This window comes from Macaca nemestrina, chromosome 12 (assembly GCF_043159975.1).
Source record: "Macaca nemestrina isolate mMacNem1 chromosome 12, mMacNem.hap1, whole genome shotgun sequence".
NCBI classification, from domain to species: domain Eukaryota; kingdom Metazoa; phylum Chordata; class Mammalia; order Primates; family Cercopithecidae; genus Macaca; species Macaca nemestrina.
Genome location: NC_092136.1, coordinates 74612057 through 74727385, shown reverse-complemented (window position 1 = coordinate 74727385; position 115329 = coordinate 74612057). Strand labels below are relative to the sequence as shown.

The 115329-nt window shown below is 53.0% G+C and overlaps 1 protein-coding gene across 12 annotated transcripts; it reads left to right on the top strand.

The window, feature by feature from the left end:
• The first annotated feature begins 20182 nt into the window (after positions 1-20182).
• Positions 20183-112576, top strand: LOC105468765 (glycerophosphodiester phosphodiesterase domain containing 5). Of its 12 annotated transcripts, XM_071075312.1 has the most exons (21): positions 20259-20939; positions 30245-30318; positions 38041-38177; positions 57500-57583; positions 59259-59421; positions 70382-70558; positions 85260-85363; positions 90036-90129; positions 91008-91067; positions 97527-97625; positions 97914-98007; positions 98398-98543; positions 102750-102832; positions 103974-104124; positions 104677-104895; positions 105455-105612; positions 105930-106077; positions 107286-107368; positions 107894-107908; positions 110203-110315; positions 111559-112576. In XM_071075312.1, exons 6-21 carry the CDS (start codon positions 70442-70444, stop codon positions 111705-111707), a joined length of 1833 nt encoding a protein of 610 aa, XP_070931413.1. In that variant the 5' UTR covers positions 20259-20939; positions 30245-30318; positions 38041-38177; positions 57500-57583; positions 59259-59421; positions 70382-70441; the 3' UTR covers positions 111708-112576. The 12 variants fall into 12 exon arrangements, with proteins under 12 accessions (XP_011717404.1, XP_070931415.1, XP_011717400.1 ...); XM_071075311.1 differs by lacking the exon at positions 38041-38177; XM_071075310.1 differs by lacking the exon at positions 59259-59421.
• Positions 112577-115329: the final 2753 nt, after the last annotated feature.

Sequence of the window (115329 nt, the reverse complement as noted above, 5' to 3'; positions counted from 1 at the left end):
AATCTCACGTGCAAAGTCCCTTGTACCATGCAAGGTAATGCACTCACAGGTTCCAGGGAGTCAGACATGGATGTCTTCGGGGACCCATTCTTCCTCCAACCAAAGGAGAAGGGAGACCTTTATGGTGGGAGCGGGGGATCCCAAGCAGAGGGAGCTGCATGGGCAAAGGCCCCACAGTTAGAATGAACTAGGCATGCTCTAGGAATAGCAAGAAGGTCAGCCTTCTAGAAAGTAATGCTCCAGTTAGCTTGATTTGCATCAACAACATTCGTGAGGCCAATCCCATCTCTACTGACAAATGTTCTACAGTGTGCGTCCAGGAGCCCTGCAAGTCCAGGGCATCCCCTTGGCATTTCAGGTCATCTCCTGCATCCTTCTGCTTCTAGCTGCCAGACTCTTCACATACTTAGAGCAAGAGCCCTGGACACTTGAGGAAGGTGCCTGCCTGGGCACTCACCTGGGCTGGTGCCAGGCCGACTCTGGTGGAGGGGTGGGCCCAGCCCCCAGTACCTGAGTATAATTCTGCTCTTTCTTCCCCACTGAAGGCCAGGATTGTGTGGCTAAGGATGGATGGGGGCAGGAAAGCTAGACCTCAGGCAGTGGCAGGAGCTGTCAATGGCCATATTGTTAGCTCTGGGCTGCGGCATGGAGGCACCAGGGTAGGGCTGAATGAGGCATCTGTTTGCTAGGTCAGGACGCCTAGGTCAGGGTCTCTCTTGGGAGATGCCTCCTAACCCCAACTCTGTCCAGACCCTGCCATGTGGCTCCCTTGACATCTCTGGTACCCACCCCTCAGGGACCACAGCTGTAACTGGCTGGCTCACTGTAAGGTTGGCTGTCAGATGGTGGTCTTCTCAGTTAAAATGTGAGCTCTCCACATAAGCCAGGAACTGTCTTCATCACCACCAAGTCCCAGCAGCCAGCAGCCAGCACCCAACCCAGGGCCTAGCTCAGAGAAGTTGCTCCATACACGCGTGCAACGAACGGAGGAATGGAGAAATGGATGAGAGAGACTGGGCCACCCTTGCTTCCCCTGGTCACCTCCTCCATTGACCACTGCACCCTCCTGCTCACTAGGCCTCCCTGCCTCTGGTCTCTCTTCCCAGACACTCTTCATTTTAACACACCATCTAGTTAAAACCCTCCTGGGGCTCCATGAGACCCCCAGGATCTGCCAAGCCCCAGCGTCACCAGGCTACCTGCCCACCGATTCTGTCCTCTACCTCTGCACTCCTCCTCAAGCAGTCCCCGGCGCTGTCCAGTGTGCGCCTTTGTACTTGTGTATTCTTATGCCCAGAAAGCCCCTCCTCCCCTTCTCCCGGTATGGATGGCTCCTACCCTCGGTTCAGGCTCCCCCAGGAAGCGGCCCGGACCACCCCCGGCCTCCCCTGGGCTCCCACAGCCCGTGCTTCCCCCATCTCAGCACCAATTGTAATTCTCAGTTAGTACATCTGTCTCCCTTTCCACACCCTGAGCCCCTCAGGGCAGAGACTAATGCTGACCCATATCTTTCTTTGTCCGATCCAGGGCCCTGGACGAGGTCAGGCACAGAACAAATGTTCAGCAAAGGTGTAAGCCCAGCCCCAGGCCAGTGGGCGGGTCCCATAGCCTGACGAGTGGGCGCTTCTGCCCTCTGGTGTCCATTTTGGGTCACTACGCTTTTCTATCTCTTTCAGGGGCTTCCTAGGGTGATGTACCCCAACAGTGGTTCTCAGAGTGTGGTCCCAGGACCAATGGTATCAGCATCACCTTGGTACCTGTCAGAAAATTCTTGGGCTGTACTCTGGGCATGAATCAGAAACTCTGGCTGGGGGGAAGCAATCTGGATTTTACCAAGCCCTCCAGATGTTTCTGATGCAGGCTAAAGTTTGAAAACCATTCTCCTGGAAGAACCCTAAGCCTGAGCCACTCCCAGGAGCTCCAGGTAAGGGAGGAGACAGGACCCACCTGGTGGAGTTGCCAGGTACAATACAGGATTCCCAGTTAAATTTGAATTTCAGATAAACAGAAACACGTTATTGCAAGTATTGCACAAGACATACAAACTAAAAAAAAAAAAAAAAAATCATTGTTTATGTGAAATTCAACTTCAACTGGATGTCCTATGTTCTCTTTCTGTATCAGCAGCCCTATGCAAAGGACCTTGTTCTTATTTCAGTACGCTGCTGTCGCCATCTTGAAATTCCTTTTTTTTTTTTTTTTTTTTTTTTTTGAGACGGAGTCTCGCTCTGTTGCCCAGGCTGGAGTGCAGTGGCCGGATCTCAGCTCACTGCAAACTCCACCTCCCGGGTTGACGCCATTCTCCTGCCTCAGCCTCCCGAGTAGCTGGGACTACAGGCGCCCGCCACCTCGCCCGGCTAGTTTTTTTTGTATTTTTTAGTAGAGACGGAGTTTCACCGTGTTAGCCAGGATGGTCTCGATCTCCTGACCTCGTGATCCACCCGTCTCGGCCTCCCAAAGTGCTGGGATTACAGGCTTGAGCCACCGCGCCCGGCCTTGAAATTCTTAGTAATCTTTTCTACTAGGAGCCCTGAATTTTCTCTTTTCTTTTTTTTTTTTTTTTTAAGACTGAGTCTCGCTCTGTCGCCCAAGCTGGAGTGCAGTAGCATGATCTCGGCTCATGCTACTGGATCTAGACTATCCTGGCTAACATGGTGAAACCCCGTCTCTACTAAAAATAAAAAAAAAATCAGCCAGGTGTGGTGGCATGCGCCTGTAGTCCCAGCTACTCAGGAGGGCGAGACAGAAGAATCGCTTGAACCCTGCACTTTTCCACGCAGTCATCCCAGACACCCCTAATCATCTGCTCTCCTGCTGCCCCCTGCCCTCCAATCTCCCAGACCTCTTCGCCACTCTCACTGCGGCTGACGGCCTTGCTTCCTGATTCACTGAGAGAGTGGACGCGATCAGCAATGAACTCCAGAGGCTCCACGACCACACCAGCCAACCTCCCTGCATCTGCCTTCTCTCAATGGATAAAGCCACGCGCTCCTCAGAAGGTCGGCCCCTGCTCGTGTGGCTGAATTCCAACCCCTCAGCTACTCAAGGCCATGGCTGCGGCAGTCCCTCCATCTCCCCCATATCTTCCACTGTTCTCTCATCTAGACCTTTCCCATCAGCATACACACATTCTATCTCATAAAAACATTCTCGATTTTTCTCTTCATCCCCTTTCCTTCCTTCCCTTTCCATCAGAACTCCTAAAAAAGGTGGTCTAGGCCAGGCATGGTAGCTCACGCTTGTAATCCCAGCACTTTGGGAGGGCGAGGTGGGAGGATCACTTGAGCCCAGGAGTTCGAGACCACCCTGGGCAACATGGTGAGACCCCCATGTCTAAAAATAATTTTTAAAAAATTAGCTGGGCGTGGTGGCATGTGCCTGTGATCCCAGGTATCCAGAGGGCCTGAGGTGGGAGAATCACCTGAGCCCAGGAGGTTGAGGCTGCAGTGAGCCGTGATTGTGCTGCTGCACTCCAGTCTGAGTGACAGCAAGACCCTGTCTCAAAATAAAAAGAGTGGTCCATATCTCTGTCTCCAGTTCCTTCCTCCTGTTCTCTCTCAAGCCCACATGAACCAGCATCCCACGTTTATCACTCCACTGAAACTCTTCAAGCTTACCAAGACCTCCACATTGCTAAATCCAATAGCCAGTCCTCAATCCTGCTCTCCCTCACCAGCAGCAGCAGCAGGGAACCTGCCGACAGCCCTTCCTTGGTTTCACTTTCCTCACCTGCCTTCCAGGACACCACACAACTGTGCTCTTCCTCCCACCTTCCTGGAGGATCCTCCTGCCCTGATATGGGAGCCCCAGAGCTCAGTCCTTGGTCCTCTTGCTTCTCCCTCAACCACCATTTCCTTGACAATGTCATCCAAGTTCAAGGCTTCAGATACCTTCTCTATGCCTGTAACTCCTACATTTCCGGACCTCTACCAGACCTTAGACTTGTGTATCCAACGGTGTGCCTGACATCTTTACTTGGATGCCTAAGACATCTGAAAATGAATATGTCCAATTCTGAATTCTGGTCTGCTCCCCAAAACCTACCCCTCTCATCTTCCTCATGTCAGACAAGGGCAATGTCATCCTTCTAGGTGATCAAGCCAAAACCTGGGGGTCATCCTTGACTCATCTCTTTGTCTCACTACCTACATGTAATTCATCAGAAAATCCTGTGGCTCTACCTCCAAAAGACACCCCAGAATCGGACTACCTGTTACACGGCTCCTGCTGTCACTGTGATCTAACCCGCCATTACCTCTCCTCGGATTGCGGCATTCTCCCCCTGCCTTTACCGTATCCCCCGGGTCTAACTTATAAGTCAAACAATGACACCCCTTTACTTAGAACTCTACAATGCCTTCCCATTTCAACTGGAGTAAAAGTCAAATTCCTACTGCAGGCTCTAGGCCCTCTGTGATTGAATCTCTGTGACCTTGTAGGCTCATCTTTTATCTCTCGCAAGCCCATCAATCACTCCCTCCATTCCAGCCACATTGGCTTCCTAGTGTGAACACACCAGGGGCCTTCGCACCTGTAGTCTGCTTCAGGTTTTTACTCAAACGTCACCTTCCTTGACTCCTCTATTTAAGTGGCAAGTGCCCTCGCTGACGCCTCCTGGTCTCCTCTGTCTATGAGGCTCTTTCTTTTGCCCATAGCATGTATCCCATCTAATACACCACTCCCCGGTATTTGTTTTGCTTATTGTCTACCTCCCTCTACTAGAAAGTAAATTTCATGAAGGCAAAATTTTTCACTGCTGTGTCCCCAGAACTGTATGAAGTAATCACTCAGTATACATTTATTTAAAGCAGGAAGAAAGGAAGGAAGCAACGAATAGCGGAACCAATTGCTCTTCTGTCCTGGAGGGCTGAGCTGCCGGAGAGGGCAGTAGAAACCAGAGGCGTGTACCTTCGCATGTAGCATGATGCTCTGGGTCCCATGCTGGCTGCTGGGGACATGGCCGCATGGAAGCAGACACACAAGCTGACATTCACAGAACTGACTGGTAAAGGAGTGGACAGAGGCCTCGGGGAGCCCAGAGAAGAGCTTGAGGTCCAGGCAGGGCTTCTGTGAGGAAGTGACACCTAAGCCGCGTCCTGAAGTCATACCTTGCCACTCTCCTCTGGCTGCCCTCTAGCCCCACTGTGACTCTGAGTCAGCAATGATTCAGAAGAGCGCAGACTTGGGAGTCAGAACCTGGGTTTGCGTATTGGTTTACATGCTGGGTGGCTTTGGGCAAGTCACTTCCTCTGGCCAACCTCAGTTTTCTCATCTGTAAAATGTGACAGTGGCTGGCCTAGAGCATCTCTTAAATTCCTTCCAACTTTAACATCCATTAAGCCATGGAGGTTTCCCACTCAGATCTTCCTTTAAGAGAGTGTAGAGCAGGAGTGTCGTTAGCAACAGATCCCAGCAGCGACATCCCGGGATCTACTGCTGCGTTCCTGACAAGGCCACTTTCTCCTTGGGCAGCCCTAGCCAATGACTCAGCTCAGTGGGAGAAGGAGGCCTGGCCATTTCTGCCCAGCAGATATCTCCTCTAACTGGTTTTTATTTTATTTTATTTTTTTTGAGCCACGGTATCACTCTGTTGCCCAGGCTGGAGTACAATGGCACGATCTCAGCTCACTGCAACCTCCGCCTCTCAGGCTCAAGCGATCCTTCTGCCTCAGCCTCCTGAGTAGCTGGGACTACAGGTGTGAGCCACCACGCCCAGCCTCTAACAGCTAATTTGTGCTCTGGGCCTCCCCACTGGGCTGGCTGAGGCTTTCTCGGAGCTGCAGTGCAGTCTGAGGCTCTTTCTACTTAATCTCTCCGTCCCTTCCTCCTTTCCCAGATGGCAGGCCCACCTCATGGTCAGAGGGAAGCTTCCCGGAGGAGGAGACATAGGAGCTGTGCCTTCCAGGTTGACTTGGGTGTAGAGGGCCCAGCATGTGCTGCCGAGAGCAGGAGAGGAGAGCCCCTGAGGAGCTTCAATCAAGAGAATGTTGTGCTCAGATCTGAAATAGTGGGAAGTGGACAGGAGAGGGCAAGAGAGGAGGCAGGGAGAGCACTGAGGAGGCTGACATGATGGGCCCTGGCCTCGGAGGTGATTATGGGAGCCACAGGGTCAAGGAGTGGATGGAAAAATGTTTACATGTTCAGGAGATAGAAACTCCAGAGTTGGGAGCATGGACACTCCAGTAGCTAGCTTGCTTTTTCTTTGCTTTGCTTTTCTTCTTTCTTTCTTTCTCTCTCTCTCTCTCCCTCTCCCTTCCTTCCTTCCCTACTTCCCTTTCCTTCTTTCCTTCCTTCTTTTCTTTCTTTCCTTCTCCTTCCTTCCTTCCTTTCCTTCTCCTTCCCTCCCTTCTTCCCTCCCTCCCTCCCTCCTTCCTTCCTTCCTTCCTTCCTTCTTTCCTTCCTCACTCCATCACATAGGCTGGAGTGCTGTGGTGCAATCGCAGCTCACCTCAACCTCTGCCTCCTGGATTCAAGTGATTCTCATACCTCAGCCTCCTGAGGGGCTGGAATTACAGGTATGCGCCGCCACCAGGCCCAGCTAATTTTTGTATTTTTAGTAGAGATGGGGTTTCACCATGTTGGTCAGACTGGTCTTGAACTCTTGACCTCAAGTGATCCACCCACCTCGGCCTCCCAAAGTGCTGGGATTATAGGCGTGAGCCACCATGCCCGGACTCTAATAGCTTTACAATTCCCTTCCTTGGCCAGGCGCGGTGGCTCACGCCTGTAATCCCAGCACTTTGGCAGGCCGAGGCGGGTGGATCACAAGGCCAGGAGATCAAGACCGTCCTGGCTAACACGGTGAAACCCCGTCTCTACTAAAAAATACAAAAAAAATTAGCTGGGCATGGTGGCGGGCGCCTATAGTCCCAGCTACTCAGGAGGCTGAGGCAGGAGAATGGCGTGAACCGGGAGGCGGGGCTTGCAGTGAGCTGAGATTGCACCACTGCACTCCAGCCTGGGCAACAGAGCGAGACTCCGTCTAAAAAAAAATATATATATATATATATAAAAATAAAATAAAAAATAAAAAAAGAATTCCCTTCCCTGCATCTCTGTGACTGACTGGCTATAAGGGATGATGTCTAGGATGTTGGGATCTGTCACAGAGATGGAGAATACAGGAGCGGCTTTAGGGGGAATCAAGGATGCAGTTTTGGACAGCGTAGAAAAACAACGTGTTGTGTAAGAGTGACACCATCTTGAAGTTAAACTACCATAATGACCAATGTTTTGCTTTAAGAGATGCTCTAGGCCAAGGCATTCCTATACCAAGGCATTCAGCACCAAGGTGAAGAAACAATGCCGGCAGCATAGACAACCCCTTACAAAAATGCTTATCTAACTTCCCCAGTGGCCATGTGGCCTCAGGTTCTGCAGGGTCTGAGACAGGACCAGCTGCACATTTTACCCCAAAAGCTTGCTATATAAAGAATAGTTTGGCTAGGCGCGGTGGCTCACGCCTGTAATCCCAGCACTTTGGGAGGCCGAGGTGGGTGGATCATGAGGTCAGGAGTTTGAGACCATCCTGGTCTCAAACAAGGTGAAACCCCGTCTCTACAAAAAATACAAAAAATTAGCTGGGCGTGGTGGCGGGCACCTGTAGTCCCAGCTACTCAGGAGGCTAAAGCAGGAGAATTGCGTGAACCCGGGAGGCGGAGCTTGCAGTGAGCTGAGATTGCACCACTGCACTCCAGCCTGGGTGACAGAGCGAGACTCCGTCTCAACAACAACAACAACAACAACAAAAAGAATAGCTTGTGGTAGGGCCAGTGCAGGGATCCAGCATCTCACAGCTGCCAGAGACATCACTCTGTTTGTGCGTCCCTACTAAATGTTGCTTTCTGAGAAACTGGATTTGCCCCCCTCTTTCTTCGGCCTCTCAGTGTCCCGGCCTCTGGAGGTAGGTTTGCACAGGGCTGCTCACTGCAGAACAGACACAGTAAGTTTGAGAGGCCTGTGGATCATCAGAAGGAAGCAGGAAATGTGGGTCTGGGCCTTAGCGGGGAGGTCTGGGCTGGAGAAAGAGAGAAGTTAAAGTTATGGCAGTAGAGGGTGGCACCCATGAGACCTAATGACTATTCACAATTTTTGATGTTTGTAGTTGAGGAAACTATGACCAAGTGTGGTGGGCTGTATTATTCCTCAGCTCTTCCTTCCACCACTGCCACGGTCCATAGTGGGAGGGTGCAGTGTATTTCCTTGCCCTACTGAGATTGGAAATGGGTTTGTGGCTTTCTTTGGCCAATGGAACATGGGCAAAAAGAGATAGTATAACTGTGCTGAGCCCAGGCCTTAAGAGGTGTCATGAGTTTCTGCTTGCAGTTCCTGAGTTTCTGCTGTCACCAGGAGAAAAGCATGCTCTGGGGAGCCACTGATCCCAGAATGAGACACACGTGGGGCAGCCCTGAACCCAAGAAGCAGCCGGAAGCAGAGCTTCCCCTGCCACTCCAGCCTGCCTGCAAGCACGTGACAAGAAAAAATGTATATATTGTTTATTAGCCACCTAGATTTTTGAGTTGTTAGACAGCATTATCATTGCAGCTAACCAATACACCAAGGTAGGGGATGTAATCACAGAAGGTCACGTTAAGTCATAAGTAAGTGAATGTGTATTGCTTGGAAATACGTATGAAATAATGTTGAGTAAAATAAGGAAAGTCTACAATATTACAAACAAACCTCGTTACGACTATACAGAAGGCATGTGTGTGCACTGATCAGAGCGGGGGACACTGGGTAGACTGTCTGCAAGCAGCTCTCCGAGGGATCGCCTCTGCCCCTCCCTCCCTATGTCTGCAGATACAGGTAGCACGGACTTCCTTCTTGGCCCCTGTGAGGGTGGATGAGGACCATAGCCAACCTGGGCCAACCACCTTCTTCCTAGGAATTGGGAAGCAGGACAGAGATGGGAAGCTGTTTCTCTTGGGGTAGGTGAGCCATAATAATATTCATCTTGGCCAGACGCAGTGGCTCACATCTGTAATCCCGGCACTTTGGGAGGCCGGGGTGGGTGGATCACCTGAGGTCAGGAGTTCAAGACCGGCCTGGCCAACATGACGAAACCCCATCTCTACTAAAAATACAAAAATTAGCCAGGTGTGGTGGCGGGCGCCTGTAATCCCAGCTACTCAGGAGGCTGAGGCAGGGAGAACTGCTTGAACCCAGGACGTGAAGGTTTCAGTGAGTCGAGATCATGCCACTGCACTCCAGCATGGGAGACAGCAAGACTCCATCTTAAATAAATAAATAAATAAATAAATAATATTCATCTTGGTCCTGTTTGATGACCCTGTTTTGTTCTCATCTCAAGGTTGTTCATTCCTGTCCTTGGAACTTGGGAGACTCCCTCATATCCTTGCAGTCACTTCCGCTTTATGCTGAAACTCATTCAACTCAGGTTTCTACCACCAACCAAAGAGAACTGACTAAACAGAATCAGAAGAGAACCTGGTGTTGGGGGGCAGAGGTGCTGGGGGAAAGAAGAGAACCTGGGAGGAAGCAGTAGATGGCATTTTGAATTTATGAAATTTCCTTTGGTAAAGTTAACACAAATAAAGGGGTCTGTTTTTGTTACTAATGTGGCACCCCTCTCTCCCCCACTAAACTGAACACTCCTCAAGGGCAGAGGGCAGGGTCTGATTGCATTTTGCATCTCTAGTGCCAGCTTCAGGTCTGGCATGGACTTGGCCCTCAGCACACTTTCCTGGAACTGAGTTATTCTAGGAAGCCAGGGTTCCTATCACCACCCCATGGTACTGGCTGGTTGGGGTATTGCTAAGTTTTGGCCCTGAACAGTGCCCATGGGTGCCTCTTAAGCACGTGATGAGACAGGTGTCTTCTCTCAACTCTCCTCTTCCTTCCCCCTCCCCTGCTGCTCCTGGAGCTAAGGAGGCCCCTCTGTTCTGAGAGGGTGTCATAGGGCTATGTTTTGAAGGAAACTCTATCAACTTAACTGGTAGCTACTCTTCCCAGCAGCGGAGGGGCCCAGAAAAAAAGAGCACCAGCAGGGAGGGGACCCACATGCATGGGTCCTTCAGTGGCCTCACTTTCAGGGGACAAAACCACTGTGTGAAAGTGTAAGAGCGTCTAGTACTTACAGACCCTGGAGGGCACACCAGAGGTCTCTCTGTCTCTCTCACACACACAGGAACACACACACACATACACACGCACACACAGGTCAGGGAGTACAGCCAGAAAGAGATGAGACTCATGGGCCACCGCCTATATTGGGTCGAGAGTGTCCAGTTTTCCCTCAGGGAGCTTTAACTGTTAGGTTTAAAGCAAGCAGGCACTAGTTCCAGTTGGTCACACTGTGACTGAGAGGTGGTCACTTCCAGTTTACAAGACCATGTCTGAACGGTCCATTTAAAGGAGGCAGCAGGAAAGCCAGGAACCAGCCTGCTAGGTGGGAGAGAAGCCTCTAAGTTTTATCACCAGCCACCAGCTGGAGCTATTCGGGTGGGGCATAGTATTGATTGGAAACTGTGTCAAGGGTGACTGAGCCCTGCTTCTGGTATGAGAACGTTAAATTTAAAAATGAATGCCGAGTACAGACCCTGCTGGGGAAGTCTGCAAGGTCAAAACTCTTTTCGTAATGAGACTAAGGCATCATTTGCCTTTTTTGCTGGGTTGACATTTCCCTGATTGTGCAAAAGCCACGGCGGCGGCCTCCAGTGCGATGTACAGGAAGTCATCGCGTTTTTCACTGCCACGCCCTCGCAGGGAAACACTGCCAACATCGACCAGGAAAGTCTTTGACGCAGCAATAAAAATGATCCCATTCACAATATATTGGTCCTTGAATATACATCTTTTTAATATTCTGGGAAGCAACATAGAGCACTTCTGCCATATCCGATGCAGCACAATGGTTGTCTCCAGGAAAAGCATTTGCACTTGTTTGAACTGTGAGCTTAACTAGCCACTTTTTTTTATGGAACACCATTTTGACTTGAAAGACATACTGACAGATAAATTATGCTTATGCAGACTTGGGTCTCTGGCAGACATTTTCTCAAGAATGAATAAAATGAATCTGTCATTTCATGGCAAACTGACAGTATTTACTGCTAATGATGAAATCCAAGCTCTAGTGAAAATTAGAATTTTAGAAACCTTGTGTTCACCACTGTGACCTTGGCAGCTTCCCAATACTCAAAGACTTCTCTGATGAGATCGGTACTGATATTAACTAATGTGATTTTTAAAACATAGTATACTAATATCTGTCAATATTTGGAAGACCTGCATAACTTGGTGAAGCATTTTTTTCCAAACAGCCAGTGCACTAAGTTATAACAGCATGCTTGGACAAAAGATACATCCAAAATGCAAAAGAGTCTAATGTATTTTAATGTAACTGAACATAAAAATTTCTTTGATAGGATTTCAGATTATTTTTTTTTTTTTGAGATGGAGTGCAGTGGTGGAATCTTGGCTTACTGCAACCTCTGCCTCCCGGGTTCAAGTGATTCTCCTGCCTCAACCTCCCGAACAGCTGGGACTACAGGCAGGCACCACCATGCCCAGCTAATTTTTGCATTTTTAGTAGAGATGGGGTTTCACCGTATTGACCAGGCTGGTCTCGAACTGCTGACCTCGTGATCTACCCACCCCGGCCTCCCAAAGTGCTGGGATTACAGGCATGAGACACTGCGCCCGGCAGGATTTCAGATTCTAATCACAACTAACCTTCAAAAAAAAAACAGCACTTGTCAAGTTTTGGCTATTATCAAAAAAGAATAGCCAGGCTCAGTAGTTCACACCTGTAATCCCAACACTTAGGGAAGCTAAGGCAGGAAGATTGCTTGAGGCCAGGAAAACACCAACCTGGGCAACATAGTGAGAGCCCATCTGTACCAAAAAAAGAAAAAAAAAAGAAAAATTAGCTGAGTGTGGTGGTAAGTACCTCTAGTACCAGCTACTTGGGAGGCTGAGGTGAAAGGATCACTTGAGCCCAAGAGTTTGAGGTTACAGTGAGCTATGATCATGCTACTGCACTCCAGCCTGGGCGACGGAGCAAGATCCTGCCTCTACAAAATAAAAAAAAAGAATAGCCACAATTATTTGAAAGGGTTGTTAACATACCCCTTTTCCAACTATGTATTTGCATAAGCCTGTATTTTCTTCATAAACTTCACTTAAAACAACATATTGGCTGGGCACGGTGGCTCACGCCTGTAATCCCAGCACTTTGGGAGGCCGAGGCGGGCGGATCACAAGGTCAGGAGATCGAGACCATCCTGGCTAACACGGTGAAACCCCGTCTCTACTAAAAATGCCAAAAATTAGCTGGGCGTGGCGGTGGGCGCCTGTAGTCCCAGCTACTTGGGAGGCTGAGGCAGGAGAATGGTGTGAACCCGGGAGGTGGAGCTTGCAGTGAGCCCAGATCGCACCACTGCACTCCAGCCTGGGTGACTGAGCGAGACTCCATCTCAAAAAAAAAACAAAAACAACCCCAACATATTGCATCAGATTAAATGCAGAAGTGTGTTTGAAAATCCAGCTGTCTTCTATCAAGACATTAAAGAAATTTGTAAGCATATAAAATAGTGCCAGTCTTCTCATTAATTTTTTATTTTGGTAAATATATTTTTTCTAAAAATGTTGTTACACTACATTTATTATTTTAATTATATAATATGAACATTTTTAAAACACATCAATTTAAATTTATATTAATGTAAACACTAATAGACATAAGACATACAAACAGATGTTCTTTGGGGTCCTCAATAATTTTTAGGCAAGAAAAGGGGTCCTGAAACCATTAAGTTCCAGAACCAGCCCTCTAATGTTGTACCAACCAGTGTTAGACAGCAGGCGGCAGCAGAAGCAACCAAATGAAGGCATCCCCTCTGCATTTCCACAGTTAAAGGTATTGAGTGCCTACTGGGTGTGGCCACACCCTGTGCTGGGACACAGAAATCAATCTGGCAAGTTCATGGTGGGGGTTGGAGGGAAGCAGACCCTGGCAACTGACAATGGTGGGGACAAGGTAGATAGCTCCTCTAGTGAGCATCCAAAGGCTCTGGGGAAGGGTCAGCATGGCGTTATGGTGACCTCAGTTATTCCCACTGGCTGGCGACAAGACCTGGTGGGGAGAGGAAGCTTCCAGGATCTGGGATCAGAAAGGAATGTGAAGCTCCCCGGCTTTGCAAGACTGGAGCCTGAGCAGTGACCCAGGAGATTGAGAAAGGGGGTCATGTATCTTTTTTTTTTTTTAGATAGGGTCTCCCAGGCTGGAGTGCAATGGCACGATCTCAGCTCACTGCAGCCTCCACCTCAAGCCTCATGCTTACCAAGTAACTGGGACTATAGGCATGCGCCACCACACATGGCTAATTTTTGTCGTTTTAGTAGAGACAGGGTTTCACTATGTTGCCCAGGCTGGTCTTGAACTCCTGGCCTCAAGTGATCTATCCGCCTTGGCCTCTCAAAGTGCTGGGATTACAGGCATGAGCTACCTTGCCCAGCCATGATATCATTTTTTTATTAACTTGACACAGACATTTCCCAAAGCCCCCTCTACCAAGTGAGAAGGGGCTGCTTCAGATCTTTCTTTCCTGTCCCCACTGTGGTCCTCACCCCCAACCCCCAAGTACAGCCTCTCTTCAATCCCAGGTCAGCCTCCTGCCCCTCCCTTATTCACAAAGCTTTAACTGAAGCCGTCTTCCAGAAACCAACACCAAAACCAAAACCCTCCTCTGCCTCTGCCTTCCCGGCCAGCTGCCATCCAACCATGTTGCCCTGTCAGCTGCCCTGGAAGGGGCTGTCCACCATGTCACCAAGTAAGCCCCTGCTCCTGCCTCCCACCCCACCCACACCACTCTTTCCAAGTCACCCACAGTCCCAACGGCCCACCCCAGAGGACACCTCTGTCCTGGCCCTCCCGGCCCTGGCTAACCTCTCCCTGTACTCTCTTCTCAGTGTCTGCTCCCCACTGTCCTCTTCTCCTCAGAGGAAGAGGGAAAGAGGAAGCCCTCAGAGGGCTCCTCCTCAGGCCCCAGCCCCTGCCTATCCTCTCCATGGTGAGCCACACTTCCCTCCCAGGGGCCACTCCCCCTCTCCTCCCAAAGGCTGTCCACTCCCAAGAGGTGGGCTCAAGCCTGGCCCACCCCCAGAGCTCTACCACAGCATATCCCATGTATCTCCCAATGGTCCCTCAAACTCACTGTGTCCCCAAAACACATCATAACCTTTCCTCATACTTGCATCTCCAGGATCCCCGCCACAGCAAATGGTACCACCAGCTGGGCCCCTGGAGTCACCCAGGCATTTCTAGCTCCCTATTGCCCTACGTGGACACAAATCAGTAGCTTGTGCCTCTTTCCCTGTAAATGTTCTTGGATGCCTCCCACCCACTTGGGCCACAGCCGGGGCCCAGGCTCAGACCCGCACCTCTCCTTGTCACCTTGACTGTTAAAACAGGCCCCATTCTGTCTCTCTGACTCAGTGATCTCTGAGACGCACATACGACCTTGTTGTCCCTATGAAACCCTCCCACGGCTCCCCTCACCCCCAGCACAGAGGCTAACTCTTGACTAAGATCTTGTGTGGCGCGCCTCCCCCCCGCCCCGCCCCGCCCCCCGCCTAGCTCTCCAGCCACGGGCTCTCTTAACCTTTCGGCCTTGGTACTACAGAATTGATTTTGGTCTCCCAGATATACATCTTGTACCTCAGGCCTCACTGAACATTTGATCTTTTCATCCTCACCACCTTTGAAGGAGCCACTATTTTATTTTTCTTTTTTTTTCCCAACTGAGCTAAACAGCCTGAAGGAGTTACTATTTTCATCTCCCTTTTACCCACAGGAATCTCAGGCACAAAGAGGGAAGGTGACTGGGCCAGGATGTGCACTTGGCTCCCAAGCCCACAGCGTCACAACCCACAGTGCCCTACATCCAACCAGCTCTCCGGGCCAGACAAGTGCCTCCAGCCCCTCGCCACTCCCCATTCCACATACACACTCCTACCAAATCCACCACACGTTAAGTCAGGCTACAGCTCAGATGCTCACCCTGCACAGGTGTCCTGGATCCCCTTGGGACCCCTAGTTGACCTCCTTTGGCAATAATCTGGAACATAAAGTTTCCCCCAGGTGTACTGGGGTAGGTGTGGCCCCAGCTCCTATAGCACTGTTATACATCAGTTGAAGTCAGTTGGGGCCACAGGGTCACTGAGGGCAGTGGAAGGCCAGAGAGGAGGAGGGGCAGGCAGGTGGGGTCCCAGGGATGCCCTCTGGATGTGCATGAGTGGGTAGAGCAGGCTGGGTCCAAGCCAAGCCTCCCACTCCCCTTCACACTCTCTCCTTGCTAATACTCCAGCATCCTCCCAATAAATTCCAAACACGAACCCCATCTAACATGGCCTCTCTGGCTCCCCCTCATTTACCTGACACTCAATGGGAACTTATGCGTGTCATCAGCACTACCCTAGGTTTCTTACGAAAATTAACTCACTTAATCCTTATAAATATCCTACAAGGTAAGTACTGGGATTATCCCCACTCTACAGATAAGGAAAATGAGGCACCGAGTAACAACAGAGCTAGTACTTGGTAGTGTCAGGATTTGAATCTAGGCCATGCAGCTCCAGAGTCTGTGCTCTAACTGCTCTGTTGTGCAACTCACTTCTCCCTCCGTCTGTCATTTCTGTTGCCTTAAATGCACCTAACTTCTCACCCCCCACCCGCCCATTCCCACTTTCATGCCTTTGCGCTCAGTGTTCCCTCTGCCTAGAAGACGCTTCCCTCCTTATCTTGACAAGTTCTGCTTCTTAGATACCCAAGCATCACCCTCCCTATGAAGCTGCCCTTGGCCCAGCTTGCCCTCCTCCAGCTGAATCAGGCAGCCTCCTCTGTTCACAAAGTACTTGGTACACATTTCCATGCAGACAGCTCTGGGACTGGAGGCCCCTCAATGATGAGGGCAGGTTCTCATCTGATTGTCCCACCCCTAGATACCCAATGTTTGGTATAGGACTTGGTCCAACTCAGGAAACGTTGGTGAATGAGGGACTGGGGCAGAGAGAAATCAGACTCCACCCCTTGCCCTCCAAAAGCTCATAATCTGGTGGGAAAATTGACCCATCAACAGCAGCCCAGATCCAAAGGCATTAGAGTTCCAAGGAGGCACAAAGGGCCTTCAGTGCCACAGGCTCCAAAGGAAGAGGCTGTGCTTGCAACTGGGAGAAGTGGGCAGGGTTCTCAGAGGCATCAGCTTGTGAGAAGGGCCTTGAAGGATGGAGAAAATCCTCACTAGGCAAGCAGGACACATGCAGGAAGGAGAGACAGGGAAAGGACTCCAGGCTGGCAGGGATGGAGACAGAGGAGTAGGAAGGCACGAAGCATTTTAAGGGCTCAATGAGCTCAATAGAGCCCAACCACCCCACCAGACAGGGAGCTGCAGGAGGGCAGAGCGTCCCTGCCATTGCCTCACACAGGACCTGCATATATGGATGCAGTGTAAGGATTTGCTGGAAGCAGATCTCCAGGGGTGTGGAGCCTCATACAATTCTATCTAAGAAAAACTGAAAAATTAGGCCGGGCGCGGTGGCTCAAGCCTGTAATCCCAGCACTTTGGGAGGCCGAGACGGGCGGATCACGAGTTCAGGAGATCGAGACCATCCTGGCTAACACGGTGAAACCCCGTCTCTACTAAAATACAAAAAAAATTAGCCGGGCGAGGTGGCGGGCGCCTGTACTCCCAGCAACTCGGGAGGCTGAGGCAGGAGAATGGCGTGAACCCGGGAGGCGGGGCTTGCAGTGAGCTGAGATCCGGCCACTGCACTCCAGCCTGGGCAACAGAGCTAGACTCCGTCTCAAAAAAAAAAAAAAAAAAAAAAAAACTGAAAAATTACTAATATAAATGTAGGTGTGAAAGTGAATGTCTGTCTGCCATAAGAATGGGAGGAGCTGTGTTTAACAGCCCTGGGGCCTGAAGCTGAAGCTGCTGCCTCTGTGTAAGGAAGGTAGAAGGTTCTTGGAAACAGTAGGGCATCAGGCAGAAAAGACTAATGTTTCCGTGCAGCCTTGCCCTCGACCGCCGCCCAGACCAGCCACCATGACCACCTCTGTCGTGCTTCGTGGAACTCATTTGCCACCAAAAGGCCAGATTCCCCAGCTCACAAGACTCCCTTCCCTTTGGAAGAGTGGCCAGACGGCAAATGTGGGTGTCTGAGACCTGTTTGCTGGTCACCTCCTGATGACCTTGGGCATGTCTCCCCCCACACACCCCCAGCGCCTCAGAGGTCATGGAGGTCTATTCTGAAAAGCTCCTTTTCATTCTGACATCCTGCTCATCTGACCTGGCTGAGGAGGCTCTCGCAGCAGGGGCAGCCAGAGAACTCTCTGAGAGCCTCATTCATCTCCCAGCGCTGAGATCTCACACGGGCGGGCCATGTACCAGGCTGGGTGGTGGTGGGTGGGAGGGAAATCAGACATGGATCAATCATTACAGAACCTTCAAGCCGAGGGAGCCCAGACCAAAGGCAGGCAGCCTGGGGGAGTTCAGGAAGGCTTCTCGGAGGTGGTGATAAATCTTGGAGTAGGTGCCAAGTAAATAATTGTTGAATAAATGACCCATCTCATGTCCCACCTCTCATGGGAGATGGGGCATTTATTCAACAATTATTTATTTGGCACCTACTATGTGCCAGGCTCCATGTTAGGCTCTAGGGATACAGCAGTGAAGAGAACAGGTGGGCATTTGGCCACCTTCAGCCCAGCAGAGAAATGGGAATTAACTCCAGAGAGAAGGGGAACAGCAGGGCAACACATGGAGGAGACAACTGCATGGAGACAGGAAGCATTCTGCTTGCTGATGGAGCTGAGAGAAGTTGGCACAAGCAGAGAGGGAAGTAAGCAATGGGGAGATGAGGTTGGTGGGGTCAGCAGGCAGACAGCAATAACAAAGGGGCTGGAATGCCAGGCTAGGGATGTAGGGCTTGGTCATGCTGGCAATCGGGAGCCAGAGAAGGCTCTGGACAGAGGGAAGGGCCACAAGGTTTCTTAGCGTCAAGTTCAACAGATAAAGGCAAAACTGCCTTCTCCCAGCCCTCAGGCTGGAGAGACCAGTCCCAGCTTCCTGGAGCCAACTTGCCTACTCCCAATCCCTGGGCCTGGAGAAGAGAGGGCACCCTCAAGTCCGCAGCCTAAACTTCAGCCTCCAGCTCACCCTCTTCCTTGTTCTTCCAACCAGTCTCTCAGCCATAGTCTGATGCCATTTCTTTTGCAGGGAATGCCCATGCTTCACCCACTGAAGCCTGCTGCCTGCCCAGTGCCTCACCTGGTTCCCTGCCAGGTAGCACCTTTATTCTTCTTTTTTTTTTTTTTTTTTTTTTTTTTTGAGACGGAGTCTCGCTGTGTCGCCCAGGCTGGAGTGCAGTGGCCGGATCTCAGCTCACTGCAAGCTCTGCCTCCCGGGTTTTTACGCCATTCTCCTGCCTCAGCCTCCCGAGTAGCCGGGACTACAGGCGCCCACCACCTCGCCCGGCTAGTTTTTTGTATTTTTTAGTAGAGACGGGGTTTCACCTTGTTAGCCAGGATGGTCTCGAACTCCTGACCTCGTGATCCGCCCGTCTCGGCCTCCCAAAGTGCTGGGATTACAGGCTTGTGCCACCGCGCCCGGCCTATTCTTCTTTTATAGATGAGGAAACAGAGGCTCAGAGAGGGAGAGTAATCTGTTAAAGTCACAGAGCTTTACCCTAGAATTTGATAGTGATGGGTGGATACAACTCTGTGCCAGCTGTGTGGTCTTGGGAACGTCACTTAGCCTCTCTGTGCTGAGTCCTCATCTGTGAAATGGAGTACCTATCACAACATAAGGTTGGTGTGAGGCTTACAAAGAGGCTGTCCTGTGCCACCAACATCCCTTAGCTCCCCAGGGCAGTTAGCTGCTTTCACTTGGCCCCTACCCCACTCCCCCGGGGCACACATTCAACTTTCATTCATACATCAATTCCCTCCAACGCCTTCTCTGCGCCTGTCCCTGTGCAGACACACTGAAGACCGCTCCGTGGCCAAGCACCAGGCTCACACCTGTAATCTCAGCACTTTGGGAGTCCGAGGCAGGAGGATCGCTGGAACACAGGAGATGGAGACCAGCCTAGAAAACACTGTGAGACTCTGTCTCTACAAAAAAATTTAAAAATTAGCCGGATGTGGTGGTGCACGCCTGTAGTCACAGCTACCCCGGAGGCACAGGGTGGGAGGATCTCCTGAGCCCGGAAGTTCGAGGCTGCAGTGAGCCGTGATAGTGCCACTGCACTCCACCCTGGGCCACAGAGCGGGACCCTGTCTCAAAATAACATAACATAACATAACATAACATAACATAACATAACATAACATAACATAAAATGAAAGATGGTTCTTGCACCCAATGTGCAGGGTGGGATGGGGCGGGAGCAGACTGCAGATGCATCACGATTCGAAGTGTGTGTCCTCACACAACTCTCCTCTTGAGTTCGTATTTTTAAAAATTGACCACGATGCTCTCCTCCTCGGGGATGGGCGCAGGGAAGGGAGGCTTGTGGAAGACAAATTCGTTCCTTATTTCCAAAAACTTGTTTTTCACCATTTCGTGAAATCTGAACACCTCCCAGACCAACTCTCACCTCTGAGTGCCGAGCACTAGAAGCTGGGCAGGAGCAAGCTGTCGGCGGCATCCCACCACCCAGGAGGGTTCGCTCCAGCGTCCCTGGGATCCCTGACCCCGGATATCCCCCCACGCCTCCACCTTGCCTCGTCCCGGCTTCTTTTCCTACCCTGGCTCCTGCTGCTTCCCCGTGACCCCCGCAATCCCCGCACAGCAGTCCCCATGCCCCTGTCCCAAACAAGCCAGCCGTCTCGCCTCTCCCTCCATCCGGGTCCCGAGACCAACCCCCTCCCCGACTCGGCCCTTTCTGAACTCCCAGCCCCGCCATTGTCCTTTTGTAGCCGCACCTCTTCATTGTCCGCCCCGCCCTCTCCGAGGTAGAGTCCGCGTTCCGCCGGGCGCCGCTCCGCTCCCACCCTCGGATTGGCTCCTGCGGCCCCATGCGCGGGGCCCGGGAAGGGGCGCCGACGCGCGCCCCACCCCTGCCCGCTGCCGGCCGGGGGCGGGGTCCCTGCTGACTCCGCCCCGTCCGGGCGGGGCCGCGCTGGCTGGCGCCCCGGCGCTGGGCGGCGCTGCCTCGGCTGAGATCAGGCTGCGGCTCCGGTGGGGGTGGGCGGCGGGGTTGACAGCGGAGGTGGCAGCGGCGCGGCGCTGAGCGAGCGGGGGAAGAGGAGGAAGTGGAGCCGCAGCCGGGAGCTCGGGAGTCGGCTGCCGCGCCGAGGTCCGCCCCGTTTTACAGAGCGAGCTGAGTCGGGACCTGGAAAGACTTCCCCGCGGGGCTCCGGCCGCCGCACCTCCCCGCCGGCGCCTGCACTGCCCTGCCCTGCCCTGCCCTGCCCTGCCCGTCCCAGCCCCGCGGTCCGGGGCGTGCGGCCGGGACGCGCGGAGTCCCGGCCCTGACCCGCTGCGCCGGGGCGGCACGCTCCTAACCCAGCAGTACGAGTCTGTGGTTGCAGGGTAGCTCCGCGCCTTTCCATCAGTGAGGGTCGGAGCCCCTACTCCGGAGCTAGCGCATTGTGGCCCCAGGCTCTCGACTCCGGTGCACGGGACCCCGGACGCCCCCAGCCTCTGGCTCCACGAGACCCCAACCTTCAGTTGCCTCCACCCGAGTGCTTCGGACTTGGAACAGCGCGAGTGCCCAGGAAGCTCCGGCCGGGTCGTGCGCTCCGTGAGGGGTCCTAGGCAGGCAGGACAGTCGGACCGAACGGCCAGGCTGGTGCCACGAACCCAGGCTGCCACCTTCCTCCCGCCTCAGGCGAGGGGCTCAGTGCCTGCCCCGAAGATAACACAGGGGTCCCCTTCTGTCCCGTCGGCCCGCGAGAGCCAAGGCTGCAGGTGAGAGCCCCGGATGCGGGGCAGAAGCGGTCCCCGACCCCATCGCAGCAGCGCGGGGGCCAGCGGAGGGAGTCTCGGGGGGAACAAGCAGAGGCTGGAACTGGCTGGGAGGGGGCGCGGGAAGGGGAGGGGAAAGAAAGAAAACGGGCTCTTATTGAGCGCCCATTGTGTGCGGGTCCGCGCCCCGCCACGCCCCGCCTAAGGCTCACTGCTACTCCTGAAATAGGTGTTGTGTATTATTATCGGCGCTTGCAGATGGAGAAACTGAGGCTTAACGGGGCTGAGTGATCTTCTCCTTTCACTGCGGGGAGGAGACTGGGGAAGCGGGAGAGGATAGAAGGGGAAGAAGCAGAGCACCTGAGCGCTGATCCTAAAGCTGAGGAAGTGGCTTTTTTTTTCTTGCCTCCCGCTCCCTGGCCATGTCACCCCCCAGGAAAGGTGACTCAGAGTTGAAGGCAGAGGTGAGAAGCTTCCTAGTTCCAAAGCTTCTCTCCCTGTGGGCCCAGGATGTGAGAGCAGCAGCTCCTGGCCGTTGTGTGTCAGACTCCAGGGTCTCTAAGACACTCTGGAGATCCTGAGATGTGCTTATCTGTTGGTGAATTCACTGCAGAGATCCCCAAGTAAGGGTCCATCAGAGCTGGAGATGTGACCCCTCTGGGGTGGCTGGAGACGTGGCTCACGTGGCTCACCTCCCTCACATTACTAATGGGGCCACTGAGGCCCACCCGAAGGGAGTGTCAGTTATCCGGTCCTAAAGACAATGAATCCTTGATCCAGAAGTAGACTTGAGAAAACCTTCGTGAGCATCCTTCAAAGTATCCACACTCCTCCCCAGTTAGGATCTTCCGGATAGGTGGCTGGGGCTTTCCCTATCCCTGATGTGAGATCTGGGCGACCATATATGAGGCTGTGGTGAGAATCAGTGTGGTTGGTGCAGGGGCCCCGAGGAGTGCCCGCAACCCCATAGCCTTTGGCCCAAATGGAAGGTCCAACCTAATTCTCTTCTGGGCAGGGGAACCTGCAGGACACCTCTGCCCAGGAAGGAAGGGACCTGCTCACGGTCTCAAGGCTGGGGGCTCCCAGGGCTGGGGCACAGTCCCAGGTGTCTTGATTCCCAGGCAGGGGATGCTTCTGCTGCCCCCGAGGCAGGTAGGGAGAGGGGCGTTGTGAAAGAGCCCTTGCCGTGACTCTGTGGGCTCTTGTTCTGTGTGGGGAAGGGGAGGGGATCTGGCCCTGGTCTGGGCCGTGTGGCCTTGGCTAGGACTGGTTAACCCTAGATGTGCTCAACTCCCTGGAGTCAAGGGGAAACCTCCTTGGAAAGCCCCTGGAAGGTAGAGGAGGGTGGTGAGAGGTCAGTGGAAGTCTGAAGCTCAATCCCTGGGGGTGGAAGGGTTAGAGGAACCCAAAAGAAAAGGTGACTGAGGGGCTTGGGATTCCCTCTACCCCCTACCTCCATCCAGGGATTCAAATCCTCCCTCACAATAATCTCTACATCTAAACAAAGCTCTTAGAGGAAATAATTTCACACCTGTGATCTCCTTTCATGATGTGGAGAGAGCCTGGAACCTGGAGTGAAGCAGAAGAGGGTTGCGGAGTCACCTGAGACCTCTTGATGCATCCATGGTTCCAAGTGCCACCTTAAAATTGATTATGGCAGGCTGTGTGTTACCTGCTCAGTTAGTGGGGCCATCACATCCAACAGTTAAGTGCTAAGGGGTATGTCGTACTTGCCAAGACTGGGGTAGTTATTAACGGCCCAGTCTTGTGTGGGAAACTGAAGCTCAGATAGGTAAAACCACTTCCCCAGGGCCTTTGAGTTTGCTTGTAGAACTGTTTAAGTGCCAACTGCATACCAGGTGCCCTGGAAGTTACCCAGACGGGCTAAGCGGCAGCCTCGAGCCACAGTAACTGGTGAGCCCCAGATAGTGGTGAATCAGACAGACCAGGTGGGCGTGAGTCTACTCTGCCTCCCACTAGCTGAGTGGCACTGAGCAAATCACTTCATCCCTCTGAGCCTATAAAATTAGAATACCTCCTTTAGCAGGTTGTTGTGAGGATTAAATGAGCTACAAAGATGTAGTGCCTGGCCAAATATCTGTTTCTATCCCTATGAAGAAAAGAAAGCTTGAAGTTTGACCAGGAAGTCTAGGGAAATTATCAGACTTGTTTTAGATTAGAACGCAGGATATTGTTGCAGGCTCAGAGACCTGAATTTGCTCAGCTCAGGCTGCTAGTCTCATAGCCTCTAGAATCAGTCTGCTTGGGGACACTGGCAAGGGGCTCTGGATTCTTACCTCCTCCCTTGGCTTCCTGCTGGCAGGGCTGTGGTGCCTGGAGCTGGTGTCCATTCCCTCAGGTCCATTGTCTGACCTCCCTAGGCACCTAGGTGCGGTGAATAATGTATTACTCCCCTCAGCTGGGGGCAGACTCAGGGAAATAGCTCTATGCTCAGTAAGCTTCTGAACCCTACCAGAGGAGGTGGGGGCTCCTGTCTGTGCTGTTAGCAGTCTTGGATATGGAGGGGCAGGCAAGATAGGACAGGGAGAAAGTATCATCTGGCCCCCAACAGAAGAGAGCTGGGGTTGATGATGTCCTGTCTCTCCTGTTGGGGGCTAGATGGTCCCATAGGCAACACTGGGAACCAAGCTAGCTGAGCTAGGATCAAGTGGGCCTCTGATTCCAGAGAGGTGGTGAAGGGGAGGAGTAAGGGGGAGGGTACAGGGCAGAAAGAGGGTGGAGGGGAGGCCCTTGAGGACTGGGGTAACCAGAAAGGCTTTGTCAGGGAGGTGGCTGTCTGGGCAGGAGCTAGAGGCAACTTGCTGCAGAGATGGGGGATCCTGACATCCCTCCAAGAATGAATCCTGGCTGTGCCACCATCTCACTGAGAGCATGGGCAAGACACATGATCCCACCAGGCCTCCATTTCCTCTTCTGTGAAATGAGGGTCGTGATGTCCACTTCTCAAGGCTGTTACAGATGATCTTGAGGTCCCATGTGTGAAACACACGGCACTATAGGCACTCAACAAGGGGGTGCCTCATCATGAGTGTGAACCATGGGTGGGCTAGTGGCGGGGCAGGTGGCATAGTGTGGTAAGCCGAGAGATGGGGAGAACTTGGGGCGAGGAGCCTGGCTTGGTGGGGTTAGTGAGGGATGAATGCCCATATAGGAGAGGGCCTTGAATGTTGGACAGAACTCACATTTCAGAAAGCTTAATGGAGCCCCCATTTAGAAGCCTCTGTGGCTACTTACAGCCTGTAAGATGAAGACCAGGCCCTAGTTATGGCATTCAGGTCCTTGGTCGCCGTAGCCTCTGCCTGGCCCTCTGGCTCATTGCTCTACACTGTCTCCTAAACACACCACATGTGGCCCCATCGCAGCCCCTTTGCTTGTTCCTCCCATCACAACTGCCATCTCTGCCTCTTCTCCACTTATCTCCCCACCTGTCAAGACCTGACTCAGGTCATAAATTCCCTCAGAAACATTCCTGGATTACCCAACCCTCTGGTCATGCCCCCTCTGAATCTTTAATGTTCAACAGTAATAGTAAAAAATAATACCTACCATCCATAACATTTTGCAGTTTGTAAAATATATCCACACAATACTACAGTGATGATATCAACAACAGCTGATACTCTTGAGTACTTACTATGAGCCAGACAATGTGCTAAATGCTTTATAGACACTCTTGTTCACCCAAACTCCCCGAGGTAGCTACTGTTATCCCCTAGAAACGGGCTCAGAGAGGTACCTTATCTTTCCCAAGGTCACACAGCTTGAAGGTGGGGAGCAGGGAGCCAAGCTGCATCTGTTTGAATTGTAAATCTGTGCTTAGAAGAAGTACTGTCTCCTCACCTCCACCCAAGTACCTCGAAAGCATACTTTGTATGTAAAAAGCCTGGACAAGGCTTTTTCTCAAGGCTATGGAAGGGCAGTGTTGGACTGAGCATGGCACCCAGGAAGGACCTGGGCCCTAGGCTGTACGCAGGCTGGCTGGCTGGCTGGCTGGCGTGAGTCGGCCCCTCCCTGGGGTCCTGTGTGTCCATGTCTATGGGGAGCAGGGTGGGGTCTGAGCTCCCCTGTAGCTCCAGCTTTCTTTTTTTTTTTTTGAGACGGAGTCTCCCTCTGTCGCCCAGGCTGGAGTGCAGTGGCCGGATCTCGGCTCACTGCAAGCTCCGCCTCCCGGGTTCACGCCATTCTCCTGCCTCAGCCTCCCGAGTAGCTGGGACTACAGGCGCCCGCCACCTCGCCCGGCTAGTTTTTTGTATTTTTTTAGTAGAGACGGGGTTTCACCGTGTTAGCCAGGATCGTCTCAATCTCCTGACCTCGTGATCCGCCCGTCTCGGCCTCCCAAAGTGCTGGGATTACAGGCTTGAGCCACCGCGCCCGGCCGTAGCTCCAGCTTTCTACAGTGTCTTTCGTGACCCTGGAAGGAGGAGGAGGAGACTACAGCACCAGAGCCAGAGGATGTGGTGTGACAGGCAGCTGTGATTTTTGGCCTGGCCACTGTCTGGGCCAGCAGGCTCTGTGGGTAGCTGCCTCGCCCAAAGGAGGGTGGTGGCCTGAGCTGCAGGCAGCATGGTCATTAGCTGGCAGAGGAGACCCTGTGATTGGGAGCTGGCTGGGCCAGGCCAGGCCAGGTTGGCAGGACTGGAGGCAGGCTGGCCGGGCCACAGTGGGGTCACTGGCAGGGCAGCCAACTTCTCCTCCCTTTGCCCCCTTTGGGGTGGTGGCAAACCTACACTGGGCACCAGAGCTTTGTAGGCCAAGGCTTACCCTTTCTCCTGCTGGGACCATGGGAAAGAGCAGTAAGGAGTTCAACCAGGCCCAAAGATGCTGCCTCCTATAAGCTTCCAGGACTCCTCCCATGCAGGTGGGATCCAAGCCTCCTCTGCTGCTGATTCATGGCCATCTGCACACTGACTGTGGTCTGTGGATTGGGGTTCTGCTTGGTCTGCTTCCCTTGCTGGCTTGTCAAAACTAGATTCTATGTGCCCCCCCCATCCTCCCCTCCCTCTGAGTGCCTAGAAGTGTGCCTGGCACAGAACCACACCCTCCGGACCAGGGGAGGCAGTGCAAGCTGCCCTGTGGACAGCTTGCTCAACTTTTGCACCTCTGTTTTTTCCCTGTAAATTGGGGCTGATAGTAACTGTTATTAAATGAGATGAAGGAAGTGGGGTGCCTGTCCAGGCCTGGCACACAGGTGGGTACTCCATCAGCATGAGTCCTCTTGCCCATCCCCTCAATGGCTTTGGCAACTCAGTAAGAAATTGATGGAAGAGTCCAGTGAGAGATGGCAGGAGGGAGGGCATGCCAGGTAGCAGGGAGGCCTTCTCTTAGGGGGATTTAGCTGGGGTTTGCAGAGACACAGTTCCTACCACCTTCCATGTAAACACTGGTGTGTAAGCAGGTGCTGTTGGCCTGGAAGGGTCCCGAGCTAGGTTGAGGGCAGGGAGAAGGACTGGGATATCTGGGGACTTGGGTTTTCTTCTCAGGCCTACGCAGAAGAAATGACCCAGGTGGGAGAAGCCGTCTGGTGTCCAGCTAGCACATACTGGGCGGAGAGTGTGAGTTCTTCCTTAAAGGGAAGCAGCATTTATTTGGTGCTGCTCACGCATGCATCCAACCAAAATGTAACACGGTTGGAGATTCTGATCTGTGGGGGAAACAACATTAGACAAAGAAATACACAGATGCAAAACTTCCAAATTGTGAGAAGCGGGCTCCTGAGGCAGGGGCCGGTCCCATCTGTATCTGTGGCTGGTGGCACAGGGTAGGGCTAAATGACTTGGGCAAGTGATTTAACCTCTTTGGGTTTTAGTTTCCCCATATGTAAAGTGGGGATAATTATAGCATCTTCATCATAGTTGTGAGGGTGAAATGAATTATACATGTAAAGCACTCAGAAAAATACCCAGCGCATTATGAGCACTCAGTGCAGGTTAGCTGTTATGATCTGTATCTCCAGCACCTCACAGAGGATCTTAGAGAAAACAGGTGCTCAGGAAAGGCGTTTGGAGTGAATCCCAGGCAAAGGGCAGCTGCTCTGTGGAATGAATGAATGAACAGCCTGCTAGGGATGGGAGGACACAGAAGCAGTGACAACACAGAATGTGACAGGGAAGTCCAGGGGCCTGGGGTTGCCCAGCGCTGGGTGGGGAGGGGAGTCAGGGAAGGCTTCCTGGAGGTGGTGCCCGTGTTGCTGACTTTGGACCTCTGTGAGGTCAGCACTGAATGAGCTGAGAGAGAAGTAGCTCCTCTCCAAAGGTAGCTGGCAAGGGGGAGTGCTTGGGCAGACCCCAGGACCAGTGGACTCCACAGGCCTCTCACTTCCCACCACCCCACACTGTCTCTCCATCTGTGACATTCTGCTTTCAGGGCATGAGGAAGGCGAACAGGCAGGTGGGGAGGAAGTGTGGGCTGCTGGTCTGACAGGCCCAGCTCTTCCCAGGCTTGTGACCAAATCTCCTACAGAAAAGGATAAACAGGCCTGCTTTGAGTTCTTTTATCTTCCTGCTCCCAAGGCACGCCAGCAAGCAGAGGGGGTCTTCCAGCATTAATCCTGCAGCTGTTTAGCTTTTGAACGAGTGGACTCTTTAAAAAAATGCCACGAAGAATGTGTCTCACTCTCTCACCCAGAAGCCTCAAAGAGAAACTTCTCTCCCACTGACAAGGGAGCCAGGACCCCCCAAGTGTCTTAAAGAAGCTCACCCCAGGGGCAGTCAGATATCAGGGGACCCCTCATGCTGCCTCGATTTGTTGCTGGCTGGGGGGCCTTGAGGACACCCTTATATTTTGCGTGGCTTCTGCCCGTTTTGTAAAATGGGGTCAGGGTAATAAATCCCTTCTTTCCTTAGAGAGGTGTGGGGTAGGGGAGTTTCAGAGGTGGGAAGGGCAGCAGTGGGCATCCAAGCCCATGCCTTTCAAACTTTGTTTCACATTAGAATCATCTGGGAAACTTTTCAAAGTCCTGCAGGCCCTACAATCTCTGGGGCAAGACCCAGGCGTCAGTAGTTGTTGAAGCTCCCCTGGTGATTTCAGTTTGAGAGCCACCTGGCTGCCCTCTGCAGCCTGCCTCCCACAGTGTCCCAAGACAATACTTGCACATCCCCAGGACAAGGAGCTCATCCTTCTGAGGCTACTTCCTCCCCGCAGGACCTCCCTACCTGGAGAGATGAGGGGAGTGGAAAGACTTGGTAATCCAGTTAACCTGGGTTCCAGCTGCTCCCTGCATGTCTTCTCAGAGCCTTGGTTTCCTCATCTGAAAAATGACAATAACAATCTCTCTGAAAGTGCCACAGAGGCCAGACGAGGCCACACATGGCAAACGTAACCTGACACCGGGCTGGACTGAGACCCTGAACTCCCTGCCCCAGCCACCTGAGGCCAGGTCTCTGAGATTGGTACTGGTTGGGGTGGGATCAACACCCAGCCCTGGGGCCCTTCCCACTGTTCCCTTTGTCTCTAAGAGATAAGACAAGGCAGTGAGCATTTTGTTTTGCTCAGTTTTGCTTTAATGGTCAAAGTGTCAGACTCTCCTTAACAATGAAGCCTTGTCTGAATCTGCTTGTTTTTCCAACCCGGACACCCAACTGCACCACCCGCTTGGGGCCCCTGTCCCACCTGGGAGAACTGCAGAATGTCAGAGGATTTTTTTTTTTTAACCTAGGAGGGGGTGTCCAGGGAACATTAGAGGCCTCTGGGCAAATTCTCGCCAATAACTGACCGCACTTAAGTCATCCAACTCTGCTGTGATTGTGAGCCAGTTCACTAAAATTATTTCAAGGCAGTTACTAGGTGTTGTGCCAAACCCCTATCAGTGCCAGTGAGGATGGCATCAGGCTCAAGAGACCAAAGAGGAGACCCAGAGCCAGCGAATGAAACATGGAGTTTTACTAGGGGCTCACACACAGGGGAGAGAGTCCAGTGGCTGCTGACTGGACCGAAGAACCACAACCACTTGCAGGAAGTGTGCAGTTTTTTTTGTTTTTGTTTTTGTTTTTGTTTTTGTTGAGATGGAGTTTCGCTCTTATTGTCCAGGCTGGAGTGCAATGGCACGATCTTCACTCACTGCACCCCTGTGCCTCCCAGGTTCAAGTGATTCTCCTGCCTCAGCCTCTCGAGTAGCTGCGATTGCAGACATGTGCCACCACACTCAGCTGATTTTGTATTTTTAGTAGAGATGGAGTTCCACTATGTTGGTCAGGCTGGTCTCAAACTCCTGACTTCAGGTGATCTGCCCACCTCCGCCTCTCAAAGTGCTGGGATTGCAGCCGTGAGTCACAGCCCCACTGGCCTAAAAGCATGCAATTTTTATAGCATTTTCACTTAGCACCTCCCCCAACAACTTCCACCTAGCAACCTGCATTTACCCCAAAACAACAGGCCTCAATCCTGTTTGGCCCGCAGGTTCCATAGGATGGGCTGGGAGCTCAGATGTTCCTCATAGATAAGGAATGGATCTCCGGGTTGGCTACTCCCAGATCCCTTAGCTTAGAACCAGACTGCATTCAGGTGCATCTGCCATACAAGGTCATTCTCAGGACTTGCTCAAGTCTAGTTATCTCTGTCCAATATGTCTACCATACAGAAGACAGAAAACTTAGGTTGATCCTGGCTTTGTCACTTACTGGCAGGATGACCCTGGAAGAATCATATTTATCTCTTTGAGCACGAGTTGTCTCTCCTGTAAAATGCATTAGTAGGAAGGAATTCCTGGGATTGCCTGAGAAGCAAATAAAATTCTTGGTATGTGGAGCGCAGTGCCTACCATACACTAAGCACTCAAAAGCTGTTGGTGCATGCACTAACTGGGGAGCTGACCCCTGCCTCCTGCCCCTTCCTTCACTGGCTGGTCCATGCTCCCTATCTCCCAACCTGCTCCCCTTGCCCCACCAGGCCCAGGCTGAGACAGAGGACAGAGGAGGCCTGCACGTGTAATCATGGGCATCCCTTCAAACTGCTCTTCTTTAAGAGCAGAGGAGGCTCTGAGGGCTGGACAGAGGAAGACTATAAAAGGGGCCATTGGTGGCAGTGCTTGGTCTCCTTGCCTTGGCACAGCCAGAGAGGGTGCATCAACCCGGAGTGACTGGCTCAGGCATTAGGCGTGTAACAAATCAACACAGGATAGTGCAGCACTGAGGGACTAGTAGTGGCTGGGAGCAGTTACCACTCAGGGCTGAAGGAGCAAGGGAAGTGGGCAGCTATAGGGACAGGGGCTGTGGGCCATCAGTACAGGGACCCAGTCAACCCACGAGACCTCACAGGGGATAAACCTCAACTGTCTTTTCTCTTTCCTTCAGTCCCCCATCTGTGCTTCCTGTTGGGTGAACCTCTCTGGAAGCCAGCAGCACGGAGCCCACTACAGTCCACAGAGGTCAGTTCCCAGGGCCCCAGACAAGGTGGAGAGTGGCTCTGGAGAGGCAAACTAAAGACACTTCATCAATCTGTCCCTCGAAAGCCCGGGAGTCCACTGAATACACTGTCCTTAGGACACAGTTTGAAGATCATCTGTTTTTACCATGCCCCTTAATGAAGGAGCTCTCAGCTCTCACCCCAAAGATGAATCAGCAGCCCAGCTGCCACAGACACTTTGGCGAGAGGAGTTTTGGAGTTACCCATCTCTCCATCTCTGCCTCCTCCCCCAAAGCAAGTTACAGGTGGCTTCTGGGGTGACCCTGCCAGGGACAGGGGATCCTCTGGAGTGGAGCAGAAGTCACAGGTAGGCTAGTGTCAGGCAAGCTCAGGTGTACAGAGCAGCAGCCCCAGCCCTGCTGCAACTCGCCCAGCCTGGAGCTGGCCCCGATGTGGCCACTTTATACACCTTCCTTAGAGCTGGGTAGTTATTGCCACAGTTCTGGGGATAGTCCTGAACCCAGAACATGTTGCCCATGTCCCGGGTGCCATGAACCACACCACTCTGAGTTCAGAGGGTCTCCCAGGAGCCTGTGAATGTCAGGTAAGTGGAGTGTGGGGCTGAACAGGCCTGGGACAGGCTATGCAGCAAGTGCCACCAAATGCTGCTGGGCCCTGTGATGGGGAGTCTGGGTGTAGAGTTGGGTGGGGGTTGGGGTTCCTGCCAAGTAGGGAGCAGGAGGCATAATGGTGCCAGAGACTAATCCTTGCCCAAGAGGAGGCATGGTCAGGGAAAGGACAGAAGATATGGCACTTTGCACGGAAACCACGTGGGAGGCCCCCACGGGGTGTTGTCTGCAGAGGCACAGCTGGCAGTCCTAGGACACAGAGCCCTTTACAGCTGGCCACCAGTGAGCACTCCCTCTCCTTCCTGAAAGGAACGCCTCTGACATCTCCTAGCTCACACCTGGGCATCTGAGGTGGCACAGTGAGATGCCCATGGCAGGTGTGGTAACACCTGGATCCTCAGAGACTTCCTGAGAAGGGAGGTATGTGGAGTCAGAGTTCTGGCTTTAAATCCTGGCTCTGCCTCTCTTGAGTGGAACTTAGAAGACATGGGCAAGTAACTTAGCCTCTCTGAGCCTCAGTTGCTCACTTACAAAATTAGAGCAGCAACACTTACCTTCCAGGCTGGTTTGAAAGTAAAATGATGGCCGGGCGCGGTGGCTCAAGCCTGTAATTCCAGCACTTTGGGAGGCCGAGACGGGCGGATCACGAGGTCAGGAGATCGAGACGATCCTGGCTAACACGGTGAAACCCCGTCTCTACTAAAAAATTACAAAAAACTAGCCGGGCGAGGTGGCGGGCGCCTGTAGTCCCAGCTACTCGGGAGGCTGAGGCAGGAGAATGGCGTGAACCCGGGAGGCGGAGCTTGCAGTGAGCCGAGATCCGGCCACTGCACTCCAGCCTGGGCGACAGAGCGAGACTCTGTCTCACAAAAAAAAAAAAAAAAAAAAAAGAAAGAAAGTAAAATGACATAATGAATGAGACAGCATCCTGTATTTCAGAGGAGATGTTACAGTTGCCCTCATCGTGCCCCCCTTCTCTGTGTTCATGCTTAATGCCTCTGCAGGAAGTTCTTTCTTGAGACTAATTGAAGTCCATTTTGCTGCTATTGGAGCCTTCTTCCTCTTACTGGGGACTCTGCAGAGGCAGACTGAGCCCCTCCTCCATCCAGATGTGCCCTATCAGTGCCTGCAGTGAGTGAAGCAGGGAATTGGGTGACCAGGTGTTGATTTTCACCTTGGGGCTTGTGGGCCCAGCCGTCAATGGCCAGAGCTTCTTGACCAGGGCAGGGTAGGGGGTGTATCATCCTAACTCTTCACACTGTTCTTCCTCTCTGTGCTTAATCCATGCTCCAAAAGGGGTGACTTTGGGCCAGTGCAGAGAGCCCTGGGCTGGGCCAGAGCCTGGGTCCTGGCACCTCTGTCTCACTGTGTGGCCCGAGGCCAGTTAGCAACCATTTCGGGCCACCGTGGGCCTGCAAGAATCTCTGTGCTCTGGGGCCCAGGTCCCTCCAGTGAAGACATATGTAGTTCTGACTGAAGTCCCTTCTCCTGCCTCTCCCCTGCTGGGACCCTAGCCAACCTGGGAAGACAGCAAATAGGGTCCTGCTGGTGGCTGGCAGTGGTAACAGCTGAGTCCACCTCTCAGACCAGGACTGCCAAGGGCAGGCTGAGAATTCAAGGTTAGATGGGTGATTCCTGGTAGGTAGGGTTGTGCCTCCCTCCAAAACAGGGATTTTGAGAGCCTGGTGCTCCCCTTCCTGCCACTCAGCTGAACTCACCCAGCTCAAGGGCAGTCATGTTTGAGTCTCTCCTTGGAGTGGATCCTTTCCCACATGAGACCCACTTTCATCCCTCATTTTGCAGATGAGAAACCTCAGGCTCAGAGGGGTGAGGTGACTGGCCTGAGGTCCCACAGCCTGTCGGTGGGGAGTGGTGAGGGTCCCTGGGGCAGCTCCCATGGCACCTGGGCCAGGCCGTGCCCTCTAGGTCCTTGGCAGGAGTGGAGCACAGGAGAATCAGGAGGCTACTAGCCAGGTGGTCTCCTGGTCTACGAGGGGGCCCCATGGGTTCCAGGGGAACCCTGCTCTGTGGGCCTTGAGGGATCATCTGGGGCTCCTGGGATTGCCGAATCTCTTTCCCTGGGAGGAAGTTAGCCAAGGAATGCCAGAGGTTTGAGAGTGAGGAGCCCAGGAGTTCTAGGCTGTGGCCAGTTCTGAGTGCCCCTGTGAACTTCAGTGTTTAGTTTCACGGAGAGTCAAGACTGACTACTTGTTGCCTTTGGACACATAACAGTTTAACTTTATGAAGCACTCTGACATCTATTGCATCCTCACAGCAGTCTGTGAGAAGGAAGCGTGGGTCTTGTTTGGGAGGGTGGGAGAGTGTGGGCTCTGGAATCAGACACACCAGAGCTTACACCCTGACTCCCATCAACTCTCTGACCTCAGGCAAGTTGGTCTCAGTTTGTGAAAGGGACAATTTACCCCACAACAAATTGTTAGCAACACCTGCCTTGCTGACTGTGTGCATTAAGAGAACATCTGTAACTGCTGGGTTAGTGTCTAGTGCCATGTAATACTTTTCATGATTTTTATCATACCCACTTTATAGATGGGAAGATGGAGGCTCAGAGAAGGAAGGTGACTTGTCTGAGGTCATGTAATGATTTAAATCAGTCCTCCAGACTTCTTATCTGTGAATTTTTTTTTCTACAAAACCTCCCTCTCTATCCTCAAGTGACCCAATACCTCATTTATCCAGAACCTTCCATATGTGATGCTGTCTGGATGTGGCGTTGTGTCCCCAGTGCCCAACAGCACTTGCCTGGTACACAGTATGTCCTGTGCTTACATGTGTTGATGAATTCATATAAACTGTAAGAAACATTTTTCCAGAAGCAGGAGCTAAGACTTGTGTCTTGCCTTAAAGACTTCCTTTCTTCCTTCCTTCCTCCCTCCCTCCCTCCCTCCCTCCCTCCCTTCCTTCCTTCCTTCCTTCCTTTTTGAGACAGAGTCTTGCTCTTGTTGCCCAGGCTGCAACCTCTGCCTCCCAGGTTCAAGTGATTCTCCTGCCTCAGCCTCCCACATAGCTGGGATTACAGATGCCCACCACCATGCCCGGCTAATTTTGTATTTTTAGTAGAGACAGGGTTTCACCATGTTGGTCAGGCTGGTCTCGAACTCCTGACCTCAGGTGATCCACCCGCCTTGGCCTCCCAAAGTGCTGGGATTACAGGCGTGAGGCAGCACAACCAGCCCTAAAGACTTCTTTGTGCTCTCTATCCCATTAAGAACAACTCTTAACAGTTTTGGTTGGAAACCTTTGCGAAAGAGATTGATCACTTTCTTCCCCTGAACAATGGCAACATGGACGGCTCGAGGGACAGGCCTTAGGAACCCCAACTGCCTTGCTGAGAATGCCGACAGGCTTGACCCCTGTGCCAGATGACTGTGGGCTGCTGCACGTGTTCAACTCTGGTTTCTGGCTCTTCCCACCCTGTCGGTTCCTTTATTCTGCTGCCCACAGACTTGCCTCCAGAGTGCTGCGGCTCTTTCCTCTCCCCTCATGCGTGTGTGTATGTGTGTGTGTGTGTGTGTGTGTGTGTGTGTGTGTGTGTGTCCTTCCCAATTTGCTGCTTCTACCAGTTGGGGACTAAGAAGTGGAACAGTTGACCTTATTAGAATTGGTTCATGTATTCATTCATACCTATTCAACCAGCCAGCCATTGGTAAGCCTGGGTCACACTGGGGATTCTGTCTGTCCATTCTTCCATGCATCCATGTATCCATCCATCCATCTGTCCTGATTGAGGACCTCTGCAGTGGCTTGTGATCAATCAAGACATTACCACACCCTCCTGGCCATGTATGCAGTGAAATAATGATGCACATAGCAAATGCTGGCACAGGACTTGACAGTTTATAATCTGCCTCTGCTGGCATTACCACGCTGAATCTTCACAACAGCCCTGAGAATAGCATTATCCCCATTTTGCAGATGATGAATGCAAAGCTTAGCAGGATGGGGTCCCCCGCCCAATGGCCAGCAGTGAGCACAAAATGACAGCTGGAACTCACTCAGGTCTCTGGCCCACCCTGTTACTTTCTCTCTCCTTCGTGCTGCATTTGGAAGCTGTCTGATGCCATGTTCATTATCTGTCTCTGTCATGAGCTATTAGTAGTGGTGGCTGAGGTTGAACCTTCTGCCTTTGTCAAATGGTCAGTGCAGGGAAGTGAAGGAAGACACTTCAACCTGCAGACCTTGTCCCACCTGGACCGAGGCACACTAGTCCACACTTCCCAAACTGTCCCCTGAGGAACCCTAGTCCCATGGCATGGGAATGGATTTGAGGATGCATGAGCATACAGATTTGGGAAACACTAGGTCACATAAATCTAAACAGGCCTTCTCAGGGTCTTTAATGTATTAATATGAATTGGGGACCCCAATGGGTGGCACAGTGTGCAGCCACCCTTTCCTAAGCTCATTTGAACATGCAACTCCTTGGTCAAAGAGCAGGGTCTGGACACATCATCTTGAGAAAGTACTGTGAGAAGATCTCATGGGCAAACCCTGACCTTGCTGTTTTGTACAAGGAAGGCTCCAGCTAGAGCTAGTTTCCTGGCCCAGGACTGCATTTTGAGAGAGCATCACAGGGAATACTCTTTAGCCCCAGAAAAGGTTCAGTGGTAATGCTGGAACTTCAGGCAGCAGGGGCAAGTGGCAGGTGGAGATATTTTTATTCTTTCATCCACTAAACGAACATATCTCAGACATCTACTGTGTGCCAGGAACAGAGCCAGCACTTGGAAATGCCAAGACAATCTGACTAAGACTCTTCCATTTCATTTTCCCGTGCCCACCAAGGATTTTTAAAGATAGATAAGCCTTAAATACATGCTTTAAAAGGAGGAAGTGATTTGTTAATTGCTCTGGGTCATTACTTTGGGTGGGTGACACATTTACTCAATTCAGTGGAGCTGCACCTTCTTAGTCCCAGGTCCTGAGGGGCAGAGAGTGAGGCAATTCCAGGACCCATTACCCTGGGCAGAGTAGACAGATGTTGCAAGGGAGGTCAAGAGCATGGGGAGGCCGGGAGGAGGAGGGGACGGGGAGGGGAAAAAGTGAGTGAGCTTCCTCCTGGAGTCCATCAGTTTCAGCTTGGGGTTGGGGGGCACTTAAGTGAGGCTCTGCGAAGAAGAGATTGGGGAGTGGGGATGGACGTGCTCCAAGTGGCTGGGAAGGGTGCTCTTCCAACAGCTGGAGCAGAGTTGAAAGGAGGCAGCACATGACACTGCGTCATGAGGACCCTGTAAGGAGCCCGTGGCTGTGGGAGCAGAGGGAGGAAAAGTAGGTCAGATGGGGCTGAAGAAGTTCCTGGGGAGGATTGTGAGGGTCTGAGCTCCAGCTAAGTGGGTACTCACCTGACGATCCTCTTCAGAGCTGGTCACATTCATCCCAGTGTCCCCCGCACCTGGCTGGTTCCCAGTGGGTGTTTGTGGACTGGCTGGACTCTCCCTCTGTAGGCCTCGGATTCTTCACACTAGTGGTCAAGCGAGGTCACCTGGCACCTCCCTTCCTACCCTGAAGAGCTCTCAGGAGTTCTGGATGCTTGTGCAGGGGAAGGCCTGACCACTCCCCCTGTCCCCTGCCTCAGGGTCCTCTGGGTTGCCCCAGCCAGGCAGGGGCCATGGTGCCCTCAGTGGGGCACAGCCCTCCTGCTGCCAGGGAACTTTGCCCCTCGTGCTTTCTGCCTTCAGCAGTTGACCCCCTGAGCCCAGAAGGACATTCCCAGAAGGACATCCTGTGACTGGGAGTGGCGGTGGAGTTGAGCGCATGCTGCAGCTTAGCACAGGGAGGAAGCTCTGCTTCCATCTATGTGAAAATGGGCAGCCAGGCGCGGTAGCTCACACCTGTAATCCCAACATTTTGGTAGGCTGAGGCGGGCAGATCACTTGAGGTCAGGAGTTCGAGACCAGCCTGGCCAACATGGTGAAACCCTGTCTCTACTGAAAATACAAAAATTAGCTGGGCGTGGTGGTGTGTGCCTGTACTCCCAGCTCCTCGGGAGGCTGAGGCAGCATAATCGCTTGAACCCGGGAGGCAGAGGTTGCAGCGAGCTGAGATCGTGCCACTGCACTCCAGCCTGGGTGACAGAGCGAGACTCCATCTCAAAAAAGAAAGAGAAAATGGGCAAGTGACTCAGCCTCTGAGCCTCCGCCTTCTTGTCTGTTAGTAACTTCCACACTGGACTTTTATGAAGGTTCAACGGGATAAAGTTTATGAACATGGATTGTAAACTGACTTACTCCACAAACAAGTAAACAGTTCTTGCCATTAACAATACTCATTTGGCCGGGCGCAGGTGGCTCAAGCCTGTAATCCCAGCACTTTGGGAGGCCGAGGCGGGTGGATCACGAGGTCAGGAGATCAAGACTATCCTGGCTAACATGGTGAAACCCCGTCTCTACTAAAAATACAAAAAACTAGCCGGGCGTGGTGGCGGGCGCCTGTAGTCTCAGCTACTTGGGAGGCTGAGGCGGGAGAATGGCGTGAACCCGGGAGGCGGAGCTTGCAGTGAGCCGAGATCACGCCACTGCTCTCCAGCCTGGGAGACACAGTGAGACTCCGTCTCAAAAAAAAAACAAACAAACAAACAAAAAAAAAACAATACTCATTTGTCCAATTTCTATTAATCCCCCAAACCTTTGGACCACTCACCTCTTTTCAAGAAGTGCTCCCTGGCATCAGCTCACTGTTCTCTGTGCAAGCTGCCCCTGCTGGTACATTTTATCCAGGCCAGAGCAATAGGAGCCTCTGAATTATGTACAAGTCGCACACACAGGCCAGAACTGTGTGTCTGCAGCCCTGTCTGTGTTTGAACAGAGAGAAAGATGGTGCTGTCCTTCCTATCTGCTGGGCCCAGGGGCCAGATCCCGCCCCTTCCCTGGCTGCAACCCAGGGGTCTTGGTCTCTGGGGCAGGCTGGGGGCACATGTCAAGAACACCCCCCATACCCAACTTGTCTGTCCTGTTTACAGTCTGGGTCTAACATGGCCTGCCCACATGCAGGAGCCTCTCTGTGTCCTGCATCCCTGGGTGGCTGGTGGGCATAGCGCTCGAGGGGCAAAACAAGACAGTCATTCCACATCCCTTTCACTTCCCTGTTCGTGCCAGGAGGTGTCGGGATGACCAAGTCGGGATGACCAAGATCTTCAATGTGGACACTGCTTTATTTCAGCAGGGCCTCGGGTACCCTCTCTGGGAGGCCTACAGCTTGTCACAGCATGCTGAGTCAAAGCCACCTGCCCAGGGTAGGTGCTGGAGGGACAAGGCTAGGTTGTGCCCAGCATCCCTTCTGGAATTCTGGGGGTCCCTCTCAGTGCCCTTGTTCCTGAGCAGCTCCAGATGGTCCTGGCCCTATGTGGGGGGAGCAGGGGCAGACAGCTGGTGAGGCTGGCACCCAGAGGCATCACAGATCCTCCCTCTGCTTAGACTGGCGTGGGGGCCACAGTGGGGGAGGCAGAGTGGCAGGCAGGGAGAAAGATATACTGGGATATTGATGTAAACCTAAGCGGATTATTTTTAGAAGATCCCAGTGAACAAACATCAATTTACCCCTCCTCCAACTCTCCCCCAGTCTTAAGAAGACGGAGCAGGAACACACCTGGCTTCCTGTCGTGGTTCCATCCCTGCGCCTGTGCAACCTTGAATTTGTGCCTGGGCCTCTCTTAGCCTTAGCTGGCCTCATTTTAAGATGCCGATGATAAGGCCAACGTCACAAGGCTGGTGCGAGATCAAATCAACCCAGTGGGTGGCATACCCAAGAGGGCACCGGATGCATGGCAGGCCACCAGTTTGCAGGGCAGATCTAATGCTAGGCCAGAGCAAAGTAATTGGATGTTTTTAGATACTTGATCTGTGGTCTCTGTAAGCAGGAGAGAGGAGATTTTTGTCGACTTCCTCAAAATGGTCAGTGCAGCTTAGGCACATTTTTGTACCTTGTGGCTCCACCAAAAGGGCTTGAAAATCACCCAGGTATTTGTTGACCTTTCCTCTGGGACCAGGTAAAGTCACTGGGTGTGAGTCCTGAGTCTGTCATATTAGCCAGGTGACCTGGGCGAGTCCCTTGTCCTCCCTGTCCTATAAAATGGAGGGAACAAGTACCTAATTCTCAGGATCATTGTGAGCTTCAGATGAGAAATAATCTATAAAATCCTATTGGAGAAAAAAAAAAAAAAAAAAAAGCTACTGATAGATAGTGGGTGTTGGGGGATGACAGCCCAGAGTGCAGGTCAAGGGCTCAGGCAGCCGAGGCTGAGTGTCCCGTCCTAAGGACTGGCAGGCTCTGTGATGGTCAATGTGTGTGTGGAGCCTGATTTGCTTTCCTTAATGGGACAGCTGTTTAATTAGCCTCTGAGTGTTCCTGACAAGTGTCCCTGTGATTGTCCCCAGCATCTAACAGGGTCAACTCTCTCCAGACCATGTGTGTGCTGAGCTGGCCAGCCTTGGGTGTGAGGCATTGACCCACTGTCCCATCCTCTGATTCTTGGCTTGTCACTCAGATGGCCTCATGGGGCAGCCACTGTGTTGGGGACTAAGGGAACAGGAGACAGCCCTGCCTTAAGAATCCCGGTCTGGGCTGAAAAGGAGGAATGCAGAAAAGGCTCGGTGGCTGTGACCCAGTGGGGCTTGGAGGCAGCCAGTGCCCCCCAGCCTGGGAACAATTCTGCCTGGCTCTGCCACCAATTCTCTGTGTGACCTTGATCATAGGCCCTTTCTCCCTCTGGGCCTGTTTTCCCCTCTAAATGATGTTGGAAGAAGTGGTCCCAGGAAGCTGCGGCCTACAGCATAGCAGGGTGAGGGGAGCAGTGATCTGTGAAGCCAGCCCAGCCTGGGGTTCTCAGCCCGGCTCCTGCACTTTCCGGCCTGTGACCCTGGGTAGCCCACCCAGCCTCTCCATGCCTACCTGACAAGGGTATGCTGGCCCTGCTGGCACAGAGCAGACACTGAACACCCTGCCCAGCAGTATCTGGCATTGGTGGGCCCCAGGGCAGCTTTGACCCTTCCCCTCTTTCTTTTCCTGTTGGTCTCTGCAGTAACCAGAAGTTCCCCCGGGAGTCTTGCCCCAGTGGATGAGGGTGGCATAAAACAAGTGTTGCTGACCTCAGTGCCGAGTCCACCATGCTGTCTGTGCCACTCCCCTGCCTAGGAACCCCAGGATTGGGTTAGAGCTGGCCATCCTCTGCCTCTTAAGGGCTGGACGGAGAAGGGGAGGGGGGCAGGGGCAGGGTGCCCACTCTAGAGCCCAGCATCCTGTCTTTGTTGGCATCTTGGAACCTTGGTCCTTAGAACCGTGGACTCTTTCAGTTCCCAAATCTTGGAAGCACTGGATCATGGAACCATAGAATCTTGGTGATATGAAATCCAGACTTGGAGGTGGCCTTAGTGGTCACAATCCAAACCTTCATCCAGCCCAGGCAGCCCCTCTGCAGGCTCCGTGAACACTCTGGCAACTGGGGAGTCATCTGTAGTCCCCTCAGGTAGGTCTTGGACTTCAGTCAGATCACAGAGCTGCCCCTGCCCTTCCTTGTGGTCTTGACTGGCCACTGTGATGCGTGCCTGGGGCTGGTTAGTGCTAATGGACAGCTGGGATGGAACCAGGCGCCTGCTCAGCTAAGAATAGAAGGCTTTGTGTGATTTAAGTAGCAGCCAGATCATATCAGGCCTCCCAGCCAGGCCCCGGGGAGCTTATTAAGCGGGATCTGGGGCCACCCTGGGTCCTCCTAGGTGGAGGGGAAAGCCACTGGACTTCCCCAGGGTTGCTGTCTTGTGTTTACCTGATGATGAATTTTCCTTTTCCCATCAAGTAAGTTCATCCCTCCTCCTTCCTCCTCCCTGGGGCTGGCTGAGGAGCATCACCCAGTGTTCTGGGGGGAGTGTCTTCTGGGAAGAGCTCAAACAAAACAGGGCGTCCCTGAGAGGAACAAACAGATCGATGAAAATGTCTTTGGAAGGGAGAGAACAGATTATGGCGACCTTTTATTGAGTGCCTACTGTGTGCCAAGCCCTTGGCTCAGCATTTTGTGCTGTTGCTGTATCTGACCCTCCCAAGAGGCTCTGGAAAGGGTCCTTATCCCCATGATGCAGATGAGAACACAAAGGCCCAGCTGGTACTTGGTGGAACTGATATTGGAATCAAGGACTGCCCTGCCCGGTTCCTTCTGGGGGAGAAACGGAGTTCCTGAGAGCTAGGGGAAAGAGGCAAGAGTCAGAATTCTTGGAGAGAGCCCTAGGCATGGAGGATTTTGTCTCTCTGACTGCAATGATTCATGCTTTACCTTATGTTAGAGTCTTTTCCACTTTTGGCAGCATGGAATAGGAGAAACGGTGCTGGACTGGAGGAGGAATTACGGCGCTATCACAAATATAGTAGGTGCAGGCACACGTTGGTTAGGTTTGAATTAAACCAAATCCACGTCGGTCTCAGATTTCCCTTCTGTGAAGTGAGTAGAGGCTGCCTGGGGCAGGATCATGAGGCTGCAACTCCAGATTCCCGGTCTTTTGACCAGAGAGTGTCCTGTTCCCTGCTCTCTGCAGGTCTCTGGTGCCTCTTGCCTCCCCTTGAGAGATTATTCCCAGTGTGAGAATTGGAAGGACACCTAGGAATCGCAGGTCACTCTCTGATGGTACGGACAGGAAAACAGGGGCCCCACAAGGACAAGGACTGGCCCAAGGTCATGCAGTGAGTGGGCCTCAGGGCACATAGTAGGTATTCAGGAAATCCCTTCTTCCAAGCCAATGCCTACTCTCCTCTGGGGCACCGCTTTTCGGTGGTGATCTGGAGAGCCGGGGGTGGGGCGGGAGGCTGAGGCAGCTGGATCCTGAGAGGGAGGCAGGGGCCAAAGGTCCAAGCCTCTATCTGTAGTGCCCCAGGCCCATCTGTGCTTGCCCAAATCCTGCCCAGCTCAAATGCCCCCTCTTCTGTGAAGCCTTCCTGGACTCCCCTTCCTAATACCCTTTCTAATCTCCCTATCTACCTCGAGAGTGAGAGTATTTTTTAAAATTGTATGATTTTATGTTAACAAACATAAAATGTACCATAGTAACCATGTTAAATACAGTGCCATATGTTAACTATATTCACATTCTTGTGCAACAGATCTCCAGGGCTTTTTCATCTTGCAAAACTGAGACTCTACCTATTACACAACTACTCCCCATTTCCCCCTCTTTCTCTGGCCCCTGGCACCCACCATTCCACTTTCTGTTTCTGAGTTTGACTATTTTAGATACCACATATAAGTGGAAACATACAGTATTTGGCTTATTTCACCTAGCACAGTGTCCTCATGGTTCGTCCATGCTGTAGCATGTGGCAGGATCCCCTTCTTTGTTTGGCAGAGCGCTGCTCCATTGTGTGGCTAGACCACATTTTTCTGTCCGTTCACCTGTCGATGGACCTTTGGGTTGCTTCTGCTTCTTGGCTCTTGTGACAAGAGTGGGGAGTTTTGAAGTTGGATGGGCCTGGGTTGGACCCTGGCTTTTAGCCTCCCTTTAGCTAGGTCTAAGGCCATCCTCACCTGCCACTGTGCCCAGTGGGATTGCTGCAAGGAGTAGAAATTGTTCATGTTGAAACACTTGGCACGCAGCAGGTTTGCAGTGAATAGTAGGTGGGATTCATTCTTGTTATCCACTTTCCCTCTAGGGACAGGTCCCTTTTGCCCATGGCTATAGGACCCACAGCTCACCTGCACCCCATCCATGAGGCCAGCTGAGCACCCGGTGAGTCTCAGAATATTGGAGCTGGAGAGCACCTGTACACAGAGAGGGGCATGGACTGGACTCATCCAAGTTCACACAGCCAGTCAATGGCCATGCCAGGATTCAACTTGGCTCTCCAGCCTGGGGACCTTCCCTCTGCAGTCCCTGAGGTCCGCAAGCCTTGTCCTTAGGAGGGATCAGCTCCCTAGGGGCCTATGTCTAATCCTGCAGCATTCAGGGCTGGGCGAGGCAGGGGGCTGGGAGATGAACATCTCAGGAGGCTCAAGAGATGAGCATCCGTAGTGGGCGGAGGCCAATGGCACCTGCTAGTCTCCTCTGATCACCTGACTTTCCCCAGGGCTGTGGACAGCGAAACTGCTTCAGCAACAAGGGGGCTCACTTCAGACTCATTTGCATGGTACAGGCTCTCTAAGGTCCTTGCCTCGCACCTGGGAGTTCATCTGCTTTTGCTCACTTTCATTCATTCATTTGCCTATTCCTTCCTTCGCTCATTTGTTCAGCAACCACTCCCTGAGGCCTGCTGTGGGCTGGGAGACCAATCAGACCTTGCAGGCACTCAGTATGGCATAGCAGTGAATGGTGTGGATTCTGAGGCTAAACTGCCTGGGTTCAAATCCCAGTTCTGCCAGTTACTACCTCTGTGACCTTGGACAAGTTGCTTAGCCTCTCTGCCTCAGATCCTTCTCTGAAGTGGGGAGAATGATAGTTCATAATTTATATTTGTTAGTTATTGTTGTCACATAACAAATCACCCCAAAACTTAGTGACTTTATATAAGAACAGTTATGGCCAGGCGTGGTGGCTCATACCTGTAATCCCAGCACTTTGGGAGGCTGAGGCAGGTGGATCACCTGTGACCAGGAGTTTGAGACCAGCCTGGCCAACATGATGAAACCCCATCTCTATTAGAAATACAAACATTAGCTGGGCATGGTGGAGCGCACCTGTAATCCCAGCTACTCACGAGTCTGAGGCAGGAGAATCGCTTGAACCTGGGAAGCAGAGGTTGCAGTGAGCTGAGATGTCCCACTGCACTCCTACCTGGGCGATAGAGCGAGACTCTGTCTCAGGAAAAAAAAAAAAAAAGCAATCATTATCTCACAGTTTCTATAGGCCAGGAATTTAAGTTGGACTCAGCCTTGGTCTAAGCCCAGTGGCTCTGGCTCAGGGTCTCACATGGTTTCTGTCAGATGGCGTCTAGAGTGAGGAGGAGCTGGGGCACTCGGAGGTTGACCCGGCTTCTCTTGCTCTTTGCATAGTCTCAGGCCTTCCTTTCTCTCTCTGCGGGCTTGTTTGAGCTTTCCCACAGCAAGGCAGCCTCAGAGCAATCACGGTGTCTACATGGTGGTGCAGGACTTTAGCAGGAGTGTCCCAGTGAAGGAGGCAGAAGCTGCTTCACACTGGATGACCGGTCCCTGAAAGTGCCATAGTGTCACCTCAGCCATTACTCCCCAGCCCTCTCAGATTGAAGTGGGGGTGACAGAGACCCCACCTCTCTCCATGGGACTGGTGTCAGCATCACTTTGTAAGAAGACGGTGTAGGATGGGAGACATTGCTGCAGATGTCTTTGGAAATACAATCTGTTACAATTGTGAGAGTTAGATGAGTAAACACAGGAAATGCCTAGAACAATGCCTAGGCATCGTATATAAATGGTAGCTAGATAAAACCAAGGGTGATTTTGACCATATGCAACTTATTCATGATGTGCTGACTGTAGGATGTGACTGCCACTATGGAAGCCAATCCACTGAATAGCAGCATTTCCCATTTGGGTATTGAGGGATCTATAGGAGTTCACCAGACTGAGGCAAGCAGAAAGGCATTCTACGCAGAGAAATTAACTTTGCAAAGGTGTCGAGCTGGAGAGAGGAGTCCCTGGAGCAGGAACTTAGCTCCAGGTGGCAGGGCTGGCCTGAGGTGAGGAGTGAAGGAAGTGACTGGAAAGCCCAGGTTGAGAAGAGTTTTGCATGTAGGTTTTGTACTTAATCCTGAAGGTTCCAGGATGTCCGTCTGTTTCTCAGGCAGCAATATGAGAGGCTTGAGTACCATCATGAGGAAGCCATTTCTGAGACCGAATCAACAGGATCTTGGGAGATACTGGACTTGGGTGTGTAGGGAGAGGTCAGGACTGATGGGGCCCACTCCCCGGTGTTTGGCACGGGTCATTTACATCGGTTTTGAATGTGATGTGCATACCTAGCCTGGCTTGCTTTCCCTCCTTTTCCAGTATATTAGAAACTTCGTGATTGTTCTCTGCTGAGATTGGCTCTTTGGTAGGGGAGGGCAGAAGTGTAACTCCCTTGGCAGAGGGGTCTGGAGGAGCCTGGCAGGGCCAGTGGCCTCTTCCTCTGCCCCCAGCCCCGTCTGTGGAGAGTGGCTCCTGCTCCCTCACCCTCTCCTCTCCCAGCACCCCTCCCCACTCTGATCACAGCCTCGAGTCCAAATGAAACCAGCCAGACTGTTCAGGGGACTGTTGCCACGTCTCCCTGAGCCCCTGCTCTGGTGCCCCGAGCACCAGCCTGGAACCCTGGCTGAGCCAAAGGCGTCACCCCTGGAGCAGGTAACTCTGAGCGAGGCCATGGCCCGGGTCTGTGTTTCCAGGATGTTTACATTCCTGTGGACCTGTCTTTGCACGGCTCCATGTACTTCCGGGAGCCTGTGTGCTCACGACAGTGTGCCCACTCGTGTCACCCGTGTCTGTCCGTGAATATGTGCCCTCTGTCTTTTTGGATGTCTCTGTGTGTTTGCGTGTGTTTGCACAAGTATGAGGTGGGCCTCTTAGGCTCTCTCCAGGGCCCCCATGGTATCTCCTCATAAATGGCAGGCAGGTTAGGGTGCTCTGAAGGGGGCTAAGTGCGAGGAGGGGCTGAGCCAGGGGATAGCCCTTGCCCCTGGGGGCCTGTGGTCTGAGGGGAAATCCAGACCTCACCAATGTGGCACACTCAGCAGAAAAATACAAATTTCCAGATTTGAGAAACCTCTTTGGGAGCCCTCATGCTGCACTTGGCCTGGATGTTGGGCACCCAGGGTTAGACAGACCCTGCCCCTACCTTCCAGAGCCAGCTCAGGCAGGCAGCTGTGCAGTTGGACACTAGCATGGCTGCTGAATGGATGGCTGTACAGGGCACATGAAAACAGGTGAAGGCATACCTGGGCCTGCTGGAGAGTCAGGGAGGGCTTCCTGCAGGAGGAGTTTGAGTGGCGACTCCAGGGCTGTTTGGGGGATGAGAGGAAGGAGATGGAGAGCAGAGCTGGGCTTGGCGTCAGATGGCACTGGAGGGTTTGAAGAGGGAGATGGGGAGGGTGATTCTCATCTTCCAGGCCTGGAGGTTGGAGGGAATGGAGGTGCCTTGAAATGCGTGGAAAGGGAGAGGAGTTCCCATTTGGCCACTGTGGGTGTGAGCTTCCCGTGGGGTGTCCAGGTGCAGGTGACCAGAGGGTTGCAGGATACTTGAGTCTTGAGCTTGGTCCAGGCAGAGACGGGTGGTTGAAGCCATGGGGTGGATGATACTGCCAAGAAGGATATGGTGGGCAAGGGAGGGAAAGGGGGCTTAGGATTGAGAGCAGCAGCATTCAGGTGTGGGCAGAGAGACAAGCCAGCAAGGGGCTGGTGAGGTGGGGCCAGAAAGGGGGACGAACAACCGGGCAATTAATGTCCCAGAATCCAAGGAAGGAGACTGGTTTTAGGAGGGCGAGTTCTGCAGTGTCAGCTGAGGATGGAGAAGTGCCCCGTGGATTTACCCACACAGAAGCCATTGTTGAACTTGGTGGCAGCAGAGGGTATAATGGGTTTTGCAGTGGGTGGGAGGAAGTGGAGATATGGGTGTAGACAACTCTCAAGTTTGAATGAGAAGGAAGGAGAGAAAGGGAGGAGAGCTGGGAAGGGGTGCCGGGGATGAACTGCATGAGCCCCAGGCTGCTCATTGCTGACTGGAAGGAGCCAGAAGTGGAGAGAGGAGAGACCAGAGGGAGGAGAGAGGGTAAACTGGTCATCTGTAGACACCCGCCTAGTCCTCTGCCCGCGGCAGGGAGGGTGCCTGGAGGGGGTGGTGCTTTCTGGAGGAATGGTTGTGGAGGGCTGAGGGTGGAGGAGGTGCAGTGCTGGGCGGGTAGCCTTCAGTCCTGCCCTGACCTCTGCCAGTCTTCGCATCTGCAGAGTAGGGTGGTAGCAGCCACCCTGGGGCGTGGGGAGGATCCCAGGAGGCAGAAGCCCCACTAGCTCAGAGCATCCTCATAAACCAGGTTCAGGTCAGGAGTTGAAGCTCAGGGCTGGGTGGGGTTGGCCTCTGGTGGTTTTTGCATCTTCAGTGCTCACCAAAGCTGTTTCGTAGACACTGCAAACAAGAAAGGCCTGGGAAGGTCAGGATGTGGATGGCCTGCTTCCAAAGAGGCCACACCCAACCCCATCTCTGGGCCCAGCTCCCAATTACAGGGAAGTTCTTCCTTTGGGTCTAGCCTAAGTTTTTCCCACTGTGCATTCCCTTCTGGTGAACTTGTTCAACCCTGCTCCATGGAGCCAAGCCTATCAGCCGACCACTTGGAGTGGTGGCCAGTGTTTTTACAACTTGTTTTCATGAAGATTATTTGAAGTCTCCTTGCATTCCCAGAATGTCAGACCCGCCCTGCTTCACAAGGATTGACCAAAACAGGGTCTGAGCCAACCAGAGGAATCTGAGGACTTAGTCATACCCCTTGGATCATCTGCACATTCCTTTCCTTCCAGTTAAAAAAAAAAAAAAAAAGGAAAAGAAGAAGAAAGAAGGAAAGTTAGCCTAGATGACCAGGAAGGGACAGCGGTATTTGGGGATGTAAACAAACTCAGATGATGCTGGCCATGGATGAAGGGGTGGGGCCTGAGGGGTCAGTGCTTGGCTTTGCACCTGGCAGACGTCAATTCAAGTGCATGTTCTGCTGCTTGTAAGATGGGGATCTTTCACAGGATACTCTTCATGTCTCTGAACTTCGGTTTCCTCATCTCTGAAATGGAAACATTGATGGCACCCACCTCAGACACCTGAAGCAGACCTAGAAGCAGACCCTGAGGCAAGGATTCGTGTGACAGTGATTCATTAGGAAGCTTCCCTGCTAAGGGAAACCTGCTAAGGGAATAGGAAATGTAGAAGCAGAAAGAGAAAGAGGAGAAGCAAGAGGCTATTTCCAGCCAAGCTCCATAGAAGAACTTTGGCTTCGTCTTCCAGAGGAACTCTCATGGGGACACTGTAGGTCATACCCTAGGGCTGGCCCTCCAGGGGCAAAGATGCTGGAGAATTCATACCTCTCCCTCCTGAGTCAACGGATTATATGAGATAAAGCATGTAAGGTGCTGATTGCCCAGGACCTGGCACCAGCAAGTGACAGCTATGAGAAAGGGGTGTGCAGAAGGGGAAATCCCAGGCTGTGTGGTCAGCAAGGGGCAGTGCCTTCTGTGAGCCTGCCTGTGCTCCACTGCTCCTGTAGCCCCAGGTCTTTGTCTGTCAGCTTTTAGAGGCAAAATCCCACAGAGCTCCCGCCCCCATTGTTGTCCCGGATGACTTGGCTTTGGGCAATCTCTCCAGTCAGTCCAGGTCCCTCCCAGCCCTAGAGGCCGGCCCTGGTGCCCTGCTGTAGTTCTCCCTTCCAGCCCACCCACCCAGCCTGGAGGGCATCAGTGATGATTACGAGGTGGGACAAGGCTTAAGGACAGAGATTAGTTCAAGTCCATGGAAGCACCAAATGCCCATAGAGGAAATCGAGGCCATTGTGGCCCATCCCCGCCTGAGTCGAATTTGGATTTGACTTTTCTTCGCAGCCCACCCACTCTGTGTTTCCATAGAAGGTACTCAGGGATCGCTTGGGGGAACTTGCGTGGGTCAGCACATTCCAGGAACAAATAAACAGGTTGCCTTTCCTGGCTGTACTGACTAAATCCTAAGACTCCGACTATGTGACTCTCACTTTCACTGGTGATATCGGGCTGGGTTAGCCCTCATGGGACCCACTCTTACCCTTCTCCTGTCCGCTGTGATATCACAAGAGATGTTACCCATGATCTGGCCTCCCCACTCAGGCCTCTGGGAGTCAACCTCCCCCTCCACTCCCCCCACCCCCAACAGACCATGACAGGCCTGGGTGCTAGTCCACACTCTGTCACCTGCTGTGTGACCTTAGCCAAGTCACCTCCCATCTCTGAGCCTCATGAGGTACCCTATGTTTGTAACCAGTTTTGTATGTGCTCACCTAGAAATCAGGCGATTGTAACATGGTGTTAATCCCTGCTTGACGCAGTGGATGCCCAGAAAGGTGAAGTGATTTGCCGGTGATCACACAGCAAAAGGGCAGAGAGGGCTAGGACCTGCTTCCAACCCCACGGCCAGTTAAGTGAGCATCCTATTCTTTTATCAGCTCTGCTCTGGCCCCCCAGCCCCTCTTTGATTCAGAACTTGAATTAAGCCCCTAGTGGTCAGGATGAACTGAGCAGGCACCGAAGTGGCCAGTCACTGCTGCAAACTCATTAACTCATTTGATTCCCATGTATTGGGTACCTATTGTATAAGGGGTTCTGTGCTCAGATAAGTACAGTTTAACTTTCACCAGGTTTAACATAGAATCCACTGCAAAGGCTTGAGCACCTGCAGGTGCCAAGAGTGAGGGTGCCCTTAGGGTGGTGGTCCCAGAGGAGAAAGTGGTCTAGAAAGTCTAGAGCCCCCTCACTGTCCAGTAGGCAGGCAGGGAGTGGCTAGGTTGGGGAGGTGGATGTCAGGGAAACAAGTTTGTTCACTCCTGGGTATTCACTGCTGCCTGTGGTGGGTCCAGCACTGTGCCAGGCTGGGGGTGAGGCTGGGAGACAGCTTTGATTCACCGTCAAGGCCTCCACCCCTTACGCGTCCTGCCGCCTTTGTTCACACGATGCGCTTGGTGTGTTTGTCTACACCATTAGCTCGTGGGCTCATCCAGCAGGAGCTCCGTCTGTCTGCTGGGCCTACAGGAGAGCTTAGGAAATGTGTGTTGGTGACTAGATTTTTGGTGTCTAGACTGGCTTGGTAGTAACAGTATGAATCCAGGAGACCCTAAATCCCCTCGAGCCTCTGTTTACCATCTATAAAAAGTATCTACTGCAGCCAGGCGTGGTGGCTCATTCCTGTAATCCTAGCACTTTGGGAGGCCGAGGTGGGCAGATCACTTGAGCTCAGGAGTTCAAGACCAGCCTGGGCAACATGGCAAAACCCCCTCTCTACAAAAAAATACAAAAATTAGCCGGGTGTGATGGCACATACCTATAGTCCTAGAGACTCAGGAGGCTGAGGCGGGAGGATTGTTTGAGCCTGGGATGTAGAGGTTGCAGTGAGCCGTGATTGCACCACTGCACTCCAACCTGAATAACAGAGCGAGACTCCATCTCCAGAAAAAAAAAAAAGTCTGCAGTGGGAGGCTAAGAGGAGTAAGATAGCACACATAGAAACCTTGGCCTCGTACAGAGAGTACGTCCAGCCCTTGTAAATGTTGGGCAGTATTAACAATAGGTGGGGCCGGGCGCGGTGGCTCAAGCCTGTAATCCCAGCACTTTGGGAGGCCGAGACGGGCGGATCACGAGGTCAGGAGATCGAGACCATCCTGGCTAACATGATGAAACCCTGTCTCTACTAAAAAAAAATACAAAAAACTAGCCGGGCGAGTTGGCGGGCGCCTGTAGTCCCAGCTACTTGGGAGGCTGAGGCAGGAGAATGGCGTAAACCCGGGAGGTGGAGCTTGCAGTGAGCTGAGATCCGGCCACTGCACTCCAGCCCGGGCGACAGAGCGAGACTCTGTCTCAAAAAAAAAAAAAACAATAGATGGGCCCTCAGCACTGTGCCAGACTGAGCAGAAAACATGAGGGAGATGGGGTCTGGCCCCTGTTACAGCTACTACACACTGTACAGTTTACACAGCCCTGTTACGTCCTGCTCACTGGTTCTCCCTGTCATCCCAAGATGGGATCTGGGCAGGTGCCAGTATCCCCATATGACACAGGAAGATGTTGACCTGCCTTCCAGTGGCCAAGCCAAGATGAAAAGCCAGGTCTCCTGGCTCTCAGTCTCCTGCTCACTCCTCTGCTCCCCCACCTCCCGAACTTGCTTCCTGCTCTCTGGAAGCTCCTTGTGAAAGATGCTAGGCAGGGCAGTGGGCAAGGAATGTGGAGATTTGCCAGCCCAGGTGTTGGGGGCTGAGGGTACATTGTGGTGGCTTTAGCCCAAAGTAGGTTACTGTGGCTAGTAGGTCCAGAGTAAGGGGGCAAGAGGAGAGGTGAGGGAGGGGGACTGAGTGGGGATGCAGAGGAGGAGGAAAATAGCTGTGGGCTATAGGTCACCAGGACCACTGCCCAGCTGGATGGCAGGGGGCTACTAGCCTGGTGCAGCAGAGGCTTCTGGGCCCTCCCAGCCTAGCCGGCTCCCTTTCCAGGGGGATGGTGTAACAAGAACTGGGGATGGAAGACCCTGGGCACCCTGGCTCCCCTGCAAGGTGGTGTTGGAGCTGAAGGGACTTTAAGGAGTACAGGGTCTGTGGGAGAGGCCAGTCAAGTTGTGGTCACTGCCCCTGAGGAAATTTGAGTGCTTACTGCCCTGGAAATACAGCCCCACGCACAAGGCGTAAGCATAAGGACCTTCCATGTGGAAAGCACTTGTGAAAGGCGGACTGGGGAAGGCAGGGCTGGCTGGCAGACATGCAGTTGCTCACAGATGTGAGGTCACCAGCACGGGTGACCTGGGCCCCGCAACATAAGAGGTGGTGGGTGGGGAGTGGACGGGCGCCTCCTAAATTTGGAGAACTGAGAGCAAAAATACAAATAGAGATCCATGTATCTTTGTCAGATATTTGAAGGTTGTAAAGCAAGCCAGGAGACTGTTAAACAAAATAGATTTGATTTTCCCACCTTGACAAATATACCTTCACAATGTACATTGAAATACGTACATTGTGTACTTATTTACATTGTGTAAAGTTTAGTTTTATTTGAGAGTGATAAAATATCAAGAATGTCTGAATTTAATTATTGCACATCTCGGGTATATTGTTGTTAAGCTGATGATGTTCAGATATAAAAAATAAGACTTAACAATTCTTTTTTTTCTTTTTTTGAGAGAGTCTCACTCTGTCACCCACGCTGGAGTGCAGTGTGGTGTGATCTCAGCTCACTGCAACCTCTGCTTCCCAGGTTCAAGTGATTCTCCTGCCTCAGCCTCCTGAGTAGCTGGGATTATATTGAATATATATTTGAATTATATATACATATAGTGTATGTGTGTGTGTGACAGGCTCACTCTGTTGCTCAGGCTGGAGTACAGTGGGCATGATCTTGGTTCACTGCAACCTCTGTCTTCCGGGTTCAAGCGACGCTCCTGGCTCAGCCTCCCGAGTAGCTGAGACTACAGGCACGTGCCACCATACCCAGCTAATTTTTTGTATTTTTAGTAAAGACAGGGTTTCACCATGTTAGCCAGGATGGTCTTGATCTCCTGACCTTGTGATCTGCCCGCCTCGGCCTCCCAAAGTGCTGAGATTACAGACGTGAGCCACTGTGCCCAGCCTTTATATGTATTTTGTTATTGTTGTTGAGATGGAGTCTCACTCTATTGCCCAGGCTGGAGTGCAGTGGCATGATGGTAGTGCACTGCAACCTCTGCCTCCCTGATTCAAGTGATTCTCCTGCCTCAGCCTCCTGAATGGCTGGGACTACAGGCGTGTGCCACCACACCCGGCTAATTTTTTTTTGTTTAGTAGAGACGGGATTTCACCATGTTGGCCAGGCTGGTTTTGAACTCCTGACCTCAGGTGATCTGCCTGCCTAGGCCTTCAGAGTGCTGGGATTATAAGCGTGAGCCACAGCATGTGGCCATCAAATTTTGTATACTTTAAATACAAACACATTTTATTTTTAGTACTTTAGATTATTGCCATCAACAGAACACAAGTGATGAAAATCTTTTTTTTTTGTTTGTTTTTTTGTTTTTTTGGGGTTTTTTTTGTTTGTTTTTTGAGACGGAGTCTCGCTCTGTCGCCCAGGCTGGAGTGCAGTGGCGCGATCTCGGCTCACTGCAAGCTCCGCCTCCTGGGTTTACGCCATTCTCCTGCCTCAGCCTCCTGAGTAGCTGGGACTACAGGCGCCCGCCACTGCGCCCGGCTAATTTTTTGTATTTTTAGTAGAGACGGGGTTTCACCGTGGTCTCAATCTCCTGACCTTGTGATCCGCCCGCCTCGGCCTCCCAAAATGCTGGGATTACAGGCGTGAGCCACCGCGCCCGGCCGAAAATCTTGATTATAACAATATAATTAGTGATCTTGCTAAAATAAAGATTTTATGAAATAAATAAAAATAAGCTGTGGCCAGTTGCAGTGGCTCACACCTGTAATCTCAGCACTGAGGCTGAGGCAAGCAGATCACTGAGGTCAGGAGTTCAAGACCAGCCTGGCCAACATGGTAAAAACCCATCTCTTCTAAAAATATAAAAATTAGTTGGGCATGGTGACACGTGCCTGTAATCCCAGCCACTTGAGAGGCTGAGGCAGGAAAATAACTTGAACCTGGGAGGCGGAGGTTGCAGTGAACCAAGATCTTACCTCTGCACTCCAGCCTTCTAGCCTGGGTGACAGAGCGAGATTCTGTCTCAAAATAAATAAATAAATAAATAAATAAATAAAAAGTAAATGAATGTAAATATAAACATAGGCAAATTTATTTTATGTTTTCAAGAGGGTTTTTATTCCATAAAATGATCTATTAAAATGAAAACAATACCCATCACAACGAATGAAGATCAGATTTTTAAATAAAATCTTTAAATAGACATGAAATATTAATTCAATTTTTGAAAATTTTATAGAAATGAAACTATTCACAGTTCTAGTATTCAATGTCCATCTAGTTGCAAATTTAAAGAATTAATACCAGACTTCGTGTTACATTAATGTGAGTTGCAGAATATTATAAGATGTTCCTCAGCCACCATGTGCATTTTTGTGAATATCACACTAATTCATGAGTACTTTTAGAACCACAAATTGGAGCAGGAAGAAATGCCAAAATAAAGGATGCACAGCAGGGCTGGAATAGAGATGCTTGCTTATGCAAGAAACTCGTGCTCGCTGCTGTCTGGGAGGAAGGCTTTGACAAGCTAACTTGTGTCTCCCTTGTATATTTTTGCCATTCAGGCCCCCCCCCGCTGCACCCCTCCCCCAAGCAGCATCCATCTCCCCCCTCAGCAGCAACACGACCCGTAGACCTTTACAGCATCTTAACAGAATCATCTTTTGTTCTTCAAGTTCAAGAAATGGAAAGGCCTGGCATGGTAGCGTGCCTGTAGTCCCAGCTACTCGGGAGGCTGAGGCCAGAGGGTTGCTTGAGCCTGGGAGTTCAAGCCTGTAGTGTGTTATGACTGTGCCTGAGAATAGCCACTGCACTCCAGCCTGGGCAGCATAGTAAGACCCAGTCCCCAACTCATGCCTTTAAAAAAAAAAAAAAGAAAAGAAACAGAGAAGAGTTTAACTGGAGCCTTACAGGTGTTAATCAGGAGCGAATGTTTAGGATTACAGGTCACATGAGTGTAATGTGACAGAGGCTCCTGTGTACTCTAATGAATTTATTTGTGAGTGTGTGAGTGTGTGTGTGTGTGTGATGTGTGGGGCCCCCTTTTCCCTGTGTAAGGGTGTTCGGGGGGTGAATCTTCTTGCCAATAAAGAGTTCTCTATCATACAGTGAACAATAGACAAATGATAGATCTTATGCTATAGCTAGAGTTTTACATCTAGGTATCTTTTTTTTTTTTTTTCCCGAGACAGAGTCTCGCTCTGTCGCCCAGGCTGGAGTGCAGTGGCCGGATCTCAGCTCACTGCAAGTTCCGCCTCCTGGGTTCACGCCATTCTCCTGCCTCAGCCTCCCGAGTAGCTGGGACTACTGGCGCCCGCCACCTCGCCCGGCTAGTTTTTTTTTTGTATTTTTTAGTAGAGATGGGGTTTCACCGTGTTAGACAGGATGGTCTCGATCTCCTGACCTCGTGATCCACCCATCTCGGCCTCCCAAAGTGCTGGGATTACAGGCTTGAGCCACCGCGCCCGGCCCCATCTAGGTATCTTAATTCACTCATTCATTTCACTCATGTGCATTTGTTCATTCACTTAAAACCCTATATTTGCAAGGTGCAGTGACTCACGCCTATAATCCCAGCACTTTGGGAGGCCAAGGCGGGTGGATCACCTGAGGTCAGAAGTTCAAGACCAGCCTGGCCAACATGGTGAAACCCTGTCTCTAGTAAAGATACAAAAATTAGCTGGGTGTGGTGTGTGCCTGTAATCGCAGCTATTCAGCAGGCTGAGGCAAGAGAATCACTTGAACCCGAGAGGCAGGGGTTGCAGTGAGCCGAGATTGCACCATTGCATTCTAACCTGGGCAACAAGAGCGAAAGTCTGTCTCAGAAATAAAATGAAACCCTGTATTCACTTGCTCCAACCCTTCATTTCATGTAGATTACCAGGCTATAGCAGTCTTTTAGTGCAGTCCATGATCCTATGAATGAGGATCAGAGAGGGTACTGATACTGATGTACCTAAGACGCACAGCCAGTCCACAGCAGAAAAGTCCTCAGGCCAGGCAGCAAAAAGTGGAGGGTGAGTGCCAAGTTTGAATGTCAGGTAAAATCTGAGCAGATGTTGCTGTGTCCCAATCAGCTTCCCTTCCTTCACCAGCTTCCACTACTAAGCCATCTGCCCCAGGGCACTGGGGGATCCTGCAGGGAGTTTCTGCTTGAAGAGCCTCTTCCTGTTTGGGGCCGAGCGCTTCCTTCAGTGACTCACAGCCTCCCATTGGCCCCGTGCTGGGAAGGCAAGGTGGGAGTGGAGCCAGACCCGGGCGTGTCACCCTCAGCCTGAGACCCCAGCTGGGTGACCTGACACAGGATAGTGGGCACAGGCTGGAGGGAGGAGGAGGGGAATGGCAGGAGGATGTGAGACCATTCTGCCTCACCCAGCCTGGTGGGCAGGATGGAGAGAAGACAGAGTGGGGATGGGGACGGCCTCCACGTCCAGCCAACCCCACAGGTAGTTTCCAGGGCAGCTGTGGGACCAGGTAAGGCTGACAGCAGAGCTGAGAGCCCTGAGGAGACTCTGCGGTACTTTCTTTTCTGACAGGCCATAAAGTGTGGTGGAAGGAGCACTGGGACGGAGTCATGGACTTGTATTTCTCACACCAACTTTCTGGTGGTCATTTCAGTTTTCTGACCCTATCTGGGCCTCAATATCCATGTCTGTCTGATGGGGGAGCGGTTTGATGGCTGTGACGTTTTGTGCAGCTTATAGGTTTGAGCTTGAATTCTGGCTCTGCTGCCTTGCTGGGTGTGTTCACTTCTCAGAACCTCCATTTCAAAATCTGAAATAATAGTCACTTTAAGTGTTTTATGTATGGTAACTAATTTAATCCCCACACTGACCCTATGGGGTAGGTTTTATTATTCGTAGTATTTTATACCTAAGGAGATTGAGGCACAGAAAGGTTAAGTAATTTGCCCAAGGTCACACAGTAAGAGCCAAGATTCTAACTTGTGTAGTTTGACTCCAGGTCCCATGCTCTTGACTCATTCTGGCCTTGCTCCTCAAATTGTGGCCCAGGGACCTGCAGCATCAGCATCACCTGGGAGCTTATCAGAAATGCAGAATCTCAGGCCCCAGCCTAGACTTACTGAGTCAGACTGCATTTTAACAAGTTCCCTAGGTTTCTGAGGTCCAAGGCCCCAGGAAATATAAATAGACCATGGCTTCTCAAACATTAAAGTTTAGAGGAGAAGCCACTGGTCTATTTTTATTTCCTCTGCCACTTAGGCCTTAGGATCATTGTAGGGGGTAGAGGAAATAAGTATGTTTTATAAACTGTAAAGTGCTGTACATTCAGGGCACTGTGAGAAACCTGGGGACTGGAGGTGGAGAGGGGCAGGCCTGGTAGTGTCCCAAGTGCTGATCTCTCAGTGGCTGTCATTTCCCAGCTGTCTCTGAGTCCAGCTCTGTCCACCTCTGGTTCACACACAGAGACGTGTGTTTGACTGTATGTTTCTTGCCAGTGTGTGGCTCTAGAGTCCAGTTGGGTTGGGGAGAGTTGTCATATTGGCACCAGGAGGCTCAGGTCCCAGCCCTGGCTCTGCCTCTGTGTGATGTAGGTAGGCCTCCGTCCCTGCAGCCTCAGTGTCCCTAGTAGACAAGGTGTTAGCATCCTCTGAAGCCTGCAATGCTGACCTGCAGTCTCCTCCTCACCTCTCCTGGCCCCTCTGCTTCCCGTGGCCTGTCGATACCATCTCTTTTCCCAGTTCCTGGGCGGGGGGTTGCCCTGCTGGCTGCAGGAGCTGGTGATGGGGGAGGTGGTGCATGAGTCAGAGCTCAGGCACGTAATTGTGGTGCCCCAGATCCCACCTCCGGGCTACCGTCCTTCCCTTAGCGGCTGCTTTAGAAGAACAGCTGGTTTGGCAGCTACCTCAGAGAAACAGGTCCCTGGGCAGCGTGAAAGGGCCTCTGCCCCCAGGGTGGCTGAGCTTTGGATCCTGGGTCCGTGGGTCCTGGAGGGACAGGAGTGGTTCAGGGAACAGGTTGTATGGGTTGGGCCTAGGGCTGGTTTGTGGGCAGCATGCGTGGAGGTGGATTGCATGTGCCGGGTTTCATGACTGTGGATTAGATCACGTATGTCCTATCAGCCCTCCCACCAGCTTTGTGGCTTCCCCAGGGCAGGGACTTGGTGTCACCCATCACTGGGCCCCACACTCAGCATGGGATGGGCACTCACTAAGGGTCAAGTGGGACAGTAGAAGGCAGGATGAACTGATGAATGAACTCACTGGGTTTATCCCCTTTTCCTCTCAGCTCTCCCAGTGAAGTGATATCACTGCCTCTGTGGACAGGACACCCCCAGGAGCCCAGCTCACAGCCACTGGTACCTTCTTCCAGGTAAAGAGAAAAGGAGGGAGGGAGAAAGGAGTTCAAGACAGGCTGCAGAGGGCAGCTGTCTGGGTTCTTTCACAATGTCCACCTCCCCCATGGGGGCAGCACTCTACGGTTTATGAAAAGGCATAAATGGGATTATTGTCCCATTTTATGGACAGGAAAAACTGAAGCTCTGAGTAGACTTGTCTCTTGCTTAGTACAGCGTTCCAGGTACTTGTCTGAGAGCCCATGAGGCTGATACCATGGTTATCCCCACTTTATAGATAAGGAAGCTGAGGTATAAAGGCATTTAGAAACTTGCTCCATTAAATACATGGTAGAGCTGGGTTTCAAACCCAGCCAGGTCGCCAGGCATGGTGGCACGTACCTGTAGTCCCAACTACTTGGGAAGCTGAGGCAGGAAGATCGCTTGAGCCCAGGAGTTCAAGTTCCAGTGAGCTATGATTGTGCCACTACACTCCAGCCTGGGTGACAGAGTGAGACTGTCTCTTAAAAAAAAATTAAAATAAATAAAAACCCAGGCAGGCTGACCTCTTCACAAACCCTGTGATTTACTGCCCCTCAAGAGCCCAGCATTAAACTAAGTTTCCTTGACCTCCAATCTGAGGGTTGAATGGGCTCCCAACTCCAGAGAAGATTTATATTTTAAAAGAGAATCCTAGAGAAAGTGATGCTTCCTCCAAAGGAATGAATGACAAATAGTGGATTTGGGCCGGGCGCGGTGGCTCAAGCCTGTAATCCCAGCACTTTGGGAGGCCGAGACGGGCGGATCACGAGGTCAGGAGATCGAGACCATCCTGGCTAACACAGTGAAACCCCATCTCTACTAAAAATACAAAAAACTTAGCCGGGCGAGGAGGCAGGCGCCTGTAGTCCCAGCCACTCGGGAGGCTGAGGCAGGAGAATGGCGTAAACCCGGGAGGCGGAGCTTGCGGTGAGCTGAGATCCGGCCACTGCACTCCAGCCTGGGTGACAGAGCGAGACTCCGTCTCAAAAAAAAAAAAAAAAAAAAAAAAAAATAGTGGATTTGGAGGCCTTATATCATGGAACTGGCATGAACCTTCAAGGTGGGCCAGCCAACTCCTGGGACTTTCTTCCTCAGCATTCAAGCAAGCTCAGTTTTCATTGGTCACCAAGGTGAAACCTGGCCATTTGAAGGAAGAGAGGAAAAGTTTAGGCCCCAGGTTCTCGGACATGCCTGGAAGCAGGGAGACTGCTGCTCTTTGCAGAAGACTGTGAAGAGTAGCAGTGTTCATGACAGTGATGAAATTAGTGTCCTGTGCTAGATCTGGGGTCATCTTACACTAGATATGGTAGAGAAATGTGTAAATGGATATCAGAGGTTTAAGAAAAATTTGTGAGAGAAAAGTACCTAATTTAGTTTTCTTTTTTTTCTTTTTTTTTTTTTAGTAACTTAATTTTTTTCTGTAAATTGGGAAAAGGCTAATTATTATTCAGAGGCAGAATTCAGGCTTTCAGAAGTGGCTCTGCAGTTGTGTGGTGTAAGATGCTTTGATTGGTTCTTTTTTTCCTTCCGTCTTGCATTTAACCAGCTTTTTGACTGACAACTAATTAGGTACCTCCTTGGTGCCAGGCCCAGTGCAGGGGACATAGGTCCCCTATACAGTGACTCTTCTAGTAAGGACAGGGCCTGGCTATCTTATGTCCCCATCACCAGGTGTGGGGCTGCAGACACTATAGGTCTTCAGAAAAGCTTGGCCACGTGGATCAGAAGTCTGAACCTGGGGAAGCTCTCAGTCTGGCGGGCGAGGCAGCCACGGAAGCAGATAATTACAGCACACTGAGGCCTGTGATCATTCTCAGGAGCTCTGCCAGATGATGTGAGCACAAAAAGGAGGAGGCAGTGGACTTTTGTTGGGGGGAATTAGCCCAAGCTTTGCACGGGGTCTGTTTGTTAAGATGGATGGGATTTGGATTGGGATTTGGGGAGGGCTTTCCTGGCAGAGGGCCCAACCTGAGTGAGGCATGGAGGTGGGAAAGCTGGGTAGGTGTTGTCTTTGGAGCACAGTGGTACAAGGAGGGGCAGGAGAGGACAGAGACAAGATTGCTCTGTACAAGTCTCCACTGTACTCACGCTCCTCCTCCTCCTCCCCCGCCCTTTCATTTACTTGGTGTGCCCCACTTTCCCACTCCCCCTTCCCTGGGACTGAGGAAGAGCCATCAGAAAAAGCCAGCCTGGCTCCTGCAGCTGAGCCACTGGGCTCCTGGAAGGGGCTTGCACAAGTCAAACTGAGGGTGGGGGATGCTGAAAGTCTCTACTGCCCCCGAGTAGTTGTCCCGGGGCCCTTCCCTCTCTCTGCCTGCTCCCCAGAGAACCTGTCAGTGTCACTGGGGGAGAAGGGGGTGGGGGCAGGATCTCTTCTTAGGATGGCCTTCCTACAGTCCTGTTGGCTTGGAGAAAACTACTCAGCCCTCCAGGGAGGGAGGGGCCTGTCACTAGGAGTATGCGAGCCTAGGGAAGCCACTGGCTGGTCTGGAGAGACTGGAGAACCACCAGCAGGAGCAGCACAGGGGATTTCTGAATGGAAGGGGAGGCTGGATGGAGTACCTCCGGGACTTTGGCGCTGATACTGTGTGACTTAGCAGTCTGAAATCCAGGGATAGTTTGAAGATGCCAGTTGAATTGTTCAATGAGGATTCCATGACACTGTGAGTCTTGGGTGAAGTGATTCTAGAGCTCCAATTTGGGGCATTTGGAGCCTGAGATTTTGAGTTCTGAGATGCTAAGCTGTGCCCTCTGGGAAAGGCCAGGTCACTTTTGGTGACTACTCAGCCCAAGCTCATAGCCCTGACCTGGGAAAGAGAAGTCCTTTCTGTACCAAGAGAACCCAAGGCCCCCGGGCAGGCTCCTGAGCTGGGGAAGAACTAGTCTACCTTCACCTCTGGGCCCTGCCAGCCTCCTCGCGAGAGGAATGACAATCAGAGGTCTCTTGGGACAGAAGTGTTGGGTAAACAGGAGGCCCTGGCATCACCGTGGAAAGAGATTAATAGTGACCCTAATTATGGCATGATTGATTCTTGGAGGCTCCGGCTGAGCCCCAGCCTTGGCCACTGAGTAACATTTCCCCAGAATGAGCAGGCTTGCAGGGCCTGGGTGGCACAGACCCCACCTGCCTCTTCACCTCAAGGCCTCTCTCCCTGCCTCCTTCCAGGCACCTCTTCCCCAAGCCTCTCCCAACTGGAAGCTGCCCCTGTGACTTAGACTTCCTTCCTGCCCCTAGGTCTGGTTACCTTCTCTGCAGATTCCGTTAGAATCTAGGGCTTCTCCGAGGCCCAGAGAGGTAGAGCGACTTCCCCAAGGCTGTACAGTGAGATGGTGGCAGCTGGGATCTCTCTGTTCAAGCCATCAAATGAGGCTATGCAATGGAAAATAGACTGAGTCGTGAGCTACCTGCAGGAGGCTGGGGCTGTAGAGCATAGGGCAGGGCCGGGGATGAGTGGGTTCCACATTTCACTGGTTGGGCTCTTTCCGGAATCTTTCCTGTCTCCCCCACCTCCAGCCCTCGTCCTGGGGCCAGAAATTCATTTTGTAGGTTTGGGTTTGGTTGTTTTGTTTTGGGAAACGGTCCACTCGGTGAGCTGTTTGGGGTGCCCTCTGCCCTGGGAGAAGCCCCAATCACTGCCCTCCCTGCCACCTAGGCTTCTGCTGTGCTGTCTCCGTACCTAAAATGCCCTTCCTTCTCCCCTTTGTGCTGCAAATCTTTTCTCATTTCTGAATTCTGCATAGATCTCACCATCTCCCGGAAGCCCCTACACAGTGGTCAGGAAACACAGAGTTGTGGCATCCAGAAGAGATCGTGACCCAGTCAGGAAGGGCTTCCCGGAGGAGGGGCTACCTGAACTGAGATGAGCAGGAGTTCGCCAGGCATTGAGGATAGGCAGAGGGGCTCCACAGCTAAGGTGGTTTCACAGGCACAGCTGGGTTGGGAGCAGGGATGGATAAAGTGGTAAGGAAGGACCGCAGAAAGGCCCTGGTCCTGCTCCAAGGCCATGATCCTGGAGCCCTATGGAAACAAGTCACCATGGCCCTGCACCTTTCATGCCTGGCATTTCACTGTAAGGGAAGTTTGGGGTCATCACTATTTGTGAGTCATCTAGGCCACAATGTACCTACACCTTGATCCCTATCAAAGATGGTGGAGGCTCTTGGGCAGGGCCAGAGCTCTGCCCTGGTGCTCAGGATGACCAGGTGCCTAACTTTGTTATGGGCCTTCCTGCCACTTTCATCCAAGTTTTGAACTGCGTCCTAGGAGGGTGACTGTCAGGATGCCCAGTGATTAGCCATGGGAGCAGAGGGGAGCTCTTCCCCAGTCAGACCAGGGAGGGATCAGGGGTTGGCCTTCCCTTTTCCTCAAGCAGCCCCCTCTCTGCTTTGCTACTGGGGGTGAGGAAAGAGTGGGTAGATAAAGGGTTTTAGAAGTTGAGTGCTGGAAAGGCCCTTGGAGATCAACCGAGGGTGCTCAAACCCTCCCATGATACAGATGGGAAAACTGAGGCCAGAGGCTTGGGGCGGTCACTCAGCCCACTGGTGTTCGAGCTAAGCCTCAGACCATCATCCCAGGGCTGGGCTGGGGTTGCGGCCCAGTGAGGACAGCCATGGCCGAGGAGAAGGGGGGTTTCTCTCCATCTGCTTGCTTGCCCCCTTCCCCAGGGCCCTAGCACAATGCCAAAGGTCGGCCTCCCATCCCCACCCATCCTGGCACTGTTGGGGGTTTTTCCTTTCCTCCCCAATGTTCCTAGACTCATTCTGCCTATGCTTTCCTGATACCAACCAAAATATTGAGCTTGGTCCTTTGAGGTACAATTTTCAGTTATACAGGTGCTGCAGCTGGCATTGACGTGGAAGGTGATAGAAACATGAACAGGCCGGCACTGTGAGGCTGCAACTATGGAGAGTCTGGACTTTAGAGTCAACAGCCCCGGGTTCAAATCCTCCCTCCTCTGTGATTAGCTGTTTGGCCTTGGGTGAATTACCTAACCTCTTGGGTGCACGTGTGCGCGCGCGCGTGTGTGTGTATATGTGTGTCTGTGTATTTAATACACTTTTTCAAAAGCAGTTTTAGGTTTGCAGTAAAATTGATTGGAAAGTACATAGAGTTTCCATGTACCCTCCTCCACATTCTCCCTCCCCACAGTCTGGCTTATTCTTTTACATCTTATGTTAATAAGGTACATTTATTACAATTGATGAACTAATATTGGTTAATTATGATTGACTAAAGTTCATAGTTTGCGCTATGGTTCACTCCTTGTGTTGCACACTGTATGGGGTTTGACACATGTCCATCATTACTGTATCATACAGAAGGGCTTTGTGGCCTCAAAATTCCTTGAGCACCACTTATTTTTCCCTTCCCCCTGAGTCCCTGACAGCCACTGATCTCTGTACTGCCTCCACAGTTTTGCCTTTTCTAGAACGTCGCTTAGTTGGAATCATGCAGTATATAGCTTTCCAGATTGGTTTCTGTCACTTAGCAATATGCTTTCAAGGTCTCTCCATTGCTTTTTGTGGCTGGGTAGCTGACTCCTTTTTATTGCCGAATAATATTCCTCATTGTGTGGAATGCACTGCAGTTGGTTTGCCCATTCTTTCAGGCCCACGTTTGCAATCTGTTAGGTAAGACCATTGGTCTTCGCTCAGAAAGGTTGTCAAGGGGAGGGGATGCCTATGCAGTGCTCAGCACGGTACCCAGCAATGACCTGGAGTGCCCACATCACCCAGCAGCAAGTGCTAGCACATCAAACAGTAACCATTGTGGCTGGTAGTCCTCACACTGTACATATGTTAGCTCAGCCAATTCTTTTTATTATTATTATTATTTTTTTTTTAGAGATAGAGGTTCACCATGTCGCCCATGCTGGTCTTGAACTCCTGGCCTCAAGTGATCCTTCTGCCTCGGCTTCCTCAAAGTGCTGGGATTACAGGCATGAGCGATGGCACCTGACCTCATTCAGTTCTTGAACACATTTATTGAGTGCTCAAAACCTGTTAAAAGCTGGCAACACAGTGAATATCCTCATACCAATCAAGGTTTGGAATTGCAAACAACAGAAACAATTCAGGTTAATTTGGCAGAAGAGTTCCTTGGAAGGAACTAGAGTTGTTTCCAGAATCTGAGGGGTCTGGAGACCCATGCCTGGGTAGGAGTGGAGGGGGCCCAGGTACAGCCAAGGTTTCCAGGCTGTCGTCCCCTCTGGTGCAGCTGCCGCTGACCTCGCAGCACCTCACAACTAGTGCAGACATTCATGTGACTTCCAGACCTGAGCACTTAAACAAAAAAAAAGTTTTATTGAGATAAAGTTCCCAACCATCACCACTAATTCCAGGACATTTTCTTTCTTTTTTGGGGGGTTGGGTGGTGGCGTGCAGGGTCTCACTCTGTTGCCCAGGCTGGAGTGTATGGCACCATCTCAGCTCGCTGCAACCACCACCTCCCAGGTTCAAGTGATTCTCCTGCCTCAGCCTCCCAAGTAGCTGAGAGTACAGGCGCGTGCCACTACCGCCCAGCTAATTTTTGTATTTTTAGTAGAGATGGGGTTTCACCATGTTGGCCAGGCTGGTCTTGAACTCCTGACCTCAAGTGATCCACCCGCCTCGGCCTCCCAAAGTGCTGAGATTATAGGCATGAGCCACCGCGCCCGGCCAGGGACATTTTCACCAGCCCAAAAAGAAACTCCACACTTCCTAGCAGTCACTCTGCCTTTCCTCCCCAATCCTCCCAGCCCCTGGCATTCACTGAGCTGCTTTCTGTCTTGGTATTTGCCCATTTTGGTCATTTCTTATACATGGAATCATACGATATGTGGCCTTTTGTGAACTTGGCATGACGTCTTCAGGATTCATGTTGTCGCATGCCTCAATTCCTTTTTATTGCAGACCTGAGCACTTCCATGTATTACCCCATTTAGTCCCCATTCCCCAGATGAGTAAAGTAAGGCTCAGGGAGAGGTAGTGACCTGTCCAAGGTCATATAGCAAGTCAGTTGAGGGTGATCAGGCTAGAATCCAGGCACTTCATGATCAGAAAGGGGCTGGGAGCAGTGCAGTGTAGTCTGGGGGGCACAGCGTGGGCCTGGCAGTTATGGAAGGGAGAAAGGGTAGGGGAGCAGGCAGGTGCGTCCCGAGATGTGAGGATGGGACAGGACGCCGGAGGTGCACGCCCATCCCCAGCATCCTGTCTATGCTCCATAGTGGGTGTTTACTCTATCTCAGGCATGGACTCTTGGAAGGCTTTTCCCTGTGCAAGCAGGAGGCTGTGCAAGTTCAGGGATTCTGACAGAAAACAGGACTTTGGGCTGGGGAGGGGCCTTGGACATTAGGCTCAGAGGTGAGAGCGTTCTCTTGTCCCAGAGCCAGCAGTAGCTCTCAGCAAGGGATTTCTTGGGAACTTGGCTGGTATCAGCAACCCTGGGAGGTAGCTTGGAGAAATTGATTGGACCTAAGTAATGCCATTATCCCTGGCAGGAAAGGGAGGGAAGGTGATGGGCTGGTGAGGGATGGTGGAGAGAGTCCCGTCTCAGAGCTTGTCCCTGCTGCCAAGTGTGGTGTGAGCAGCATGCCTCCGTTAGCAGAACTTCCGGGCACTTGTCTGAAGTATGGTCCAAGAAGTCCCTAGTGCTTCCTGCTCTTGCTGCCCTGTGTTGCTCCCTGGGGACATGGGGTTAACGCAGACCATCCCATGGGGGAGGCAGGCATGTCCACAGTGCTCTCACAGTGTGCCCAGTTAAGAGGGAGGGACATGCCAGGGATATGGGAGGCTGGGGAGACCTCTAACCAAACTGGGCCTCCATGGAGGAGGGAACATCTGACACTTGAAGGATCAGGAGGAGTTCACCAGGTGAAGGGAGGCAAGGCTGGAAGAGCAGTAGGGGTCAGATCCTGGTCACTGCCTGTTAAGAAGTTCAGTCCAGCTGCAGGTGAGAGCTTGGATTGGAGGGATGGGGCTGACAGCAAGGAATCTGGAGGAGTCCCCAGCCAGGGGAGATGAAGCCTTGGACAGGGGGAGTGGCTGTGGGGATGGCGAGAAAAGGGCCTTAAAAAAGGGTGGTAGAGGGCAGTGTGGCTGAACTGGGTTTGCAAGGCCTGGGTGACAACCCTGGAGACATCCAGGAGCTGCTGGCTGTCTCGATCAGAGGCAGAGCGTGGGTGGCCTTGGCAGCACCTGGTAACTGAAGCCGTGGGAGTGAACAAGATGGCCGTAGCCAGGAGAGCATACAGAAGACAGAGAAGAGGTTTGCCTCCCAGAGAATCCCCTACAGTTATGAACAGGATGAAAATGCACCTTGGGGAGAGGAGACTCTGAGAGCCAGAATCAGTGAAGTTCTGGGCCGAGGCATGACGCACACACTTCTACTTCCCTCTTTTCCAGGTTTGAAGTGGAATTTCCATTCCTGGATGGGTTGTAATGTGCAGGCGTGGGGACAGGGGAGGGGCAGGCAGAGGACATGTGGGAATTAGTCCTGGGGCAGGGGAGTCCTGGGAAAGGAGTGTGAAGGCAGGGGAACCTGGGGTGGGATCCCACATGCATTGCAGGATGTCCACCTGTTGTACCTCAGCGTTGCAGTACCTGCTGGCACCTTTCCCTCACACTGCCCCCAATTGTGTGTCCTATAGAAGTCAAGGCAGAAGCTGTTACTCGCTTTTACAGATTCAGAAACCAAGGCTCAGGGAAGAGCCTGAGTGGCCTCAGCCACAGAGCAAGTCAGTGCGAGGCAGCATAAAGCTAGGCTTCTTTCCACATTGCACCTGCCTCCTCCCTTCCTGGGGAGGCGGGGGCAGATGTAGTGGCTGACATGACAGTAGAGACTCCCGTCTGGGGAGTGCACAGGGTGAGATCTGGCTCCCCTGGCTGTGGACCCTGGCCTACCACCCCTGCGGGAAGGCTGGGAATGTGGGAGTGCCTATGTGGGCACACAACACTCCCCAAATCTTCTGGAGTATAGTAAAGCTGAGAGCACCCCACACCAGCCCCCACCCATGGTCTCCCCAGCCCCATGGGAGCCAAGCTGTATCCCCACCCCAGCCTGCCCCAGGCCCTGGCTCAGGGAAGCCCCAGCAGCTGCACCATAGTCCACATGCCTCCCCAGGGCTCCCCCAGACAGAGGCTGCAGCAGTCCATTCCCAGCACTCAGGAGACTCCAGGTCATTCAGTATTCCCAGCAAGCCCCTAATGCATCTTCCCCCTCAGACTGCAGGCTGTAATGTCATCACTGAGGTGAGGTCAGCATTGGGTGTTGGTGTTGGAGGGATAGGCAGAGGCCCTGAGTGAGGCCTGGTGGTGGAAGTAGTGAGTGGGACTGAAGCCCAGTGTGCTCCTACAGTGCAGCCGCTGGGGCTTTGGAGAGTGGCATCTTAGGAGCTCATGTTCCAGGCCTCAGCTCAGTGCTGACTCCAGGGAGCATACTCTGACCCTCCCTGCACCATGGTCAGTGCCCACAGGCTCCCTTCCCTCCCTTCATCATACACTGCACTTACCATACGGCTCGTGGGCCATTAGAGTCCAGTGACTTCAGGAGTCTGCAAACTTTCCCTCTGAAGGGCCAGACAGTCAGTATTTTAGGCTTTGCAAGCCATATGGTCTCTGTGGCAACTACTCAACACTGCAGTTACAGTTAAAACAGCCATAGACAATACATAAATGAATGAGCATGGCTGCGTCCAATGAAACTTTATTTATGGACACTGAAATTTGACTTTCATGTAATTTTCATGTGTCACAAGATATTTTTGTTTTGACTCTCACAACCATTTAAAAATATAAAGACTATTCTTAGCTTTTGGGCTGTACAAAAATAGGCGGCGGATCAGATTTGGCAGGCCCATGGGTTAGAGCAAGGTCCCTGGAGCCAGCCTGCCTGGGTATGAATCCTGGCTCTGCTGAGTGACCTTTGGTGAGTGGCTCAACCTTTCTGTGCTTCAGAGTTCTCATCTATAAAATGGAGATGATGATGATGATGATACTTTGGGGATGTAACATGGTGCAGTCACATTGGAAAACAGTTTGGCATTTCCTCAAAAGGTTAAACATAAAAGTTACCGTATGATCCAGATGTGGTGGCACACCCCTGTAGTCCCAGCAACTCAGGTGGATCACTTGAGCCCTGAAGTCTGAGGTTTCCATGAGCTATGATCGCACTACTGCACACCAGCTTGGGCAACAGAGCAAGACCTTATCTCAAAAACAAAAGTTAACATATAGCACAGCAATTCCTTTTTTTTTTTTTTTGAGATGGAGATTCGCCCTGTCACCCTGGCTGGAGTGCAGTGGTGCGATCTTGACAACCTCTGCCTCCTTAAAATCGCTCCTTAAGTGATTTTCCTGCCTCAGCCTCCCGAGTAGCTGGGATTACAGGCGCCCACCACCACGCCCAGCTAATTTTTGCATTTTTAGTAGAGATGGGATTTCACCATGTTGGCCAGGCTGGTCTCGAACTCCTGACCTAAGGTGATCCGCCCGCCTCAGCCTCCCAAAGTGCTGTGACCAGCAATTCTATCCCAAAAGAAATGTGTACCCCAAAAAAATGAAAACAAACGTTCACACAAAAAACTCATTCACAGAAGCATTATGTATAACAACCCAAAAGTGATAACAACCCATATGTCCTTCAGCTGATCAATGGGTAAACAAAATGTGGTAGATCCGTACAATGGAATGTTAGACATAAAAAGGAATGACATGCTGATCCGTGCTACAACATGGATGAGCCTTGAAAACATTATGCTGCGTGAAAGAAGCAAGACACAAAAGGCCACATATTGTATAATTCCATTTATATGAAGTCTCTAGAATAGGCAAGTCCATAGAGACAGAAAGTGGATGAGCAGTTGCCAGGGCCAGAGGAGTGAGGCCGGGGTAAATAGGGAGTGACAGTGCATGAGAAGGGTGCGGGGGCGGGGTGAGGGTTGTTAGGATGGTGAAACTGTTTTGGGATTAGATAGTGGTGATGGTTGTACAACTTATGAATATACCAAAAACTGAATACTGTCTATTAAATACTGAATTGTATACTTTAAAAGGGTAAATTTTATGGTATGTGAATTATATCTCCATTTTTTAAATGCGAATACTTCCTTCCTTCCTAGGGCTGCTGTTACAGTTTCTGCATGGAAAGCATTTGGAACAATGCCTAGCTGTTCCCCTCTCTGGCCCTCTCAGGGCCCTAGGAGTCTTTGTGTGTCCTGCTCACATTGTCTCCAGGGCCTCGGATAGGGCCTGGTACAGAACATATGACTGAGTTTCTGGAGTCCCACAGGCCAGGGTTGGAGTCCTGACACCTCAGTATAGCTGTGTACCTCTGGGCAAATAGTTTCTCTGTTCTGAGTCCCGGGTTTGTCATCAGCAAAATGGAATAAGAATAACTCACAGTGATGTGGAGGACTGGATGACACCTGATACTCAGGGTGTGTGAGGTGCCCCAAGCTCATTGCCACGTAGTCACACTTGACCAACACTGGCCCCCGGAGGCTGTGGCTCCCACAGATATTTCCAGGGTGCCAAGCAGGGCTGAGGCAGTAGCTCCTGGCAGCCACACTTCAACCCTTAAGACACCTCTTGCTGCTATACCATCTTCCCATGGGCTAGGAGGCCCACCTGGCTAGGAGGCTCCCTGTGTCTGGAGAATGAATACTTTGGGGCACTAGAGCAGTTCCTAGATTGACTACGGTCCAGTTATGGGACAGCAGCCAGGCATTGCTCCTTGTTCTCTGAGCCTCAGTTTGTTGAGCTGTCAAATGGGTTTAGGACACAGAACCTGCCATTTCATATGGTTGTGCTGAGATGGAACAATGAATGTAAAGTCGTTACATGGTGCCTGGTGTATTTTAAGTGCTCAACACATCTCAGCTTGTATGATAATTTCTTCTAAAATGTTTATTTTGAAAGTCTGCTATGTGCTAGACACTGTTCCAGTTACTGGGAATACAGCAGAAAATACAGCAGACAAAAATCCTTGCCTTCATGAAAACTGCATTATAGTAGGGTAGATAGACAGGAAAAATAAACAAGTTATATTTAAGGACATGATTGAGAAAACAAAGCTGAGAATGTGGGAAGGAGCTTAGGGAACGTGGGAAGGGGCTACAGTTTTACAGAAGGTGATCTGGGACAGTGTCATTGAGAAAAGGACATGTGACCTGGTGCCATGGCTCATGCCTGTCATCTCAGCACTTTGGGAGGCCGAGGCAGGCAGATAACCTGAGGTCAGGAGTTCGAGAACAGCCTGGCCTACATGGCAGAACCCCATCTCTACAAAAATACGAAAATTAGCCAGATGTGGTGGGCACCTGTAATCCCAGTTACTTGGGAGTCTGAGGCAAGAGAATTGCTTGAACCTGGGAGGCAGAGGTTGCAGTGAGCTGAGATCACGCCACTGCACTCCAGCCTGGGTGACAGAGCAAGACTCTATCTCAAAAAGAAAAGAAAAGAAAAGGACATTTGAAGACCTGAAGAGAGGAGGGGAAAGAGGAGGAAGCCGTGCAGGTTTCTAAGGGAAGAGCATTCCAGACAGAGGGGACAGCAGCATGCCAGGCCAGTGAAGAACGTGGAAGAGGTCAGGAATGACTGGAGGAGAAGGACTAGGGAGGAGGAGGGCCTGGGTGGGAGGCAGAGGACAGGTCCTTGGGGACCTGCAAGGGTGGGCCTGTGACTCCAAGTGAGACGGAGCCCCACTGCAGTGCTTTGAGCAGGGGTGACCCTCCCTGACCTAGGCTACAATGACTTGCTGTGTGGTGCCTGACTCTTCACCCTTCCCCTGCCTCACCGCCCTTTGCTTCCTCCTGCAGGACCAGCTGGGGGCCTCCATGGGCGCCTGAGGGCCAGGCGCCAGGGCTGCAGGCACGAGTATGGTGAGACACCAGCCCCTGCAGTACTACGAGCCACAGCTGTGCCTCTCTTGCCTCACGGGCATCTACGGCTGCCGTTGGAAGCGCTACCAGCGCTCCCATGATGATACCACGCCGGTGAGCCACCCTGGAACAGGGTCAGAGGGACCCAGTGAGCCCCAGCGAGCCTGAGGGGCTGGGGGAGGGGTCTTACCTCTGTCTCTGCTGATTCGCTCTGGACAGGCCAATGGCCTTTCTGGGTTTCAGTTTCTCCCTCTGTAAAATGGGCTGATAGTAATTCCTGAATCTGCTGACCAGGAGAGCCAGAAGGAGTTCGTCCCGTTGACATGTTGTTAACTCTCCTCTGACATTGTTGAGGTTAGGCTGCTCCAGAAGGGAAGAGTCACCCCAAGGTAGGCAGAAGTCCTCAGCTTTCTGGCAGACCCTGACAGGCAGGCAGGCAGGCAAACAGGTGGGTGCTGGAGGAGAGAGTGAGGAGGTGGGCCCGGCCATCCTGGAGCCTGAGAGCTGGCAGGGCCACGGTCTGGCACCAGGGCTCAGTCACCTGAGCCACAGGCTTGCCAGAGCTGGCAGCAGGTGCACAGCCGGATAAAGAAAGCCTCCTTCAGTGCTGGGCTCCCCAGGCCAGACCTAAGCTGCACTCTTGTCCCTGGGGCGCTGTCAGCCGGTGGATCTAGTTTCTTCTCTGAAGGAACCCAATTCCTGTGTAGTGTTTATCTAAAAGCTTTACTGTCTGGAGAACAACTTTCCTCCTCCTTCCTGCTTGTCTGAACAAAGAAGCCAGCCTCTAAATTCAGCCAGCCCCAGAAGAGGCTGGAGTGGCCAGGGGGTGGCAGGGTGTGGGCGGCGGGGGAGGTGGGGGGTGGGGGGGGTGTTGGCTCCCACTGATGTCAGAGGCCCAGTAGGCCTGGCTGTCTCTCTGGGGAGGTTGGTGAAGCTTATCCACCTGTCTGCCCTCCTCTGCCTGTGCTGATGAGGAATAGAGCCCTAGACTGAGGAGCCTGGGTTCATGACCCCCAAACAGTAAAAAGCAGGAACTGCCAGGGTGGGCACCAGGCCTGATTCACTGCCATCTCCCCACTCCCGGCCACAGAGGAGTCAAGTGGCCAAACTGAGGCAAAGGAGAGGGAAGGACCTGCCCAAAGCAGGCCCCTGGCAACGTCAATACTAGAGCCCCGGTCTCTCCACTCCAGGCCCCTGCTGGGAAGCCCTCTGAGATACCATATGTCACAGCTTTCCCTCTTACGTGGAGGGGCACAGGCCGTGGGCTCTGGAGTCAGATGGATTCAGGTTTTGGTGGTGCATCCTCTACTTGAATCTAGTTGCCTGTGAGCTCCCTCACCTGTGAACTGGAGGGGAGACACACTCCTCTCAAGGAGCCACTGGGCCATGACATGTGATGAGGGCTGTGATGTGACCAGCACAGTGCCAGCTATGACTAGCCATTGAGACAGGTCATTCCAGATGCCCAAGCCTCAGCCTCTCCATCTCTGAAATGGGAGATAGGTTGTGATCATGGCTTCAGAATCCCGTGGACACTCTGCCGTGCTCCACACTCTGTTCTGGATCTGGACCTAGGCAATGGAGGTCCAGCAGCCACTGGTGTGAATGGGGTGGGGAGACAGCTGAGGCTAAGGGGAGAAGAAAGATGGCTGAGCTCCCAGGCAGGAAGCCCCTTGGCCATAGGGGCAGACACCGGGGAAGGCGTATCTCCCAGGAGTCTCATCCCCTTGGTGGGACCAAGGCTGGCCAGTCATAGGCATGGAGTCAGGAAGTGATGGTCTTGGCTGCGGCCAGCACAGGGCCCAGAGTGGAGGAGGTGGGCTGAGGCTGGTTTTGAGCTGACTGAGAACCAGAACAGAACGTGCTCTGCAAGGCTAGGGTCTGGGTCACCAATCTGGGGCAGGGGTCTGGGGCCAAGGCTGGAGGGGCAGCAGGGGGCCATGAGCTAGGCAAGGAGAGGGTATAGGTTTTGCAGCAGCTCTGGGTGGCAGCGCCTCTGCAGAAAGGGCTGAGCTCACCTCAGGTGACCCCAAACTCATAGCTGAAGATGAGCATCCTCTGCTCCCCCGCCCCTTTCTCCCTGCAGTTGCTCACTTTGCTCCACCCCCTGTCTCCTCCTATTTCCTGGTTCCAAGCCTCTACCCCTCATCCTTTCTCTCTCTCCCTGTTTCTCTTTTCTGTCCCTATTCCTCCCTGAGGCAACTGGGTGAGGGCAGCAATGGGGCTGGACTCTCGCAACGAAGGAATAGCAGTCTGGTTTCTCAAAGACATGGCTGGTGCAGGGTAGGGGCTCCAGAAATTTTGCTGAACAAATAGAGGCCTTGCGTGAGCTCCATGGGGGCTGGCAGGGAGAGGAGAGCTGCCTGGGCTGAGGGGTGGTGGAGAGGGCTCTGCCAGTGAGCCTGGTGTCTCTCCTTATTCTCACCATTGCCGCCGCAGGGGGAATTCTCCTCCTGTATCTCCCAACTCAGAGAAGCCTGGGTTCAACTCTTGTGAAACCAGATCTCCCTGGGTCTCATCTGCGAAATGGGCTGAAAGGTGGGAGAGTCACAAGGCATTTTATTCTCATTCTTAGGCTGGAAAATGAAGTATGAAAGTAATAGTATCTGTTAACATTTATTGAGTACCTACTGTATGCAGGGAGCAAACGGTTTACATGCATTGTCCTGGTCATTGTTGTAACATCTGCATGGGCCATGTTTAATTGTGTACCCATTTTACACATGGAGAAATCAGCCACACAGGCTGACGATAGATTTGCAGCCTAAACTGCTGGAGACTAGGGAAGATAGCGTGTGTTGAAGATGTGGGTTTAAGTGACAGTTTGCTGGAAGAAGAAAGGCAGGGGGACTTGGGAAGTTGCCTGATGGAGGAGAAAGAGCACTGCACCAGGAACATTTGGGACAAGATAGGGAGTAGCCTTGAATGCCAGGCTTGGAAGCCTCAGTGTTTCCCTGGTTAGGATCCAACCCTGGGCCCTGAAGTGGATCCTGGGAAGTGGAGAGTGTGCATGGAGAGAGCCTGGGAAGGGCCCCTTCCTCTCCCTCCTTCCTGCCCCCAGCCTGACACATTCCCACCTCTTCCAAGCCTTTGCCCCCCAGCCCCCCAGGACACACACTTAACAAATAAAGAAGCAGGAAACCAAGGACCAGAGAGGTGAAATGGCCTCTTCTCTTGCCCCCAGTTCTGAGGAGTGGAGGAGCCTGGCAGCAGGAGGCCGGGCTCACTCAACAGCCAGGAAGGGGAAGCAGAGCTTTTTATAACTGGGGATAATTAATTGGTTGTTGTCTGTGACTCATTACTCTAATACTGCCAATTAAGGACTTGGTAGGACAGAAGACTGTTCTCAGGCCATCCCCACAGGGTCCCCTGAAGACTGTGTCTGCAAAAGGCAGTGTCAAAACCAGCTTCTCTTTAGAGACGGATATAGGTCAGATGCCTGGAGGAACTTCCCAGCCAGAGACATTGAAAGAGACAGACCATGATAGCCAATTCTTGCACTTCCGTAGTACATTTACCTTTTGAAGGCTGCTATAATCTTAATTGATTTCCTCCAGGAAGAGCAAGGGAGTTACTCAGGCCAAGCGGCTGAGGGCACAGCCTGCACTGACCCCGCTCACACCCTCAGGCCTGTGCCCTCTCATCTGTTCCACACCAAACAGTCTTGTCTGGGGTGCCCTGATTACTTATTTAATCAACAAATCTGTCCTGCTACCTGCTCTGGGGTCATAAGTGTATCAGACCTGGTTCTCCCCTCCCTTGAAGGGCCCCCAGGCTTGTGGCGGAACAGACAAGAACAGACACACCTGGACCACCCAGGGTGATCATTTTGGGGGCCTGGGGAAACCCTGGGGGCAGGGAAGGCTTGCCTGAGCTGGCCTCTGGGAGGATCAGCCCCATCTCCCCATACCGGGGAAATGTTCGGGGTAGGGGGAACCGTGTGCACAAGTGTCTTGTGTTCAGGAACTGAAAGGAATTCAGTCCACCGGCTCAGGTGCAGGGAGGGGGAAGGGTGCTGCTCAGTAGGCCTGAGCCTGAAGTTGTACTGAAGAGCCTGGGCTTCATCCTGGGCAAGTGGGGGCCTGAGCCAGGCTCAGGCTGTGTGAGGAGCACTGTGGTCAAATTGTGGAGAATGCTCTGAGGGCCTCAGGTGGAGGTGGGAGGGCCAGTGAGGCCTCAGGTGTCTGTGTGGGGAGTGAGGAGGTATACACAGGGATGCAGGCCAGGGGAGGCATTCCAGAGACACCTAGAAGTTATCATCCGTGGACTGGCTGTGGACTGAGCTGCAGAGGAAGGAGTGTCTGACAGTGAATCTCATCCTTCTGTGATGCCCAGCGTGGGTGGATGGAGGCCGGTCCTGGAGATGGGAACCCATGCTGTGCCACAGGAGCAAGTGAGAGAAGAGCGGTCTCGGTAGAGTCCAGGAATAGCACAGGAGGGGTGGGTAGAACAGACAAATAAGCCTCCCCAACCCCAGTTGCCTGTCTCCTATGATGGGATATGATGAGAACCCCCCATCACCCTGCCTTGGCAGGAAGACACTCGCTCTAGGCAAATCCATCCCCAGCTCCTCTGCCCCTTCCCCTCCATGCTCGTCCATGCCAGCCACCCTGAGCTTCTCCGCATCCCCAGGATAACCTCACCCTTCATAGCACTGGGCCTTTGCTCCTGCCATTCCCTCTGCTTGGAATACCCTTTCTCCTCTCTGCCCCTTAAGACTCATTGCAAATCCCCCTCCATGCCCCCAACTTCTGCCAAAAAATAGCCCTCCTCTTCCTTTCTCTCCTCACTGCTCTCTCTCCCCGCCTTCCTCGCTCCCCTGGGGTCCGACAGCACGTTGACCTGTGCTGGCCATGTGGATTGTGATTTTTTGTTTCCCACTGAACTCTTTTTAGGAAAGGGCCTGGGCCTGCACACTCCAGGGACCTGACTCAGAGGAGGTCCTCGGACAAGATTTGCTGAATGAATGACTGGAAGGAGGATTGAGCGTATGTGTTCATAAGCGAGTGAGGAAGTAGTTAGGGGATGTGACTGCCATCTTGCTGACCAGGTGGGGCGGCTGAACCCCTAGAGAGCTGGTGGAGAATGTAGGCGTACATGTGTGGACGGGTGCGTGCTGCGTTCTTGGTGCTGCCTCCTGTGCTCCTGGCGGTGGTTGGCAGTGGAGGGTGCTGCCTCGGCCAGAGGGACCTCCCAGATCACCCTTGGAGCTGGAATTGGGCTCTGCCAGTGCACAAGAGGGAGGAAGAGATGAGGTTCCCAGCTGGTCCCCACTTTTTGTCCTGTCAGCCATGTGGATTTGTGTCCAGGATATGGAGCTGGAAAGAATGGATCCCACTCAGGAAATCAGGGCAGGCTTCAGGGATGAAGCAGCCTTTGAGATGGGCTCCAGGGTGTGGCTGGATAGAGCCAGATGCCACTGGGCATTCCTGGCAAGGGAGCTGCAGTCTGAACTTGACCCTGCCTTCCAGTGACTGAGTGTGTGATGTCAGGTCAGGCCCAGACCCTCTCTGGGCCTGAGCTTGCTTGTGGGTTAAGTGGAGGTATGAATCTATGTCCTACAGATACAATTAGATCGTGGATAGGAATGTGCCTCCTGCCTTGTACCGAAGAGACCATTGTTCCAACCCTGCAGAAAACGTGCCCTCCCTACAAACTTTCAAAGTGATGGCTTTCTCTCCTCCAGTGCTTTGAGGAAAAGAGGCCCGGCAGGGGTGAGAGAGAGGCCCTCTGAGCTTTATTTTTCCCACTTCTAAAATTGCAGGATTCCTATAAGGATAAGAAACTAGGAGATGATATTATTACATCCATGAGAGAGAAAGAGGAGGGGCTGGTTTGTTGCAGCACAAGGAGGTGGGGATTTATCGCTGCGATAAAGCCATCCAGTCTCTTGCCTTCGGAAACCTCCACACCCTGCCTAGCTCCTCGCAGAATAGCACCAAGGGCACCTGGCATGACCATGCCACGCTCCAGGGGAAGTGGCTAAGTCTTGTTGATGACACTCTGTGAACACCTTGAGTGTTGGGTTATGGAGCAAGGGTGGGGCAGGAGATGGGGCATTACCAGGGGACTATGGCCACCCATCCCTGAGAAGGGATCTGGGATGGTCCTTCCTAAGGACTCCTCAGCCTTTCTGCTCATGTCTCCCCAAGGGGCTGATGCCAGTGAAGGGATAGGCTGGGAGAGACAGGGTGCTCCAGGCAGGACTTAATTGCATTCTCCTGCCTAATGAACCACTCTGAGTGCACCCCAGCAGAAGCAAGGACAGAGGCCTGATTGCCCAGCTCTCTGTAGTCCAGAAAAATAAATCCAGCCTCTTAGGCTGTCAGGAGCCAGCTGGGGGTGGGGATTCTAATCCCTTTCCCTGCTTGGCCCTAATGCTGCAATATCTCTCCAACCTCCCCAGGCCGCCACCTCCCCCAAATCTCCCGGATCAGGGCCAGGGTAATCCTGCATAGCTTGCCCATCTCTCCCTTTTGGGAGCTCCCTGCACCCTTTCCAGCTGACATTTTTTAGGCTTTCCCATGCATCAGTCCCCCCATTTGGAACTTGGTGAAGGTGGAAAAGGCTGACCATTGGAAGAGCTGAGATGCCCAAGATTTGGCTTGCAGGTGGCAGATTCAGGGGTAGGCACTCCTCCATCTCTCCCTCTTGGTCTCTGTAGGACCATGTGCTGAGGGCGCAGCTGGGCTCTGGGACCTCAAAGAAGAGCTGGAACCACTGGGGAGAGGGCTTGGCCAAGCAAGAAGGAGCTGTGCCAGGCAGAGCCCACACAAGGGGCAAGGGGCTGCCTTGGGCCAGGTTGGAAAACCTGGAAACACAACCACAGGCATTTGAGAAATCACTGTGTGGTGAACGAATGTAGAAATTACTACCAGTATCACAAACGATGTAGGGACAGCTGAAGCATCCATTTGGTGAAAGTAAAATTAGATCCCTGCCTCTTACTTCACACCAAAATAAATTGCAGATGGATTAAGATGTATTTTTTTCTATTTTTAAACTTTTTTCCCATTTTGAAGGCATACATTTGTTGAAAAAATTTAAACAACTTGGAAAGATGTAAAAGAAATTCTAGTCTTCATGCTTTAGAGATAAGGCTTTTAAACCTCTCTCTGCACACGTGATATCCATATGGAACTATATATAGATGGATGTCGGATGGGTGGATTGCAGATTGAAATGTAAACAATGAAGCTGAGAAATCGTGGGTGTAAAATATTACTTAAATATATAATTTTGGGCCACCCTTCTTAAATACAATACCAGAGGCAAAATGTATAAAGGAAAAGAGGGATAGATTTGACTATATAAAAATTTAAATTTCTGTGCAGAAAGCATGATAAATAAAATTAATTCAAATGATATATGAGAAAAAATATACAGCGTGTGTGAAGGCTGATTCTCTTATATAGGGAAAGCTTTTATAAGCCCATAAAGAACCAGTTCCCCAAAACAAAGCCTGCTTTGCCCTGTGCCTTCAGGCCCTCTGCTCCTTTTCTCTGTCTGGATTGAGGCTCCCCAACGTTGTCCTCTCAACAAGCCCTTTCCTTCCACTTTGCTGCAGGTGTCTCCTCCTCCAGGAAGGCTTCTAGCTCACCCCTCCTCCTATAACTAACAGTGTTAAGGATCTGGGCTCTGAGCTCCTAAGCAACCTGTTTTCCCTGCTCACCACACCAATTCCCAGGATTGGAGCTGTTTGCTGCCAGTCTTGGCTCAGGGTGGCCTGATTTATCTCTGAGTGTCTAAGGGCTCAACACATGTATGTAGATGACTGGAAGAGAAGGGTGGTAAGGATGTGGAGGAGAGACACTGAGATTTAGTTTGGTACGGAGTGTGAGGTGGGGGTCTAATTATAGTTGTTACCAAATGAATATCCAGATGTCCCAACACCGTAAGTTGAATTCCCCATGATTTTTGCACTAATATACTAATGTCCTAATCTCTTGCCCACATTTCCAGGCCATTCTCCTTCTTTAGATCGTGGTTTCTCCATTTCTTAGTTGGATCTTTAGGAGATGAGGCGAGATAATCTCTGACATCTTAGTTAACTCTGAAATCCTAGGGTCCCTGCTCTGGCGCTGCCTGTGACTCAAAGTGTGACCTTGGGCAAGGCCCTGTTCCTCTGAGCCTGTTTCCTCCTTGGTCAGGCAAGGATAATTTACATGTCCTGCCCCTTGTTGCCCCGAGATGGCTGGGGACACTGGAGGTACACAGACCTGGTTGTGAATTGTGGTTCCACCATTATGTGTGCCCTTTGTAACCTTGGCAAGTCTCTTCCCTCCTCTGAGACTTGGTTTCCTCTGCTTCGAAGAACTGTGGGGATGATGAGATGCAGCAAGTAAAGGGCTCTTAGGAGTACCATCCCCACCCAGCCCCAGTCCCCCAGTGCCATGGTGAGCTCACACAGGGCTCTGTTCCCGACAGCCCAGGATGCAGCCTGTGAGTGAGATCAGGCAGCTGTCGTGCCAGGGTCTTCTTCCTCCATTGGTGCTGGCTCCCAGGGCCACAGCCTACAGAGCCAGGCCTGGCCTTTGCATCTGGCTGACCATGGCACCCACTCTGGGTTGGGGGCAGGCAATCAACCTGGCTGTCCTCAGCAGCTGGAGAGATGTGGTGTAGAGCAGGGAGGAAAGGCTTGATCACTGTCTTCACATAATTAAAGGTCTGTCAGATGCGAAATGATAATTACAGGAACGATCCTGGATTTGGCGACTTACAGCTTACCTCTGTAATCGTGCTGGGGCCTGGCAGTCCTCCTGTGAGGTGGTGGTGATGTCATTCTGTGAACAGAGGAGGAATCTGAGGTCAGAGGTCCTGAGCAATTGACCTACAGCCACACAGCCAGTGGGGAGAAGGGCCCGTGTGAAAATCCAGCTCTTTTGTGTATTCTCCACTCTGTAGTCATTTGACCCCAATATTTCTTACCCTTTGGTTGGCCTTGTTTTGTGTGGTATCAGAGAACCAGCTGCAGGGGAGCAGTGGAGGAGGCAGATTTCAGCTCCACCTCCCGGGGAGCGGGGGGAGGGCAATAACTCCCCTGCCCAGAAGGTCAGTCTCACCAGACACTGCACGGGAGGCTTCAGTGGTCTGTGCAGCATGCCGATACTGTCCCCATTTTACAGAGCAGGAAGCTGGGACACAGAGAAGGTAAATGTCTTCCCCAAGGTCACTCAGTCGTGGCCAGTCTGGGATTCAAACCCAATATTGCTAGACTCCCTCAACCCAGCCTCCCATTGTCAGGCTCCATGTCTTGGAAGGAAGAATTTTGAGTCCACAGAAGGACCAGGCAGCATCTGGAAGGAGAGACCGCTTCCCAGGAGCCAGTGGAGTAGAGCGGGGTCAGCTCCTGTCCTGGAGGCTGCAGACACACTCTCTGCCCCAGGGCAAGGGGACAGGCAGGGGAGCTCTGCGATTCTGAAAGTCTATAACGTTCAGAGAGATGTGTGCAGACTTTAGACCCCAGGTTCTGTTAAGAGACCCAGGGGAGGTGCTCCATAACCTTCAGGGTCCCTAGTAGTGGGAGGGGCAGCTGTGTGCATTTTGGCCTGGGGCTGCAGTCTACAGTGGCAGGGGCCTGTAACCGTGGCAAAAGGCAGCAGCAGAGCCATCCCACCCCAGCGGCCATGTCCATGTGTCCTGTGTGGGGCCAGGGTTGCGGCTGCAGTTGTGCTCTGTGACTCTACGAGCTCCCGCTGCTAATGAGGTCTTTCTCTGTGTTCTTCTCTGAACATGGAGGGCTCTGAGGTGGGTGGGACAGGACAGAGACAAGGAGGGGTGAAGAGAAGACATGACCATCCTCAGGAGACAGTGAGGAGAAGGACTGGCCTTCAGGGAAATTGACCCACAATTGCCCAGATTGCTACAGAGGGGCTCCTGTTCCTGGAGGGTTAGGGTAAGAATGGAAGGAGATGCAGCAACCTCTGGGATGGAGCCTCCAGGATTCTCCATCGCAGCAGTTCCGACCTCAGCCTCCATCCCCTGGGGCAGGAATCAGCATCCTACCCCATTCACAGCCAGGGGCCACTCCTGCCCCAGCTGCTCGCCCTGTCTGGTCCCTCCTTGGGCAGCCTCCAGCACACTCCTCCTGATGCCTACCCTAGGAGCCAGCTGCTCCCCAAGCCCCAGCCCACTCAGCTTTTCTCCTGCTCCCTGAGGGTAAGTCTGGGGCTTACACGATGGTCCTGCCCGCTGGTGGCCCTGAGCACCCCTCTGTCGCCCTGTCTCACATCCATACCTCCTTCTGTCCCTCACGCCATAGGTGACCACCACCTTGTGGCCAGCGTGATGCTAGGACCAGGGGACATAGAGACAGCTCAGGCTATTCCTGCCCTGAGGGAGCCCACAGCCCAGTGAGCCAGCCCTCATTATGCGCCTACTGTGTGCCACTTGAAGCCCTTCGGCTCATTTAACAGCCTCCCTCCGAGGGAAGGGCTGTTATTCCCATTTACAGCAAGGAGACCAAGGCTCAGAGGGGCCAAGTGACATGTTGAGTGGCAGAGCCAGCTCTTTAGAGCCCGTGCTCTTTCCATCTCCACAATTTACAATTTGATTGAGGGTCACGGTGGTGGGTGCCAAGAGTCTGTGCAGGATGGTCAGGGAGGAGAGGCCTTTGAGGCCTGGAGGGATGGAAAGGCTTCCTGAAGGAGCATCAGGTCTGGCCTAGGGGTCAGAGAGATGGAGGAGAGAAATCCAGGGAACCAGGCTGGACCTGGGATCACCATACTGGGTCCCAGAGGGCAAGGTGGGTTTTGAGGGGAGCTCTTCAGGCTGCCTCCCAAGGGGGGCCTGTAGAGTCCAGTCAGTATGCCTGGGTTCAAATCTTATCCCCACTCCTCCCCTACCTGCTGACCCCTCTGACTCCCCTCCACTCACCCGTGTTGAGCCTTTATGCAAATTAGCAAAAAGCGCCCCTTTCTTAGGACACGACTGCCATGTGCCAGCAAATCATCATAATAAATATGCACATTGATGGTCACCATGATGTGAGTGGCACTTCTTAGGGGGCAGTGCAAAACTTGCTCAGCCATATGTGGTGGCCCTTCTCTGAGCCTCTGTGCAATGGGGGTAGATACCCCTAAATAAACAATCCCTAGTGTTATGCAGACTATGAGAGATGAAGGAGGCCGTGGCTGGGGCATTGAGGCAGCAATCACTGCTCCGTGTCTCTGGGAGCAGGGCCAGATTGGCTTGCTAATGGGTGGAGCGGGCAGGCCTCTCTCTGCTGTAATGTGCCCTGACAAGGACCATTAGTGCCATTGGGGCCTCTTTATCAGTGAAGCTGCTCCCCAGGCCACTTCCTCCAGCTACTTCCTCACTTTCCCTTCCCTTCCTTCCAGCCCCTGCCATTCAGTGTTTTCCTCTGATTGTTCTTAGAGTGACCCCCGCTGCCTGCCTCCCTCTGTGCTAGGGCCTCTTCGTCCCCATCTACAGGCTCCCTGTGGCCTCCGGCTTCAGCTCCCAGGGCTTTAATCCCTAGGTTGACCCAACCCCAGCTCATGCCCTAGTTCTGATCATGGGGTTCCTGAAGCCTTGTTGCTTGGGCCCTGCCTGCATTCCTTCCATGCCTGGATGCCTCACCCCCCACCACCGCCAGCTCTAGTTTTGGCTGGTTCCCAGGAGTGGGAGGTGCAGCCCCTCATTCTTGCCCTGCCTTGCTCCACTGTAAGGATTTGGACACGTGAGGACAATGGCCTTTGGGGCATAGGACCCTGGCTGCCATGGGCCCTCCCAGCCCCTGTGGTCTTCCCGGCCCCCTGTCAGCCTTGCCTCTGGGCCCTGCATCATCCCGGCCACAGGACGTCTTCCCAGCGCCTATGGCAGGTTCTCTACCTTCCCACCTCTAGGGTACTTGCCTGGGACCACACCCATCCTAGGCCGAGGCTCACCCCTCACCTAGGTCCCTCTCAGAACCTTCTCTGCTGGTCAGAGGCACACAGGCCTTGCCCCTGAGGTGGCAAAGTGGTGTCTGTGGACAGACAGCCATCTAGCACTGCCAGCGTGGGCTCTGTAGAAGACTAGGCACTTCTTTGTGGGGATTGGGTGTTAAGCCTGAGGGAAATCTCTTACCCTGGTGAAATGCCAGGGTAGGAGAAAGGGTGTTTCCTCACCTATCATTTCATTGTCAAATCTTTCTCAAGTTCCTGTGCCACCTGGAACACAAAGACTGCCTAGATCTCAAGGCACTTATGTACAGCAGGGAGACTGACATGTATAGAGTTCTAGAACTGTGGGGTCTGAGCCATAAGAGAGATGGCTGCATGGGTTACAGAGCTCTGCGGAGATGGGATTCACCCTGCGAGACAGGGCAGTCTTCAGGGAGGAAGCACTCTGGAAGGAGTAGGGGTTTGCCTAATGGAGCAGAGACAGGTTGCTTTCTAGATGGAGGCTCCGGCTGTGTGAAGGCTTGGGGTCTGGAGAGCCTGTTTGGGGAACCATATGTAATTCTGTGCATGGGGCATAAAGCACAGAGCTGGCCTGGGCCAGACAGAGTAGGCCCTGATATCTACTGAGAAGCTCTGGCCAGTGGGAGACTCAAGCTGGGGCATGACATGACCAGATGGGTGTCAGTCTAAAGACATGGTTCACCCTTTGCGAGACTCAGATGTTTAAGCTGGCGTGGGACTCACCAGCTGCACTTTGCAGGAAATGAAGGCTGTTATGAGCAAAAAAGAATTTGAGGTGGCAAGAGGGATTCTGAGAAAGACTAGTCCTGGGGTGCTGGCTGGAGGATGGTGGAGGGACGGTCATGTGCAGACCCAGACTGCCTCCATGGGAGGCAGGACTGAGTCTAGGGACTCGGTCATTCTCTGGGTGGTGGCTCCTACGGTTCGATTGATCTAGAAGGGCACAAGTCCTGCCCTGCTCCTAGCCAGGGTTTCCCTATTCTTGACCAAGGCTGGGCTTTGCTGTGCCTGGAACTGGAGCTTGTGCCATTCTTGTATCCAGCTGGAGCAGACACAAGTGGCCTACTCTCTGAGAAGCCACCTCCCCAAACCTAAACCTGCTAGAAATACTGGGCCTCAGGGTGTCGTCACCTTTGCCTCTCTGTTTCTGTACAAAGTGAGGCTAAGCAAGGCAGTCTGGCTCTGCACATAACAAGGAGTGGTGGCAGCTGCTCACCCAAGCACAAGTCGCCCAACTGGAGTGACCCACCTGGGCAGGAGGGTCACCCAGGCACCAGCCCTCTTGCCGAAGGTGAGGCATGGAGCAGGCCCTTAGTGGGTATGGAGTCATGGACCATTAGGGTGTGAAGGCCTTTCCTACATTCTGGAGAAGCAGAGGATGTCACAGATACGCTGGTAGTGTGCTGAGTGCTTGCCAAGCCACCTGACTTATATTATCTCATTTAATTCTCCATCAATCCCATGGCATAAGTACTAGTATTGCCCTCATTTCACAGAGGTGAAAACTGAGTTACAGAAAGGATGAGTACTTTGCCCAAGGTTTCACAGCTTGTAAGTGGTGACAGGGATCTGAGGTTCCCAGGTAGACTGATGGTGTCTGCATGGTGTGGGGATGAGGGATTCTGGACAGTGAGAGGACTTTCCCTCCTTCCTGCCCAATCCTGCATGTGGTCATAAAGTACTAGTGGAGTGGAAGTCGGCTCAGTCTCCATCCTTGCAGAACCCACACTTGTCTGGGGGACACAGTGAGCAGGTCATGGTGTGCAGAGCGTGAGTTTAGACAGAGGGATGCTGATGCTGTGGGAGCAGTGCAGCAGGCATGAGGGTGGCAGGGTGGATCCAGGGAGGCTTCACAGAGGCAGTGATATTTGAGCTGACTTGAAAGGTGAGTGGGAATGTTCAGGGAACAAGCCCACAGACAGTGGCCCTTCCAGGTTGTAGGAACTGGTTGTGGACGTCGAAGCTGGAGAGATCAGGGGGCCACACTCCAGGTCGGCTATCAGTAAGGAGCCATGAAGAGGTTAAACTGGGATGGTTTAGAAACATAGCAGGGAGCCCAGAGGTAGGGCTGCCTCCGGGACTTCACACCCTCAAAAGAAAGGTAGTCTTGGTTCTTCCTCACACTGACCTCTCCTCAAGGGCTGTTGACTTGTTCTGATGATCTCAGCAGTTTCCCGGGATGCAGGATATTCCAAGCTTTTTGTGCTTCCAAGATAAGGGGACGGATGAAAGCAGGGAGAAACCAGAGGTCCAGGAGGAAGTGCCTGCAGACGCCTGAGCTGGCCCCTCAGGAAACAGCAGTGGTGGTGTCAGTGTCCCCCGCCACCCCACTTCCACCTGGCTGGAGACGGGTATCTGGCCCAGTGGAGGCAGCAGAACACAGCACTTCTGTACTTCTTCCAGTCCAGAGACCAGGGTGCTGGTCCTGAATCCTCTGCTAACTTGCTGTGTGACCTGGGCAAGTCACTTGGCCTCTCTGGGCCTCAGTGTTTTTCTCGGTAGCAGGGGGTAGAGGTGGAGAAGAACAGTGCCTTCTTTGTAGGCATGTGTGTGAGGGATGTGACTTCACAGACTGCCGATCACTGTGCCCGCACCAAGGGAGCCATCCCCAGAACAGGGAGAGCAGTACATGATGGAAAGGCTGCAGGCCACAGTGAAAAGAGCACAGCCCCGGCGGGGAGGCCCTGACTGCCCCTGGCTCTCCACCACTCTGTGACTTTGGGCTTGGTGATGGTGGACAGGTCACTTCCCCTCTCTGAACCTCAGTTTCTCCCAGGGTAAAGAGGGCAGGAATTTCTGCCTGGCAGATTTGGCTACAAAGTGGGAGGGAGGGGGACACATTCTGTTGGGAGGCAGCCTAAGGGGCTGGCCCCTGACCCGCTTAACCCCCTCCTCCTCTGCTCTTCCAGTGGGAGCGCCTCTGGTTCCTGCTCCTCACCTTCACCTTCGGCCTCACGCTCACCTGGCTCTACTTCTGGTGGGAAGTCCACAATGACTATGATGAATTCAACTGGTGAGTGGGGGCAGTGGGCGGGGGAGGAAGGGCCCAGAGCCGGGTAGCCAGTAGCTGGGACCTGGGGGCTGGAGTTAGAGCCTGTCTCCCAGGCTGGCCCTCTGAGCTCTGCCACCAGCTCTCTGTGTGGCCCTGGGCAGGGCCTACTCCCTGGGAGCCTCTGTCCTGCCCGCCTCCAGGGCTTTGGTGAGGAGGCTGCTGTGGGACTATAGTGGGAAGTGCCTGAGGTGTGGGTGGGGATTGTATCACAGACTGGCAAGAAAGAAGAGGAGGACACAAAGAGAGATCCATGCCCTGAGGGGAGTCCCTGGGAATTTAGGGAAGGCTTCCTGGAGGAAGAGGCATGGGAACTGGGCCTTAAAGAATGGCTGGGATTGAAACCTGGGGAACTTTAGGGGCTGGTCTTGGAGACTCCTTGGTGCTTGCATTGATGATTCAGCCTGCATTCCTGGCCTCCTGAAGAGGTGGAGGGGAGCCTAAAAGAACAAAGGCTTACAGGAGCCAAAGCCCACTGGGGAGACACAGGACGCTCCTTCCCGGTGCTGTGACCATGGAAAATAGGGACATAAGGCTGGGCCAGGGCTCAGCCGGGGCTGGGGCCTCTGGTCACCCCCTTTGTAGACAAGAAATCTACAGCTCAGAGGTCTCTGCAGAGGAGATAGCCCCAGAGCCTAGGCCTCCTAACTCCCTTAGCCAGGCCCTGGGCAGGGCTGGCAGATGAGCTTGGGGACAGCTCAAGGTCCTTTGTGGGTACCTCAGATCCAAAGGCAGGGCTGTCTGAGCCACTTTCCTGGGTACAGGAGGGGCACCTGTTTTTTTCCTCTTCCCTATTCCATCGCCTGCCTTTTGTTAAGCAGTGGGAGGTCATGGGAGGAGGGCAAGGACCCAGGGTTCCATTGACAGATAAGGAAACAGGCCCAGGTCACACAGCCAGTTGGGGACAGAGCTGGGGCTTGGAAGCCTGGCTCCTCACTCCCCATCCATTGCTGTTCTTTCCTTTTTTTTTTTTTCTGGAGACGGAGTCTTGCTCTGTTGCCCAGGCTGGAGTGCAGTGGCACAATCTCAGCTCACTGCAAGCTCCGCATTCCGGGTTCATGCCATTCTCCTGCCTCAGCCTCCCGAGTTGCTGGAACTACAGGTGCCCGCCACCACGCCCAGCTAAGTTTTTGTATTTTTAGTAGAGACGGGGTTCACCGTGTTAGCCAGGATTGTCTCAATCTCCTGACCTCGTGAACCGCCTGCCTCGGCCTTTCAAAGTGCTGGGATTACAGGTGTGAGCCACCGCGCCTGGCCTATTCCTTCCTTTTGATCAGATGTTCAGGTCAGCGTGGCCGTGAGCAAGTCCCCGGTGCTCTCTGAGCCTCTCCTTCTGTAAATGGGATAACTCCGACCTCATCAGGTCTTTCTGAGGATGAACTGAGATGATGGACACAACAGAGCTCAAAGCTCTACCTAAACATGAGGGCTGCTTCCTGGGAGACCACATCTCTAGCTGGGAGGCAGCATGATGTTAGTATTTGGGATTTTCAGGACCCTGGGCTTCTGACAGGCTGTGGTTTAGGATTCTGTGATGATCCTGGGACTCTGTTCATGGAGCTGGGTGTCCACTTTTCCCCGCATGGCACCAGGCTGTGCCTCTGTTATTAATGAACGTAATCAAGAATATGCTGCGGTCCCACCCCTGCTCTGCGGCAGCCAAGCAAGATGAGCCAGAGCCCCGGCAGAGTCCCAGAGGTGGCCTCTGGCCTTTATTAAATGCCATAAATCAATTATTCATCTTTGCAGATGTCCAAAGCATGGGCACCATCATGAGTAAATGGGAACGTTCCCTATTGGTCCTCAACTGCAGACCCGGATAGTTCTTCCAAACTGGAAGTCTGCTGCCTAGAAGATCATCAAGTCTACCCCCATCATGTACAGATGGGGAAATGGAGGCCCAGAGAGGGGCAAGACTCATTCATGGTCACACAACCAGTTAGTGCCAAAAACATGAATTGAGGACAGACTGAAGAGACTAAGGCTTAGAGAGGTTAAGTAGCCTTTCCAATGTCACACAGCAAGAAGCAGACAGATCTGGGACAGGAACTTCAGCCTGCCTGACTGTATCATGTCCATGGAGCCACCCACTCTACCCAGAAAGTGAACTCCCTGTCACTGGGAGATTTAGGCGGAGGATGGGTTCCTGCTCTGTCGGGGAGGTGGCAAGGGGAGGCCTGCCTGGCACTTAGGGATGCCTGGAGACCTGCAGCTTCTTCAGCCTGTCACCTCAGTTTCTTGGAGTCAGTGCTGGGGTTCAGGATGCCCTGGCCCAGTCCTGATGGTCTCAAGAGTCTCTGGGAACCAGGCACAATGACTCATGCCTGTAATCTCAGCACGTTGGGAGGCCCGGCAGGCAGGTCACATGAGTCCAAGGTGTTCAAGATCAGCCTGGGCAACGTGAAAAAACCCTACCTCTACAAAAACTACAAAAAATTAGCCAGGTGTGGTGGCACATGCCTGTGGTCCCAGCTACTCAGGAGGCTGAGGTGGGAGGATTGCTTGAGCCTGGGAGGTGGAGGTTGCAGTGCAGTGAGCCGAGATCTCATTTTACCCCATTCTGTAAAATGGGAGTAACGCTGACCTCATCAGATCTCTCTGAGGATGAAATGAGATGATGAACATGAGAAGACTCAAAGCTCTACCTAAACATGAGGGCTGCTTCCTGGGACACCACATCTGTAGCTGGGAGACCACTGCACTCCAGGCTGGGCAACAGAGTGATACTCTGTCTCAAAAAAAAAAAAAAGAAAAGAAAAAAAAATCTCTGAGAATAATTCAATTCATATAGTAAGAGGGTGTGAGTGACAGCCAGGGATCAGCACTAGACAGGAAGGCCAGGGAGGGCCGTCTGGGCTGTTGCTGTCCTGAAGGACCTCCCTGCCAAAAGGGGTCACACTTGAGAGACAAATGGGACCAGAACATCTTTCAGGAATAGTTATCAGGAGCAAGTCTTGCCCCTCTTCAGGCCTCAGTTTCCCAACTGTATGATAAGGTGAGTGCCTTCAGTGATCTGCCAGGCAGTAGATTTTCCCCTGGACTCTGAGGGTGAGGGCCAGGGAGGGCAAATGCCCCATGGGGTCTTCCTGGTGTCCCTTCCCAGCTCTCTGGCAAGGTCCCAGATGACAGCAGGCTGAAGCTGCCTGGTGCTGACTCGGATTTTCTAATGACCTTGAACAAGTTGCTGCCTCTTTCAAGCCTCAGTTTCCCCCTTTGTACAAGGAGGATGTAGGTGGTTCATTCTTTGCGGAGAGCATCTAAGCACTATCTATCAGGCCCCTTAAAAAGTTCATTCCCACCAGGCACAGTGGTGTGTGCCTATAGTCCCAGGCACCAGGGAGGCTGAGACAGGAGGATCGCTTGAGCCCAGGAATTCAAGTTCACCCTGGGCAACAGAGCAAGACCCTGTCTCAAAAAGAAATTCATTCTCTTTGACCCTATAATTGTATCTGTAGGAATCTATCCTCAGGAAGTAATCAAAAATACAGAAAGATATGTATAAAAATTTCATTTTTATGTTAATTTATAATAGTGAAGAATTAGAAAGTATTTCATGCCACTAGTAGGGAGCTGGTTACATATGGTACATTAATTCAGTGGAAAACCATGTGGCTGTTTTAAAAATCACATTTTCTCAGGATTTTTACTGGCATAAGTAAATGCTTGTGTTGAGAAGACAGTTGGCCAGGCATAGTGTCTCACGCCTATAATCCCAGCACTTTGAGAGGCTGAGGTAGGAGGATCACTTGAGCTCAGGAGTTTGAGATCAGCCTGGGCAACATGGCAAGACCCTGCCTCAACAAAAATACAAAAAAAAAAAAATTAGCCAGATGTGGTGGTGGGTGCCTGTGGTTCCAGCTGAGGTAGGAGGATTGCTTGAGCCCAGGAGGTCAAAGCTTCAGTGAGCCATGTCCACATCCCTACATTCCAGCCTCAGTGACAGAGACCCTGTCTCAAACAAACAAACAAAAACCAGGAGAGTTTAGAGTACTTACCATGCGTCTCACCTCACTTTATCCTCATGAGACCCCATAAAAGGCACTTTCTTATCCCCATCCTATAGGTGAGGAAACTAAGTCTCAGAGAAGTCAAGTATTACATTCGGTCAATTCTAAGACCCCCAATTTTCACATTTTAACATTGAAGTTGAGATGACAGTCACAAGTGATGGCATCTTAGACTCAGTGAAGCCTGTCCTCCACAAGGTCCCGCAAGACAGTGAAAAGCAGAGAAGACAGGGGGTTTGAATCCAGCCTGCGTGCCTCACTTCAAATCCTGTGCTCCTGACTGTGTTGCTTTGTGCAATGGGGTCCTGGCTTTGCTGTTTATACAAACATATAGGCACAGGGGCGGGGGAACCCACAGGAGGAAGATCCAGCACAGTCTTGGGAATGATTACTTCTGGCCAATAGGATTATGGGGCATTATTTTCTCCTTTACATTTCTTGGTCCCCAGGTGGCTGCCATGAGCAGGCATGGTACAGCATCAGGCAGATGCTGAGTCTCGTTGCTGGGTGGGCAGGGCCTGGTCATTGAGCCCAGCCTGTGGTCTGTGTGGAGGCTCAGACCATCTTGATTCCTGGGCCAGGCAGTGGCCTGGTGGAGGTCTGACCCCTGCCCCCTCTCCTCCTGGCAGGTACCTCTACAACCGCATGGGCTACTGGAGCGACTGGCCCGTGCCCATCCTTGTGACCACAGCTGCTGCCTTTGCGTACATCGCTGGCCTCCTGGTACGTGGGGCTGTTTCGGAGGGCAGGTGGCCCTGCTCCCAGGGGAAGGGAGACTGGGCCTGTGCTAGGCTGATGGAGGGTGCCACCCTAGTATAAAGGGGAAAGTTGTATTGTAGGAATGTTGTATTTATAGGAATCTATCCTAAGGAAGTAATCAAAAATACAGAAAGATATGTATAAAATTTTTATTTTTATGTTAATTTGTAATAGCAACTAATCAGAAGCTATTTCATGCCACTAGTAGGAAGTTGGCTACATATGGCACATGAATTCAGATTTTGCCCAGGGCCTCTAGGGCTGCTGCACCTCTGAGGCCTGGGTCCCCCAGGGGAGGAAGTCCTCTTGCTTTTGCCCATCTCTCTAGGCTGCCCCTTCCTGGAATGTTTGCCCTGGACCCAGTGAGAGCTGTTCTGGCTGAGAGGGCCCACTGCAGGCTTCCTCTTACAGGAGCCTCTGCTTTGGATTCTTGCTCCCAATATTCCACTCACTGAGATGCAGGTGGATCCCCCCATGCTGGACTGGGGGCTCCTTGGGGACATGCTCAAGTCTGTTTCAGAATCCCAGGGACTGGAACTCCCAAAATGTTTGATGAATGAAGTTGCATAGTCCAAGTACAGCAGCTCCCAGTGACCTCTTAATGGGGAATCCCACAAAGGAAGAACCTAGAGGCCTGGAATCATCTGGGAGGAGGCCAGGCTCAGGCTGGCTAGTCTGGGCTGGGCTGGGGAGGGCAGGGCATTCCCATCGCCTGGAGGGAGGTTTGCTACCTCTGCCCAGGCTCAGACCCAGAGCAGCAGTGGGGAGCAGGGTGTTTGAGAAAGTGGCAAAGTCTTCCCGCCCACACGGGTCTGACAATCACCCTGTGGGCCCCTCCTCAGGTCCTGGCACTATGTCACATTGCCGTGGGGCAGCAGATGAACCTGCACTGGCTGCACAAGGTAAGGGCCGCCTCAGCTGGGGCGGGGAGAGGGCAGGGGAAGCTGGAGGTGGCAGCAGCAGAGGAAGGGCCTGGCCACCGTATCCCTCCCCAGATCACTGTTAGAATTGTTCTCATAGCTAATACTGAGCACTCACTATGCACCAAGCACGTTTCTCACAACCTCGCCCGTCTTCACTCACTTAACGCTCACGGCAACCTTGTGATGTAGGTACTGCTATCATTCCATTTTGTGGTTGGGGAAACTGAAGTACAAAGAGGTTAATTAACTTGCCTAAGGTTCCCAGTTTAAACATGGAAGATCCAGGTTCCTGGTCCCGTAGTCATGCGATTAACCAGCAGAGCTCCACAGCTCATACCGTAGCACCCACCCTCGGGGGCCCTGCCTCGGGTCTCACCTGCCTCTTCCTTCTTTGGTGAGCTCTTTTGAAAACTGTGATCTGGTGATGGCATTCCCCAACTTAAAGCCTTTTCACCACTCCCAGGATAACCCAAACTTCTCTACCTGGCATGATCTGGCCCCTGCTCATCTCCCAACCCGTCATGGGACAGTCACCCTCAGCTTCTGCTACATGAGACATCCCATGCTCTCCCAGCATGTCTGCCTCCCTCCCCTGTTTAGCACTTTGCTCTTGTCCTCCCTTTCTCTCTCAGACCCCTTCCTCAGTACCTCTCCTACATACACAGGCTTCTCTCCCGGGACTTCCTCAGCCCCTGCAGCCCCCACTGCTACATGTCTGAAGAGCTGTGTTTTTGTGTTTTTAGTATTCGTCTGGCTCCTGACCCCGACCCATCCAGTCGAGGTGCTCCTTGCAGGCCAGCGTTAACCTCCATCTCCCTGTTCCCAGTAACCCCCTCAGGGCTGGGCCCAAAGCAGACAGGCTTCACACAATTCTGGAGCCTTAACTCTCTGCCTTACGTCCGTTGCAGGCATAGTGCTGAAGTGTGTTTCTGATGCCTGGCCTTCTTGAGGCCCTGGTGGGCACAGAGTGGTACCCAGCTTAACAAGACAGAGCCCCTCCCTCTCAGGAACATTTGGATCATCTCCCTTTCCCCAGAGCCTGGCTCCCTGTGGGCCTGCCATTTAGGAAAGGGCAGAAATGTTCGGAAACTGCCATGAGCCCATGAGATGGGGCCAGAGTGACTCCAAGGGTAGGGGCTCACTTCTAGCTGGAAGACGGATGTGGAACAGGAAAGGAAGAGGGGATGGCATGAGCCTGGGTTGGGCTGTGTGGAGTGGGAGGTGCCTGTGAGCATCCAGGAAGGCACTGAGGTTGGTTTGTTACACAGGCCTGGAGCTTGGGAGTCAGACCCCAGAGACTGAAGTCTTAGAGTGGTAGGAGCCATGAGCAGCCCCTGGTCCCTCCACCTTCCTCCTGCCCCTCACTCTACTCACAGGCCTCCTCTGGGCTTCCACTGTCCCCTCTGTGAGGGACTTTCTTCTCCTGGCCACAAAGCTGGCATTTGAAAGAACTGCACCAGCTGGCACCCTAGGTGCAGCTGGCACATGCTGTGGTCACCTTCTGGGGCCATGCCTGGCTCTCAGCAGGTAAGGTCACACCTGCTTGATTCTAGTGGAGAGACCTATAGAGCCGCTGAGCCAGCTGGAGCTGGCAGATCAATGTAGGGAAGCAGATCCCATTGTCCATGCTGGTGCCAGCTGCCAAGGTGCCTTCCTCTGCCCTCTGCCCCTCTGTGTGATCGCAGCATGAGCAGGGTCCTTCCAGGTGGAGCTGACCCAGAGCTAGGCCCGCCCCACCAGGAGGGAGTTCCCCAGAGCTCAGAGTGTTCCAGCAGGGCCTGGAAATTCTCTTGTTTCCAAGATGCTGTGATTTGATTCTAAAATTCTAAGGACAGTTTATTCTTTTTTGCTTGTTTTTTTTAATTAATTTTTGACCATGTAATACATCGACATGATTCAAAATACAAAAAGCACAAAAAAGTATGCAAAGAAAGTCTCCTCACTATCTTTCCAGACAGATTGTAAGCACATGCACATGTACATATGCATTTCTTTTTTCTTTGAACACAAACAGTCGCCTACTCCACCCTCTGTTCTGCACCTTAACAGAATTCTTGAAGCTTGTTCTTCCCTGCATTAAAGCATCCCTGTTGGTGTCCATCCCTTTCTCCTGCTCCCTGGTCTGGATATTCCCTGATTCCCTAGGCATCTAGCCAGTTCCCTGTTGATAGACCAGATCAACATCCTAGCTGCTTTCTGTCTTTTGCCAGGACGATGTGGCGGTGACCTGGGAGAGGAATTTCTGGGTGAAGAATGTGTACTTTCATCATTTTGATCTTGCCAAATGGCCTCCTTGCCAAGTGCCACCGATTCATGCTCTCTTAGCAATGGATGGTTGTTCTATAAAAACACCCTTGCCCATAAAGCATCAGCTGACTTATTGGCTTTTGTCAGCCTGATGGGTGAAAAATGGTATCTTGCTATAGTTTTCATTTGCATTTCCCTTCGGGTGAGTTAGATTCAGCATTTTTCACATGTTTGGTTTGAGTAACTTGTGTTTTCTTTTCTATAAAACTGTCTCTTCATATCTTTTGCCATTTTTGCTATTGCTTTTTGCTTATTCATTTGCAGGAACTCTTTATAGATGTGGGAAATTAGCCATTTGGCTAACAAACTGCAAATAATTCTTCCTAGTTTGTCATTCATCCTTTGACTTTGTTCATTGTGTTTTTACCATGGGGATATTTTTTTTATTGTTACTTGAATCTGTCATCTCTTGATAACTCCTTGGTTTTGTGTCAGACTCAGAAAGGTCTTTCCCACTCCAAGATTATAAAAATTTCTCTATGGTGTCACTTGGTAATTATATATTTCCACGTTTTTAACATTTAATTTTTTCTCTTTTTGGAAGCTATTTTGGGGTATAGTGTGATCTTACTCTGTTCTTTTTAGATGGCTTCCCAATGTTCCCAACTCTCTCTACTGAGAATTTGTCCTTTACTCATTTGAGATGCTATTTTTATCATATACTAAATTTTCTTTATGTATTCAGATCTGTTTCTGAACTTTTTGCTTATTTTCATTTATCTATCTGGTCTTATATCAGTATCACAGCACTCTAAAGACCACAGTTTTATAGTATGTTTTAATCATGAACTTTATTTTGAGAGTCTCTGGTTCCCCTGGGTCCTGAGGAGGGGAGGACAAAGATGCTCAGGACAGGGTAAGAGGGAGCCATTCACAGCAGGCTAGGTGCTGAGTAGATCTGGTGCCCATATGGGGACCAGATCTCCTGCCTCCTCCTCCCTAGTCTGCCAAAATCTCCTGTTTCCCAGAAATCTCTCCCAGGTGAGTGTTCAAGAGAAATTGATGTACCCAGGAGGTGAGGGAGCAAGCTGAAGGGTTCTCGGGAGCTTTACAGTAAACAGGAGGCCCTTTCACTGAGATGCCCTGCTTCCTGTCCCACCTACCACCCTCTGTGAGGTGCTTTGGTTACAGCTCACACCTCCCCAGCCTGCCCTGAGCACACTGCACCGCTTTTGTGTCCTCGCCTGACTCCCCTGTCTCAGTGGCAACAGCCCCCAACCCAGGACCTGCACAGAGGAGGTGTCTGTCAGGGACCCAACCTGAACCCCAGAGAGGAGCACTGGGTACCACACGGCCCCAAGGCAAGTTACTAGCTGGGCTGGGGCTGGGGCTTCTGCCTCCTACCAAGCCTCCATCAGCCTCTACCTGCCATCTGCTGTGTCTACTTCATCATCTCTCCTGGTGAATTCAGACTTCTCTCCATGCACTGGCCCAAGCTTTATGGTTTTTGCTGGTGTCCAGCCTCTGTCCCTCCAGCAGCAGCTTAAGGCAGGCACATTCGCTGAGCGCCTCCTGCGTGTGCCAGGCACTGTGTTCACCATAACAGCAGTAACCATCATTTATCGGGTGCTGACCACATGTGTCGGGCACCTTTCACTCCGAAAATCACAATCATTTCACTCCTTACGACAACCCTTTTCCCATGATATGCTTACTTTTTAAAATGATACCACTGATACTTAGTAAGCATTTTCTTCTGACCAGCCATTGTACTAATCATTTCACTTGCATTTCCTCATTGATCTTCCCCAACCGCCTTCCAGGTAGGTACTCACTATCCCTATTTCACAGCTCTGGAAAGGTTCCTGGAGAGGATGTGGAAAGATCCCCAATAGGTAGCAGAGCCAGGATTTGACTGAAGACCGTGACTCAAGTGAGGCTCTTAACCCTGGGCCAACTGTCTGCCATTTGGACTGCAAATCCCAGAGGTCAGATACCCCTAAGAGGCCAGCCGTTGCACCTCTGCAAGGCAGGATTCCACCTTCTCTCGGGTCCCAGCACCCTGGCCAGACTCATCGAGTGAATGAAAGACTCTATTGTATCCTCTGTTCCCACCATTGCCATCACAAGCCATAGTCCCACGAGGACAGAGAACTCAAGGCCACTTTCTCAGAGGAGGACGGTGGTCTGTCTCTAGGCCTCTAGGGTGGGATTCATCCTTCTCAGTCAGATTTCAGGAGCGACGGTGGTTGCATTGTTGGGTGTCAGTGCTATTGCTGTGACTTAATGATGCAAGGTAGGGGGAGTCCCACAGACACTGAACATGCAGTGATGTTGCTGAGCGTGATGATTACCGCCAAAGCACCTGTGGAACCCAGAGATAATAACATTTTTAATTGTATTAGGGTTTGGGGAATCAGTTTTATTGCAAGTCATTTCCATTAACAGTTAGGTATTGTGATGAGACGCTCCCAGAAACCGCCCTTAACTCGCTGTGTGTAGGGCCTCCTCCCACGATGGCCACAAGGGGGCAGCTGCGCGCCGGGGTCAGCCGGGAGGAGGGGCCTGAGTGCCGAGGGCGGGGTTCTCAGGGGTTCGGAGGCGCGGCTGGGCCTCCCTGAGACTGCACAGCCCAGCGTGCTGTCAGAGAAAGCGCACACCCCCTCACCCCCTGAGATGGGCAGAAGGTGTTCGCTTCTGGTTCTGCCCCTTCGAAGCTCCGCAGCCAGCTGTTCCGCTCCCCGAACTTCGCTTCCCGTGTGTGAGATGAGGATACCCATACCTCCGCTGAACCAACCTGGGGACCACGCGAAGCACCCCCACAGGCCCAGGCAGGCTTGTGCCTCTTCCCGCCCTGAGCCCTGAGCCCGCATGTCGCAGCCCCTCCAGCTGCTCACCTGTCTCGGCCTCACTCGCGTCTCTTGGGGGAACAGCCATCAGTTTCCAGGCTGATGGGCTGGAATGAAAAGCCCCCAAAGGGAAACTTCATCCCAGGCGAGACTCAGCCTTCCCCGCCAGCGAGTGAAGGTCCCTGGGCAGGGAGCGGAGATGCTGGCCACCGCCCCACGCTCATCGTCTAGAAATGCCACTGTCCCTGCTCAGCGTCAGAGGGTTCTTGGCCGCTACTGCCTCTGGGAAAAGTTGCCTCGGGAGAAAGGGAGTGAGGGCCCTGCCAGCAGTGAGAATGGCTCCAGGGAGGCAGGGCAGCCGGCAGTGCTGTGGGAGGACAGGCCTTTGGAGGGAGGTGGGAGACGAGTCTAGAGAAACCAGGGAGACGGAGGTGGCGGCTTTGACCCTTGCAGAGACTGGGAGCTGCGGGAGACTTTGGAGGAGAGCCACAACCTGGGCTTTAGAGAGACAGGCCTCGGGATGGGGAGGGTGGTGGGTGGAGTGAGATCCACGGCCAGGGGCGAGGGGCTGGGGGCCAAGGAGCCGAAAACCTCTGCTGAGCTTCGCGTGGTTGAAGATTTCAGGTCTCCCCTGTCCCTAGAGATCTCTGTCCCTTGGAGGTGCCACCTCATCCTCCATGAGAGCTGTGCTTTGCTTTCTTCTGGAGGCTGCAAGGAGGGTGGCCCCCATCACGGTGGACCTGGATGCTGGGAGTCTGGGAGAGGGCAGACCGTGGAGATGGGGCAAGTGGAGCTGTGTTTCACCACCCACCCCTGCCTGAAGTGCCACTGTGAGCCCAGCCCAGAGTGCCAGGCTGGGCTACACTCCAGGCTCCTGCAGTGGACCCAGGTCCTCAGCCTCCTTCCCCTAAGGCCTGGGCATGGCCTTGGCAAGTGGGTTTCCTCCTCTGCTGTGCCAAGCTGAGAGCACAGGGAGGCTGGGCAGGGTGTGACTAATCTGCCTTGGGTGTGACTAATCTGCCAGGCCCAGGGAGGTATCCCTACTGAATGTTCTCCCTCCTCACAGCTCCCTCCTCCTCCTGTCCCCATCCTCCCTTTCATTTCTCACTGTCCCTTCCTCATTGGGTCTGCCGGCCTCCTCCTGCCTCAGTCTCTCCCTGCCATGTCTGTCTGCCGGTCTCTGGTTTCCTGGCAGCCCATGCCTGTCTCTTTCCTCCCTCCCCTCTGCCCTGCTCCATTGGCCTCTCCTGCTCTCCCTGTCTCTCCCTTTGGTGCCTCTCTCAGACACACTGGGAACCCTCCCACCCACTCTGAGTCTGTCTGGTGTCTCTTCCCCCTCCAGATTGGGCTGGTAGTCATCCTGGCGTCCACAGTGGTGGCCATGTCGGCCGTGGCCCAGCTGTGGGAGGACGAGTGGGAGGTGCTGCTGATCTCCCTGCAGGTGAGTGGGGAGGGGGCCTGGGTGGCTGCTCCCCCAGGACCCTCACAACAACAGCCTTTCTGTCATTTCCCTTCCTCTAGACCAAGGCCCAAAGAGGGGCAGGGAGGGGCCCAGAGTCACAGAGCAGGTCAGAACTAGGGAGGATGCCAGGGTCCTGAGGCTCCCAGTGTCCTCAGTTGGCAGATGGAGACAGGGTTGCCTGCCCATGGGTAGAAGTAGGAGGCTGGTGACACAGGGTCTGGGCAGAGCTGGGCGTCATTGGTCTCCCTTCCCTCTCCCTGCACGCAGGGCACAGCGCCATTCCTGCATGTGGGGGCCCTGGCAGCAGTCACCGTGCTCTCCTGGATTGTGGCAGGACAGTTTGCCCGCGCAGAGCGGACCTGTGAGTAGAACTGTGAAGGGCCTGCCCCTCCAATCCCTGCAGGTGCCAAGACCAGCTGGCGCTGCCATGACCTGGGCTTTCCCTGGGTGGCCTGGGGATGGGGTGGGGTCCCTGCACTCAGTGAGGGGGATCCTGCCTCAGAGTGGCCCACAGAGTCCATGGAGGGTCGCAGCTTCGGTCGGCCTCACACTGTATTCCTCCTCCATGTCTCTCTCTGCCTGCATGCATGTGTATCTGTGTGAGTTAGAGGCGGGGTTCACCTTCCCAGCAAGAATAAAGGCTGCCTCCAAGAGCACCTGGATCCTGACAGGCCGGGGGTAGAGGGGTCCAGCATTGCACCCCAACCTGCCCGGGGCTCACCAGGCAGCACTAACGGCCCCTTACCTGCAGCCTCCCAGGTGACCATTCTCTGTACCTTCTTCACCGTGGTGTTTGCCCTCTACCTGGCCCCTCTCACCATCTCTTCTCCCTGCATCATGGAGAAGAAGGACCTTGGCCCCAAGCCCGCCCTCATTGGCCACCGTGGGGCCCCCATGGTGAGTGCCATCTCAGGGTCCTAACAGCCCCATGGGGTGGGGTGCGATGGGGGAGGCCTTCTTGGGAAATTGATATATGTAACAGTAGCAACCATCTGTAGCTTTTTGAGGGGAGGTGCATGGGAAGGATTGGTAAAAAGGCCGGGAGTGCTGGGATGGAAGCACATCTTGAAGCATCCTGAAGGCGTCTTCCTAAAAAGATTTCACTTTTGTCTTAAGTGCCCTGCAAAGATGCAGGAGGGTTTTAGGCCCAGGCTAGACCCAGGTGCAGGTTAGGAAGGCCCAGGAGACGGATGCTGAGTGTGGGGCCTGGGGGCTGCCACCAGGCATCAGGAGAACCCTCCAGGAGAGCTGGGAGGCAGCTCAGAGCCCACTGTGACAGTGAGTATGGCTGAACCGGCTTGAGTTGGAGAGAGAGGAAGGGGTCAAAGTCAGTGCCGCATTCTGCCACTGGGGCACCCCATGGCCCTGCAGGAGAGCTTCGGTGAGAGGGCAGGCTCCAGAGCCATGCTGCCTGAGTTAGCATCCCGGCACAGCCCCTCACCAGCTGTGGGAGGCCCAACAGTTTCCATCTCTGTGCCTGGTTCCCTCGTCTTGTACCATGGGATTAGAGAGAGCACCTGCCGTGGGACTATGAGGAGCAGGAGGTAGCCTGTGTGCAGTGCCCAGATATGCATGTGGCGCACAGAAAGTAAGAGGTAGACACTGCTGTTACCTTGGGCAGGGCCATCTGTCTGGACCAGGGTCTCTTCCTCCATGAAAGCCTTGAACCCTGGGCTTCTCAACAGAGGCAGTACCACTCCCACCCTGCTGAGGAGGCGGGGGTGTGGGCACTTCCTGAGGGCTTGGCTTCCCAGTGTTTCAGGCTGTTGTGGGACCTCAGGGTAGTAAGGGGGCCTCACATAACTGCTTTAGAAGGAGGTGCTGGGTCTGCCAGGCTGCCACTCACTCTGGAAGTCTGGCCCCCTGCGTGTGGTGGGTGTTATTTTCTCAATAAGACTCCAGTCCCTGAGCCAGACTCCCGTGCTGACCCCAGCCCCTCCCAGAGGCAGCCAGTGGGGATCTGGATCTCGGGTCCAGTTTGGCCACATGCTGCCTGTGCATCTTGGAGGGGGTCACCAGTCCACTCTATGCCTCAAAGGTATGGATGCCCCTGCTGCTGGTTATTGTGAGGATCAGTTGGAGCCCAGCCTTCCCAGCAGGGACAGGGGAACTCTTCTGAGGGGCTCAGAATGACGGCCTCTCCTGTCTCCATGACTCAGATTACCATCTCCCGGGCTCCCTCCAGCGGCCAGGGGACACAAGTGGTATGCTGAAGCAGGAAGGTGGGTGTGTGAGGGGGCCCCAGTGAAGATGGTTTTCTTTAGTAGAAAAAGGTCAAATATATGTAGAAGTGGAGAAAAGCGTATAACAACTCACATAATGAAGAAGGATGTAATGAATCCAGTCCCATACTTACCAACATTTGGCCATTCTTGCTTCATCTGTCTGCTACTTTTTTTTCTGGGGTAGTAAAGCAAATCTTAGGCATCGCATCATCTTACCCATAGGCACTTCAGGATATATCTGTACACATGAGGACTTTAGAAAGATACATAACCACAATGCTGTTATTACACCCAGCCAATATTAAGGATAATGATTCCTTAATATTATCTAAAATAGAATCCATGTTCAATTTCCCTTTATTGTCTCAAAAATATCTTTTTACAGTTTAGTTGTTAAAAATCAGGATCCAAATGCGGTCCACAGCATGCATCTGGTTGGTGTGTCTCCGGAGTGCCTTTTGGTCTGTAACAATCCCCCCGCTGGGCTCGGTGGCTCATGCCTATAATCCCAGCACTTTGGGAGGCCGAGGCAGGCAGATCCCCTGAGGTCAGGAGTTCCAGACCAGCCTGACCAACATGGAAAAACCCCATCTCTACTAAAAATAGAACATTAGCTGGTGTGGTGGCACATGCCTGTAATCCCAGCTACTTAGGAGACTGAGACAGGAGAATCACTTGAACCCGGGAAGCAGAGGTTGCACTGAGCTGAGATTGCACCATTGCACTCCAGCCTGGGCAACAAGAGTGAAACTCTGTCTCAAAAATAAATAAATAAATAAAAATCCCCCTCCCTTTTTTCCCTTAGGCTGTTTATTTGTCCTGAGAAACTGAGTCATTTGTCCTGTGGGATTTTTCACATTCTGCAACTGGGTGATCATGCCCTGGAGGTAGTTTTTGAGGGGCTGGCAAGGGTCCTCTCTGTGTGTCCCTGTGCATTGCCTTGGGGGTCTCTGACTCTGGGTCCACATGTCTGTGTGTGGTGGGCCCAAGTGTACATCTCTGTCTTTTTTTTTTTTTTTTTTTTTTTTTTGAGACGGAGTCTCACTCTGTCGCCCAGGCTGGAGTGCTGTGGCCAGGTCTCAGCTCACTGCAAGCTCCGCCTCCCGGGTTCCCGCCATTCTCCTGCCTCAGCCTCCCGAGTAGCTGGGACTACAGGCGCCCGCCACCTCGCCCGGCTAGTTTTTTGTATTTTTTTAGTAGAGACGGGGTTTCACCGTGTTAGCCAGGATGGTCTCGATCTCCTGACCTCATGATCCGCCCGTCTTGGCCTCCCAAAGTGCTGGGATTACAGGCTTGAGCCACCGCGCCCGGCCAACATCTCTGTCTTGGAGACTGTGTGCCCCGGACGTGTTGTTCCTACGCAGATGCGGCCTGTCCCTCTGTACGTAGGTGTACATGTACTTTAATATTCGATTGCACTAACTCTGAAGCTAGGACTCTTTTTTAATAGTACTTTGAGTTGCTGTTTTATAAATCCAGGTCTCTTAACCATAGTGTCCTGCCCACCTGAGTAACTACCCCCCACCCCCATGCACAGCCTCCTGACAACAGAACCCCACTTGGACAGGCCTGAGGCAGGTGCAAGCTCTGAGATGGAGACTAAGAATTCACCCCAGCAACATGTATGCTTCTGGGGCCTTCCTGGAGTCCTGAGTCTGGCCAGGGAGGGCCAGGTTTCCACATCTTTCTCCAGGAGGCCAGCACCTAAGCCAGAGAGACCTTAACTGTGTCTAAAAGCTTCCAAAAAAGACTTTCCCCTTCCCAAACACTTCCTCTGCCCTGAGGGTCTTCGTAACCCCTCCCAAGCTTCTGCTTTCTGCAGCCCCAGCCCATGCAGCAGGGAGCATGGACCCCTGTCAAGTGGTCACTGGTGGAAGGCCCGGCCACAGGATATTTAGAGATGGGTGGGATTCCACTGAGTCTGTGCCTCTGTCTTCATGCCTTTATAGTCCTGGGACCTGGACTATAGGGGGACCTGGGAGTGCCTCACACAGCCCACTGGTCTGGGAGACAGGTAACATGTCCTCCAAGAGTGCTGTGTGCCAGGGACAGGGGAAGAAAGAAACTCATTACAGAGACCCTGCTGTGTGCCCGGTCCTGGACTAGGGTCTCTAACATTTGTTATCTCACCTATGAGGTTGATAGTGTTAGCCCATTTTATAGCTAAAGAAACTGATGCCTCGGCTCTGTGTCTGGGAAGTGGAATTGCACCTTTTCAGTCTGTTCCAAAGCCCCCACCACTCCCTGGCTCCCCAGTGCTAGGCTGTGTCACAGAAGAGGGGAGTGGCTGGGGAACATCGTGGCCAGAGGGAGAGAAGGTAGGAATAGGATTGTCTTCAGTGGGAATGACTGAGATCAGCCATGGGAATCCTTCCCACCTCACCCCTTCACTGACAGGGGCGGGGATGGGGGGTGGGGTGTCCTCCCTCCCTTCTTCCCTGGGACCATCCCTCATGGGCCTGGGCTTAGCCCAATCCTTGGTTTGGTGCTGACCCCCAGTGGCAGCAAAGGGTATGACAGAGTCCTCAGATGAGATGGAATTAGGGAGGCTTAGAGCCCCAACTGTCCTAATTAGGCATAAGGACCCTCATGAATACACATCTCTAAGGGCACATGGGGAAACTGAGATCCACAGAGAAATATACCCAAAGTCAGAACAATAGCTAAAGGCAGAGTCAAGGCTAGAACCAGAGCCAGGTTGAGGAAGCTGAACTTCAGAGAAGCTGAGTGGGTGCCCAGGGTCACATAGCTACTCTGTGGAGGAACCAGAATTAGAACCAGGCCTCGCCCAGCCTCCTAACATGGAAGACTTCCCATTGGCTGGGGAGAGTACATCAGCTGAATCTTGTCTGTCCCTTCACCACCCCTTCTTCCCCAGCTGGCTCCAGAGCACACGCTCATGTCCTTCCGGAAGGCCCTCGAGCAGAAGTTGTATGGGCTCCAGGCTGACATTACCATCAGGTAGGTGTAGCGGAGGGGATATAGCTCCTCTAACCCCTCCCACACACATCAGCATCCACCTGGGTCTCTGCTGGGGGAACCTCTGGTCTCAGAGCCTCTGAGATGGGAGGAGGGGGGCTTAGATTATCCACAGCAGGGCAGGCACCCCGTTCCTGCAGACTCCAGGATGTAAAATAGAGGAAAGAACAAATGCTCTTGGTGCAAGCAGGAGCCCTGCCACAGAGCCACTTGAAGGGAAAAATAGATCTATATGGCTGTGTATGATAGAGCTCCAACACTCTCATGAGGGAAACAAAGCAAGTTGCAGAGTGATACAGTCACTGTGACCCCAGTTACATTTTAAAAGACCACAGAAAAGTGACATACACACTTTCTCCCTGTACATATGTAAGTAGATACTAGTATAAATGGCAGGAAGAATCCATACTAATCTCATAACAGGTTATCTGAGAAGAGAAGACGGGCAGGACTGTCATATATAGTTGTACAGGTTGTGTACTGAACAAGGGCATCACATATATGAGGACATTGTTCCCAGTATAGACATAGAATTGTGTATTTATCACAACTTTCTAGCAGATGGTGGTAAAATGCCTTGAGGAACAGAGGGCACGGGTGCCTTTTACTTTTTCACACTAAGGCACCATATGAGCTATTGGCAACCCTGGTAGAGTAGACAAGGATTGGGGTCGGATGGAATTTGCCAAAGAGGTCTACATTTGCACTGTTCCCATCATAGCATCACAGGGATTTGGTTCCAAACCAGGTTCCACCACTTACAGGCTGTGGACCTTGAGCTAGACACTTCCCTCTCTTAGCCTCAGTTTCTCCATTATTAAATGAGGCAGCACCTACCTTCCAAGGCTGCTAAGAGAGTAGGTCCAGCTTTTTTCCCAGCCCTCCCTCCTTGGCAGTCCCCACCCCCATCTGACCCTCACAGAGAGCCAGAAGGCGTTGGCCCTTCAGGGTCACCCACCAGCCCACTGTCTTCCCTGTGCAGATGGGGAGACTGAGGCCCAGAGAGCGGCAGCCCAGCCGGGATCCTGTGCTGGATGGGGAGGACTGTGTGGGGTGACGATCATTGGTGGGCAGGTGAGGGATCTGGGGGGTCAATGACTCGACGGCCCCACCCTCCCTGCAGCCTGGACGGCGTGCCCTTCCTCATGCACGACGCCACCCTGCGGCGCACCACCAACGTGGAGGAGGAGTTCCCAGAGCTGGCCCGCAGGCCTGCCTCCATGCTCAACTGGACCACCCTGCAGAGACTCAATGCTGGCCAGTGGTTCCTGAAGGTCTGGCTGCACCTGACCCCAATCTTAGGCATGGAAAACACCAGCAGGGACTGCAAGGAGTGAGATGCAAGGGTGGCCATCAGCTCCGAGACCCCCACTCACAGGGCTTTCCCGACCTCCACCCAAGCTGCTTAGTGGCCTCCTGGGCTCCTGCCACTGCTGCCAGATCTCATGGTTGTCACTGCTTGTTCTGGGTCCGTTTCCCTTACTATAAAAGGTTGACAGGGACGAGAGCAGTAAATAGAATTGTTAACTCTGTAAAACTCTAGAGAGGGGTTGGCTTTCTGGTCTGAAATGCTCTAGAAGGAGAAATGCCGTGGGTCTGGGCACGATTCCAAGTAAGCTGTCCTCCGTCCTCTTGCTAAGCAGGGTGTGGGAAAGAAAGGTGAGGGCTGGGGCCTCCTGCAGCCTCCACGTGGCCACAGCCATCAATCTGCCGACCCCAGCAGCCTCTGGCAGCCCAGGGGTCTCCACGCTCAGTTGCCAGAAGGGTATGTGGGGGCCCCCAAAGGGCTGATGATGCAGCCATGTGTGTGTCCCTATCCCTGCCAGACTGACCCCTTCTGGACAGCCAGCTCCCTGTCACCCTCCGATCACAGAGAGGCCCAGAACCAGTCCATCTGCAGCCTGGCAGAGCTCCTGGAGCTGGCCAAGGGCAATGCCACACTGCTGCTCAACCTGCGTGACCCGCCCCGGGAGCACCCATACCGCAACAGTTTCCTCAACGTGACTCTGGAGGCCGTGCTGCACTCTGGCTTCCCCCAGCACCAGGTGAGGCCCTGCAGCGCAGCTCTGCTCCCGGGAGCTCTGGCCTGGCTAGAGCCCTGCTGCTGCATAGCCTCTCCCTGTTGCACTCCGGACTTCAGCTTTCTCATTTGTAAAATGGGGATCACACACCCCTTACTTCCCTGGCAGGGTCATCATGGGACAAGAGGAAAACAAGAAAACACCTTAAAATGTATAAAGGTCCAGGCTGTCAAGTTATTTCAGTGAAGTGTTGCCCTGTTGTGTGGTGTAATAATTTGGGACCAGAGAAATCTGACATCAGTTTAGGACAGCACACTAAGTGCTAGTGGCCATGTGCAGAGTAGTGGCTGTTTGGGTTTTCCCTCCCGTACTAGCAGCGGGCCAGAAGGGAAGCTTCCTGAGTTGCTCCCAGTACGCTTTGCAGCCTTGACTGGGACTGAGTCCTGCCCTGCTAATGACTGCATCTAAGCTTTCACTGCCTGCCAGCTCCCGTCTCTCAACCCCACGGGTGCTCTAGGAGGGGTAGCTACTCTTAACCATTGTGCAGAAGAGAAGTCCGAGGCTGCTTCTCTCCTGCCTGCAGGTCATGTGGCTGCCTAGCAGGCAGAGGCCCCTGGTGCGGAAGGTGGCTCCCGGCTTCCAGCAGACATCGGGCTCCAAGGAGGCGGTCACCAGCCTGCGGAGAGGCCACATCCAACGGCTGAACTTGCGCTACACTCAGGTGTCCCGCCAGGAGCTCAGGTGCCTGCCCTGACCCAGGCTCCTCCAGGAGAGGGTGGGACTGAGTCTCTCTCAGTCCTGCCACCACCGCCCCACAAAACACACACACAGTTGGGCAGAGGGATGAGCACATAGAGGAATCGGGCACATATGGTTCATAGACGACAGGATATGTCAGGCAGACCTGGGCTTGTCCCCGAGCTTGGCCCTCTGGAGCCGACGTTCCTTCCCCCGGGCATGGCTGTGAAGTGGTGAAGAGGACATGCTTTACCAGCCCTCACACTGGGCCCGGAGCTGCCAGAGTCCACATGCTGACCCGCCTCTCCCCTGCCTCACAGGGACTACGCGTCCTGGAACCTGAGTGTGAACCTCTACACAGTCAATGCACCGTGGCTCTTCTCCCTGCTGTGGTGTGCGGGGGTCCCATCCGTCACCTCTGACAACTCCCACACCCTGTCCCAGGTGCCTTCCCCCCTCTGGATCATGGTGAGTTGGGGGGCAGAGGGCACCTGGGGGGCAGTGCTGGAGCTGCCTATGGCCTGCCCTGACCACTCAGCAAGCTCTGTGCTTGGGGCTGTCCCTGGGAGGTCTCTGGCTTGGTGGGAAGTCTGTGGAGGGGGTGCAGGCTTGAGGCATGAGGATTTCATGGCATCTGGGATCTGCACTAAGGTATTGGGAGGACCCTGGGCCTGATCCACAGGGAGAAAAGCATCAGTAAGGGCTCTAGAGAAGTAAAGAGCTGCTTGGGTTTCTTTGGTTTGGAGGGTAACAACAGGACTGGAATAGGAAGCATTGACTGGGCGCGGGGCTCACACCTATAATCCCAGCATTTCGGGAAGCAGAGGCAGGATGATGACTGGAGCCCGGGAGTACAAGACTAGCCTGGGCAACATAGTGAGACCCTGTCTCTACAAAATAATAATAATAATAATTTGCTGGCCATGGTGGCACACACCTGTAGTCCTAGCTACTTGGTAGGCTGCAGTGGGAGGATTGCTTGAGCCCAGGAGGTCCAGGCTGCAGTGAGCTGTGATCACTCCAGCCTGGGTGACAAAGTGAGACCCTGTCTCAAAAAATAAAAATAAAAAAGAATAGGGAACATTAAAATTTGCTCAGAGAACAGCAAGTAAAACAATATTTTAGCTGGTTGACTGCACACCTGCAGATAGGTGGTGGCTCCACTGCCACCTCCCTGAGCATGCAGAAGGCAGATGGAGGGTATCCTTATGGCTGAGAGAATGCAGTGCCAATGAATCAGACCTAAGATGTGGATGGTTCTGTGGGAGAGGAGGGTGAAGGGAAGGCAGCCTGGGGAAAGGGGCAAGACCGATGGGATGAGAGTCAGGAGGGAGGGAGGAGCAGGGTCACTGTCTTTTAGTATCTGGCTCCTGCTTTGAGGCCGCTGGACACAGACCCTGCAGGCCTAGCACATGCCCCCTCTGTCCTTAGCACCATACAATCCCCTCCTACCCTGAGAGTGCACACATGTACACATACACGCCCCAGCCCCCAGGCCTATAGAGCCCGGAGCCCACACCTGCAAAATGTAATCTTCAGTCCCCAGACCCCCTCAGAGTCCTCCCTTGCCCTTCGCCAGTGGCCATGTGGGGTCCTCTGGTCCACGGACCCTCAGTCTGGAGCCTCAGTCTGGACTGGCCGTGACTGGAAGTTGGCCTCGGGCCGTCTGTCCACAGCCCCCGGACGAGTACTGTCTCATGTGGGTCACTGCCGACCTGGTCTCCTTCACCCTCATCGTGGGCATCTTCGTGCTCCAGAAGTGAGTAGGATCTGACCACTTCCGTGGCCATCCCTACCCTACAGCAGGCCCAGCCCCTACCCCAGCCAGGTGAACCTGCTCCTGAGCCCTGGGCCCTCAGCCAGGAGCAGGCCTGACCAGGGGAGAAGGAAGGACCCTGGTGGCCCCATCCTGCCTCAGACAGAGGCTGGGTGGCTTCTGGAATGAACTTGCAGCTGGGAGCGCAGAGCCAAGCTCTGCCTTGAGTGGCTGTGTGGGCTTAGGTGAATTTCAGTTCCTCTCCAGGCTGGCCTGCTCATCCGTTAGCCAGGGCATGGGTTCCCACCAGCCCTCAGCAAGATAGCTGGGGTGTGCTCGAAGTGGGGAGGTGTGGTTGGTCCCAGGGAGGGTCTAGGGCCAGCCCGGGGCCCCCACCCAGCCAGGAACCAAGGGGCTGGGATTTTATTCTTTACTGACGTTCTCTCTCTGTCCCATCCTGCTCTGATCGGCGCATGTCCCTCCTCTCTCCCCCTCCCCCTCTCTCTGCTGCACTCTGGCATCTCACAGCTATCACTTGATCAGGTAATTCTGGTGTGGTCTTCCTCCTCCTCCTCCTGTTCCTCTTTCTCCCTCTTGCCATCCCCTTCTCCAGTTCTGTCTAAAAACCCGCCGTGCACCAAACCCTGTGCCTGGGTCACCTCGCAGACACCGCCCTTGCCTGAAGCCTCCCTTACCCCTGCAATCCTCTTTTCTGCTCCTGCCGTCCCACTGCCGTGTGTGTCCCTCTGCTCCCTGTTCCTACGGCCGTTTCTGCAGGTGGGGACCAGTGTTTCCTTGACAGCTTCCTGACCTGGCCTCTCTGTGCACCAAAGTGTCTCCCTCTGGAGGAGGGGACCCTACCTGGGCACCGGCATCCCCCTGCCTCTGGCCCACTCACCGGGGTCTTCACCACTTGTCCAGGGCAGACCCTACCAAGTTTCTGCCTCTCTCTTCCCATCTTCTCCCTCCCTGGCTCTGCCTCTCCCGCTGTTCACTCTTCCTGTTTACCTTTCTCTGCCTCTCCCATCTCTTTCTCTCTCTTCTTTACATTCTATCTGTGACACCCATCCCTGCTTTGCTCCCCCCACACACAGCCTTTTCCTTGTTCCCCCGAGAGGACCCCACAGTGGCTGAGCTTCCTGTTCTGGATGTGCCTGGCCAAGAGACCCTGGCCTGACACTGTCCTGGGTTTTGACGTGAATTTCCAGGATGAGACCTAGACTCAGGGACCCAAGTCTCCCTTCCTCTAGTGCCTTAGCCCCTCCTGGGTCAGGCAGCTTCACCAACCAGCTTCTAGGAGGAGACGCTGTGTCTGGCTATGGGACACTCCCTGAGTCATTCCTCTGTCCGCCCAGTTAACCAGCATCCACACACACCGGCAGCTGGTGCTGGTGCTGTATCTGCAGCAGGAGTTGGGCCTTCTCATGCGGAGCCGAGCGTGTCAGGGAGGCTGCCCCATGGTGATTCAGCCGCTGGCACAGACATGCTGGGTTTGCTCAGACACAGCCAGGGCAGTGTCATTGTCTCCTGGGGATCAGGAGAGGCCTGATGGAGGAAGGGACCCTGGGGAACAAGGCCAGGGGAGGATACCATTTCCCTGCGGACCTTATTCTTCCATTCATTCGCTCAACAAGTACAGGTCAGGTGGCCAGGACACGGCAGGCGTTGATGGTGCTGGGGCACAGCGATGAACAGAGAGAGATTTGCTCACTGCCCTCAACGATTCATAGGGCAGCCAGCCTCGCCAGGGTGTCTGTGCTACCCCCCGCCTCCTGCTTTCCCCTTGTCTGCCTGCTCTGTTCATCCATCCATCCACCTGTCCATCTGTCTGTCCGCTTCTGCTGCGCTGACCCCATCTAGTAACTCACAATTGGTTTCTTGTGGAGTCTTGACTCCCTCCATCCCCCAAGCAGGGTTCAGTCCCTGAGACAGCTGGGTTCTTGTTCCCAAGCTGATCACCCACTCCTCTTGGTGGGGACAGGGGTGAGAGTTCAGTGATCCTTCTGCCTAGATCCCAGGAAAGGTCTAAGTTCAGAGGTCAGGAAACGGGCTAGTTCAGAGGAATGACAATAGTGAAGACTGGCCTGGGCTGGGCTCAGAAACATGAGTCCTTTCCACTTAGTGCCTGGTCCCTGTATGCCCTGTATGCATGCTCCACCTCCCAGCCCACTCTTGAGTAATTTTACCTTGCACCTGTCTCAGCCATCAGGGGGATTCATGCTCTGACCTCCCTCCCCAGTAGGACTGTCAGGACAGAGCAGCAGCTGGCCCCACTCCAAGTCACTCTAACCCCCTTGCCTTGGGAACCTGTGCAGACCAGCTCTGGGCAAAGCCCCTACCACCTGGCCCCACCCCCCTGCTTTCCTTCCCTCCCTCTCAGGGGGTCTCCCCAGTAGCTTCGCTTAGCCTGGTCATGGTGGTAGAGTTGTAAGAGACATCAGCCGGACTCCCTGAGATTGGTGTGTGCCCCAGCTTAGGTCAGCAGAGTCATGCCTACTAAGCTCCTCCTGCTCCCAAATCTGTCCCATTCAAAGAAAGCCAGGTGCATTACTGGGGACACCTGAGACAGAACTAACCAACTCTAGTCCTGGGCCAGGGCTGCTCACTGACGGCTCTGGAGGTAAAAGGGAGGCCGGGAAGCCCTGGCCGAGAGTCAGTAGGCTCTGATTTGAGCCCCAACTCTGCTCTCTCTCTGGGCTTATTTCCCCCTTGTACAGTGGGACAAGAGTCCTGCTGGTCTCTCAGGCCACATCCAGAGAGGCTCTGGAAGTAGGCAGGGTCCCTGCTCCAAGGCAGGAGTGAGGAGGGACCTGATGCCCACGGGGCCATCTCTGCAGGTGGCGCCTGGGTGGCATACGAAGCTACAACCCTGAGCAGATCATGCTGAGCGCTGCAGTGCGCCGGACCAGCCGGGACGTCAGCATCATGAAGGAGAAGCTCATTTTCTCAGGTACACAGCCCTGCAGACAGGTGGAGGCAGGCCCTGGGCCCAGCTTTCTGCACCCCCACATGCAAACAGATGTGTATGCGCACACATTCACGTGCGGCACATACGGGTAGGGACAAGGGCACAGATATACATAAACCCACCGGGATTATACCCACACACATACAAAGGCATAAGTACATGTGTGAAAACACACACCCCCACACACAGTCATCCACTCTGTCATCCACCATGGCTCGGTGTCAGTGCCATGGTTGGTGGGCAGGGGTGGGGTAGGGAGAGGAGTCTGTTTTGAAGGCCCGCCCCCTTTGCCTGATTCATACTTGGATCCTACAATATTGGCCTCACCGTTGCTCTTTGCCAGTCCCTGTCAACATTCCCAGTCTGATGGAAGCAGCAGCTACGTAAACAGAGGCATGGAAAGTCGAGTTCCTGCGATGGCAGTGCTGTGGGGGAGGGCGTGGTCAGAGCTGCTTGGGCAGTGAGGAATGCTTTGGGTGCCTGATACACTGAGATGGGGAGGATGCAGAGGAGGTGCCTGGGTAATGGCTTCAAGTTGAGGGCCGAGCGAGCTGAGGGAAGGAAGGGCATTCCAGGTGGGCACGGCATGTGCGCAGAGGCGGCAAGGGAGCACTGCTTGCCTGGGCACCAAGAATGAAGAGTCCCTCTATTGGGCCGAACTCCACTCAGCAGAGCTTTCTTGAGCCTCAGATCCGTGCCCAGCACTCTACCAGGCCCTGGGGACATAGATGCCCAGAACCCACCCTGGGCAACCATACAGAATGTGGCCAGGGCAGAGGGAAGCAGGGGCTGGGGTTGCCATGAGGAGGCCCCAACCCGGCCCAGGGCTCTGATGAGGCTCCCAGGAGGCTGAGTGACAGATGAGAAGACTTGAGCCAGATGGTAGGAAAAGGAGGTGGTGTTGGGGCAGCCACTCCTAAGAGAGGGGCCAACACATGCAAAGGCCCTGAGGAGAGTGGACACATGGGTGCCAAGCTCAGGGACACAGGTGGTTTTCTGTGACTGCAAAGTGAAGTCCCAGGGGACAGCAGATGAAGGTGAAGCTAGAGTGCTCGGCAGATACCAAAGGGGCCTTGAGTGCCAGGCTCAATGTCGACCTGAGCCCAGTGGTTTCATCAGCCTCCAAGTGCCCAGCTGGGTGGTACAGCCTTCCCGCCCCATCTGTCACCCATCCTTATGACTGCCTCCTCCCTGACTCACATTCTGTCTCCCTCTGGCCCCGCAGAAATCAGCGATGGTGTAGAGGTCTCCGATGTGCTCTCCGTATGTTCAGACAACAGTTATGACACATATGCCAACAGCACCGCCACCCCTGTGGGCCCCCGAGGGGGTGGCAGCCGCGCCAAGACCCTCACAGAGCGGAGTGGGCGTTAGCTGAAGACATGTCTCATCCACCTGTACCTGACACAGAAGCCAGGGGAGCCTAGGAGAGCTGATGGAAGCGTGTCTGAACTCGGAGTGCTCTGGAAGCTGGCTCCACAGCCTCCTTGTGGGCTCCAGCCCCTTGTCAGCCGCAGGCTCTCTTGAGGGGGACTCCCGTGTCCCCCTGAGGCCCAGCTGGACCAGGACTCCAGCCTCTCAGATGCCCCTGCAGGCCTGGGGCTCCTTCTGGGTGGTGCGGGGCCTAGGGCTTGGGCCCCTCTTCTGAGGCCCTCTCCTATATCCTGACTTGGAAGCTTTGATGGGTCATGGGCCATGCCATGCCCCCTGTGGCAATGGAGGGTGCGGATGCTCACCTGTGCCGTCTGTCCTCCTATCTGTGCCCCAAGGCACTTGAATTCTCTGTTTTTATCCTGCCCCAAGGGCCTGGGCCGGGCCTCTACCCGAAGCAACTCTGCTCTTCCTGTCAGTCTCAAAGCACAAGGAGGTTCGGCCCAGGAGGAAGCCAGCTGCAGTGTGGAGACACGTCCTCCTCCCCAGTCCACCTCATGCCACCACCAACCCCCTGTCCCAGGAGCAGACCTGAGCCACATTCCCCAGGAGCAGCTGGAGATGGCCAGAAGAGTGAGCTCAGGGCTACTGGATCCTATGCCGAAGTGTCCAGCAGACCTCAGGGCAGAAGAGTCCCCTAACCCAGGAGTCCACAGACTGATTTAACCTCAGGTTCCCACATCAGTGGCCACAGGGCAGGGCCCACCTGGTAAAAGTGTTCTGGACATGGTCAGGGTGGGTGTGTGGCTAAGTAGGCCTGCACAGAGGGAACCCAAGGGGCTCGGCCAATGTGATTAAAGCTGCCATCTTGATGTGTGTTGTCTCTGAATTGCCAGCAGGAGGGTGGGGACAAGTGCACTGGGTCTAGGTTTCAGTTCTGACCCTATGATTTGAGGAGGAACCATTCTCAGGAATGAATGGGAAAGCGGCAGGATGGTGCCTCCCCTTCTCTGGGTCCACCACGGTGCCAGTGGCTGGGAGCCGGTATCCTCACATGGTGGATGGGGAGACAGTCTTGGAGAGGTAAAAGTGACCTCCAAAGGCCACACAGCTTAGAACAGGCCAAGCCAGAATCCCACCCAGAGTCTGACACCAGCGCATATGTTATGTCTCCCGTAAGCTAGGAATGACACACAGAGCGGGAGGGCTCCTGGGTCCAATGTGGGGCTGGGAGTGGGACTGGCAGGTGCCCTCACAGCCACACGAAGGCATTCTGAGCCTCCCGGCTGTGTTGGGACAGGCCTTCAGCACAGGGAGGCCTCTTCCCCATGTGAGGAGTTTGGCTTTGACTTCTCCGAGCTTTGGACCTGCCTGAGGAGGGCCCATGCCCATGCCCAGGACTGGGGGCACCTGGGCTGAAAGCCAAAGTACAGCCCTGGGACCACAGGTGTCCTTTCCTTCCAGTCCTTGGGACCTCTGCTGTCTGTGAGCAGGAGTCAGTGGTGGCGTCAGAGCAGGCCTGTAACTCTCCTCTTTGTTCTGAGAGTCTGCCCGGTCATGGGTGTGTCCTGAGGGAAAAGGGGGAAGCTGAGCCCCAGCTCCAGCCTGCATCAAATTAACTCCATGCTTCCTGGGAGCCAAGGGACGTGTGTCTTCCAAACAGGAATCTTCTGGATAGAATTCTTGGGGTCTAGGAGATTCTGGCATGCAAATGTTGGAAGCTCCACTGGGCCCCCACAGTAGCCTCGAGGAGCGGCCCTCCTGCCCCTGCTACTGAATGTCTGGCAAGTGCTCCTCTTCTTGGGGCAGAGGTCAGCTCCCGCCTCTCCCTGGGCTCAAGGGAGTGAGACTCAGAGCCACTGTGCCCCCTGCCCCACACATGCTTAGTCACATTGGCATCTACATGGTCACACAGCCACATGTCCACACGCAGCCCAGTGCTACACAGTCACTGCATTCCATGTACTTCCACAATCACGCATAGTCACCCTGGAACCTACATGCTCACAACTGCACGATGACACCCCTCCCACACCCCAGCTCCAGCACCATACATCTTCAAACCCTTGTCCTCAATCAGGGACAAGGCCAGCACCAGGTCACCCCCAACCCCAGGCACGAATCCAAATCCAAACCCTGGAGTTGCACACAGTCAATCCACTCTTACACCCCTTCTTTCTTTCCCTCCCTCCCAGGGCTAGTCCAAGAGTAGAACAAAAGCCCAGCATCCCCTCCCCACTCGCTTCTCCCTTCCTCTCCCTCCCCCTCCCTCCTGGCGTCCAGCCCCTTTGTCCTCCCGCAGCTGAGCCCGAGCAAACAGCGAACGGGGGTCTGGCAGAGCAGCACGAACATTGGAGCTTGGGCTGCCAGGGGTGCGGGCAGCAGGCACAGACGCGAGTGATACCTGTGAGAGCAGCAGCTGCGGAGCACTTGGGAGAGGGTGTGGCCAGGTAAGCGCCAGGTGCATGGGGCGAGGCTTAGGCTGCAGGGCTGCCCCAGCTGCGTGGTGTCCACAAGTCTGAGATGGGGAGGATGCGGAGGAGGTGCTTGGGTAATGGCTTCAAGTGGATGTGGGTGTAAAAAAGAGTGATGGTGGCATGTTCGAGTCAGCTTCTACAGGCTGGGCCCTTCAGTCTGCATCATGACCCATGGCTTGAAGTGCCTAGACTCAGCCGAGAAGGGAGGATACTCATTGAGCCCTACCTGGGAATTTTTACCTTCCGTGTTCCAACTGGGTGTCCTTCGGCCCCCAGACTGGGGATCCCAGAGTGAATACTGGATCTGATGTCACTGTGTGTCCAGAGCGCCCAGTGCAGTAGACAGTAAAATGAAAAAGTACTGACACACTTCCTAGGAGGGAACTCTTTCTCCCCCAGGGAGCTGCTTGTGCTGTGGGACACCTTTGCAAGAAGTCCATCCTTATGCTAATGAGACCGGCCCTCTTGGGTTTCAACTCAGAGTGTAGTTGCTTTGTGGGCTAGTGGAGGACAGACTGGTTGCAGCGTGCTGTGATGACTGGTCTCACTTCCTTCCACCTCCTGGCTGCTCCTTGGGACACACCCCCACCTTGGCAAGTGTGGCATGCAAACCCTGGAGCCAGGTGGATTCAGGATCCAGTCTCTCCACTTGGGCAAAAGTAGTTAACTTTCTTGCCCACCAGGGAGTTCATTTCTCACGATGCTGACCAGGGGATCCATGGCCCGGAATGACCAGGGCATGAAAGCCAGACTAACGCTGGGCAGGATCTGACCTCCAGAAGCAGCAGAGCAGCTGGGAGCAGGAGGATGGAAGGAGAGGCAGGGCGCAGAGGGTGGACCTGAGCCCCCTAGAGTAAGCTGATGGAAAGGAGGGAACTCCCTGTCCCTGGAGGTGTGCAAGCAGAGGCTGTGTGTTCATAATGGCCAAATCATAACCAGCATGGCCCAGCCCCTCAGTCTGCAGAGCGCCTTCACAAACACCCCTCTGCTGAGCCTCGCCGCAAACCTCTGAAGGGCAGGTGTCCTGTGTGTGCTTGTTTCCCTTATGACAAACTAAAGGGGCAGGGGTGGGCTAAAGAAACTTCTCAGGTTGTGAGGATGAAATTAAATTATGTCTATAAAAGTAACTGGCACACACAGTGTCCTCC

Bases quoted from the DNA above. Each gene is read 5' to 3' on its own strand.
- LOC105468765 (XM_011719098.3), top strand. From the start codon at position 70,442: ATGGTGAGACACCAGCCCCTGCAGTACTACGAGCCACAGCTGTGCCTC. The intron at 90,130-91,007 runs GTACGTGGGGCT...GCCCCTCCTCAG, and splicing joins CGTACATCGCTGGCCTCCTG to GTCCTGGCACTATGTCACAT. The intron at 106,078-107,285 runs GTGAGTTGGGGG...GTCTGTCCACAG, and splicing joins CTTCCCCCCTCTGGATCATG to CCCCCGGACGAGTACTGTCT.